The sequence below is a fragment of the Carassius gibelio genome, chromosome B4 (assembly GCF_023724105.1).
Source record: "Carassius gibelio isolate Cgi1373 ecotype wild population from Czech Republic chromosome B4, carGib1.2-hapl.c, whole genome shotgun sequence".
NCBI classification, from domain to species: Eukaryota; Metazoa; Chordata; class Actinopteri; order Cypriniformes; family Cyprinidae; genus Carassius; species Carassius gibelio.
The window spans coordinates 13,817,400-13,961,578 of record NC_068399.1 but is presented as its reverse complement, the minus strand read 5'-3'; the positions used below and the strand labels follow the sequence as shown (position 1 = coordinate 13,961,578).

General features: G+C 37.9%; 5 protein-coding genes across 6 annotated transcripts in view; 2 read left to right on the top strand and 3 right to left on the bottom strand.

Annotated features, from left to right (window-relative positions):
- LOC127956623 (inactive histone-lysine N-methyltransferase 2E-like) overlaps nt 1–25,859 on the bottom strand; it is a 33,033-nt gene extending 7,174 nt beyond the window's left edge. Inside the window, 12 exon segments of the mRNA XM_052554697.1 lie at nt 2,484–2,582; nt 3,346–3,598; nt 4,500–4,727; nt 4,806–4,936; nt 5,043–5,243; nt 5,342–5,380; nt 5,683–5,861; nt 6,305–6,444; nt 8,540–8,799; nt 8,928–9,039; nt 13,560–13,744; nt 25,524–25,859. Coding sequence (XP_052410657.1) covers nt 2,484–2,582; nt 3,346–3,598; nt 4,500–4,727; nt 4,806–4,936; nt 5,043–5,243; nt 5,342–5,380; nt 5,683–5,861; nt 6,305–6,444; nt 8,540–8,799; nt 8,928–9,039; nt 13,560–13,630 — 1,713 coding nt within the window. The 5' untranslated portion in view covers nt 13,631–13,744; nt 25,524–25,859.
- A 3,667-nt stretch (nt 25,860–29,526) lies between these two features.
- On the top strand, nt 29,527–31,714 carry LOC127956347 (NADH dehydrogenase [ubiquinone] 1 beta subcomplex subunit 2, mitochondrial). Its single transcript, XM_052554188.1, has 4 exons — nt 29,527–29,729; nt 30,815–30,959; nt 31,044–31,143; nt 31,580–31,714. Exons 1-3 carry the CDS (start codon nt 29,644–29,646, stop codon nt 31,116–31,118), a joined length of 306 nt encoding a protein of 101 aa, XP_052410148.1. The 5' UTR covers nt 29,527–29,643; the 3' UTR covers nt 31,119–31,143; nt 31,580–31,714.
- Nucleotide 31,715: 1 nt separating this feature from the next.
- LOC127956345 (lysine-specific demethylase 7A) lies at nt 31,716–54,544 on the bottom strand. 2 transcript variants are annotated; one of them, XM_052554186.1, is made up of 18 exons: nt 54,400–54,544; nt 45,907–45,992; nt 45,703–45,820; nt 45,362–45,522; nt 43,001–43,142; nt 42,725–42,911; nt 42,415–42,577; nt 39,822–39,909; nt 39,579–39,685; nt 39,331–39,422; nt 39,150–39,236; nt 37,917–38,153; nt 37,596–37,711; nt 36,795–36,973; nt 36,605–36,696; nt 36,405–36,523; nt 35,986–36,320; nt 31,716–35,622 (listed from the first exon to the last, which is right to left on the bottom strand). In XM_052554186.1, exons 1-18 carry the CDS (start codon nt 54,495–54,497, stop codon nt 35,534–35,536), a joined length of 2,496 nt encoding a protein of 831 aa, XP_052410146.1. In that variant the 5' UTR covers nt 54,498–54,544; the 3' UTR covers nt 31,716–35,533. The 2 variants fall into 2 exon arrangements, with proteins under 2 accessions (XP_052410146.1, XP_052410147.1); XM_052554187.1 differs by lacking the exon at nt 54,400–54,544 and adding an exon at nt 49,939–50,141.
- A 23,729-nt stretch (nt 54,545–78,273) lies between these two features.
- LOC127956794 (semaphorin-3C-like) lies at nt 78,274–132,100 on the top strand. Its single transcript, XM_052554993.1, has 18 exons — nt 78,274–78,464; nt 84,801–84,964; nt 105,876–106,036; nt 106,669–106,731; nt 108,579–108,698; nt 111,715–111,805; nt 113,877–113,996; nt 114,533–114,675; nt 114,839–114,953; nt 116,156–116,225; nt 117,490–117,634; nt 118,671–118,893; nt 121,363–121,451; nt 122,909–122,950; nt 123,128–123,285; nt 124,106–124,173; nt 125,776–125,906; nt 129,077–132,100. Exons 2-18 carry the CDS (start codon nt 84,832–84,834, stop codon nt 129,473–129,475), a joined length of 2,271 nt encoding a protein of 756 aa, XP_052410953.1. The 5' UTR covers nt 78,274–78,464; nt 84,801–84,831; the 3' UTR covers nt 129,476–132,100.
- A 1,891-nt stretch (nt 132,101–133,991) lies between these two features.
- LOC127956719 (platelet glycoprotein 4-like) lies at nt 133,992–142,919 on the bottom strand. The gene is made up of 12 exons (XM_052554887.1): nt 142,544–142,919; nt 141,737–141,897; nt 141,244–141,388; nt 140,832–140,978; nt 139,642–139,733; nt 139,367–139,416; nt 137,662–137,731; nt 135,966–136,150; nt 135,737–135,855; nt 135,583–135,656; nt 135,432–135,486; nt 133,992–134,468 (listed from the first exon to the last, which is right to left on the bottom strand). Exons 1-12 carry the CDS (start codon nt 142,664–142,666, stop codon nt 134,280–134,282), a joined length of 1,410 nt encoding a protein of 469 aa, XP_052410847.1. The 5' UTR covers nt 142,667–142,919; the 3' UTR covers nt 133,992–134,279.
- Nucleotides 142,920–144,179: the final 1,260 nt, after the last annotated feature.

Genomic DNA, 144,179 nt, shown 5'->3' with positions numbered 1-144,179 from the left:
CTACTGAAACTGTCCCCATCCATCTGAAATAAAATGCATTTATTTACAGACATATCCAACAAACGCATTTTCATGATTATTTCAGGATATTTCTAGTTGTTTCGTGACAACTGCAAGATTTTTCATTTAAACTACTATATCTCACTGTCAGACAGTATAAAGTACACAATATTACACATAAACTGGTAAATAAAGAAACCTGCAAAAAAAGCTTGTTTTAAGGTGCAGTGTGTACATTTGAGCGACATCTAGTGGTGAGGTAGAGAAGATGGAGAAGCTACGGTGGCCGACACAATATGTTGTCTGAGACAGCAGAAAGTAGACAGTCAAGAAATTAGGTAAATTAAGCAATTATATTTTCCAGTGTTTTATTAGCAAGAAGAACAAATTGACGAAATGCTCTGTACAGCTGTTTTTTCTATTTAGGGCTTCAGTTTGAAACACGGTGGCACAAAATAGTGACTTTCATGCAAGGTGTCTGTAGATAAAAAATTGCTCATTCTAAGGTAATAAAAACAAAATGGCTCATTAAGTTGGGTCTTTATACACTTCTGAAAACATAATTGTGTATATTATATTGCATTTCTGTCAACAGATCCTCCTAAATATTACACACTGCACTTTTAAGGGCCGTTTCATAGTCAACGCTTCTACGTCCCTGAGGCTAGGCATCGTTACGCTTCGGCCGCCATTATGCGTCGGTGCGTAGCCAAATGTGTCGTCCAAGTTTTTGATACGCGACGCGCCGATGCACGCAATACTATGCGTTGTCGGTGGGGGCGACATTGCAAGTATTGTACATTAATTCAAGTATATTGTGTTTACAGAAGAAGAAGGTTTGAATACAATGGCGGGCGAAGAGGAAAAATTATCCGAACTTCCCACAGTCTATCTCTGCGTTGCCTTTGTTGCCGCCGATGTAAAATCAGCAACGGAATACACTCCTCTTCAGTTGCCATTGTGATCTGAATATCACGCGACCCGACTCTACTAATATCACCCGACTCTACTACCCCTTGTTGCGTGAGCGGTGTATTGCATACACGCATCGCCCGTGACACTTGCGTCCACTGTTTAGACTATGAAAGGGAGCGCATCGCTCGCGTTGCTTGCTCGCGTTGCTTGCTTGCGTTTCTCGCGTTGACTATGTAACGGACCTAAGAGCATGTAGTAAGCATCGATGTCATTTACTAAATAGATCAGCTTCAGTCAGTGAAACGGGGACCAGTTCCAGGAGATGTTCTCAAATCCTCAGATAAAGCACCAGTACCAATATGGTGGAAAAGGGGTGTTCGAGAATTAAGATTGATAGGGAATCACAACTGTTTCTAAATTGCCTGTTTGTCTTGTTGCAGCAGAGAAAATGAGGAGAAGGCATGGGGAATTTCCACTAATAATGCACCAGAGTCTGACATCTCACTTTTAATTTATCCAGATAAAACCACATTGTTAACAGCTGCTAAGTCATTTCAGGGTTGTTTGTGAGTTCTATTTTCCTGAACATTCCAGCAGTCACCGCCAACCTCATGATGTTTGTTGAGGAAAGCTTTGGAAGTGGAAGTGGGTTCAGAGCCTGTTTTTTTTTTTACACATTTTTTCCATCTGCCTTTCATGGCAAGCAAACAAAAATACACCACACACAGTAACGGTCACACCAAAACATTCACATAAATTATGTACATGTTAAGTGAGAGAGTTACTGCACTCTCTAATGTTGATCTTTATTTACTAAGTAACCAACAGCCAAAGCCATTACTAGGGTTAAAATCATAAAAGTTAAATTTTTCAAAACAATTCTGTTCGAGGATCACTGCAACTTTTACATGATCTTTTTTAATTAATCAAGCGTTTGACTCTGTTATTTAAACCCTAACATATTTTGAATATAAAAAGTAGCTCAGTTTTTGTTCAGGATTGTTGAGTTTTGGTAGGAAGCGGTGTTGAATAGATGCCTGATTGGATGTGAATGGTCGTAAATGTGCTTTAGAATGGCAATAGACAACTGTATGGTGCTATAGTAAGGTTCTTTCACGTAAGCATGATCTCTCACTACTAACATGGTCTAGACATTTAGTCATGACAGAGGAGAGAAACGACTGCAGATGAAACACAGTCCAAGCTCTTAACATTCCCTCAAGGAGAACCAAAGAGGCTCCATCAAATATGAAGTATGAAAAAGCAAAAGAAAGCAACAAGGACGAGTGCCCTCGCGCTACCCTTCAGGAGGTTAAACGACACAGCGACAGGAACAGAGAAGCGGTGGCGGCAGCAGCGAAATTAGCGGGAGGTTTAGAGAAGGTGGAGCGGGGAGAAAGGAATGGTGGAGCATTCTGGGAGCTGCCCAAATCACCACACACACCGGGAGGCAGAACGAGGAGGGGGAAAGACAGGGGGTTTGGGGGGGGGGGGGGGGGGGGGGCAGTAGCATTTCCATGGCGACCGTGATTGCCAAAGTGGTAGTTTTTTCCCCTGGACGCACTTACCATCTTCTTCCTCCTTTCTGCAATCTGCTCCTCTGACTCCATCTCTACTTCATTGCTAACGGAGGTTTTCTCTTCTAGATCCTCTATTAACTCAGGATCCTGCAAGAGGGGGAGAGGGCCTTTATCATCGCCCGGCTACAGACCAGGAGAGGAGCATTAGAGAGGGAGAGACAGTTCGGGAAGTGTCGAATCGGGCCGAGATCTTGGGTCAGACAAGACCAGATTGTACTTGTGAGAATCTGTGCATCAGTGCAACTACTAAAAAAATTAGAGCGGATTTCCTCTGTTCTAGCTGTGCCAGAATTGCTGATAACTCTTCCTGGGATGTCCCGAGATATATATATATGGCACCAGGATGGCAGGGACTTACGATGGTGGATTCTCGCACACTTTCAAAGCGTGCCAAACAAGCAAGATTTAATATTCTGCCACCGGCCACCAATGAAATACAGCAACATATGAGCAAAATAATGCGGAAATATATTTTCTGGTTATCAGGCGCTGTAATTAGGGCCAGGAAGGAAATGTGGATGAGTAAACAGATCATTAGAATGATTGAAAATATCCAATGAAGATAGAATCATGCACAGATTAAAACAAATGGATAATATTTACATGCAAACTAAGGGTTTTTCGACCTTTATAGATTAAGGCACCGCCTTTCCCAGACTCTCAGCCAACCCCGAGTATTATGCTAGATTTTCGCTGTTAGTGATTGCAAACCTTTCGTCAAACAATTACTTAAGTTATTTATCAGCATTAAACTACCTTTCATGGATGAAGACAGGTGTTTTCATTTTGTGAGATGAGTGGGCAAGTATGACACTGATTTCACTAACAGCACTGTGTGTGTCTATTATACCTGATTGTTAGATATGGAGAGCCGGAGAGGAGAGAGTTTTCTCTGTTTGCCGTCATTGAGCGGTTTGCTCTTGGGCCCGTCACAGTCCATGGTGAGGTTCTGGTTCTGTCCACTCTCGTCCCGCGACGGTTCTTTGTCCTTGCGACCACGCCGTCGTGTGCTAGAGCCCAGATTCTCAGTGGGTTCTAAGTTATGCTTAAGCACAGGGCAATCCTGATTGCCTTTGACACACGCACAGTCCACCTTATATTTACTATTAAACAAAACAAGAAACATGAAAGTAGTGAGAAAAGTGTGAACAGTCAAGCTGACCAGTAAGAATAAGCTAGTACTTTCAAACGATTAATCGCGACTAATCGTTTCCAAAATAATAATCGTTTTTGTTTACATAATGTGTGTATTGTGTATATTTATTATGCATGTATAAATACACATGTATATATTAAAGAAATTAATGTTATGTTTATATATTAAATATATTTATAAATGCTGTCAAACGATTAAAAGCAACCAAAATAAACTTTTATTTTTAGATAATAAATACATGCGTATATATTTATAAATACACACACATACAGAATATATTTTGAAAATACTTACATGTACATTTGTGTATTTATATGATTATATCATATATAAATATATTTTTAATATATAAACACAATATTTTTCTTAAATATATACATTCATGTGTTTGTATTTATATATACATAATAAACAGACAGTACACACTTATATATGTAAAGAAAAAGTTGTATCTTGGATGTGAATAATTGCGATTAATTGTTTGGCAGCACTAATATATATATATATATATATATATATATATATATATATATATATATATATATATATATATATATATAAATATATATCTATATATATCTATATATATCTATATATATATATATATATATATATTATAGGGATATAAATATATACATGTAAACATGTAAATGTTTTTTAAAATATATAGCTGCATGTGTGTTTGTATTTATATATACATAATAAACAGACAGTACACACTTATATATTTGTAAAGAAAAAGTTTTATCTTGGATGTGATTAATCGCGATTAATCGTTTGACAGCACTAGAATAAACATTTGAGATGTCGTTACATCAGTGACACTCAGCACTAGTGCGTGTTCTTACCAGCTGCCGTAGTCATAATCAAAGCCAATGGTGATTTCACTCCCCTTGGAGATGGACCTCAGAGAGTAAATGTATAAATGCAGCATGCCGTCCTCGATTACGTGCCGCACCTCAGCGTTGGGAGTGCAGGAGCGACGAATGAATCGGGCCTCATTTCCGAAGCTCCGCGCATCCACACACATTTCCAAACCGTCAAACTTAGAGTAGAACAATACAAAAGGGTACGGCCTGCGAATAAAAAACATTATAAACAAAAACGCGGAACCAAAATCAATGCTAAAAAGCACAAAGTGTCTTTTAAAGTACCTCTTAAAGAAGTAACCATTGGCTTCAAATTGCTGTCGTAGCATGACCTTCCCCCTGTACTCGATTATGAGCGAATCGGCAGCCAAGTCCCGAACAGCCTTAAGAATGCGCTTGTTCTTCTGTATGTGACTCTGAGAGGGAAAAGTCACAATGAGCATGTCGTACAAAGCCACAAACGGCGTACCAGAAACGCACACCAATATCCTGGTGGAATTTGAATATGTGAGTATTTAATACCTCTACGGGGGGTTTGAAGGCTGCGGTGTGTGTATTGTAGGCTAGCGTTTTGCCATCTCTGGCTTCTTTTACTCTCAGCAGTATCCGCACTTCTTCACTGTACTGATTACTGCTGGCTTCCTCATAGCGCTCCATCCACGACTTCATCTTATTCTCCCAGAGAGAGGGAGGATCTGTCGGCTCACACTCGGGAGCTGAGCCCTGAGGACACGAGATGGAAAACAAGCAGCGTAAGCATGCGTAACACACGAACTAATAGTTATTTGGAGGGTAAATTTGGATAGCTCCAGAGTACACACCTTTACTCTAGATGACTTTCTAGAGCCTTCACGGAATGACTGAACGACAAAAACAAGCAGAAATCAGCCAGGTATCTCTCAAAACAGGTAAAATAACTGATTTTGGTTGCATAAAATGACATTTCTAAACAATATTCGAACAGACGACAAAAAAGCAAAACAAAACACGACTGCATTAAAGTGATCAAAAGTGACAGTAAAGACATTTCGAACGCAACAAAAGATTTCAGATTCAAATAAATACTGTCGAAACAAAATCTTCTGAAAGATTTTATTCTTTTTAATTATGTTTTCATTTTTGAAGCCAGGTTTACTAGAAGTGTTTGTTGTGTGATTCAGACCTTCTTTGCCCTGGCTGTAGCCGGGGGCTCCTTTTCTCCGCTCTTCTTTCGTTTCTTATCAGTCTGTTTGTTCCCGAGACGTGCTGTTGTGAGTGTGATGCTGGTGGGGGTGTGTTGAAACGCTGTGTACAACTCTAGTGGAACCTCATCCCCACTTTCTGTAGCACTGGTGTCCCCGTCTGCAACAATACACAAATTGCATGAGCTTTTACATTGAATTTACCACCTCAACCATCACGATTACAATTGATATTTACCCCTTAATCATAAACAAAGTAACTGTAGTTTGAACAGACACTATTGTCCTCGAGCTGCAGATGTAATGCCCAAGCATCTAAGATGCACCAAGAGGCAGAGACAAAGCAATTATTAACATCACTATAAGAAGAGTTTCTTATAGAATTGCCAGCATAGATTACAGGAAGGTCAGGTATTCATTTCACATTATACAAAAGCTCATATGATCCCGTCTAGTGTAAAGTCTCTAAAAGATGTTTATCTGCAGCTGAACTGTGAGAAAAAGTGACAAAGTGGCAATGCTTCTTTGGGAGAGGTTGAACATGTCTATAGGTGTGTTTTTTTGGTGTGCATGCATGAAAAAGACAGAAAGAAAGAAACTCACCAGACATGTTCTCTCTCTTCCTGGTTTGCAGCAGGATGGCGTGCTCTCGGTCCAGGGTGCGTGGTTGACAGCGTTCACACAGGTAGGTCTCGGGAATGTGCTGCCGGTCGATCCCCATGCAGTCTATGTGCTGCCACACACTAATGCACACAGAGAGTGATCAATGAGGAGAAATGACTTCAGTTATTTTGCTTCCTCTGTATTATCTGACTGAGAACAAAGCCATTGACAGATCCTGCTATTCAAACATTCAACTGACTGTAAGTTTTCATCTACACTCTGAATTCCCAGCACTGTTACATGTTTTGTCTGCATTGCTAATCTCATAAACAAAGAATGGGATCATATCCCAGCAAACATTAATGCCACTGTTCAGACAACAACAGAAAACAGGTAATGCTGGAAAAAACTAACTGTAGTAATTTAACAGGTAAATCTACAACCAAAATAAACTTCTTAAAAAACACTTCAGTCTGAATTGTTTTTCTTTGTAAAAATACATTGTTACATTGAAAACTTGACTTAATTGACATGACATTTCTCGTAATGTATAAAATAAAATCAACATTGATATACAAAGTAGCTTGAAATAAGGAACAAAATGTAAACCCTTTTTTTAAATGCATTTAAAAAAAAGGGCTGGTTACAAAACCTGAAACATGTTAGATTACAAAGCTCTGAATAATTAAGAAAAGATATGTACAAAATATATTTTATTACTACATACACTACTATTGTTCAAAAGTTTGGGACTGATAAGATTTTAATTCATTTTTGTAAGGTTTCTGAAAATTTAAACCAAGAATACAGTAAAAAAAATATATAGATATTTTTCATAGATAGTTTTCTTATCTCAATACATTTTAAAATGTAATTTCTTCCTGTAATCCAAAACTAAGTTTTCAGCATCGTTATTACTCATTACTACTCCGCAGAAATCTTTCTAATGCTAATTTGTTGCTTAAGAAATATTTCTTAATATTTTGGTCAAAACAGTGATATTTTTTTTTTTTCAAAGACTGTTAGATAAATAGAAAGAATAGCATTTACATGATATTAGATTTAGTGTGTAGCATTATAAAAATCTGTATTATAAGTATAACATGGACATTTTTACCTTAAAACTAAGAGCATATCTGGGGCATATATGACCTTTAAGAGAATTTTTGACAAATACAGGTCTCTAATACCTGGAATATATATATTATTTTAGTTTGACGCATATAACAGAGACTTGCTTGACGTTAATAAGAGATAAGTGCAATAAGTTGCTGAAAACCGCTCTTTAGCGTCTCGTCTCGCTGTCTGACTCACATCTGAAGCACATGTGCGTCTCAGACGAGTTGATTTGTCTTTTTGCATTTCCTCATGTTCGAACCGACACATACACACAGAATTATGTCAATAATACCGGTCTCGATGATCATTCTCGTAAACACAGTTGGTTATGTTTTAAATGAATGTAAACAGCTGAGATAAGAAATCGGATGTGTATCATTATACTGGATCCGTGCGGTCAGATTTAAAGGGACAGCAGCCTAAAAAGAGTTCACTAATGTTAATCAAACAACAAAATAGCTATAACAAAGATTAATATAAATTTAATTCATAGTGAACAGTTATTTTACACTTAATCATTACATGTCTGTACCTGAATACTACTGTTTATTTTATCTATGCTTGTAAAATATGCATTTCTTTCTTTCTTTTTATTTTTTTTACTGGCTGTTCACTTGCCTTTAATCATGTTTGAACTTTCTCAGACTATATTTTTGCCGTGCTATATGAAGAAGTACTTAAAGTGTATGGAAAGCAAAGTTACAATGATATAAAATTAGCATCATTCATTTTTTTGTTTGTATGTTCACCCTGATGTTAAAATGACATTTTCTGATTTGTGACATTACTTTTAATGTAATGCTAAAACACAGCTGGTCACTTTCAGAAGTTATAGAGATTCTTTCTTTTCCAAGAAAGAATGTGAAACAAATTGGTTATATAATTTTCACTTTTAAATATTGTAAAATATCATTGAGATAGATTTTACACACTTTACGCAATATCGTATCGCATATCGCTTATCGCATTTTTTTAAAAGGTATCGCATATCTCATCTTTCTTCAAAATCGCACAGCCTTACAGTTTATGAAACATAAGCAACCTTGGCAGGTTTTGAAGCGCAGCCATGAATGCGGTGATAACACCGTTTGAACATGTCGAAGTGTGTGGTCCCACCTGCACTTGTCGCAGCAGATCATGTAGCCATCGTCATGGGTGAAGCCGCAAATACAGCGTGTGATGTCAGCACCGTAGCTGCTGTCTTCTGAGGTGCTGAGCGTGGTGCCACGCGACGCCTCGTCCTGCCCACCCGGCACGAACAAGTTCTCGCCTGGCCGGCCCCCGGACACAAACAAACCCTCGCCCGGCCGGATCAGTACCGAGGGAGGCGGGGACGCCGGCGGGGTGGGTGGGGGTCGCGCCCCATAATTGTGGTCCTGGAGGAAGAACCATTAGAAAGTCGTGAAGCGGAAGCATGATCAGATAACACCCAACGCTGATAAGCAGGTCAACGCTGCAAATGCAGGAAGGAGTGTGGCGTGTTTTGCCAGAGGACGATACTCACGGCGTAAGGCAGACCGATGTAGCCGTGGGAGTGGTGGGAGCTGCTGCTGTAAATCTGGTGAGGGTAGCTGGACTTCTCAACTACCACAGAGCTCGCCTCCACAGATTCTGGTCTACTCCATACACACAAACACACAGGGAAAAACAGAGAGAGAGAGGCCAGAATGAGGAACATGTCTGACAGGGCGTGTTTTTAAGCATACAAAAAGAAAAGAAAAAAAAGAAACAGGTTTGACAGCAGTGACACAAAAGGGAAAGGAAGATCAAAGATTAACAAAGCTTGCTGGGTTGCAAGGAGACGTTTATTCACCAACGAATCAACGGTTGTTTTTGCACCAGTCATTCCATATTTTAGCATGACACAGAACACAACAGACCTCACTAGTGACCTGCTATCTGTACACACTTGTGTGTGTGTCCCGTCATGCCCTCAGCTGGCAGGACGCAGCTTGTAGAAAGTGAAATAACAGGATCACACTTCTCTGTAATCTCAAAATGAAGTCTGTCACAAACCCCAAACCCTATCTGGACCACACAAACATGACCAACGAAAGAGCGCTCGCTTCCACGTGTTATAAGAAGCGAATGAAATGAATGGAAGAAGATTTCGAGTAAAACCAGACATGGCAGGAGGTTTTTGCATATGAAAGAACACTTAATGCCAGAAAGGACAGAGTAAGATGGACTTTTCCAGGCAGATTTATACATAAACAGTATTTTTATTGTACAAAAAAAGTGTCACAGTCATTCTGATGCTAGCATAGAAACAGATTACACGCTTCACCTAACACCAGTGCACTCACATAAACAACCATTACAGGGTAATTTGCATATTACTACTACATTTGTGCACATGAAGCATGTGCTGTTTTCAACACGCGAGTTGATTAAAAACAACCACAAATATATACACTTCAAAATATACCGCAGTCCTTAAAAGAACAGTATTATGTACATAAATGGTTCTAAACCTACCATTAAATCAAGGTGTCTGCAGTGTAAACAACACAAGCAGCGCGACAGCACACAGAAACCGCTCCGGATTTGTTTTTGCTATATTCCCACTTTCCTCTTGATCATGACTTGCTGGAAGCGAAGAGAAAAACTGTACCTGCTGGCCTTCTCGTCACATTCACCTCGTGCTGTCCGTCCCTACCTCACGTTCACACTTCCTGATTCAGTTGGCGCTTCGCAGCCCAACTGTCAAAGTGAAAGTGTGTGAACTTCAGAGGGGCGGACCCTTGAGAGAAAGAGAGTGTGTGTGTGTGAGTCAACTGAGAACAAGAGCTCTTAAGAAGAAATGGCCCTTCCAGGCAGGCGATAAATGATTAGCAGGTTTTATTGATGCTTTTACGTTGCGGTGTGGTTTTAGAGATAAGATTATCAACGCGGTGACAAGACAGGGTATTTCCTGAGCATCAGTGACAATAAACTACAGTGTCTTTACCAAAAAACAATTGCCTCTCTCAGCAAGGTTAGGAGGAGGACTTTAAATAGGCAGCGAGTCCAAAGGAGACAGAGAGAAGTCTGGTTAGGTGCAAATGTAAAGAGGTGTTTGGCAGTTAGACATTTATGACATTTGTTTTTTTTGCAAACATTTACATTGTGCATAACTTGAAATGAACCACGAACTGTCGCTGTCCTGCCCGGTGTAATTACTTTCTCATCTCAAATTTAAAAAAAAAACACTGACAGCTAAAAGTCAGTCCTCTCAAAATAATGTTTGGTGACGAATCAGTGCACAAATGACACACTTCACCGTTAACAACCGGGTCCCGTTTCGAATAAGGAGGTTCAACCAACTCGGAGTTAAAACTTGAACTCTGAGTTGACTTACTCTGAGATGGGAAGCTCTGGGTTTTCGGGTTCAGAACTGTTTAATTTGATAAGAATTGTCTAAGTTCAGTCAACTCTGAGTAGGTTGACTCAGAGTTTAGTGTGTGCACCACTTCTATGAAAAACCATTATTAATGGAGCTCCAATAAAACAGGTCCCACCAAAAATGTGTCTACATACTTCATACTCAATACAAGTTCAATTCTTATCACTCTTATAATATTACAGGTGAAAACTGGCAGAATGGTAGGTTATTGAACTAAGAGGCTATTCATTTTCATGGTATCTCATGTGTAAATATATATGCGTGACCCTGGACCACAAAACCAGTCTTCGGGGGTATTTCTTTAGCAATAGCCAAATATACCTTGTATGGGTCAAAATTATAGATTTTTCTTTTATGCCAAAAATCATTAGGATATCAAGTAAAGATCATTTTCCATTCAGACATTTTGTAAATTTCCTACCATAAATATATAAAAACTTAATTTGGACAACAAATTCATTTGGACATATTTAAAATGATGATTTTCTCTGTATTTAGATTTTATGGCACCCTCAGATTCCAGATTTTTATTATTATTAATATTATTCATAATTATTAATCATGTATTTCATACATTTATTATTTTTATATACAAATATTGTCCAATCCTAATAATCCACACATCAACGGAAAGCTTATTTATTCAGCTTTCATATGATGTATAAATCTCAACTTCAAAAAAATGACACTTAAGACTGGTTTTGTGGTCACACATACATATATACACATACACGCATATACATATATAAATAAAATAATTGAAGTAAATTTTTCTTATTTTACAAATGATCTGCCAATAGGGTAAGAAAAATATGGCAGACTGTTGACACTGTGTAGGCAAAAAAAAAATAAAAATAAATAAATAAATAAATAAATATTATATATATAATATATTAACCATATATTATGTATTATTTATATAATTCATAAATTTTTACACAGAATATAAAATGTTTAATTTCAATGTATGCTTTTGTTCATATACACAAAATTAAAAGATATAAACAGGACCAACGACTGGGTGATCAGGAGCTGAGGAGTGTGGTGCGTCAGAATTGTGAAAATACTGGAATTGTGGAATTGGAATTATTAATCCAAATTAAGGGTTTGCAGTTAAACAGCACAGGGTTTTAATGACATAATTAAATAACAGCCTTAATATGGAAATAACATCGCAGCACACCAAAAAATAAAAATAAAAACCTGATCACAGAGAGAAAACACATGAGAGATGGAAAAGACCGAGGACAGCGTGTGTGGTGGTGTAATTGAAGCTCCAATTAAATGTAATGGTATGCATGTGCTAATCATAGCACACCACTCCAGAGACACACACACACACACACCTGTTGAGAGAGAGAGAGGGGCGTTACATGTATAGACATGAAATCACTCAAAGCACAAAGCAGTGTCCATCTAGGGCCAGATGAGGTTTAGAGGGATTACAGCAGCCGTTTCGGGTCCAGTGGCATTTTAACCGACCGTCTGTTGACATCACGGTGATGCACAATGCCTGGTAACCATGCCAACCTCTGCCGCAGGCCCGGGATGGGCCGACCCTGGCTGAGGAGTAATGTCAGGAACAAGATGCTCGGATGAGATCTGGCGATGCGGAGACCACCCAGAGATAAACAACGCAGCGTTCATTTTCTGTATGTAGCGTTTCTCATTTAGCAGCGGGTGGAGATCTTTCCTAAAGCTTGTGGAATAAATCAGGCAGCGTAAGGACGCCCGAAAGACACTAACACCCAGACGAATGTAAAGCTGCATGGCAGCACGGCCTCTTAAGCAGGCTAAAGCTCCAGGACCCAGCTGTCACTCCTGCGCAGTGCAGGGCAGAGCACCATGGCAACACAAAGTGACGAGGCAACGGGACAGAGCTCCGCATTTAAAGAGAAACACACTGCTTTCATTCAGCCGCATGCTGCAGAGGGGAGGGGTCTGCTGCGCGCCACCTGATCTCACAGCTATCAGACGTTTAACAGCTGAGCTTCCTGCGCTCAAACTAATAAGATGTAGGAGAAATTGTATGAATAGGACTGTGCAAGACGTGCTTTGGTGATGCTACAAATACAGAACTGTAAAGAAAAAGATTTATTCGCAATGCAATTCAGCATTTTCTAATGGGGACAGAAAAAAAGAGCCTCTCACATTAGCAGACTCTATTCTTTTTCTTTTCTTTTGAATGGTTTTATATGGAAAATGCTGCTATGTGTACTGCTTTAGGCTAACTGAGACTTACATTATTGCTTTTGCTTGTTTCTATTGTCCTCTTTTGCAAGTCGCTTTGGATAAAAGCATACGCTAAATGATTAAATGTAAAAATGAATCTCTCTCTCTCTATAAACACGTGTAATTTTTCCCCCTTATAAAATGCATTCAAAGCGTATAAATCTTTACATTTTCAATTCCTCACACAAAGCAATAAATGCTTCCAGAAGTCATACAGATCCCATTTATGGTGTTTTATAGTACATTTTTGAGCTTGAAAGCTCCAGTCCTCATCCACTTCTACTGTTCAGAAAAGCTACACAACTTATTTTCTATTGAAAATCACTTTTTCTGTGGATGCAACAGCAGCAGAGCGTGTTTCTGATGAGAAAGAAGCAGAAAGCGGAAGCGGTTGGCGGAAAAATCTACTGACTACAGATGCGTTTCTCTCTGCTGATGCAACCAGAAAACGAACAGAATCAAACCAAAGGTAGTGATGAGTCAATATGAAAGGCCAATGACAGAAACAGAGAAACTCACTCTGAGCCTGCAGCCATGTCCAGGTACGAGGTGTTGGCCGTGTCCACCCCTACTGGGATGACTACGCTCATGACGTTCTGTGCTGGGAGTCTCTTGTCCTACTGAGTCCAGAGCACAGCAATCCAAAACACTGAGGCATGTCAGCCACAGCACTCATTGCACACATCTAAGTGCATCCACAAGGCCTGCAAAAAGACAAAGAAAGAAAGAGAGAGATATCACTGTTAGTGTTTGACAATCAACTTTACACCAGACACAAGACAGAACACAAACAGAGCTATAAAAACGTGACGGGACACACACAGACAGGGCACATATTACGAAACCTGGGTCATTAAAGCTAGTATTGTAAACAGGATATGACTCCTTTCAAAGAGTAACTATGATTCATAAAACAAATATGAGGCCGTGGTTGGCCCTGAAGGCAAATATAATTTGTGCAGACATCAACAGAAATACTATATACACTATAAAATAAATTGTTAATGAACATTTTTTATAGATGAACTAATAAAGATCGGTTTGTGCTTCAACGCGTTGGTTTGGGTAAAGTTTCCCTAACCCTAAAAGATAAAGAAAAAACATCAGTGTTTGAACATGTCCTTTGTAAGATATGGGAGGGGAAGTGAAGATTGTGTGGTAAAACTGCGTCCAATAACAGCGCTCGACCTTTTCAGGAACAACAAACAGGGTGAAGTGACTCCGCATTGACTCAAGGGGGCGCAGCTACATGCTTGGAATTGAAGAAGGGAGAGAGAGAGAGAGAGAGAGAGAGAGAGAGAGAGAGAGAGAGAGAGAGAGAGAGAGAGAGAGAGAGAGAGAGAGAGAGAGAGAGAATACAACATGGAGGCGGCCTTTTATATTTTCTGCTCTCATCAATAAATGTGCACTCATCTTGAGCGTGCACAGAGACGCGTGGTTGCTGCATTGATGCGAGAGGATTTAATATGTGTGTGAATGGAGGAGGCAAAATCAAAAATGACGGATGGAAAGATTAATGAATAAGCTTTGTATGTGTCGGGTAAATGGAGACGAAGAGAAGCAGCTCTGTGGATAGAGGAGGGAACTGGCATTGACTGACAGCTAAAGACAGCCACGATAGCCAATCGGGGGCTTCCCTTGCAAGTAACGTTTTAATCCTGGTCATAGGGGCTAAATATGTCACACTGACATACTTCCCCTGGAACAACAAACAGTGTGGCGACAAAGGAATTAAAGTGTGTGTGTGTTGTGGTGATAAGTGGGATTAGAGGAGGGGCCAGATGCTGGGACATACAGTCTACAGATGAATCCTGGATTTTGGCAAGGCTGTTCAGCTACAAAACAGAAAACAGGATGGAAGAATACCAGCATTGTGCTAGCGACTTTGCCTTCAATAAAAACAAAACAAAACAAAAAAAAAACAACAAAACAGCCCATCAATTATATTTATTAATATACAATATATATATACACATATCTACATTAGTGGTGTGATGGGTGTCTTATACACCTAACGAGCTGACATTAAGCTTAACTTCTTAAAGTGGTAGGACTAATCGGTGTTCCACAGGGGCACATAATCAATCTGTCGGTGCCAGAATACTTGCTGGTTGGTAGGGAATCAAATACTTATTTCACTCACTGAAAAGCAAATTGATTTCCAACCTTTATATAATAAGTATAATCTCTATCCGTTAAAATTAACCTTTTTGTGACATGCTTATGTTCACAGAAAGGAAATTCAAAAGACAGAAAGCGACATCCTATTCGTTTTCTTTATTTTACAAAAGCACAATGTTTTGTTTTCATTTTAATTGTTCACAAATAAAAGAAGGCCTTTAACAGTGATGCATTATTAATAAGGCAATAAGTGTTATAAAAGATTGAATATAAAAAAATGAGAACGTGCGCATTGAGTTCTGGGAAACTGGTTTGTTTATCCACCATACTTGCAGGATAGCACTGCCTTTCCCTCATTGAGTTTAGGGCAGTATTTGATTATTTGTTGTGTTTGTGAAAAAATGATAGAAATAGAAAGTCAGATCATCGTTCTGAGAGAAAACTGGACAATGCAATTATAACAATTGCAAATTGTTAATGCAAAAACAATTGCAATGTGGAAAAACACCAAGGGAAGGAGTAATAAATCTGTTAATGTCACGGATTAAACCCACTGACACTAAATCAAAATAATCACATTGCTGCATGTTTTTGAAAGGTTTTTGGTTTAATAGTTAATTGTAAAGCAAATACTATGTGCACATATGCATTTAAGCTCAAAAAGTAAATGAAACGTGTTTATTTACACATTATTACAGCATTTTCCTCCCATATAAAGAACACGCTTAATGCACAGAGACAATACACACATCTTACTAATTAAGCAAAATATGTTGCAGAAAAACAGATCAGCCCAAAATATTAACTTCATCCATAAGCGCTTTCTGAATTACAGTTTTCTAAAGAGAGGAAAACGCTTTAGATTTAGACATGTCGCGTTAATATTCTGGCTCATCTGCATCACTGTCTTAGTACATTAAACCAGAATTTTTATATTTTTTTGCACTCCAGACTGCGGTTTGTATGTGTATTTCATGTCGACGCGGACGAAGTCGCAAAAGTAAAAATGTACAATTACAAATAGTCTATGGCGTAAAGGCTACGCAGAAGGTCCGATGCAGAAGTATAAATCAACCTTAAGGCCTCATGCATGTATGCGCACGAGAGAGAGAGAGAGAGAGAGAGAGAGAGAGAGAGAGAGAGAGAGAGAGAGCACGTAAGAGAAAATAGAGAGAGAGAGTGAGCGAGCCCCGGCCGCACGCTCACCATCTTTAAACAACACCAGCGTTGTCTTGCTCTCTCTCCCTCTCGCATATTAATCAATTGACACGATGTGTCGATGTTTAAATCATTTAAAATGAGAATGTAAGTGTGCTCACCCCATTTTTGTAAGAAAAAATTTGATTCGATTTCATATCGCAATATCTATCGCAAAAAAAAATATCGCAATGTCATTTTTTTCCCCAATATCGTGCAGCCCTAATGTGTATGTATGCATGTTTATTTTTAGATTTTTCATATTTATATTCAGTGCACTATTTATAGAGACACTGTATGATTTAATTATATATTTGATATATTATATTTGATATTTAACCATTTCTTATTTAACATCTTTCAAAACTTAATCACTGAATTGTATCTTTTTTACTAAATTATTTATGTCTACATAATTTGTTAAATTGCATTGTATTAAAAATGAAAAAAAAAATTGTATTAAGAATTTTTATAATTTAAATTAAAATAATCTAAAATGACTTAACCATTTACCCGCAAAAGCCAATTTTAACCAACATTTGGTTCATTTTGGACTTTGCATACCAGGAATTATGATGCACATCACTGCAAATAAACAAAACATGAACTTACATGCCTGCACACAACACACACCTTCACCAGCCTTAACATGCCCCTTTAAACACACACATTTACACTTTCCTATGAGGGTGGCACGTCTTCTGCTCACTATATATAAATAAGTTACTATGAAACTGTAATCTGCACATGCGGCATGATGAAGAACAGACTTGCAAACTGTGTGATGTGTGCGAGATATGCTTGTGCCCTATCTATAAAGGCTATAAAGCAGTCCAAAGACTTGCAGAGATGACAGCTGTCAGCTTGGGGGCTAATTAATAGGAATCTGACGACATGCGATTTACTCTGTAGCCGTAGGCTACTACGATTCTCCCATTTTTGGCCACGTCAGGTTGCTTTCACAAGCGCAGTGGGTCTGATATATTGGGGATGTTTCGACTGCTGTGAAAAATGAATGGAGTTTCACAGCTCCTGAAAAAGCACAGGAAATAATAGCTCCGTTCCAAATCTAATGAAACGCCTTGCTGTCGTTTGTTTACATGGACGGCTGTCCTCGGAGGCAGTATCCTGACTGAACTGCAACCTAAAAAGTGACTCATTTGGAATAATTTTTGGTAGCACCTTGAGAGTTTTTCCTAAACAAACTCCTAATTTTAATAGTTGGTAAGGTAATAGTTAAGTTAAGGTATGGGGTATGATTAAGGGATCTAACTTTACTGCAAATGTCAAAAAAGAAGAATTATTATTACTACTACTATGATTATAAATTTTTCTTACAGAAGAAAAGTAAGATTACAAGGCCAGTATTTATGGCTGTAATGTTAGCGAAACAAAACAAATCTGTGTTAATTAAGCTTTAATATAAAGCTTAAGTGACCGTGCCCTCTTCATGAAGGCATAACAACATTGTGTTGTGTAATAAACCCATTTCCCTTAGAAAGCATACAGTGGTCTCTTTCCGGCTTTCACACAACAATTCTGTTCTTCTTGGCCTCAGCAGGACAATCCTGCCGTCACTGCTCAGGAATGCACGCATGCGCACTGCCTCTCCGTGTACACACACACACAGCAAAAATCCCCCTCCTCAAATATAAAGGGAGGTTGTGGAAAAATCCAGTACAGTAGAGCATTCCTGGCTAAATCCGAGCATTCAGGCTCCCTCCGACACGCCCATTTCCTTTAGTAGAACCGTCTGAGGAACACAGCCAGAGAGAGAGGGAGAAGAAAGAAAGAAAAGCGCTTCCCTGCCCTACCCGGATTTCTTTCCCTCCCCTCTGCACTTCCTAAATAAACCCCTGACACTCGGAGGGGTGGACGGGGAGTTGGCTGCTGAATACGAGCCCAATTAAATGGTCATGAGGAGAGAGAAGCCATTTAAAGAGCCTATGAAAAGATAAGCAGCCTTCGAAACTAAAATATATAAAACACTCGTAATGTTATGCAACACATCGTGTAATATTTCTTTTCTCTGTCCTGTCTTTCCAGTGGAACGATCCATCTAAGGCTGGGAATTCTGGCGCAGAAGCCACCAGCTGAATCCGACTGTTTTTCCTCCTCTCTGTACGGACACAATGTGGTACGGGAAGCTCCTCCCTCGCTACATCGGGGAGGGAAACCCACAGCCTCCCGTAGGAGTGTCAACACATGTTTCTCCCCGCTTCTCCCTCGCTCTCTCCCACAGTCGTTTTTTCCTGGTTCGCGTGGTCTGGTTTCCAGCGGGGAGAGATGGAAATCGAGGAGGCTTCCAAACGCCATCCCCGGCGATGTGACTTCACACACCGTTCTCGCAGACTGAGTCATCACAGCCTACGCTACATAGAGGCTTCACACAACCACGTGCCTCAAAAACACACGCCGACAGCTTTTCCTGACTGTCATTGATAAAGATGCATGAGGTACGAGGTCGTGTCACCTCGTTAGACAAATCCGCCACAATCGGGGCACAATCACGGCCAGCTCTAGCCGCTGAATAGAATAGAGAGATGCCTACATGAATACAAGATTTTATTAGCGATTTTTACTACATCAAACTAACCATGCTAAATATCATTACTACAGATAATTGGATGATTTTAAAACAGGTGAAAATTTCACAGACGTCCCACGTCCAGAGGACATAATTTCATAGAGACCTCAAGGTGGGCACTTTAGACTTTGGCCAGTAAGCAAGAACACTTCTTGTGCATGTATATGAACATACGTTAATGAGGTTAATGGCTCCTGCGCTAGACTGCCAAGTGACTGACCACAGTGCACCTCCACCACGGTCAGAAAGGAGGCACTTGACATTCTTAAATTAGATAAGGATGACTGTTGACAAACAAAATCAACGATGCATATCCCCCATCTAGAAAAGTGTGTTTTATTTAGAGTTAAAGAAAAACAGGATTTTATATTTTCTGAAGAAAAAACGAAATATTATTGCTAAGGCTGGGCGATATGGCCCAAAACCTTTCACAATTTATCTCATATCAGCGGAAATCGATTAATTATCATGATAACTGTCAAATCTTTATTTATTTCAAGTTTAAAGCCGGATGTTTGCTCTATATAGAAAGCTGTAGAAACCAGACCAGTTAATTTTCCTCGACATAAATCTTAATAAAAAAAATGTAGTCTATCTTATTATGATCTTGTTTTCAAATCAGAAAATTAAAAAAAAAAATAGTATCACTTTTCAATTTTTGATTTTTACTCTCTCTTAGAAATGCACATTTGATAGTAGTTGTAGCTTGAGTTAAGGATGCAGATGCAAATTTTGGTTCATTATCAAAACCAATAATATCGTTTTTATATGGTAAGGTTTTTTTTCTGTCTTCCATAGTAGCATACATCAGTTACACACTAATAATCAGTTAAAATACTAAAACCATAAGGCAAACAAAGACAAATTTCCTTCCTTATATTGGAAGCAGTTTTGGAGTATCATAGTGTAACGTATACGTATGGACGTGCAGGGGTCAAATCAGTCCATAATGCCATGGGCGAGAAGGACAGTCGGGACCACTCAGACTTCACGATGGCACAGCTGCATGATCGATTTCACGCCTGGCTCACACCATTACATCACAAACACCCCACGATAACATTCACACATTTAGATGTGTAGGATGAGGGGATGTCTGCTCTATGGGACACCTGTCATGTAGGCAGGGCCCGCTGAGAGAGCTCGGTTACAGCCAGCAAACAAAAACAGGTTACCTGAGCCCATAGCTCCTCCCTTCACATCTCTCACGTGACCTCACGGCACCAACAGGCCTCCCGGTGGAACCAGCTACCTGCATATGTGCCAAACCACACCTCAGCTCCACAAATATCAAAACATCTTTTACGTTTAGGAGTCGAGCAAACAGGCTTTTTAGAGTGTGTTTTGTCAGGTTTTTATCAAGTGTGTGTGTGTGTGTGCCCCGGTGTGCGCAATGCGAGGATAAGATGCGTCACCTGAGACTGCGATTGTGAGCCTCCTGACTTTCTCTCTCTCTTTAAAACCTCCATCTCTCCTGAGGGGGGGTACTTTACTTCTCCAACAAAGACAACAAACAGACACTGCCCCTGGGCTCACACACACAGCGTCAAATCACCTTTGCGCAGGGAGGCTAGAATGCAAGTGTGACATGTCAACCTGACAAAGAAGAATACAGGACAGTGAATGCAGCTGCTGGAGAGCGGTTTATGCTGATCGGAATTGCACGTTTTAATCTTGCAGATCAACATTATTTACTAAAGTAATAGCTTTATTACGCCCTAGTACAATAAAAATCTTCACTTCTTATATCAGTTGTCACACACAACCTTGTCACAACACCTTTCCATGCATCCCAGTCTTAAAAAAAGACAGGCTATGCAAAACAAGACACCGGGGAGTGCTCATTCTGAACTCTTCAAGTTCATCCACCATGTTTCCATCAGATGAGACGACAGTGTAGTTCAAATGTGCTAGGTTTATTATTTAAAAACAAACCAGGTTTGCTTCATTCTCCGCGTGGATCACTTCCCTCGAGTGTCGCTGTCGGAGATGTGAGCTGTGTGTTGATGTGCGTAGGCTGATGTTGCATCCTCTTTGCATGGCTTCTTTGTGATGTCACACCACTACATGCCAACGATTGGACCTCCATCTACAGGAAACGCCTGTCAGAAAGCCACAGCCTGCACTGTACACGGTCTGCTCCTCTCGTTATCTGCAGGCAAGCACAGGCGCCAGCTTTTCCATGCAGACAAAAAAAAAATACTGTATTTGTGGAGCAAATCAGCATTTAAACAATAGATGGCAAATCCGTTCTTAATGGGCATCTTGAATGTCAGCCATGGTGCTGTCCTGAAGAAGAAGAAAAAAAGGTCCAAAGCATGTGTTTGGCAAGTCTCTCGGACCATCATCTCACCAGTGGCTGCCAAAGTTTGCACCACAGAGGCCGGTCTCACAGTTTGGCTAAGGGAAAAAAAATGTAGCACATACTGGCTTCAACAAGAAATATGCAGAAATTGGCATTTCCAGAAAGCTGTCGGAGCAACACCTTGGTTTAGATTACGGAAAGCCTTTCTAAACACAATCAAATTCCTATTAATGAAAACACAAACTTTCCACAGTCATGCATCTGCTTTGGCCAGTGGATGAGAGGTAAAAGGAGAGCTTGGGGTTTGGGGAGGGGGTCTTTGTCAATGTCAAAGGAGAAACAATCGAGTCACAGCTGTTATCTCACAGCTTGTCCCTATAAAGCCCCTTTCACACTGCCATTCCGGCAAATACAGGGGTAAAGTGTTCCTGTAATTGTTCCCTGGTCGCTAGATTTGGCACTTTCACACTGCCAGTGATGACCCGGTATATGTGCGTGCTTTCACACACAACCCTTGAAGATCCCGTAATGACACGTGACAAGCAAACGATCTCCGCGTCAGCGCGGAAAGTGAGGAACTAACTGATATCTGCTTCATTACAGTTTGCACATATGTTTTCGTCGCGAATGTTGATCTTCCTTCAAAACAGCCGGTAAAAGAGTCGCGCGATAACGCGCGTCATCACTTCGATACGGAATTAGATCTGGCTTTTGTTCACACAGCGCTCGTTCCGGATCGATTACCGCAATGTTACTAGGTCCCTGACCCGGGTTCAATTCGGTAATCAATCCCGGGACGTGGTTGCTTTCACACAGAAGGCAACCAGGCAATGTTACGGGAATATTGCGGGTCCGACGTGCAGTGTGAAAGGGGCTTAAGCCATTTCACCTGCCCCCAAAAGCTACAACAACATTTGCATCAGGCTGAGGGATAGAAAGCGGACCCATTAAGAGTGATAAAACTCAAACATCAGCATTCATATGCCGCGTGATGGCTTGACCCGCTGGATAACCGAAGCCCCCGATGATGTGCCATCAGTTCACGCATGAGCAGTCACTCGCCTGCTTCCCATGCAAGATCAAGATTACATTTTTGCAGCATCATTGTCTATTCATTAGGCATTAGGGCCCATGTTTACCCCATCAAACTGCTCTGATGAATAACCACATTCTTCTGGACCTGTAAGCTCCCTGCTGACCAGAGGGAGGGAGCAGTAATCATGAGAGAAATATGACACAGCCGTGTGGGTTTCGCTCTTTTCTATACTGCAGTAAACTCTATGGCATCCTCAAATAAAGTTGTACTGCTCAGAGTGGCTGTTAAACCAAAACTCTTTTTTTCCAGAGTAGTTTTAAGAAGTAGATGGTTGTGCATGAGCTCGAGAAACAACTAATTTCCTGTTAAATCGTTAGGTGAGGCAAGGCACAAATCTAGGTTTCTGGTACAACACAAACCTCCCTTTCATAGTCACAAATTTCCAGTAAGGTAAACTAAGTCACAAAAGAATTTCCTAAGGGTGGGTGGTTTGACGAAATGCATATTTCGCAACACGAGTTATTTTACTTCATAGTGAAGTTAATTTTGTTATTTTTATTTCATCTTTATTACATACTAGAACAAAGACGCAAATAACAATAGGAGGAACAATATAAGAAAGAAAACTGAAAGAAAAAAAAAACAGTACAGGTAAAGTAGATCTATTTAACAGCCTCCTGTAAGAAAAACTACAGAAGTCAAATCAAACATAAAAATAATTTTAAAAAAATCACTGCAGTCTTCACTCGGTTTTTTTTTTTTTTTTTTTGTTAAATGAAGACATTGGAATAATGGTCTCAGTTTATTTGAATGTTTGTCTGAGTTTGTTCCGTTTGTGGTTCGATTTCCTCGTGATTTGTGAAAGCAATGAGGTCCTGGTATGCTTTGTATGGACCAGCATAACAGTAATGATTGAGGTTGAACTAAGTGGTTTAGTACTAGAATATCTTTTATAATTATTAATTATTATTATCATCCACTTCATCTTCAAACATTTCCATTTCACTGCTGCACAGAAAGCCACAGTCTGTGTTCTTATGAAGTCGTGGTGTGAACAAGAAAGGGTCTGAGATCACTTGAGTGCTGAAGAGGACCAAGAAAAGGTTCGCTTTTGAGTCCACTATATAGTGAACACCAAAAGGACCGAGGTCACTTTTGGATGGTTCCCCTTAAGTGATCTGGGTTTGGTTCCTTTAAAATGAACTAAGGTAATATGTGAAAACACCCTAAATACACTTTACCTGGCAAAGACAACAACTACCTTCTAATACAATATGAATACTACTTCTACTATATTGTTGAACGCTGTAAAGACAGCAACAACAGAACGTTACTGGTGGTTGCTTCACGAATGAGATGAGATTTGAGTTGTGGTGTATACGTTTATCAGTAACACACTCATATGGTTGGGTTTATGTGCTAAAGCGTTCAATGGACGCAGGTTATACTCATATTTGGTGAAACACAGCCCTGTGCTGTCCTGGTGTGTGTGTTGGCGCTGCAGTGTGTGAGAGCTGATCGAGGGGTGTGGAGGCTTTCATTACCACAACATCAACTCATCCGCCATTTTCACTAAGTCCCTGAGAGGAAATACTGCGCTCGAAGACTCGCTGACATTTGCCAGAAAGCGGCCAAGATAACAAGAAACCCGCCTTTTCACATAAGCTTAAGTATCTATTTGTCAAATGCGCTGTTTTTGTGCTGGAACAAAGTGTTTGCGTCGTTTCTGCGTAGCTGGCGATTGAGACTGACGACGACTAGCCAAATCTCAGCTCAGCTCACCTCACGATGCACACGATCATTTGAGGGGGAAAGTGCGATTTAACGTCGACTTCTTGGGGTTTAAAATCACTGAATGATCTGTTAAGATAAACTAACAGCGCCGGGTCGACTAAACGTTGAGTTAATTCAACAACATCCTCACAAACAGCTAGTCGGTGAAGCTAACTTGCTTAGCTTGCTATGCTAATGCGCATCGACATGACACGCTGGGTCGTTTAAATACCTTACACGGAGGCATATATTAAATTTCCAGTAATTAATATCGAACATAAATCGTTCAAAGCCTACAAACGCGTCGAAAGACGGTTTATTGACTATAAACTGCGTAACTGCGCAGCTCGAGGGTAAAGCAGCGCGGTTCTGGTCCACTTTGAGGAGAAGCTGAAGCAGATCTGACATGAACCCCGAACCCCTCCTCCCCCCACGCCTGCAGCACTCATTATCAACACACAAAACACACTAAACAAGCGCTCGTTTTCGGTCCTCTACGCTAAATCTACACAATATCATGCGAAGCCGTGTTAAATCAGTCCTATTCTCTGCAGCGATTAGAGCAAGTTCAAAAACACAAGACTAAAATCAGCTCGTATGTATAGAGGCTCTTCCTCCTCTGAATCAATGTCAGTCGATAGACTTTAACGTGTGTTTGTGGGCTAGGCATGGATGGGCTAAGAGTGGACCTAGTTAGCCGGAGTTGAGAAGTGTAAACAAAAGCCCTGTTGTTGCAGGCTCTGTCAGAGCACAACGTGCCATTTTAAACATCTCACACCTCTCGTTGTCTAAAAATGCACACCAAAACACGTGTAAATAGATGTAAACATGTGCATATCTCCATCAAGCTTGTGTAGATGAGTGGCGGAAGCAGCGTATCGCTGGACGTGACCACAACCCACAGCCAAAATGGAAACACACTCTTGAGCAGTTTTTGTTGCACATCCCAGCCTGTGAAGAGATTACTGAAGTCTCGAGCGGTTTCTTTCTCGCTCGGTTGGCTAACCTGCTAGCATTTCTCCAGTGACTGCTGGTGTAACGTTAGCTAGCAGCTTTCCAACAACGACGACGGGTTTCTTCCGCCGCTCTCGTCTCGTGTGCAGCTTATTTGGTCGCTCCCACAATAAAACAGCGTTACAATTTGAGATCTCTCCTTTTGTGAGGCATTTAAGGTGGGTGTGATCTAGCTAGCCACTTTAGCTGCTAAATTAAGTCATAACACACACTGCTCGGACTGTCCTCTTTACATCAAGCCAGTGGGATTTATACCTCAAAAGAAGGGGGTGACAAATGCACAGCAGCGTTGTAATTACATCTGATTGTTAACAAACTAATGACCCAAGCTCACAGTTTCAGCATCTACACAAGGATGGGACCCTCTTCAGCAAGTCACTTAGCCACTAGCATCAAACACTCGTCTCTAATAAACAAACAGATAGCTGTGAGATCACGCCAGGTACTTACCGTTGATGTCCACGGTGATAACTGTGGATAGAGACACTGGGGACTCGGTTGAGACCCCGCCGCCTGATCTAACAGTTACCACACAACCAAAACAATACTTCGCTCTCCACTGCGGATGTGTAACAGAGCTTTACAAATCGCGCTGTTTCGCACTTGTATTTCGCTTCGTGGTGCTCTAATCCAAACGCACTGTTGGAGACTGTTAAACCCCGACAATTTTGTCCATATCTATGCCGACAGTTAGAAACTAGATCCCTTCAATCCTGTCTCTTTTCCCTGTGCAAAAATGGCGGCCCTGGCAGAAGTGCCGTGGCTCCGCCTCCCTCCGCTCGCCCCCGACTCTCTGTCAGTGCGCGCTCCGCCTCTGATGCGAGGGGTTTCCCGTGCACGAGCTCAGGGGCAGAGGAGGGAGAGTTCATCCGCGGCGAGCGTCATAATATTACAGTCCAAACACAGGAGTCTGAATGCAGCTCGCTGTGGAGAAATGGGACCTGGCTGTCCAGTTCTTAAAATTTAGATGAATAACGCATCTGAAAACTAAATAAATAAGCTTTCCATTGATGGGAAAGCTTCCTTCGTTGGGACATGACTTGTGGGGACACGGCGTTGTTTATTACAGGATTTTTAACCGTAGTGTCTTTAATGTAACGTCACATATTGTAATGAAATAGTTTGTTGCAATCATTATCATTGTAAAAAATAGTATTTAAGTCAACATGTGTGTAAATAAAAAGATCGTTATATCGTTCATTTGACTCATTGAAAGTATGTGACCCGGGACCATAAAACCCGACCAAAAATAAATAAATAAAATAAAAATCATCTGAAAGCTGAATAAAAAACAAACCTTTCTATAGATGTAGGGTTTGTATATAATATATCAGTCTGTGTGTAATGAATGAATATAATATACAAATTTCTCTTTTTGAATGGAATTAGTGAAATAAATAAACTTTTTGATGATATTCTAATTCTATGACCAGCACCTGTACATTATTATCAAATGATCCCAAAGTTGGTCTGAATTCCTAAACCTAAGAGCAAGGAATAATAAAAGTGTTACAATATAGTTTGTGTCTACCATTACGAATAAAAGTTTGGTAAAAATAATAATAATTATGCCAAGACCTTGTGTTTTGCTTCAATATCTGGGTGTTTTGGAATGATTAAGGAAATCTTGTTTTTTTTTGTATCTGCATGTGTACTTGGTAAAACATTTTTTTTAAAGGTTGATGTCTTATTTTTAGCCTGTGAATGTTTCCTTTTTTTATCCCTTACCCCATTATAAGTATCCAAATGTATGTCAAAACATGAAATAATAAGAAACGATAACTGAGTGAAAACAAAGCAGAAGGCAGCCAACACAAGTCTTTGTGAGGCCCAAAACTGTAAATGATAGCAAATCTGTTATGTAACCCTTTATACAAGTGCAGATTTATATATATTTGATAACTGGAGTTGCATGACCATAAGTATAAACAAAAACATCTGCAGAGTGTAATAAAAAGATAATATTAACGTAGAAATCTACTCTTTTTCTTGGCTATTTTTGTTGTAATTTCCTTTTTTCACCATTTTGTGAGATCTTTTGAAAGCCAGTCTCTCAAGTTCATGGTGATACAATGCATATATACACACTTTATATGTGTATATACAAATCATATACATTGCTATTATATTGTTGCATGGTCTCCAAATGTTGCTCTTCAGCAGACGTGTTCATACAACACCCGCCCCCTCCCCCCACTGAACTTGAGCGAAACCGCATCCTCCTGCGCATGCGCAGTCTGTGCTATAAAACCCACCACTAGCAGTTGAAGAGCTATGCAGCGCAGAGTGGAGATTAAACACAGCAAGATAAAACAGAAAACTGCGATGTGACGCGCCGATCGTCGAATTTGTACAATTGAAAGGAAAACGAAATCAAAGAGATAATTAAATCGAGCTGTTGTATCGCACAGGATTGCTTACTACGCCAGTCAAATCATCTTCAGGTTTTAACTCAAGGAACGTTTGAGATTATAGATGGACATAAAGACGGGCAACATTTCAACCAGTTCTGGAGCTAGGGTATTATTTCAGTGTCAATAGAGTTCATTTTGTTACGCTTTCAAAATGGCGATTTTCTCCGTTCGCCCCCTCCCTGAATAGAATGAGCGACATTGCCCATGACCAATAAAACCCATATTGTCCTGTTTCCTCGGCGCTGATTGGCTACAGATGACATCATCTGAATTCCACTTCTGGGCGGGCTCTGAGCTGCGAGGGGAGAGCGGCGCAACCGGAGAGCCGAGAGTACACGAGAGTATTTTTTTGTGTTTGTGGAAGACAGTAGGGCGTCATTAACGCACTCTCATTAACCTTTTCATTTACTTGAATCTCAACGGATCTCTGAAACACGACGTTTTAGAAGAGCCCTTTGATGGAGTTGCTTTACATATAAAAGTAGCTCGTGTCGCGTCACAAATATCGCAAGAAGATGGCGTCAGTGCTCCGCGCGGCACAAAGCGCACGCAGGGCGGGGTCACGGGCTTTCCAGAAAATACCATCGCCGGAAACCGGATTAAGCTCCGTAAGAGGAGTAACGTTGCATCACCAGCCGTGTGTTTTAAAATGCACGCCGGCGACTAAAAATCTCAATGAGCTTTTGTAGCCTCAAACATGGGAATACGAAAGCAGTGTTTTGGACGTTCGCTCAGAAGGACCGATTATATACGATTCAGTTGTTATTTTTCTTCTGCGTCATGACGTATTTACGCGTGCCATAACAGCATGATGTGACAAAATACGAGTTTAATCCATAGACTGTATAAAAACAGATTTAATCTAAATCAAGACACCACAAAGGCATATGTGGCACATATATACAAAAGCATATTACAGGATTATCTTATGAAGAGTAATGTTTTAAACTTTCGTGTGATTTGTAATGTCAAATAATGTGATACAATCATTATCAGTTACATATGCGTATTAATAAACCTGTTATGCAATAAAGTATTTTGAAACAATTTCATTTATATATTTCCATGTGTGTTTTGGTATTTTTTTTAATGGTCAAGTTTCTGTTATGAGAGCTGTTCTGAAGAAGTCGTGTATGACGTCACAGTAACCGCCGCATCCGAGCGGAAACAGAAGAAGCACATTTCCTGTTTCGGCGGCGATCAGAAATCACCTTCGTTGCGCGAGGCCATAATGCCTGAAGTGGTCAGTTAGTTGCACTCGTTAAAACGGACGTTAGGTGCCGTGGTGGCTTTAAGCGGCACTATCTGTTCGTGTTCGTGATTGATGTATTTCAGAGCCGCCATGTTGTCACTCCACGAGCTGCTCTGAGAGGAGGAGGAGGATGAAGATGGTGATGATTAATGGCGAGCTATAGGTGTTTTGAACTATTCCTTTAAGATCGAAATGTCGGTTTTTAAAATTTAATTCCCAAGCAATTTCGCTACTAACATTGTATGTTAGTGTAACAGTATGAGCACCACACTCACTAGTATATTCATACTCGATACCTCGATTTTCTTGCATGATAATTCTTGGAGTCATAAAGACTGAGTAATCGAGATAACATGAAGAAAATTTTGACATTTATTGCTCTTTGAGCAAATAAAATACTGTTTCTCATATAATGATCACTGGTCTCCTGTATCCTGTCTTCATAGCCTACATTAGTACATTTTTCTAATCGTTTCTTCGTGTAATGCATAAGCACAGTAAGTCACAAGCAGAATCTCGTTTCTTGACTAACTTGCCCCACAGTGGATTTTAACAAAGGGAAAGAAACAATAACTATAATTAAAATACATTTTTACACATTTATAAACTCAATAAAGACATAAATGACCAAATTAAGCGCGTAATTTACATTAAATTGATTCGGTATTATTAACAATCCCTAACTGATGTTGTTGCAGTATTTACTCGGCGGGTATTTGGCGCCCTCTGTCGAACAGACAGCGAATAGCAGTCACTCATCTTATTCTAAGCGACCAATCAAATCGCTCGTTATTAGCAGGCCAGAGAGACGGCCGCTGTAAAGGTGACATTTAGCTTTGTGTTCACCGCGGCTCCTCCGATCAAAAACTAATTGTGAAAACAGAATAGTGGCACAAATATAAGCATGTCTTCTCTCAGGAGGACAGCGGGTGTCCTGCGAACAGGCCTGCAACTTTTCAGACGCGGACCTCAGCAGATGACCGTCAGAAAGTGAGTGTTTATCAGCAGGAAGCTAACAGGCTAACGTTAAGTAGTTTTGTTCTTAGAGTATATCGAATAAATATTATGTAGAGTACATGGAGGTTAGATTTAAATAGAAGTTGGTACCCTGGTCTTATTAGGTACAGTGATGCATCAAACTGAAATACCTTGACACTGAATTTTCGCATTTATACATACAATGTTGTTTGCATGGGACTCCAAAATACAAGGTCCAAAAATATGGTTGGCAACCTTATTGATCAAAACACATGGTCGTACCAAGAGGAAAACGCACGGTAATTGGTAAACTATTTAATTGCTTGGTCTAATAATAAAACACAACATATATCCTGCATGTTATGTTATAAAAGAATGCATTTACTTGCGTGTTTATTTTTTTACTTGTTTGTTCAATGCAGATAAATGTTTGAGCTTTGCAAGACCAAGACATGCACAAATATTTTATGTACACGTTAAACAAATGTAATAATTTGTGACCGATGTACGCATTAACATATGTTCTGTTTATGCCAGAGTTTCTATAACTTCTGGAAATTGGGGTTGCCCATAGTCCCTTCTACTTTTATTGCTATGTTTAGTGTTAAAGTACAACACTTAAGTCGCTTTAACTGTAAAAAGTTAGCCTTCTGTACACTACTTGCCAGAAGGTTAATATTGTATTACTTAAATTGAAAGACTCCTTTCCCTCTTATTTCCTCCATTGAATTAAAGTGATCAGTGTCTTAAACTGGGGGAAAAAGGTAAGAAACTGTCTTCAAGGGTCTTCCCAGAAAGTCTATGCAATCTGGCAACCTTTCTGAAAAATACAAGTATGGAATACAATCTTTTCTTTGTAGAATGTAAATTATACTTTATGTCTAATGGGTAAAGGGTGCAATATGTTGGTGTAGTTTAGTTGTTTCTTGCATATACAATCTTAAACAGACCTTGTTCCAAAAAAAAAAAGGTTTTCATATATTTACAAATGTCCATATATATTTGCTCAGCATGTAACACTATTGGGTTTTCATTAGCACTGCTAGACATTAACTTTCACGTACTTACTGGTAATCTTCCTGACTGTCATGTTTTAGGGCAGGAGGAGGCCCTCATATTGAGCCCCAATACAGACAGCCTCCTCAGCTCACCAAGAACCAGAAGTTTCAGGCAGAGCTGCTCAGCGGTGCCATGTGGTTCTGGATCCTGTGGCACATCTGGCACGACCCAGACGCCGTACTGGTGAGGGGAAACCACATCATAACAGATGTTTTTAAACATTTATAATAAACAGACCACCAGACACTTAGTTAAATGTCTCTTTAGGGTCATTTTCCATGGCCGGACACTTCAGCTTGGACCGATGAGGAGCTGGGAATCCCACCTGATGATGAAGAGTAGAGTCGCCCTCAACGACCCAATCTGCGTACGCATTTAAAGGGATAGTTCACCCAAAAAATGAATAGTCTGCCATTAATTACTCACCCTTATGTTGTTCCAAACCTGTAAGACCACGGTTCATCTTCAGAACACAAATTAAGATATTTTTGATGAAGTCCCAGATCCTTCACATCACATGGACTATTTTAATGATGTCCTTCAGTTCCCTTGATGTCTATGGAGGGTCAGAGAGCTCTTGGATTTCATCAAAAATATCTTCGTGTTCTGAAGATGAACGAAGGTCTTACAGGTTTGAAACGACATGAGGGTGAGTAATTAATGATAGAATATACATTTTTTTTGCAAACTAACCCACTAACTCATATAGATACAGGAGAAATCACTTATTTCACCAGTGCAGTTACCTGGTGTTGCCGCAGCATGCATGACTGATATTTCTCTTCTCTGCTTTGCATTTGCAGATGTGCACCAGATCGCAAAACCTGCACATTTTCTGTGGAGGAAACTGAAAGTTCCTGTTATGTATATGGACTTATTATCAAGTCTAATTGTAAAAGTTGCATTACAAAGTATAAATAAAAGCCACACACGCTTCAGTTTGTCAGAACAGTGTTTTATCACTTAACATTTGGTAAAGGGGGGAGTCGAGGGGACAGTGTGATCTACAAAATTAAATAAATTGCATTGGAGAAATTCCATCACATCCAAAACTTTCATCGAGAACTCTGGGAAACAGAACACAGCATCTTAAAACACAGCGACATTGAGTCTATACCACAGATGAAAAGGGAAATGAATGCTAGAGATTAATAAATACTGTACAATGAATGCGTCAGAGCAAAGGAAACCTGTCTGAAAACCAGCTCCACTGATCAAATATGAAGGAGAAAGATGTAAGGGTGCTTGTCTATATCAAAGGTTAGTGAACAAAAACAGAGAAACTTTTTTTTTTTTTCATAAAACACATGCGCAAGACCAAAACTCAAAACGGTAACAAAGCCTGAGCCTATTTATCCAAAATAGTGCATTTGCTTTTTAAACCAACAGACCTCTTCCACAACAGTCGAGGATAGCTGATCATAATCTGTTGGTGCCGCTCCATGCACAAAGTCCAACAAACTCAAGAATATTTCTGTAATATAATGTGACGAGTCAGCTGCCTCCTCCCTGATTGTCACCGGCACCCCGTCCTAAATCGCCGCCCTTCACCAGGCTCCCGACTGGAGTGGGTGTGTGAGAGGAGGGGCGCTGGACGAGTCAGGGCTGGCGGCGTGTGATGGGGCACACCTGATGTGAATGGAGCCTCATCCCCGCCGCTGTTTAAAAGCCCAACGCGCCTCTCCTCGGGAGACCGGTCTCTTCCCCGTGCATGCACACTGGTGTCCTCGTGGGTCCAGGAAGGGTGCGTTGAGGGACTCCCGCGCCACAAGAGACGTGAGCAGCCGGACCCGCGATCCGGAGGAGAACCGCACCCGTTTACACGGCCGACGGGCCAGGATGCCGGGCCGTCCATCCCCTACCAGCGCCGCGGCCGACGAGAGAGATGCGGCCGCTAGAGGAAGCCGCCGCCCCTCGCGCCCCGGACCAAGGAGGGGAGCGCGTGCGGCCGCCGGACTCCGCCCCTTACCTGGACCCTTCCTCCATGAACACTGCCCGACCCACACGAACCCCGCAGCACAACGAGGACACCAGATTCCCTGTTATTTTGGACACTTTCCCCCTTTGGCCACTTTTATTCCCTTTGTTTTATGATTTCTGTTAATAAAAGCCTCTCCGAGGCCTGACGCCACGCCCACTGTGTCTGTCTTGTGCTCCTCCCGTGACACTGGTGGAGAATGCGGGCAGGCGGAGCCTAGACAGCGCAGTTGGGAAACGTCTGGTGACGTCACTCCCTCTCGCTTGCAAACGTTCGTGAGAACCCAGACTGGGACGGAGGAAAACTGGGGACAGCCTCCCAGCCACACAAGGGGTAAGTGACTTTTCCATTGTCATTTTACCCTTTGGTTGGTTGAGGCTGTCACTAAAACCCGGTTTCTCTGTCCCTGTTCTGGTGCGCTGCGAGAGGGAGGACCGCCCGGAGAGGAATCCCCGCCCACTCCGACCGTTTGGAGTCTGGTTGAGGATGGTAGCACTCCCGTGTGGGTGGCGCTCTGGGGACGGGGATGTCGCTTGGGAGGGGGAATGTGACGAGTCAGCTGCCTCCTCCCTGATTGTCACCGGCACCCCGTCCTAAATCGCCGCCCTTCACCAGGCTCCCGACTGGAGTGGGTGTGTGAGAGGAGGGGCGCTGGACGAGTCAGGGCTGGCGGCGTGTGATGGGGCACACCTGATGTGAATGGAGCCTCATCCCCGCCGCTGTTTAAAAGCCCAACGCGCCTCTCCTCGGGAGACCGGTCTCTTCCCCGTGCATGCACACTGGTGTCCTCGTGGGTCCAGGAAGGGTGCGTTGAGGGACTCCCGCGCCACAAGAGACGTGAGCAGCCGGACCCGCGATCCGGAGGAGAACCGCACCCGTTTACACGGCCGACGGGCCAGGATGCCGGGCCGTCCATCCCCTACCAGCGCCGCGGCCGACGAGAGAGATGCGGCCGCTAGAGGAAGCCGCCGCCCCTCGCGCCCCGGACCAAGGAGGGGAGCGCGTGCGGCCGCCGGACTCCGCCCCTTACCTGGACCCTTCCTCCATGAACACTGCCCGACCCACACGAACCCCGCAGCACAACGAGGACACCAGATTCCCTGTTATTTTGGACACTTTCCCCCTTTGGCCACTTTTATTCCCTTTGTTTTATGATTTCTGTTAATAAAAGCCTCTCCGAGGCCTGACGCCACGCCCACTGTGTCTGTCTTGTGCTCCTCCCGTGACAATATACACTTCACAGCGGGACACAATTTTGTTCTGAATCTGGGATTTACATCCACCAGACAAAATAAAACAAAAACAAGAATAAAGTAAAAGTATTGGGAATATATATACATTTGTTGGCAAACTTGTGGAAATGAGTATAAAACGAGACTGTATGCCAGTGCTGGTGATGAATTCAAAGATGTCACCTGTACGATGTTCCCTGAGAAAACGTTTCATAGCCTCTCTAAGAAATTCACACGCGAGCACCACTTTGTTGTTCCCGATGAAATTCTTTTGTCCCGCTTCAACAGGTCAGAAAGTCAACATAAAGCGACATGATTCAAACAAACTAAAACGTTTCAGAGGTAAACTGAACAGGAAAAGTCATTCAGATTTCTTTTAAGTAGCATTAAATGTGTTAACGACAAAATCCATGAAGCTAAACAAAAGCTCATTCCTCCGGAATCGGCAACATTCAAAATTAGACTCCTATTTACAAAACTATTCAATGCAAAAGGAAAAAAAAAAAAACAGGAAACTCAATGCAATATAAATCCTTATATCTTTGAAATTAATAAATAAGTTACCCAGTCAACCAAAAAAGTCAAAGCTAACAAAATAGAACATAAATTATGCAGAATGAGCGAAAGATCATGAGCATATTTTGTCCTCGCAAACTACATCACAAACAGTATTTCAGACGCGGCGCTTCAGGATGCAGTACCTCTCTGTGGCCACTAGACAAAGGCAAAGTAACGTGTGGCAACGCATTTTCATCCATTTCTTTTCCAGTGTAAACGCAACATTTCACTAGCTTTCGGAAGATAAGTAAAAAATGCTTTCTAAATTAAACGTTTTGTTTTTACAAAACAAGGTACAACTCCAATGTATTTTCCTCAGCAGAACTTGAACAGTATACAAAAAGAACCTCAGAATATTCCTTTAAATCGCCTATTTAAGTCCACCGGAGAATTAATGTAGTATAAACAGTCGAATCATGTTATATCTTTGCCACTTTTTTGGATTTCTTTTGATGGTTGTACAATACTTTCCACTTTGAGAGGACTTCCTGCGCATCCTAAAAGTGCGGCCCACTAAATCGTCAATTCAACACTCAATGCTGTACAATTATTGCTTAAAGGGGCAGAGGGGAACTGGAGAAGGACTTCTAAACGTCCAGCACCATTTCAAAAGCTCATACATCAGCCTGAGACGATCAAAGGAGAGAGAAATAGGCAGATTGAGAATGACTTGAGGGGAATCCGAAGACCAGTGTCAGGGCTGTAGAGGGCCTGGACACTCATGCTACAGATGTGATAAGAGGTAGGGTGGGGGAGAGGACCTCCGACTATCCGTTTCTGTGCTTCCTCTTGAAACTGTTAATGTTGAAGTAAAGCGGTTTCCCTGTGCTGATGGATAATGTGTCGTATTATGTGTGATTGGTGAAATAAAAGTGAGCTGTTAAACATACCCTGTCACCTAAACGTGCACAGTGAGTAAGAGAACTGTGTGTGATAATAATCCCAGCGTATAAAGAAAAGCAGCGGTGTTGATTCTCTCCTCCGTCATGCTACAGGAATAAGCCTTTATGGTGGTTCATTTTTAACATCTTCCCAAACCTCTGTTTAGCCGTCGCCTGTCCTTTCTTAGGACGCTTTCCTGCAATAAAACCACAAAAACAGAGTCAATACAAGCGTGTTGCAAACAATACTGATAAAGCCATTGTTTCTCAGAGTCAGAAATTTGCATATGTTGAGAATATATATTGCTAGCAAAGCATCAAATTGACGTAAACTTTGAATCGCCCGTGAAAATCCCCCAAATCCACATTTTTGGAATGATTGTGTGAACTCCCAAAACTGTTTTATTGGTAAATGTCACATAAATAATATTAAAAATCCTTTAAAAATGAAGTTTGGCAAATAAAAGGTTTGTAAGAAACAACAACACAAATACTATTATTGTTTCTATGATTGACTGTTTTTCTTTCTAAGAAATGGTAATGAGGGTTGTTCTGCTCACCTTTAGTGGCCTGGTTGCTGATGGGTGTGGGGTTGGGGGCGTGTCTTTTGGAGGGGTGGAGGGGAGGAGAAAGTGAGCTCTCTCTATATGAATCCTCTTCTCCGAGACTCCCGTCCTCTCCCTCGGGGCTGCGGGCTGCGGAGCAGGGTTCACTGCTGTCCCAGGCGTCACTGCTGCTGCTGCTGCTGCTGCTGTTACTGTTCCCCTGACTGGACCACCAGTGCTGCTGCTGCTGTAACATATCGCCCCCTGCTGACGCCCGCTGACACAGCAGCCCCGCCATCGACAGCATGCCCTGAATGGCATCATCCGTGCTCGGTGAGGTAGGACGTTCTCTGTGGGAAACAAGTTTTCAATTTTAGCCCAAACAAAAAGAGAAGAAGGACGTAACTGTGCTAAGTTTCTCAGGACGGCCGTACCGTTTAAGCGCTTGATTATGGTGGCCGCGCTGCAGGCCGCTCAGATGCTCCACAAAACTCCCTGAGTCTCTCGTGCTTCCTCCATCCTCTTCCTCAGAGCTCTCCGACTCGGAGCGTTTCTGTTTCAAGAAAGTGGGATAGAGAGCATTAAGATCAAGTGAAAGGAGGTGGTTCGCTCCTGGGAAGGACATCATCAGTACCTCAGCCGAATCTTCAGCTTCGGACTCCGAATCACTGTCTGAAGACGTGATATGTGGCGACTCTGTCCTGAGCTCTGTCTGCACAGCTAGGCCTGAGAAATGAGAGTCAAACACATTTCCTGTTACATTATAATCAATCACTGGTAATATGATGCTTGTGTCTGGCTTCAGTATTCTGTTAGCTGCTCACTGTGATTGACTGGTTTCTTGATAGTGCAGTGTAGTCTTAATTCATCCTCTCGCTTTTCTTTTGTCCCTTTTTCTTGTTGGCACGTCGACATCCTTTCCAGTTTGATCCCGTGTTGATGGTACTGCAACATTTCCACTGCAGTGACTTTGGCTGCCACATTACTGACAGGAAACCTCTCCCTGTGAGGAAGAACAACTGATGTTCAGAAGAGAAAAAGCCTTCAAAATATAACATTCATTTATTCATTTCATTACTATATTACAATAAACAAATGTTTGGGGTTGGTAAGATTATGACGATGATGATTATTATTTCCATCATCATTACTATTATTAACTTTTTAAAAGAAGTCTATTATGCTCACCAAGAATCAAAGTATATAAAAACTGTAATGTTGTAATACAACTTAAAATAATTTTTCTAATTTAATGTGCATTTAAAAATGTAGTTTATTTAGTTTCTGCATCATGCCTTCAGTGTCACATGATCCTTTAAAAATCCTTCTAATATTCTGATTTATTGCTCAAGAATCATTATTTATAAATAATATAATAGACAGACAGATAGATCTAGTCTATAGAAAGTAGTATTAATCAAACTATATCACATCGAGAATTATGAGGTACCAAAGTTTTAGTAGTCAATATACCAATACCAGTGAAATTATACTATTAATACTACTGAATTCCACACTGTATATAAAAAGTTCCATAATATAGATGTCTACACGTTAAACATTTACATGTACAAGAAAACAATGACATGCAACAATTCAATGATTTCTCAATTAAGGACCCTCACCGCATAATTTTGCCATTACACAGCACCAGGCGCAGGGCGTTGTCATGAGCGCCCTCAACAGCTACTGCAGACACTTTCTTGAACTTGCCGTTCACTTTGGAGCTGAAGGCTGGGTCCTGTTACAAGAGAAGAGAGGTGTTTTTACTGGAAACGAGTAATAATTGCATGCAGCTAAAGCGGTGAACATATCCTATACCAAGGTGAAAATGTCCTCTGCAACTGGTTGATAGCATTGCATTACAGTCATATGATAAGGAATGATAAAGGCTAATGACATTTGAGCTTAATGCTACAGTGCATTAAAAAAATAAAACCACTCACCACCTCAGGAGGCCCGACCTCCAGTCTCTTTAAAACCTCCAGCGTGTGAAGCTCCAGGACATCCAAGTTAGAGGGCAGCTTGCGGCTGTGATGATGATGATGATGAAGGTGGTGTCGATGACGGTGGTCTCGTATCCACCGAGCGGCCCGATGTGCCTGATATCCCTTCTCCAGTGATGAGCGTGATGAAGAGCACTCAGCACTTCCCTGAGATTTTCCAGCTTTATTTGATTCACCCTGTTGAAGAAAACACAGCAAATCAATGTAACTTGATCAGCCATGAAATTAATGGGCAAACAAAGTAAGGAAAAAAAAGAGTTTTTTAAGGATTAAGATTAAATATATTTGACGTTTTATTTAAAATAAATTAATTCTAATATAATTTGCCAACTAAAGAAAAAACATTTCAAATAACTTATTTAATAATTATATAATACATTTACTTTATACTAAAATAACATTTGCATACAATTTTATAAAAACATTAAAGGGATAGTTCACCCCAAAATTTAAATTCTGTCATTAATTATTCACCCTCATTACAAAACCCTTAAGACCTTCGTTCATCTTCGAAACACAAATTAAGATATTTTTGATGAAATCTGAGAGTTTTCTGACCCTCCCATAGACAGCAACACAACAGACAAGTTCATGGCCCAGAAAGGTAGTAAAGACATCATTAAAATAGTCCATGTGACATCAGTGGCTCAACTGTAATTTTATAAAGCCACAAGAAATATTTTTTGTGCATACAGATAACAACAATACCGGCTTTATTTAACAACTTCTTTTCTTCTGTCAGTCTTATCCACGATGTCACATGGATTATTTTAATGATGTCTTTATTACATGTCTGGTCCTTGAATGTGTCAGGTGCATTGCGGTCGATGGGTCAGAAAGCTCTCGGATTTCCTCAAAATTATCTTAATATAAGATCCGAATATATAAACGAATATCTTATGAGTGTGAAACGACATGAGGGTGAGTAATTAATGACAGAATTTTCAATTTTGGGTGAACTGTCCCTTTAAGAATGACCAATCTAATCTATGTAAAATGTAATATAATTCTAATAAAATTAAATAATTTTTTTTAAGCATGGACAATAGTGGCATATGAACTGTTCCTATGAAATTGCAAAGTCAATATAGAAATAAAAAGCAACATATGCCTTAAAACCTGAGCGTTACTCAGTCTCTTCAAAACTGCTCCACTTTTTCCGGCTGGTCTTACCTCCAGGAAGCGGATCTCCTGGGTCAGAGCTTTAATGAGCCGGCTTGGCCTGATATGGTCTGGAACCTCACTGTTGGGTTGAGTCAACTGCAGAGGAAACACCATGAAAATGAGCATGTACAACAGCCACAGGAGTCTTCCCATAAACACAATGTAATGGTAAAAGCGGATATCCTCTCACCTCCCGCCTCAGCCATGTCTTCAGTGATGAGATTAAAGCTTTCACTCCGTCCACTAGATAACCCTGAGGTTGACATTTATCCTCCCGCAGCTCTGAAACACAAACATGTTTCACTCGGAATCTTCCTTTGATCACGATGCTTTATCTACAACTACATGTATGCAAGGAATAATTTACAACGGACCACTGAATTACTGAAAATCCTGCCCTGGACTAAAGAACTGCATGAGTAGTCCCATCTCACTCACCTTTAAGGGTCTCCAGAAGGTTTTTGGCCACATACCAGCAGATGGCCTCAAAGTACGGGAACTTAAAGAGATCTGGAGTCTTCAGTCTGCGTTCCATCTCATAACACCTGAAATGTGGATGGGGAGGTAGTTCAATTACAGCAGGAATACGTTTAGAAATCTGAATTTAACTATAGTGACAGCAACAATCTAGAGAAGATCAAGCAAAAGGATATATATTGAAAAATTAATTCGGGGTTTTACCTGAGCTGCATGCCTATGTTTAAGTTATGCAAGAAGTTCCCACCAAAGGCCATGGAGTCCTGAGAAGTGAGCACCGCATGGATCCAACCTGTAGAGGGCAACAGAGATCAACATCCAGGCCTTTGTTGAGCAGACCTAGTTCATTTTCACATTTTCACTTAAATATAGAAGTAAAAAAATATACAACTAAAATATTAAAAGATTTAATACAAACCTTTCAAATCTTATTTAATAAAAATCTAAATAAAACTTTTTGAAATATATATATATATATATATATATATATATATATATATATATATATATATAAAATATACATACACACACGCATATATTTAAGAAAAACACGTTTGTTTATATACTAACTATATGTATATGATATAATTTGTGAATGTACACAAGTAAATATTTTCAAAATATATGCTGTATGTGTGTTTTATATGTATGTATACATATATATATATAAAACACACATATTCTGTAAACATATATTCTGTAAACAAAAACGTTTATTTTGGATGCGATTAATTGCAATTAATCGTTTGAAAGCACTATTTTAAATGTAATATTTTTATTTAAAATTGTAATTAATTTGTTTTATTTTATCCAGAATGGGTTAAATATATAAAAAAAAAAAAATCAAATAATAAAAAACACAACATTACTTACAATACAATACAAATATCACTCATAGGGAACAAATAACTGATGCTTCAGAGACTAATCATAAGTTAATCACAAATTTAAATCCTAAATAAACATAACTGTATTCCGTTGTGTAATTAAATTAGTTATGAAAACACTAATGATTTCAAAGGGGGTTGCATCTTAATATTTTCTGTAAAAAGTTAGAATTTGTTGAATAATATTCATTTGTGGCTTTGCCTGTTTTTAATGAGCACTTTGCCACCTGCTATTTTAAGGCCGTTTAGTAAAGCGCTGCTACTCTGATGCTTTTGACTGGTTCTCTTGTATGAAGTTGCACAACACCATGTCTATCAATTACATCAATCCACACTGCGGCTGAAAGCTTTAGACTACAACCTGTGTACAAGTTGATTAATTAGGAATTTAGAAAAGTGATCAAAAATGTAAGTTTAATAATAGTTACACTACACTTACACTATAATTTAAATAAGTTAACTTGTAATCTGTAACATTTCCAAAGTAACCTTTCCAACACTGTTCAGCCTTGACATTCACAGACATCAGCAAAACACAGTGTACACACACACACACACACACACTTCACAGCAGAAACCAGAGTGTATACAAAGACATACAAATACACATCAGCGAAAAGCCAAACACAGAGTCACCGCACACCCACACTGACTGAAACATCAGCGTTATCTCTCCGTCTGACTGCATGTGTATTGGCCACCGCGTGCAGACATGATGCTACACAACAGGGGGATTTCTGCTTCGTCATGTGTGACGTTCTGCTCGAGGGGGGAACCCAGACGCTCACTTTCACACACCACAAACACACACGCTGTGATAATGAATCCCTGCGTCTACTACCTCTGCAGCGCTAAAAAGACCATTTACAGCACTTTAAATGCATGCCGCTTCTGACGGGTGATTAAAATAACACCCGTATACTTTTCCTTCTACATTCCTTCCATTCGGTGAGACGCATGATAACTGCATCACAGCCCCTTCTGAGTGTTTTTATTATGTTTTCCACGTTGCTCCGTGAGGAACGTTGCCCAACACTATAACAAGGGTCAACGGTGTTGGACACCGATCCACATTTTCCTGGCAGGAGCTCTAGGAAACGGCCTGAGATTATGTTCACCTTGCCGTACAGTGTACGTGTGTTTCCACGAAAGCACACTTCCTATTTTGTGTCGTGGGATCAATCACGGACACACAAGGTGGGCTGTTATTGAGGTCAATGACAAATAAGAGAAACAAAACAAAAAAAACTACTTCTCGAGGCAATGTACTCCTTGTATTCCTGTTGATTTCAAATGGTCTTGAGATATATTTACAGAATTTATTGACACTAAAAATGTCATGTGGCGTAACCATCAAATAAAAAGTAATACCATTTTTTCCCCTTACGCCTCGAGCATGCGAGTAACCAAATCTTAATAATCCATTTCAAAAAAGGTTTATAAATGTATGTTTTAATGTTTAATGACATAACAAATATCATGAATTATTATAAATATCATTGCTTTTTGGGAAGTCACACCACATGACATTTTACAACCTGAACTCTGCTTTTCTTGACAAAAATGTTTAGATATTTTAAGAGACTTACTGACCTTGACACACAGTCATGAGAGACTTTATGATATAATCTTGTTTCTAGATGTTGGTTGCACCACATGATTTATGATAATATTATAAGATAATGGCAACCAGCTGAGGTTTTCTTTAAGACCTTCATTATTTTAAAGATGGTTGTTTCTTTGATAAAGACAGCTGTAGAACCCTGGCCTTTTTGACATGACACATTTTTTTATGAATATTTATTTTATATTTTAATTCGAACCTTTCAGAAATAATTAAAAAACTGGGGATGATCTTTAAAATGGACTCTAAAGACGATAAAGAAGTTCGGCCGATTCGGTGTCCTCACCAGGGGGGAGGAAGATGGTAGTGCCCTGCTTCACCACACATTTGTAACACTTGTCGACTTTATCCCCGAAGAATACTTCGCTCTGATTGGGTGATGAGCTCCAGGACTCATATAGTGCAAGGTTAGCCTTAGTCGGCTTGATCAAGTAGAAAATCTTTTCTCCCTGCAAAAAAAAAAAAAAACACGAACAAAAGCAGCCTTATCAGCGCTTATCACTGACATAACAGTAACACCACATGACTGGATGGCGATATACAAAAGTACACTTCATAAAACAGATTCACGTCATCAAACAGGCCTCGGATCTTACCCAGAGAACGTGATACCACACTGAAGTTCCTCCAAAATCGATGTGGAAGTCCGTGTAACTGTTTTTCATCCCTATGAGGCAATACTTCTGCACAAATGGTTTGGGGAAGAACGAGTCCTCGGGCCAGTAGTTCTCCACCCAGGACATCTTCTGCACAATTTCAGGAACCTCCACCAAATCGCCCATCCTAAAACGGATCAGAAACACACAAATCAAATTAAGTCCGATCACTCTGCAGTATTAACCAGTAATAAAAGGTTTCCCACACAGACAAACCTTGTATCGGAGAACTCCAGGCTGATGAGATTCAACACTTTTGGTCGTTCTGGCTGGTAGTAATATTTCACAAACTCTCCCAGCTTGAGCTTGCTGTCTGCCTGCCTTGCCACATCAATCACGTCAATGACTTTATTTGCACCTGGAAAAAGAAAGTGGGATATTTTTAAATTGGGTGTGTGTTTACAGGACGGATCTTCTCATCTATAATTCTCTGTTATGTCGGTTTCATAAACACAAGGTCTGTAACGAGGCTTTGGAGAGACACAGCTGCAGGGCCGCAAATCATGAATGACAGCTGAGGACCGGAAACAGCGCTGGACAGCTGCCGGTGAAGTGACTGCAATCCCTCAACACACACACACACACACACAGCTGGCCAGAGTCTGATGACAGGGAACAGCTGGACGAACAGTCCCACAAACACAAATGAGAAAGACTCAAGGCCAAATTTGGGAACCGGACATAACTGCAAAACTCTGCACTGTTTTTGAATCTAATCTAAAAATGTTATTGTCATCATTTATTTCCAGTGATATTAAATTAAAATTCTGTAGACAACATTTTAAAAGGCAAGGCATTTAAAGTCCACCTCAAAAAGAGTCATCATTTATTTATCTAACATTATTTTATTATTATAAGTGAACGGATCAGTGTTTTTAGTATTTTATAATACTATTTTATAATATTAAATACTATTAAACTATATAAATACTATTATTATACTATTAAAGTATATTTTATATATATATATATATATATATATATATATATATATATATATATATATATATAAATAATTTGAAGTGGCTTAGATTTTAATATTTCAAATTCAGTATGTTTTAGTAATTTTATGTGCTTTTGTCATTTTAATTAGTTTATAATTTCTATTAGCTTTAACTTTTTATTTAAAGTTTTAGTATTTCAAATTTAATTCCAAGGCAGCATTTCTAATTTTCACTGAAGTTCAGTTTTTCATCCAATATTTTAGTTTATTTTAGCTTTATTATTACATTTCAATTACAGAAAATGAGCTTTAAAAAAAATGACAAAAAAAAGTCAAATCTAACAACAGTCAACAGACTGAAATTTAAGACAGTTCCAGTCCCCATTAACTTTCGTTCAATATAAAAGAGCAGCTTCCTAAAACACTCCCCAAAACCTTCTTTTATGCTCCACAGAATATTCCAGATTTGGAACGACATGATAGTGACAGAAATTTAAGGTAAACATACCTTTGACTTCTGTTTAAAATTGTTCTGATAAGTAATGTGGCACACAACTGGTTAAAGTCTGAAAGTCTGACCACACACACACACACACACATAAATATGCTTCTCTAAATTTGGCCATATATGGAAGGATGAGTGTTACTTATAGTGTTTTTATCTTTTCTAAGAAAAGAAAAGCAGGTGTAGGGGGAAAATAAATGGAGGAAACGACAGACAGAAAAGGTTAGGGGTCTTTTGTCTGTGCCCAACTGGCTGGGTAACATGATCTGATGAGTGGCCCGCTCCCCCCTCGCTTTCAGTCTCTCTCTTTCTTTCTCTCTCTCTCACACACACACACACCCACCCCTCTTTCCCTCAACACCTGTTACTATTAAAACACTTCCATCTTAAAGATCAGCGGTGTGTGAAAGAGGGAGCCATGTAACATAAGCGTTGAGATGAAACAGCTCTGTTGGGAATCTGAGCTCAGACTGACTGTGCTGTACAACACCGTTGTAACTGGAGATGAAATGTTTAAGACCTAATGTAGAGGAGAGAGAAGATAACCTCCACAGCTGTACAGTCAGGAGTTGGGTCTAAACCAATTCACTACCAGCACGGACGGATAAACACAATCACAATGCCACTCGGTAATCTAATGCTTTCCAGTCCAATGTGTTTGAGTAAAAGGGTGTATCTTCATCTACACCTCAGAAACTTTACCATGCCTTAAATTTATTTTCCTTTATACGGATGGATTTTATTTTAAGCTTCACTCAGGCTATGAAAATCACAGATTTAAATCATGATGGAAAAAACTAAGTAGTCAATATAATATAATAAGCATTTTATTATGTGCAAATGCATAGATTTACTTATTAAATTAACATCTTTGACAAATAGAAAGCTCAATAGAACAGTAAAAGAACAGCATTTATTTGAAATATATACTTGCGCATATAATACCAGGTGTGTATACGTGTGTGTGTGCATGCATGCATATATAAGTAATACACATAAACACACATGGGGTAGGAGTCCAAATGTGTTATTGATCTAATTGTCTCTCTTTTGCTCTAGTGCTCCACTTGTCAGACACTCTCTCAATCTGTTATCTGACAGACAGTAAAAGCAGTGTGCACACTCTTACCCACGTAATGCTCCACATCGCTGGCAGAGAACGAGGGAGGGGGCAGTTTAAGCCCCAGTCCATCCAGGTCATGGACCACTATGGGGTAATGGAAGCCCTCCCTCTCCAGGTAGCGCTGGGTCACCTGGCTCCCCTGCATTGGCACCAGAATCTCATGGCCACTTTGAAACCGCCAAGACGCACAGAAATCATTGTAAGTTTAAGTCTTATCAGGTAGGTGCAAATTCCAAAGCCATAACTAGATGTAACTAAGGGACTGTGATTATATCCTAAAAACACATTAGAAGTCAAAGTAGGAAAGTTCAAGGTCTAATCAGGTGTTTATCCAGAGGTGCATGTACCTGGCAAAGCTCCTGGCCTGGAGTTGCTGTACAAACACAGCAGTTCCTGCCTGAACGGGACGTGTGCCATCATTTGGCTCAGTGTAGTCATGCCTGTGCCAGTTGTTGCGCTTTTTCACTGCGGAAGAGAAGGAAACATTCAAATGACTGATCCTGGAACACAACAAAAGCTATTTAGAAACGCTTGTAGATGCACACACTTACTCATGTAGGGTCCATGGATGGGCTCACAGTTGGGACAGTGATAAACATCGATATCAGCAGCATGGTGCTCCACTACCTGAACACAACTAAAACACACACACACAAAAACAGAGAATAAGTACCCTAATACAATTCTGCAGTACCTACTAGCAAAGAACACAGACTAATCTAATTCTTAAAAATGTCAATTTGAGGTTAGCCAACATCCTTTTAGCCACATAATTTACTTTTCTTTGGATCAGAACATATCACTAAACATCAATTCATACACTAATACAACAATAAAACAAAAATATATATAGTGTCAAGTTAGGGTTGGGTGATATGACCAAATTCTGAGATCACAATATCAGTATTTCACTATATATATATATATATATATATATATATATATATATATATATATATATATATATATATATATATATATAGATTTTTCGGACTATAAGTCGCACCTGAGTATAAGTCGCATCAGTCCAAAAATACATCATGATGAGGAAAAAACATAAGTCGCACTGGACTATAAGTCGCATTTATTTAGACCCAAGAACCAAGAGAAAACATTACTGTCTCCAGCCGCGAGAGGGCGCTCTATGCTGCTCAGTGTAGAATACAGGAGCACTGTGCAGTATAGAGCGCCCTCTGGCGACTGGAGACGGTAATGTTTTCTCTTGGTTCATTTCTTTTAGTTCATTTCTCTCGGTTAATGTCAAATTAATTTTGATAAATAAGTCGCACCTTACTATTAGTCGCAGGACCAGCCAAACTATGAAAAAAAGTGTGAAAATACGGTATATATGTGTGTGTGTATATATATATATATGTGTGTGTGTGTGTGTGTGTGTGTGTTTTGAAACATTTTAATTCATATAAACCATGGAAACATAAACTAGATGACGTCATGCGCTAATTAGCATATTTATGACGCAAGTTCGTCGTATTGTATTGCCTCCCTATGCTCACATACTGCAATTTAATTTAGAAATTTCATTAAATTCTCAATAAAACTGTTTTTATTACTATATTTTAATGTTTCTGTTGTCAGACAACGGAATGAATATTATAAAAAATGAAACGCGGTCCACGACATAACCAGCTCTCAAACATTAATCTGCACTAATGAAATTAAATACACATACGATAAAGTCAGTGGTTGTGCTGTGACTGATGTCGGTTATACTTGCTTGTAAAATAGAGTTAGAAGCAACAGAATATCGTTTTTTTTTTTTTTTACTGAAAGTGCGGCTCCTCTCTGCGCTCGCTAAACACCGCAGAAGCAGAGAGAGAGGCTCGCGTTGGGAAAGAGAGACCTCACACTCGTGCGGCAGCACCAGAGAGTCTCAGAGACTAAATAATGATTGCCCAAAAAAAAAAAAACCAAACAAAAAAAAACCACTAGATTTGTCGCTTTTTTTGTAAAAAAAATAAAATAAATAAAGCATCCACCCCGGCAAATCGTACCCTGTGTGTGTGTGTATATATATATATATATATATATATATATATATATAAAATGATCACAATAGTTATTGCTTTAGATATGGTCTAAGAGAGATACTGTTCTCTCTTGCCTGACCTCCGTTGAATGAGAAACGAACCAGAGAGAAGAGAAAAAAAAAAAAAATGAATGTTTGCTTTGATCAGCTGTTTTGAATTTCCAAAACAAACTCAAAACTAACATTGTTTAGGCTTGAATTTGTTCGAAATGACGTCATATCAGTTCATTCTTCGATTTAGTTTGAAGTATATCGGAGCCTTTATACTCACTTCTGTAGATGTGGCTGATCACGAATGATTCGCATGAACATGAAACACATTTAAGTAGATCGGAGGATGCATTGTAGGGCTGCACGATTAATCGAACGCAATTAATTGCAATCGCCATGCACATTTTGACAGCAGAGCCGGTTCTGTGATTAGCAGTAAATCTCCATCACCTCTTTTCAGGTGAAGCAGCATTTACTACACAGAGCCGTAGTTCTTTGACAATCTATGTTAAATTGTTTGTGATAATGACAGCTGTTTGCGTATCTTTATCTGTATAGTAAATGCTGCTCCATTTGACAGCACATTAAAATACCACATTTAAAAACATAAAAAAAAATTTTTTTTTAAATCACATAATGTCAGTCGAGAGTTTAAAATAAATACTTATGTGAGATGATGTGGCTTCTTAAACAGACTAATTAAGGCACACAATATTCCTTTGTGTTCTCAGCAGTGATAAAGGCTATTTCGATTAGATTGTGTACATCAACTCCAGAGTCAAAACAATGGAGGACTGATGACAGCTCACTCAGGGCGGGTCTAAGGTAAACGCTACTGTCAATCATCAATCGTGGGAGGGCCTGGACTGTGTGACGTCTCAAAGACAAGAATCATTCATATATATATATATATATATATATATATATATATATATATATATATATATATATATATAAACACTAGGTGGATCTTTATCCTTATAGGGTGGTTGTGTACACACACTGCCAACACGCATTTAAGTTCAAACACCTTGTAAAAGTGCATGTCGCATTCAATGACCCCTTTAAATGGCCTGTATATTTTTTCCTATTACAGTTACAAAAGTGATTTAGTCAAGAGCTTTTGTTGTTTGCTTAAACATGAATGACAGACAGCAGAAATATTATACTGCCAGATCCAATAAATTATTATACATGTTTTCTTTCTCAGCTGTTTGCTTTCACTTAAGACCTACACACTTTGTTTACAAAGATACATGCAAAGACAGGCATTTAACCACTCGAGGTCTATAAAGTGGCAAAATACCTGATACATACTTTGTACTAATGCTCTGTGAGCACCGTCTTGACATGCATGCGCATGTAGCGAAATAAGTTCCCTTTTGCTGCCGTGCATTTAAACAGCTTAGAATCATTTTTTTTTAAATGCAATGCATAAAAACATGCAAATTATATGTTTCCACTGGTTAATCATGTCTGTATATCGCACACCCCAAGGGTAAACAAACATAAAATTCACAATAGTACAATCCAAAAGTTGAATGAAGTAGATGTGAAGAAAGAACCACACATATCATCATATGAACATAGTATAAACAAAATCAATGCATGACCAGATACCACCACATTACTCTATTATATACTAAAGTGGGTCACCCCGATGAATGGTCTAGTGAGGTTTTATTCTGAGTAAATGTCAATGATGTAGAGACAGCTGAATGTTGCATGGGACAATGGTGTTACTATCTGATCGTTTTAGAAAACACTACAGAATTGTACATCGTTTACAACTGTGTACGTCAAACATTGTGTGGGTGGGTGATGATACAATCAACAGGGCGTTGCATCACAATTGTGGGATTTCCACCATCATCCATGTCACTCAAACCGCAGGCCAAAGCACCTCGCCAAACAAGCCAAACTGCAACCACAAACATAACGCTCAGCCACCCACACAAACACACATTCCAGAGTCACGCTGCCAACCATGTGACATCAGCTAGCGGAGTTTTGACAGTCCAGCGACAAGAGATTTACTCAAACAACTGGGGCCACACAGGAAAACACAGAAAAGTGCTGACACTCACACAGACACGTTTACTGACGCTTACTGTGATATTTGCTCTACTTAACAGATGAATAAATAACAGATGAACTACTGAGGTAACAAAAGAGCACCTATTATGCCCCTTTTTACATTAAATATTGCTTTTGGGTGTCCACAGAATGTATTTTTGAAGTTTCAGCCCAAAATATCCAACAGATAATTTATTATAACAGCTGGAAAATGTTATTTTTGGGGTGTGTCTAAAAAAAAGAGAGAGAGATTTTGGAGTGTATCGCTTTAAATGCAAATGAGCTGCATATTCCTACCATGTTTCCAGAAGAGGGCATCGCGTATACGTCTCTGCGAATAAACAGCCGGCAGAAGCAACATAACAGAGCGAGAGAACCGGTGTTTAGCCGTATATATGGGAAGCGAAACCGCGTAGTGTTACAGAGCTCACACCGTACTAACAAATAGGTCGATTTTGAGGTGCATTACCTTGCAAAATGTAAGTTATCCACAGCTTCTTAAGCAGCTCAGATGTCGGGAGAACATGAAGACTCTTATTTTCAGTCTTATATCAAACACAGAGCATTGGGATTGCTTGCGAGACATTGTTGACGTTACAGCTGCTCCAACGCGGAGATAATGGAGGATCACGTACAACCGCTGAGGGTGGAAACTATACCAATGCAGGGCTGTCAATCAACCCCGTGGTAGTTCCTATGGAAGGTCAAAAAGCTCTTGGATTTTATATATATATATATATATATATATATATATATATATATATATATATATATATATATATATATATATATATATATAAAAAATGTGTTTTCTAAAGATGTACGAAGGTCTTTGCTGGTAATGAAGAAGCCGGACATAGACGCATGTTCTGTAGATTGCAGGATATTGCCGCAACCATGTATCACAAGAGCAGTTTAACTCTTCCAGTTCCCCAAATGGAGTCTTCCTTGATTTCTAATATTGCTGCAGTAAACGCTTTGGCTCTCTCTTCCTTTCTCGCCATTACAATAGAATTTACATCAAGAGTGGATACTGTGCTATATGGGGCTGTTAAAATCAGCAGGGGACTTGAGCAGAAAGGTGATTCTCCTCAAAGAGACAGCCTTTGAACACAGGCAGAGAACTGAATGTGCTGCTGTCTCAGCTTTGATCTCCTCATTATTGCAGGAAACAGCCAGAAAAACCAGTAAAACCAGGAAGCAGAAAGCTGCTGTCATACCAGACGAGGTCTAGCTGGTGCTAACTGTTACTTGGCTTAATCTTCTTTATATTTAGGCCAATACCATCAACACTATTCAGTTGGCAACAGTCCTCCCAATGAATGTTTTTACCATATTGTTTGATACTCGCAGGTGTGTATAGACCGTCATTAGAAAAGACCATCTGTCAGACATTATGACAGATGGCGACATTTACCAAGGTTGATATTGTCAGTAAAGTTCGAGAGAGATTACAGTGTGGAATCGTACAACTGTGGTCTAAAACCATTAGATTAACAATTCAAAGCCTGAAGAATTCATCGGATGTTTGTCTATTATCCCTATGATTCACTTGGAATAAAATCCAAGTCTCCAAATGAGATGGCTTGAACCAGTGCCACGACTCCAGCTCATGCTGCGATAAAGTCACCTGGGTATCACAGCCAGACAAGCGATGACACACGAGCAGATGGGGGAGGAAAGGTTTAGGGATGAATGACTCTACACCCACTCTTCTCCTCCGCTTCTCTCCTTCGTGAACCAGACAATGAGAGAGACAACAGGGCGCTCGGATCCTGTCACTCAGTTGATGAATGGACTGAAGTTCTCAGCAGTTTGGACAACATAAAAACCAACACAATTCAATCAGCTTAAGGGAAATATAAAAGCTGTACTTGTTCCATACAGCCAAAAAGGCTCCTACTATGCGCTACTGAACACACAATCCCATAATGCTTCAAAGTCATGTTAGAATAATAGCATTTATGAGAATGGTCCATGTGAACGGCGCAACAATGTCATAATAAAAGCCATCGAAAAGCCCTTTGAACTTTGCACAAGAACAAAATGTTTTTGGTATAAGCCCAAAATCCCTCATTGAAAAGTATTTTTGTGTGTTTTGCCTAGTTGTGGTGAAGAACAGCTACACCTAGATCTTTACTTCTCCACTTTTCCATTCACCCAGCTTCACTCACATTATATGCCTGGCTCATTAAACAATCTTCATCTGATTGCATTCTCCCCATAATGCTTTTATTATATACCAAGTGCTCCATTTATCTCCCTGCCTTAGTTTCATAACAGCATGTGAAGCAGGTCAGTGTGCCACATGCCTGGAGTTTAGTCAGCCTTTCTGTCACCTGAGTAACTGATTAACTACCAACCAGAGAGCAAAAGCACAGAGAAAGTGTTAGTCAGGAACCCTCGGATTCATTTTCTCTAGTGGCCAAAATAAACAAAGTTGTAACCGTGGTTTAAAGCCCAAAATACAGTGTGTACTCATAAAAACTGGAGTACGATTCGGACTTGAGTAGAACAACAGAGTTCTTACTCACATTACTACCTTGGACAGTGGCAATAGTGGAAAATCAAATACAAAATAAAAAAACAATTCTAACTTATTGTCTGTATAATTCCTTAACAAATAAACCTGACAGTTTTATTGGATTAACCCACAACAGAGCAGGCAGGGGTCAACAAACCAGGCCCTGGTAAGTCAACACTAATCTTCAGGGCGTCTCCGGTCTGGAAGCGACTCACACTAGGCTTTTGTGGAGACTCAGAAGCACATTTAGGATTTAATGAGACATAATGAGTGGAACACCGAAACATCCTCGCAGACCCAGGGACCAGAGGAGGGAAAGAATTTTAACATTGCCTTTACTTGCCCTCTTTCTCTCCACAGCTCAGGCTTGTCAAGAGTGCACACTTTCAAGTTAGGCATATTGTTGTGGCAGATACATTTTTAAGAATGATCCGCAAACAGCAAGAAAGAGTCAAGTTTAGGCCAGTGTCAAGCCATTCTTTGTGTAATGCAGAAGGATTCCCAACTATGAGCAATTCGGAGCCAAACAAGTCTGTATTTGGGAAAGTAAAGACTTAGATGGGGTATACACGCACGCATCTGCTGACCCCGTGTGACCCCTAAGCCTTTCTTACTTGGGAATCCACCCACTAGTATGCATCCAATACTCTTACTAGAAGTGTTTGTAAGTTGATTGTAAGAAAGGGGAAGAGTGTAAATCAGGCTAAATGACTGGAGAAGTCCGGCAGACGTCACTAAAATCTGTTATTTCACCAGAAGTTCCAAGTTATGTTGGTTCATAATAGTTCGTAGGTTCGGGAGAATTTTCATTTTAACTTCAAGGCGAGTTTAATTTTAAGACAAAGCTCAGGTGGACCATTGGTGAAACGCCAAGCCTATAAATAAACCAATGCATTCTTGAAGTTTCCAATTGAAACTTTGATGACACTCGGATCCCCAGAATTGGTTTTCTTTCAGTCTGAAAAAGGACAAAAGATGGTCTCAACCTGAGCTCTTTCCAGATTGTGTATTGACCTTGCAGCTCCATCAATCAGCAGATCTATGGCCACCTAAACTCACCTGTAACCCTCAAAGAGCTATGGTCTCGTTAAAAAAAAAATCTCTCCAGATGACACGTCTTCTAAAGAGAACGAAGCGTAGAATCTCATGATGCCCTCAGGGTTAGATTCACAGTCTCTTTTAAAGTAATTGATTCACAGGTTCAGACATTCACCTCACGTGCGTTCAGACAGACATCCTCATTCTGCCACACTTGCCGGTGTCCGAACTCTACCCGAGAAGTTTCACATCTCTGATTTGGGGAAGATTGTGTCTTTTCGATCCGGAGAGAAGTGACACACAGAGCATGTGGTAACAGTTTTGTGCGTCACTGACGCTGCGGAATCACACTCGTTCCCTTCACTTCTTCTTCTGGCCTGCAAAGGCGCCAGTCTTCGTCTCGTACTCTCACAGGGTTTGGGGAATCTGGCAGCTCCGCAAAGTTATGCAAGACTTAATTCTCAACACCCGCAGAACCGCTCATTGTTGTACTGCCGGCAACTTCGCAAGACAGGAAGGGAAGCTCAGCCTTGGCTCATTTACAGAGAAGATTCGGTCTTGAAGCTTAAAGGCACCTACCTTTGGCAATATGTCAAAAATGTTCGCATGTCGAGGTGGATATGGTTTTGTTTGTGTATCTGCTTATCAGAAAAATACTTGTTCTGCCAAGGACTAAAAATGCTCATATTGCATAACTTGTCTTGACACACACACACTGTATAATTTGTTTTGGCACAATCAGACATGATTATCATAAATACATACACAGCATATGCATACCTGTCAAAAAACAACTTTTTTTTTTTTTTACATATGAACCTATATACATGTAAAATTGTAGTTCAATAAACTATACTACCTTGATCAATATTTGTAAAGAAACTCACTCAGTTGAGGCAAGTCTCAAAACAAAGATTAAAACTTTGGACTAATGACCATATAAATCATAAAACTCATAATTTAAATTAGAAACATCATTTTTCTCTAAGTTCAGCACGTCAAGCTCAAGCAGACAGATGATTTAAACGTCTAACGTCAGTTTCATAACACACATACAGATGAGCCATGTGGATTTTGGCAGCTCACTTCTAAAGGAAAGCAGAAAAACCCAATGGACTGTGAGAGACAGGTTGTCTTAAAAGTTCCCTGTACACAGTTATCACAGAAACATTTGGCAGAAATCGATCAATAACGCTTAAATCATATTCAAGTCGAGCGTGATCTCGTACCGTCATATTTAAATACCCCCATCGAGCGTCACCAGCACTTTCACGACAGCCTTGATTTAGAGCCAAAATACCCCCGTGGCAAGGTGGCCTGTACATATCAACCGATCCACATCTGTTAAGGAGGCCATAATTTACTTACCTGCCGTGGAACCAGTCTTTACAAATGTCACATTCGATCATAAACAGGTTAAAATCATAGGGCTGCCGGCAGACACAGTAGAGCGGGGCAGCCGCCATCTTCCTAATGTCCCTAAACAACGCTGAGCACTGTTAGGGGCGGGATTAAGGTCAGCGGAATCTCCCGAAGGGAAATAGGGGCGTGGTTAACACGAACGGAAATTGCCGAAGGAAAATCCGACACCACAGCGCCTGCTGCCACTGCAGACATGCGCTCAATCACGAACACTTGGAGGTTTCAATGAATGAAGATTGTAGGCGTACTACTTTTCACAAAAAAATCAATTCATAAATTGAAATGCTGTTAAAACATTAATAGGGTCCAAAAAACACCAGGTCATTGACCTACAGATCCCAAGGCGAGACAATAAAAGTAAAGCAGGTGTATATTATATTTGCATTGCATTTACATTTAGTCATTTAGCAGACGCTTTTATCCAAAGCGACTTTCATAAATACATACTACACGCTTTATTCATAAATAAATTGTCAGAAGAGTGAACAGAGGATATCTACGACAATCCTCTCTATTTGAATTCATAATCAGCGTGCTGCACGTGTACTACGTGATCAGGACCGTTCTGTGACGTGCGCAGTGGCCTGAGGGCGGGGCTACGCCAAATCACACACAAACAGGCTGATATCACTGGGCAAATATTCCTTTCTTTTCTTTCTTTTCTTTTTTTTTTTTTTTGCCCTAAATTGTTTCAGGAAAATATTACATATAAATGTTAACACTTTTCATTTAATAAAATGTAATCAATAAATAAATACTTAAAAAAGAACATTATTGTATAATAAAATAAATATTAAACGGCTATATTAAACAGAAATAATTAAAAATATTTTATGAAAACACACATACATATACATTTTTGAATGTAATACAATAACACTGTTTCCATAACACTGACAAAATACAAATAAACAACATAAAAAGCATTGCTTTATGTACAATACGATATCAAATGACAAAATGAACACAAATATGCAGTCATATTAGAAGATCTAAATGAAGAGGGTGGAATAATGAGATATGTCCCGTCTTCATGAAGTAGCTGAACAGTTTTAATGGTTTCGAGAATAATTCACCGCGGAGGGATCCATATTAACTTCACGATGTGACATTTACAGCAATTGATGAGAGCGAAAGATTGGTGGACACGTGCGCCATCTAGCGTTGGATGGATGCATGTGACGATGTTATTTACTTATAATGAAAAGCTTGCACCGATTGACTTAATATGCCACACCAGAAGTAATATAACAAAACAAATAATATAATATTTTAATATACAACATATCCAGAGGATGAGGAGCGCTGAGATGACACAGAGACACCTGGGACATGTGCGAATACCTTCATACAGTCTATACTGCAGTAGTTATGGTCCTAGAACTGTGGATGTGCTCACTTAGGTCACCACTGTCAGTAAATATCTTCATTTACTCAGCATTGAAATGAATTAGGAACGTACCGCTTTTTTATGGCGTTCTAAACGCACGCTGTTCTCTCAGTGACCACTAGATGTCGCTGAGAGCGTGTTCTGAATGTGATTCGTGTGTATTTTCATTGGGAAGGATTTTTCGTTGGTTTCTTGACAAAATTGTCTACACTGTTCCTTCCGTGTCTCGTCGTCGATTTAGTTAGTGGATATGTTATTTATTATTTTATCAGGTTTTAAAAGTAAACTGGTGGATTTCTATATTCAAACCAAACACATTCTTTTTCCCACAGATGATTCCCATTCTTCAAACTAAGGTTGAAAACACATAAAACACTGGATTGATTAACGACATACACTTGACACTTTCACACGCTTGATACTGACTTGAAAGTTTACAGAGAAAAAAAAGAACTAAAATGATGCAAGTAAGAACATTACATGACATTTTTTTTAATTATATTTAATGTTTATGTGCAGAAGGTGTAATATTTCTCTAAATTACATTAAGATTAGGATCTCAATACCCATCTAGTGGCCTCTTTAATATTACAACCAGCAATGAAACAAATGCTTCACGCCTCTCTTGAAATTGCAATACAATGGTATTTATAAAGTGTGCATTTAATCTTGCAGTGCAGAAACCGTATATTGGCATGAATTTACTGTACTTAATTTTACCATTAATAACTCAAGAATAGCTTAAACACTATATTAGTGGACATTTAGTTTCCCCCAGACAGAAGTAGTAGCAATGTGTGAGTGGATTTGCACATGCTGGTTCAAGAAAAGTGAAAGTCTTGTGTGGTGATTTGTCCAAATGTGTGTTGAGAATGAGAGGGTTATGAAAAATGGACAGTTGAAAAAGCTTGTTTACACACAGAAAGGTCAAAGTCTCCCTGTAGCAACACATTAAACAAGCCAAGATTGAAATCCACCCAACTTGCCAAGTTTTAGGCCAGAACGTCTAACACAATCTCTTAAAAACGTTTATGCAATTAGATATTCTGTGTACCTCACGCTTCTCGCAATGCTCATATCTTTTCATGTGAATGTTTTCCACACAATTGCTAGATTTTCTGAAGTAGGAAAACATGCCGATAATACGTTAGGGTGTTTGCAATGATAAATGTTCTTGCTTGTGTTGCTTTGGGCTTGCTAAGTGCCCCAAGAACAAATATCGCACCACCTGCAAGATTAATGATAATGTTAAATAATGTTAAATACACCCAACACTTCGAAGGCAAGTTAAACAATCTTCCACAACCTCGCAGGAACGGTCGATCTATAGATGTGCTGACAAACCGTATCCCATGGCTCCACCCTGAAGTGGTTTTGTTGACTGGATACAATCCGTTTAACACTCATTGAAGACTCACATATCCATAATTATATAGCTTCTTATATAGCCTATATAAAAAAGACACATAGGATTGTGATCATTTTAACACTTAACAAAACATATTTGACCTAATTTCCTCTTCTGATGCATCTAAACAGCTGGAAAAACTCATCTGAGCCCTATATTCCTGCAGGTAAGTGGTGTGTATCAACACATTACTCGTAGATAAGTGGTGTATTTCTCCCGTCTAATGGCTCTAAATCCGTCTTATGGGTCTCTGTGGACAAGTGCACATATTTATCTCTTCAGAAGTGTTTGGCGTCTTCCTGTGAGAGTTTCCCTGACCTCGATATTACAATCTTCACTGATTATATTTTTAGGTATGATGTTTTCTCGTAGGCCACATTTGCACAGATGTGATTATAACGATTTAAATAACTTATACGCATATTGTAACACAGAAGAGCTTTTGTCCTGCCCTAAAAGAAGCATAATGGCATACAATTATTAATTGTAGTAGTTCTAATGTAGCTATATTTTCCATTAGCTATTACATTAGCCAGTAGCCATTTTCAATAGCTATGTATTTTTTGTATTAGCCAATAAACTAAAATACAAGAAATTAAATCTTTCTGGGGGCATAACATCAACAGTTTTCAGGTTGCTACTACTCTCCTGATATCTTAATTAAGAAAAATAATAATGAAGAAAAATGTAGTTTGAGCAGTTTTGCACGTTTTATCATCACTTTTATAAAAAAACAACAATAAAGCAAACAGTCATGTGGTACAACCAACAAAGTCATGTGATTCAATCTATATGCAGAAACAAACAGGAAAAAGAATGACTATGTGTCAAGGTAAATAAATATCTTCAGAAATTTCAAGGGGAGCAACTAACCAAAATGTTAATATTACTGAATGAATAATTCATGATATTTGTAATAAATAAATAAACAAAAGATAAATAAAAAATACCATGAAAAAAATATCACAAACCTTTTTTTGTTGTTGTTGTTGAAAAAAATTAAGGTATGTACTCACTTGTATTCATGTGTAAAGAAAATGCATTCTTTTTTATTTCACGGTTACACCACATGACATCTACCTAGTAAAAAACTTTGGTAACACTTTAGTATAGAGTCCAATTCACACTTATAGCTAGTTGCTTATTAGCATGTCTATTATTAACATTGGCTGTTTATTAGTGTTTATAAAGTACATATAATGCATGACATCCATAATCCTAAACTTAACAACTACCTTATAAACTATTAATAAGCAGCAAATAAGGAGTTAATTGAGGCAAAAGTCATAGTTAATGGTTAGTTAATGGTGAGAATTGGACCCTAAAATAAAGAGTGACCAAAACTTTCAACTTTTCTTGAAAATGGCAACAACAAAAAAATCCCTCAAAACCATATGACACTAACACAAATGCAAAGTGTGCATTTCTAAGAAAAAAGCGTTTTACTATAGCTTTTGAAAGATTTTCACTTATCTTCATTGGAGACAACTCTTATTTGTCATTGACCATCTAAAAAGGCAGGTTAAGGCCAGACGAAGCTGCAAAGTGAGACATACTTTGCCGACAGTCAAACGTCTGGTTCTGGAACTTTAAAGTTCATAGTAAATGGTTTACAGACCGGAGCGTTAAGTTTTCTGACAGATAGGGGGAGTGTGTGGATATGGCAGAGGTCCAGACGTGCAGCGATGCAGCATGCTGCTCTCTCAGTAATAACTCCTCCGCTCACACTACACTGTTATCAGTGCTAATGTTGCAGCGTGATAGTTTTTTTCCATCTTGAGCTCAGTGAGTGGTGTATCACTTATACAATGACAACAGGAGCATGGGGCCGGGAAGCACATGAAATAATATGTCAAGAATGAAGTAACTGCAATGCCTTCCAGATGACTACTAAGTACCACGTGTGTGTGTGTGTGCGTCTGTGAGGGTGCCGTGCCTGAGGCCTGTAAAGTGAGGTCTTGGGTGAGTCTTGGTTGACTCAGTGAAATAGTTGTTGTTGTAAACCCTTGGCCGGTTGATTAAATAAGTTAAGCAGCAGATGAAAGGTCCTCAGACCCACAATCACTAAGGTCTAGGGTTGAACAGATGTCACAAACAATTAACAGAGCGGCAAAGATGACCATCCTTGCCTGCAACACAGCTTCAGAATACAGTGTGTTGCATAGTAGTGTTAGATAATTGTACATGTTAGATCAAAACAACCAAGAATCTGCAGATTTATAAAAAACTGAATCTGAAAAAGCAAGAATCTGCAGATATTTTGACTAAATGCGAAAAAGAAGAAAAAAAAATAGCTTCTGTATTACCTATTTGTGCCATTTGGTCAAAAATCGGCGTAGGATTGTTAAAGCTAACATATGGCGTCATAAGACTTTGTGTGCATAAAGTTGTGTGGACTAGTTTTACCACGTTTTTATGGAGCTTGGCAATCCCTTGTTGAGGATTTAGCTAAATATACCTAGTTTTCCACAGAAGGAAGCAAATAATACGTTTTGGAACAAGGGTGAGTAAATTGTGATTTTTTAGGGGGTGAACTACTCTTCAAGGCTGTAAAGAGGGAAACGCACTTTGTGAATCCACATTGGAAATGGTATGACTTTCCTTTAAAATGTGAGTATGAATGAATGCCCTCTGTGATGAAAGGTAAGCTGATTTCCACTGTAATCTTAGCTTTGTTTCCATTATAATTAATCACTGAATTACTCACCAGCCAATAGTCAATAGGCTCTATTTCTTTTCTTTTATGTCTGGCCACCTCGTCTAAATGTGCCCATATAAACACACAGAGTGGAACGAGAACATAATCGAGGAAGTCTCAGGAGAAGAGAGTTTAGAAAGTGTTAGAAATAGTGTCCAAGGATGTGTGTATGCAGAGTGAAGATAAAGGAAAAAGAACAAGGAAGTATCTTCAAAGGTGTGAAAAACAGATCGAGAGAGGCTAGCATCTTAACGACATCCATCCAAGTGTATAAAAATAAGGGACTAATTTTGGACCACTCTACACAAACAGCAGCTGTGAGTGAATGGAAGTAATGAACATAGCAACAGTAATGAAGGGACAACTGTGTGAAATAAAGCCACGACTGTCAGATTGAGAATCACATTGTGAGTTATAAAAGCAAAACACAACTGCAAAATATAGCCACACAGCAATATATAAAATCAAATTTGCTCTTTAACTGATAATGACATGTCTGTATATACATATATTTATGTTTATGAATATACATGTTTCCTTATTTTTGTTAAATTGTCTCCATGTTACACCAATTAGTGTATTTAGTTAAATAATTTAGCTTATTCCTTCAAACCCAAACATGCCACACAAACGGCCTAAGAGTGGCAGGTCAAAACAGACTGTGCCATTATGTATTTAGTGCTAAACTGGCTGTGAAATGTTGGATTGGGCCCCAGGGAGCCCTGCTGGCTCTATAGGCTGAAGTGCTCAACCGTGCTTACCCAGCATGCCACTGAACACCCATGTCAAGTGATTTACAATATAATCAATGGATCCGCATACAATGATCTCATCACAGCCAGTCATCTCTCTACCACTGTGATGCTGACATCAAAAGGAATCCAAACGATGTGAAAAAGTTTCAAATCTGCAGTTTGAAATCTTGTGGATTCAAAGGACGTTCCCAAACGTCTAAAAACAGACCATAATGTGTCGTATGTCTCAAATGTGCAGCCAGAATTACATACAAACATGTTTTTCTACTGATAGCTGTATAAATCATATGAAAGTGCATCTGTAGAGTCAGTATCCATTAACATGCTGCCATGTACATTAAGGGTCATAAGTCAGCAAGATGCTGAGGCTGTAAAAGACGAATTATATGATCTGCTGTGCATGTGTTGATGGGTCAATCTGTAAAATGGAAAACACAAGCTGATGCAGTTTTATATGATATATGCATGGTAACCTAAGTGTGTGTGTGTGTGTGGTTCAGTCAAGCAGAGCAGCAGATCACAGTCTTAATGAATTCAGTCATGGTTAGATGCTAGAGATCATACTGTAGACAACAGCTGACAAATGCATCAGATGCTAAAACAGCATTATGTTAGCATGGTCTGTTGGTTAATGAGCCATTCAGTGGTGATCCTGTCAAGAAAATGAACGATGAAAATGTTTGCTGATGAGGGATTTTGTGATTTCATCGACGATAATGAAGACAAAATGTATGCATTATGATGATAATTCAATTATTTTGATTAAATACATACAGCAGGTTTAATAATGCATTAACAAGAAGAAAACTACAGGGGGAAGAGCTGAAATAATCCAAGTAAAAATGGCTGAAGACTGATTTGCTCGAGTTGTTAGTAAACTGATAACTTTTATAGTTAATTAGCTGACTAAAAATGTTTTCTAGATGACATTAGTAAACTATATTCAGAAAATAAAAAACATAATATTACAACCTACATTTGCACAGACAATACAGTGAATGCACAGGTGAACTTTAATTTACATAGTAATGAAAATAGTGCAGATATTACTAGTTTTAGAATATTACCAACTGATGTTCACTCAAGAAAAAGTTTGAATGCATGCTAATGGCAATCATCAATTCATCATTTGATTTCAAGAAAAAAAAAAAATATTGTGTTAAACAGAAATTGAGTAACTAACCAAAGCTAACGCTAAGAAGCTAAATGTCAACTTAATATTTCATTGCCCTTCTCACATTAAACTTTTTAAATATAATGTACAAGTATGTCAACTCTGTACATTGATGATTTTAATCTGAACAATGTTTTAAACATCAAGTGTGTAAACAAATTAATATTATATATTCATGTCAGTTTCATGAACAATACACAATGATTTGCAACGTCTTTTGTCCCGATGAATGATGTCATTTCCTCTTTTCATGAGCAACTCAATAGCAGTGACAGTTTTATAGCTCAGAACCTTTTAAGTAATTAAAAATGTCTTGGAGACGTAATTATGTGCCTTTAACTAATTAGCTTGAAATTATCTTAGAGATTGAACACATCTGAAGTGGGACAGCTGACCGAAACTTAATATTTCTTCCCGGTTTTATTTATATAAGCATTCAAATGTTGTGTATTAAGACATGCACACCATAACAATAATGGGAAGCCTCATTGGTTCTCCTGTATCATAATCAATTGCAGCAGTGTACATCTGAATATGCAAAAAGTCACGGTTGTGAGTTTTGCTTTATATTTGAAATAAAGATTAAACGTGGACCGAGTGTGGGATTATGTCCATAGATAATAGCACTTTTTTTCAGCACAGGTTTAGACTGGTCACATATGTTTGTAATCGTGTGTGGCTGATTGGCCAGCCCTTTTTTTGCCGTAATGAACCAATTTCCCAGGATTCTCAAAGTGGCCTCGAACACTGTTTGAACCTTTCATCAGCAAATGAGGTAATGGCACAATGAGGTTTTCCAGTAAAGAAATAAAAGCCTGATGTAAATGAATACATGATCCAGTCCATCTGCTGGCTGCAGTCTTATCTTACCAGGTCCAACCTGGAACTCTTAAAAGGTGGTACTCAAGTGAATATCTGGAATTATAAAAAGTTATTTACTTGGATTCAAAGTACAAAATGTTCAAAATGCAATCAGTGTTTATTAGCCAGATTCTGAACATTCAAATCAACAGTTTCCAGCTTGAAAACTGATTGAAGGGGTTCTTTATGAGTGTGGATATTTAGTTTAATAGCACTGTTTGTTTCAGTTCACTTATCAGTGTGCACAGTGTTCCAGAGTATGTGATTACAGAACAATATCAGCAGGAATGGGAAATTGCTACTACTTGTATCTATACGTGTACATCATTTTGGATGCATAAAAAAATTCAATAATAAATGTCCTTTCCTGTTGTAATTGTTTTTGAATCGTCCTGAGCTCTGATGCATAGTGGAATGGTTCATGTTAGGCATCTTGTGCATTAAATAAAATACAAGCTGTAAAATGTTTCTCCGCCCATGTATTTCATAAATATGAACACACTCTTGGCATGCATTAAATATGGAAAGTGTGCAGACATATTAAGTTCTCTAAATTATCAACATCAAAATGTATGCCTTCTGTCTACTAACATGCCTTCTGTCATCTGATTTAAATATAATCTTAAAACATTAATTTAAGATAGAGTGAGAACTGATATTTTCACACATTTATGTAGTCTGCTATATATATCAGAATTTCATCTTATGTTTTGGCGATATAAATATCAGCAAATTAATTTTTTTTGTTTGGGTTAGTACTCAATAAAATTGTAGTATTTTTTATTTGTAGAGTATGAAATTCATATTCAAGTCTGATTGTTTAGAAATGTTACAGCATGAATCTCTCTCTCTCTCTCTATATATATATTGAGGTATCATCATTCATGTCTATATCACAAACTTTACAGAATGAATAATGTGCGAGCTATTCTCCAGTGTTTAACATTTAGGGTCAGGGATTTGTTAAAATTACTAATTGTACTCCTAATAATGCATATTTATCTTTGACTGTTTTGCAATTGTGTACATATTCAATCAAGACTCATTTATAATATATACTTATTTATTTAAACAAAGACAAACTTGCACTGGTGCTGGAATGTAGCTGCTTATTTAATTTAAACACACATTTTGCTGTTTTTTGTTTTGTTTTTTTTCAAATCCGGAAAGTGTGTTGTTAATCTTGTCCATAAAAAATTCAATTCATCAACTGAAGTCAACATGCATCCTTCTTCAGTAAATGAAATGTAATTGAATTGCACTGTGTGGATGACAGGCCCCGCTCAGATCCAGATTTACATGATGATTGGTCATGCCTGTCTGCAATGACCTCTGACCCCAGGAAGCATATAAAACACCAGGATGTTTGGACAGGGCGGATTCATAACAGCTCGCCGAATGTTTAGCCAATACGCTTTCATTCCAGCCAACCAGACTAATCAGAGAAATGTAGCGTTGTCCCACATTAATTTACCCAGTATGCAAAGGAATAATGCATGCCGCCTTATTCTTACTTATAAAAACATAGTACAATTTGAGTGCATTGTTATTGATTGTGCAATCTTAGCGGCTCTAGAGTGGAGAAAATTTATAGCTGTAATTACAATTCAATTTTCAGACGAGGTTATCATATGATTAGTTCAACGTTCGAGCACTTTCAGTGGGAGTCACTTCCTGAAGCGCTGACTTCTTACAGTCACATCTTCTTCAGGGAGTGTTTATTGAATAATGATAGAGGAAACTGAAACCATAATGACTCAGAGAGTGGAAAATAAATCTAAAATATTTGTAAGCAGACTGGGAACATTGTCCAGAGGCAAAATTTGCTCTGCTCAGCAGCTACTTGTAAAATTAGCATCATAGAGCCCTGCGTGGCAATCTGAAATAAAATGTTACGCTCTCCACAAAAAGCATAATAAGATGAAATAACATGCTACTGATTATACAGTACAGTAGAAAACGGGTTTGCCAGGTCTGAGAATACTTGTATGCATTCTGTTACTTTGCACTAAAGGAATAGTTCATGAACATGCGGAGCACAAAAAAAGATATTCTGAAGAATTTTGAAGAACCAAACAGTTGTTGGTCCCCATCCAAAAAAAAAGAAATATTTAGTCAGTGAGGACCATCAACTGTCTGATTACCAGCATTCTTCCAAATATATTATGTCCAACATAAGAAAGAAACTCAAAAAGGTCTGGAAAGACATGAGGGCGAGGAAATTGTGAAAAAATTTTTGTTTTTGGATGAACTTTCCCTTTAAAGGATATATGTTTTTAACACAGTATTACATGTACAACTCAATAGTATTAATATAAAAGCATTTTTAGCAAAAGAGCTGAAGGAAGAAACATTTCATAAATGAAAAAAAAAACAAAGTGACGCATTTTAGGTCACATTCAAATATATCACTGAAACTGGTCATTAATTGCTACTTGATCACAGTTTAGTTTCATCATTCCAAAACATTTGCCCACAGAATGTCACAATTCACATTGAACTGGATCACAATGATCACATTGCTTGATCAGAATCACGCATTCCATATGATATCTAACAATATCTGCGTTTCATCTGTACGTCTGTCTGTGCATTTCCCAGTGAAATGAATACACAGCTGGACTAGGTGAACTTCAGGTCAGAGTACAATGCCGTCTTGACCTGATCGTCCCTCAGGAGAACCAGAAGCAGCCGACATCCTGCACTGGATTCTTAACCACAGGTGAGTGAGCTTGGTAGGTGTCAAGGGGACGCCGGGACAGGTTTTAGTAGCTATCTAGGGGATAGTTTGGGTGTAGGAAGTTTCATTAAGGTCAAAAAGGGTGGCTGCATGAATACAGAATGTGGTTCTGAGATATATCAATTATTCCACACGGGATGGTTCTCCCTCCCTCGGAGTCACAAAAGGTCCCAAGGATTGAATAATGTCACATCATGCATCTCCATTCAATGGCTGGAGAGGTAACTGATATGCTTTGTCCTTTGACCTCAACAGAAAGGCCAACATTCGTCATGCAGAAATAGGCTTCTGGAACATCTGTCAGAAGGCAGGTAGTCACGGGGGCAGACTGGGTCGGCGTTCCCGCCCATGATGAATGGATGCTAATGGAAACTGACTCAAAGAGCCATGAGACGGCTTGACCCTTAGTTAGCCTACATCTCTGAATTTACTATGAATGTCAAAAGCCTTTCACGTTTCATGTTCTGAATTATTGGTTAAATAGAATCTCAACTGTGTTTTACCATTCACTTTGGAATGGTAGGCACGTGAGTAAATAAAAGCGAACTATTAATTCAACACAAGCAGGTTGGCGTTTTTGGGGAAGGGGCACAATTGGTTGCATTTCAAATTTCGGTTGATTAGTTTCATTCCATGTCGGTTCTGACATCACCAATTTAAATCTATTGGTTACTGTCAACAAGAGTTGGCTACTCAACTGACCAGAAGAGTATTCTTCATTACCTTATTTCCCTTGAGGTCGAGGAGGTCACCCTTGAGACTGCCACTCCAGTTGAGATGGACAGCTGACCTATGACCTTTCCACAGGCTCAATAGAAGAACCATAAGCATTCAGAGCAGTCAACTCTGATGTGATTTTCTTAAAGAGAAAGACTACAAGATCTATTGACACCAGCTGCATAGATGGACGAACTGAGTATTGAGCCACTCTCGTTTAAAACGGTGGCCACAATTGCATTCAATAGATCTTTGCATTAACACGAGCAAATTAAAATACCTCTGGTGTGTCCTTTTGAGCTTTTCAAGACACATAATCCTGCATTGGCAATTAAATTCAAACACTGTACTTGAATTGAACTAAAGTGAAGCCACCACAGTGTCCTAAAGAGATTACATTACATTTTCCTTGTAATTTGTAGTGGATGGTATTATATGTAATTGACCCAAGAATGTAGCTGAAGCCTCAACATTCAGATCTGACTATGACAGGAATGTTGTTTCAGGACCAAAAACAATATGAATCCAAGAACATGTCCTGCTTGGCAAAACCACAGTAGACCTGTCCGACTGAATGGAATAAAGGGAGTAATTCTGATGGATGAATCGTTGAAGGGAACGTTGAACCTGGTGCACAATGTTCCTAACAGGTCTACTTTACCACATTTGTTTCAGAGGTGTCTACACTGAAGGATGTCTGTGACAGTCGTTAAAATGTATAGAGACTAAACCGTGACCCCTTCAAGAAATGTCAAGCAAGTTGGTAAAAACCTGAGCTTGAGGGTATCCCTCAACAGTGTACTCTTTTGTTTTCACTGTCTAAAAATGTTCACTTTCTTTGTCTCCAGCTTGTGTGTCCACATACACACATTCTTTCTGAGGTGTCTGCATGGTATGTTCATCTGTTTTAACTTGCTGTAGGTTCCACCTGTCTACCAGCGAGTCAAACAATACCGTGCCGATGGACCGACCCCTCTTCTTTCTGTCCAGTCTAATTTCCTTTCAGGTGAGGTTGTTGGATCTGGTCCAAGAGATACTCAGAGAGCAGACAGACCATGAAGAAGGTGATTGTTTACAGGCGTTCTGGAGGCAAAAGGGCAAAGAGCATGTTCTGCAGAATTTCACATTGATTAAGACAAGGTGCTGTTCTTCGTAAAGTTATATACCACCAAATCATCCTTGTCCTCGAGTGTTAGCTAGGGACAAATGAAAATTGGTAATTGGTCAAGTTCACCATTCTCTGTATAATCCTTTGCTCACCCTCATGTTGTTGTAAATCTGAGTTTTTTATTTTATTTTGAGGGACATAAAGGAAGATATTACGGTGAATGCGCATGCAGCTCTTTTCTATATAATGCAAATGGCCAAATAGTGACTACGGGCTTTCAATTTTTTTTTTTTTAAATGAACATATGAATGTACAGTTTTGTTCAAAATAATAGCAGTACAATGTGACTAACCAGAATAATCAAGGTTTTTAGTATATTTTTTATTGCTAAGTGGCAAACAAGTTACCAGTAGGTTCAGTAGATTGTCAGAAAACAAATGAGACCCAGCATTCATGATATGCACGCTCTTAAGGCTGTGCAATTGGGCAATTAGTTGAAAGGGGTGTGTTCAAAAAAATAGCAGTGTCTACCTTTGACTGTACAAACTCAAAACTATTTTGTACAAACATTTTTTTTTTCTGGGATTTAGCAATCCTGTGAATCACTAAACTAATATTTAGTTGTACGACCACAGTTTTTTAAAACTGCTTGACATCTGTGTGGCATGGAGTCAACCAACTTGTGGCACCTCTCAGCTGTTATTCCACTCCATGATTCTTTAACAACATTCCACAATTAATTCACATTTCTTGGTTTTGCTTCAGAAACAGCATTTTTGATATCACCCCACAAGTTCTCAATTGGATTAAGGTCTGGAGATTGGGCTGGCCACTCCATAACATTAATTTTGTTGGTTTGGAACCAAGACTTTGCCCGTTTACTAGTGTGTTTTGGGTCATTGTCTTGTTGAAACAACCATTTCAAGGGCATGTCCTCTTCAGCATAGGGCAACATGACCTCTTCAAGTATTTTAACATATGCAAACTGATCCATGATACCTGGTATGCGATAAATAGGCCCAACACCATAGTAGGAGAAACATGCCCATATCATGATGCTTGCACCTCCATGCTTCACTGTCTTCACTGTGTACTGTGGCTTGAATTCAGAGTTTGGGGGTCGTCTCACAAACTGCCTGTGGCCCTTGGACCCAAAAAGAACAATTTTACTCTCATCAGTCCACAAAATGTTCCTCCATTTCTCTTTAGGCCAGTTGATGTGTTCTTTGGCAAATTGTAACCTCTTCTGCACATGCCTTTTTTTTAACAGAGGGACTTTGCGGGGGATTCTTGAAAATAGATTAGCTTCACACAGACGTCTTCTAACTGTCACAGTACTTACAGGTAACTCCAGACTGTCTTTGATCATCCTGGAGGTGATCATTGGCTGAGCCTTTGCCATTCTGGTTATTCTTCTATCCATTTTGATGGTTGTCTTCCGTTTTCTTCCACGTCTCTCTGGTTTTGCTCTCCATTTTAAGGCATTGGAGATCATTTTAGCAGAACAGCCTATCATTTTTTGCACCTCTTTATAGGTTTTCCCCTCTCTAATCAAAGTACGCTGTTCTTCTGAACAATGTCTTGAACGACCCATTTCCTCAGCTTTCAAATGCATGTTCAACAAGTGTTGGCTTCATCCTTAAATAGGGGCCACCTGATTCACACCTGTTTCTTCACAAAATTGATGACCTCAGTGATTGAATGCCACACTGCTATTTTTTTGAACACACCCCTTTCAACTAATTCAACTAATTGCCCAATTGCACAGCCTTAAGAGCGTGCATATCATGAATGCTGGGTCTCGTTTGTTTTCTGAGAATCTACTGAACCTACTGGTAACTTGTTTGCCACGTAGCAATAAAAAAATATACGAAAAACCTTGATTATTCTGGTTAGTCACATTGTACTGCTATTATTTTGAACAATACTGTATGAATTCAGTAGACTTGGAATGTAGTGCAATTGTTTGTACAACTTGTATGATGTTTTTAATTCAATTAAAAAAAGAGAATATTTTGGATTTCATTGAAGAAAAGAAATCATGTTTGGAGTGATATGGCTGAGGTTGAGTAAGTGACGAAAAGAAATTGACAGAATGCAAATGTGAATCTGTATACATGAAATATCTATTTTTATATGAACTGCATAATGATCCAAGTCCAATAAAGATTTAAAACTTGTTAATTTGTTGACAGGAAGAGAGAGACACTCTGTCTTCTCTGTCACCCACTCCAGTGGATCTTCGTGTTCCTAATTTGCATAACTCTTTTAGTAGATAATTATATCTTGTGATGTCCCACAGATGTGTCTGCTGTGAATGGGGCTTCTTTACAGCTGGTGAGCGAGAGGAAGAGGAAAAGTGCCAATGACTGTAAAAAAAAAAAAAAAAAAAATGAAGGAAGACTATTGTCCGCTACATGTTCACATGTTGTCAAGTATCCTGCGTTGTGCTATGTAGGTCGGAATCTGTCTAGATTTTGTCTCTCTTGCTCATTGGCAATGAGCAGTTCTATCAAATGCTAAACATTTCACTTTGCATTTTTGTTTGCTGTTCATAGAGCTTACGGGATCGTAACAGATTCAAGTGTGATATACTTCTGGGCAAACAAAACAAAACAGCAAAAAACTAAAATTAAAAGTAGAAAACGAGACACCTTTGAGAGCAGTAAATTAACACATTAATGTGACAGCCCTAGAAAAACTAACTAAAACATTTAGATGTTTATATAAATTGAGTTCATGCCAAAGAACAAAATGCATTCAGAAAACTTCTCGGAGACTTACAACCACGCTGTCTTGCAGGCCAAATCAAGCCATGAATCAAAATAGCGGCGCTCTTTAAAGTGCAGGAAATGTGATCTGTCCAGGGGATCTTTCCATGAGCGTATTCTTTATTAGGGTAAAGTACCAAAATTCAAGGGATATTAACTTTAATGCAAGTCTGAATTGATTTAAAATCCAGTGATTATTCAATCATGAGAGCAAGTCTTTGGCTGTCAGCTTTATGAAATATGTCAACATTAAAATCAGCTGTATGGGCCAAAATTAATTTATCTATATATTCTGCTGAAATAAACGCTCCCACTGTGCACTAGGAGAATGAAGTTATTAAATATAGTGTGTTACTATCATACATATATTTTATGGAAATACATGGGTTTTGTTTTCTACTGGTAAAACAATAAAAGATGGATTCACAACGCTTCAGTTTGGCTACGAACAGATTGGATTACTGCGTACAGAGAAAATAAAATTTAATGGGTCAGAAAATTAACATATTTGACAGATTTGGTCAATTTTATATGTGCTCTGCTGTCGAAACCTCACAACAAGCTGCCTTAAGACATAACAAAGGTTCTTTCAGTCGTAAAACTCCTGTATCAGTAAAACATTTATATGGTTTTGTGCTTCAGAAGACTCAGAAGTGCCATTTTTTACATCATCACATTCTAATCTTGTGAAAAATGACTTTGCTTGCGCACTTGTAATCTAAATCTAAACTGTATATGCTAATATACACCGCGGTGTAAAGTACCGGGAAGATTAGGCAAATAGACCGGTGATGTAGGTCAGAGAGCGTTTCTCAATACATAGTATGCTGATTTTGGACGTACATCCTCGGTAGTTCAGACTTTGTGCATTCAACTCTGGAGTGTGATGTCTGCGACGACACAAGTCCGGTAATTCTGCAAACAGCAGCGTACTCGATAACTTCAGTCAGCTCACCTTGACTAATGCAATTTTCCTCTCTGTATTTACATTAAAACGAAATAGGATATCAAATACCACTGCCTCCTTTCGTTTTCATTTAAACATAATAACAGCTGCAGCAATGTACTTAGTTCAGGGAAATGTGTAACGTTATATAAACAGCCATTACAATGAAACAAAATATTATATAAATTTGCCTGTTTTATTTTCATTTTAACATATAAATTGAATACAGACCAAAGATAACCTGTTAGATTTACCCAAAACGAATTATATTTTATGTTTAACCACTAAAGAGACGTCAGAGCCAGGGGCACATCTCAGAAGGTCTAGCCGAGGTGAGGCTGCTCTCTGTGGATTCATGAGGACTGAGCTCCCTCTGATCGAGTGGAGCTCACAGTCTCCAAGATCGACGAAACACATTTTTAAATAGGCGCTGTCTTTATAAATAAACCACAGATTTGAGTTTAAACAACTACATTCTCACCTGAAATACTCTAAAAATTACATTTCATGACACAATAACAGTAATATTTTGAAAATGATCCGAATAAATTGTGGTTGAACCCAACCAATGCTGCGTGAACTCAACCAATCAGGATGTTTAGTGCCCAAGTCCCGCCTCCGAAATTTACGGAACTTTGAAAAAGTATCACCTCGCCAGCAGGGACTTTCTGAGGGGCATTTTTTTACCCGGAACTTTATTTAGTTCCTGGTTCCTGCAGTGGAAACACACCGAGTACCAGGCCAAAGTCCCTAGTTCCTGGGTAAAGTTCCTGCGGTGGAAACGCGGCATAAGTCAAGCATGAACACTTACTGTACTTTAAGTGAAATAACACATTACTAATTTTAAGAATGTTGACATTTCTCAGAGTGTAATAATTAATAAAACACCAAATAAGAGTAGAGTACACTTTCATGACATTAGAGATAAGTGTATTTTTAAAATGTGCATTTTGTCAAATTAAAAGCTTTTAAACCATTGTTTTAATCTTTTGTCATGCTTTAAAGCAAACTTGTTTTAATGTGTTGATTGGCATACTAAAGCACATGTAAAGTACTCATTGTAATTTGAAGCACAGTGTCTTTTAATAGTACATTTAGATTTGCAAAGATACTATATTTTATTAGTGCATTTTATATGCACTGTTCCAGTTCCTTTTGATAACCCAGCCACAGGAAACTAAATTTGAAATCTATATTAAATATACAATAGTAACAAATAGGTTTTGAAAAAAATTTCATTTCTCATTTGCATAGAGTTTAGGATTTCTCCACGTTCTGATGCTCTCACCACTTGCGCCACTTGTCTATTTTGAGGAACCGTATGCAAAGAAACAGACACCATGACACGCACTCAGAGAGAAATGGCTGCTGAGTGAGTCAGGATGAGCTAATCTTGTTAGATCAAGATCACGCAGCTCTGGTATAAAGCTGACTTTGTCTGTTTTCTTCCTCATCGCTCACTTACAAACTTGCCCCGGCCCTTTGGTTCAATGCCAAAATCATGTGCTGTTGATATCACAGAGTAATTTTCCATCAAATGACACACAAGCCTGAACATCTAGTTTCATTCTTCAAGAATCCGATGTCAGTGGAAATCTCACTCAAGCTCTTTGCAGCTAAACCTACAGGTCTGTGTGTTCTCCAGGGTATTAGCAACTTGATTTAGCATGAATTCCAGAGAACAGGAACTCTCAGTGCTTGAAGCATGTCTACCATCCCTCACACCAGTGTTGCTTTCATCAACGAAAATTATGACTAATTATCGGCATCAACGAACTTTTATTACGTGACGAAAACAAGACAAGACGCATCGTATATGCTGGTCATGTGACGATGATTTTAATTCAATATATAATGTAATACTGTTGACGAATAAAAACGAGACTAAATGTGTCTACACTGCGAAGACGCAGTCGACAACAAACAAAGTTAAGTCTGACACAGAGAAAGGGACCGATGTGTGTACTTCTAACATGTTTGGTTGGTATAATAAATGTAGTAAATTCATATTAGAGCATCTTCTGTGTCTGGAATGGATGTATTCTTGAGTCTATGAGGTAATGATAATATAATAAGATAACCTTGTTTAAAATAAGTTTGGCTAAAAGAAAATTTTGGTTTCGTCTATTCTACTAGTTACTTATACTATATTGACTGGGTTAAATGAAATTACATTACTTAAAAGAGACTAAAATACAATTTTCATTGACTAAAACTAGACTAAATGTCATCAGTTTTCGTTGACTAAAACTAGACAAAAATAGTCATGGATAATTCTGACTAAAATAAGACTAAAATGCTCAGACTTTTAGTCAACTGTAACTTGACTAGACTAAAAAGAGTATGAACATGACTAAAACTAATAAAAACTAAAATGACATCTTCACACAAAGACTAGACTAAAATTCAAATTAAAACACGCCGCCAAAAACAACAATGCCTCACATCTGTGAATAACACCGTTGTCTATGTAGTTGTTGGCCAAACAAAGTCCAGTTCTGTCATTTCTTTGACAGAGATCCAAATTTTAAGCCCATTGACAAAATCTTTCAGTATAGCTTAACACTTTATACTCTTGTCCTGCTACTTATTAGCGCTCTCATTATTCACCTTTTCTTCTTTGTTTATCCAAGCTTTGCTTCCCAGGTTCCAGACCTGGCCGCAGCTACGCTAGATATGCTAAAGCTAGGTCCCCTGGCCTTTCAGGGAACAATGTGTTTCTATTCAGAGTCACCGGCTAACATGCAAGGCTATCAATCAGCGGATCTGGCGCTTAGAAGTGACTTGCTCATCAAAGAACCTCATTAGAACTGAAGAACGTGCAGCGAGGAGCGCTACAGAGGGCCGTGCTGGGTGACTGGAGCCCAAGCTGGTGAGTTTCCCTGGAGCAAAAAGGCCATATTTGATACGTTTCAGCTATAATATAAAGTGTAGTATAGTAAGTGTATAGTATAAAGTGCAGATTAACCTGAATTGTGATGTATTTAAGGGCTATTCAATGCTGGATTATCATTATATAATAAAAAGTAATTTTGACTTGGCAATGAAGGCAGAAAAATAAACCACTAAATGTTTTATTTGAGCACTAAAGTTGTTTAAATCATCTATTTAGTCTATTATTTAATCAAAATAATCTGCCAAAAAGAAAAATCCGATTTCAAACAGAGGTTGCACTTTATTTTAAGGTGTCCTTATTACAGTGTAATTATACATTTATGTACTGAGTAATATTAATTAACTACATGTACTTACTATATGATTAGGGTTAGGGTTTAGTTTAGGGTTACTCGCATGTAATAATGCATAATTAATTGTTATAATAATATTAAGTACATTTACCATGTTTAACAAGGACACCTTAAAATAAAGTGTTACCCAAACAGAAAACAAGATTATTCTTCATACCCCATTGGCAGATTATTTAAATTAAATTAAAATTAAAATAAATGTATGCATTTAGCAGATGCTTTTATACAAAGCGACTAACAGTACATTCAGGCTATCAATTTTTACTTATCATGTGTTCCTGGGGAATCGAACCCCCAACCTTGCGCTTGATAACGTAATGCTCTACCAATTGAGCTACAGGCACACTTATTGACTTCATCACTTTATTTAGCTTGTTTTTTCTGAAAACGCCAGTTTTTGCTTGTCTAGAAAATCTTTCTTGATTTAAGAATTTTTGATATTTTGGCAGGAAACAAGACACACACACACAAAAAAATCTTTTTTGCAGTGCATAAGTATGTGTGTCTGTTTGTGATGACCATTACTAATGCAGAGTTTAAGCCACCTCTGACCCCAGATTATGTATGAGCCACTTAACATCAGTGTGACAAATGCTAAACATCTGTGATGACCTAAAGAAGCACACACACACATTAGTACAAGTGAACCAACGCAAACCCACCACTTCTCTGCTGTGTGACTCAGATTTGATCTCCATTTACTCTCTATTATTTTCCTTTCATTAAAATAATCACCTTAATATTCCAGAAATGTTTCCTTCAGGCGAAGTGGTGTTTTGGCAGCCAACCCAACCATTTTAAGGAAAAGTTTCTAACATCAGATATCTGTAATTCATTCTTCCCAAAGCAGATTGAGTTATCACACCAAAGTCTTTATAATTACAAGTCAAGTATTTAGCAAGTCACATGTTTTTGTTGATTTAGGCCTGAAGTTGTTGTGATTTACTGTTTCTGATTTGTGCTGTTGTTTCTTTACTCAAGTAAGTAATGCAGCGTGGTGTGTGTGTGGTTTTACAGGCCACCGAACAACCCTCCATTCTGACCATTTCACTGGAAAGCTGTAAATCACTTCAAGAGTCAAAGAAGAGCTAATTATTTCCCGCTGTCCCAACACACACACACACACACACTAATGCACACCCATACACTTACACACAGACGGTTTCGGCTAGTCTTATTGCCAGGCAGACTGCTTACGTATTAAAACTGAAGCTATAAAGTTGCGGCAACCTGAGATCCATTGAGAGTATTTAACTTGAGACTGTAATTACAAGACAGGAATACAGTAACCTCTAATTACAACTTACAACCACAGGAAACCCTTTCACACATCAGTGACCTCATAACAGCTGAACAATGTAGATATTTTACAATAGCGGTCTGCTTACTTCAATTTATCCTCTTCCCGAAGAAAATAAATTAATTATGCTATTAGATATGTGAAATATGGAACAAAAAAAGGAAGAAAAATATATTTTGACAGAAAATATATTAAAATAATAAATACGATATGAACTGCTTAAAATATGAATAGTTAATATATTTACTTTCAGATGTATTTTTTCATTGTTTCGTTGCATATTATATCTGTTCAATAGCCTTATTAATTTATGTATTTATCTTATTTTATTTTAATTTCTAGGAGGAAGATTATAAAACCCAACTGGTTTTATAACTGATTAGTATTATTATTATTTTAATTTTTACAAAAAAATAAAATAAATAAAAATAATTTAATTTTTAAGTTGAACTAAAGATTTTTTTCTTTAAAAAAGGGCATTTATGGTCAAAGGAATATAAGATATCTTTATAAGTCATGTCACAACATTGGTGAACAAAATGTCTTCTCTAATCAATTGGCCATCCTTTGATTGTTTTGACTGGTACATGCACCATATTTGCTTTTATGTCTGCTGAAGTTTGATTGAAATACCCTAAAACTTAAGTCATCCAAAAATGCATGAAGGTCACTGCATTAGACACACAGTCTGAAACCAAGTGGCATTTGGAAGCAAAACAAGGCACAATTTTAAGAGACTTAAGTGTCCAAGTTCTTTTTGGTGCCACTGTATCTGTAATGCATTTAATTTAGAGTGCTCTATATGGGCTTTTTGTAATTGCATTGAATATTTGGCTATTATTCACATGATACAGATCCAGCTTTCACCATCTGTAATTAATAAATTGGTAGTGGAATTGCGGTAGCGAGGGCAGTTCCGACTTTCCTTGCTGAAGTCTGCACAATGTGGTTTGCAACGCTGGCTCCAGTGTGTCCAGCTCCCTGCACTCCCTTTGCAACTGGAATCTTGGACAGTTAATCTGGGACATGGATGCGTGTATGGAGACATTTTACTGTTGATTAATGGTGCTTTATATTAATGGCAGGATGATAGGTTAATCCGGTGGTTCTGAACAAGGGGGCTGTGCCTCAAATTGTTAAATCGCAAAAGGGTTGTTTTCTGAGAGCTGCACATAGCAGGGGTATTAAATGCAAATAATAAAAAGCTACTAACCATATAATATGCAAAATAATAGGCTTCCTGATCCTGATCACCCTGTTGGTATTCTTACTATCATTGCTTTTAAATGGTTTTGAAACTTATAATTTTTAAACAGGAGAAAAAGCTTTTTTGTGCCATTTTATCTATATATTTGTCAGTCAACAGGTAACAGAAATGAACTGGTACTTTTAGTTAAATGGTCTTAATTTTTAAATACTTATTTTATTTTCTATATTCTTAAAGATATTATGAGAAAAATAATTTTATTACACGATAATGTGACAATTTTTTTTAACTCAAGTTAAAATGGCTTAAATTTCTGTCTTAAACGTAGATGGTAAATGTTTTTTGCCCATTGGGAGTTTATATTTATTTGTAATTTATATTGACTAAGTTAATTTACTTATAGTGTTAGTTCACCCAAATATTAAAATTAAGTCATTAATGACTCGTTCCAAACCAGTAAGACCTCCGTTTATCTTCGGGACACAGTTTAAGATATTTAAGATTTAGTCCCAGAGCTCTCAGTCCCTTTATTGAAGCTGTGTGTACGGTATACTGTCCATGTCCAGAAAGGTAACAAAAACATCTTCAAAGTAGTCCATGTGACATCAGAGGGTCAGTTAGAATTTGTTGAAGCATCGAAAATACATTTTGGTCCAAAAATAGCAAAAACTACGACTTTATTCAGCATTGTCTTCTCTTCCGTGTCTGTTGTGAGAGAGTTCAATACAAAGCAGTTTGTGATAACTGGTTCGCGAACTAATAATTCGATAACCGGATCTTTTTGAACCAGTTCACCAAATCGAACTGAATTGTTTGAAACGGTTCGTGTCTCCAATACGCATTAATCCACAAATGACTTAAGCTGTTAACTTTTTTAATGTGTCTGACACTCCCTCTGAGTTAAAACAAACCAAAATCCCGGAGTAATGCATTTACACAAACAGTACACTGACTGAACTGCTGTGAAGAGAGAACTGAAGATGAACACAGAGCCGAGCCAGATAACGAAAAAACGAACGATTGACGTTCTTGAGTCAAGAAGCGGTTCTGTCAGTTTTTCTTACCTTTCTGGACATGGACAGTATACCGTACACACAGCTTCAATAAAGGGACTGAGAGCTCTCGGACTAAATCTTAAATATCTTAAACTGTGTTTTGAAGATGAACGGAGGTCTTACTGGTTTGGAACGAGTCATTAATGACATAATTTTAATATTTTGGGTTTTAAATTTATTTTAAAAATATATAGTGATTGCACCAACTGAGTTGTGTTGTCATTCAATGTAAATGAAGTAAATCTGAAGGTAGATCTGAAGGGGCCTCAGTAAGCCGAATGTGACTCTGGAGCTCTGGCCCCGTCTCCCTGGACTGCTGCTGCTGCTCACTGTGCAGACAGAGTCAGACTCAGAGGTCTGGAATATCTGTTCTGTGACTTATAAAGAGAGAGAGAGAGAGAGAGAGAGAGAGGAGAGGAGGGGAAAGAAACGAGGAGGGGGGCTCAAGAGGAGAGGAGTGTAATAGGAAACCAGTCCACCCTTCTCTCTCTCAATCTTCTCAACCTCTCTCTCCCCTGTCCCGCAGTCAGCCGGTCGGACTAACACCTCTCTTCACTCTCGCTGGGGAAGTCCAAGCAACACTGTATTTCTACACTGCTCAGTGAGGACAGCACGGCTGGGAAGCCTCAGAAGGTGAGTCCCGTTAGAGGCAGATGGGCTCCTGTGTGGACCGAACGGGACAGATTTAGTGGAGGGGGGGGACTCCAGGCTCAGGCTAACAGGTGCAGACGCCCACCAGAGACAGGAAATCATAAGACCTCATGCTTCAGCCACTGAGAGAAGAGTCTATATTAAAAAAATATATTTATGTTAGAAATAGACAGTCTTAATATCAGTCATTTGTACATGTAAATTGACTTGTTAGTATGTTTTCTTACCCCATTAACATTTTTTATTAATTGCTTTTGCTTCATTTTACTGAATCGCTATATTGAAATGTGGATTGCTTGTTTAAAAAAAAAGAAAAAAAGTGATGTTTTGCTTTCAATCAAATTTCACGGATGTGATTTTGAACAAAATCTGATATTCTATTTATTAATGTATTAGTAAATGTCTTTATTATTAGATATTGTGCAAAAGAGCTATTGTCTAGTTGTCTCACTCTGATCGCTGGTATGTATTTTGTGCGTCCTGAGCATTTTTTATAGGTAGAGACATTGGGGAATGTGTGCTGTGTGTCTCACAGACAGGGCAGCAGTGAGTGTGAATGAGTCTAGGGAGTTTGAGACTTAAGACACTGATGTTATTATTTTATAAGTATGCCCTAAAGATAGTATCTGGGATTTGGTCCAACACAAAATGCAATATTGAATGGGGACTTTTATTGCTGTAACATTGTGGTAGTGAGTGCATTGGGTGTGAATGAGTTGGTGGATGACAGGGTGTGGATAGTGAAGGAAATCTCTCTTTAAAAAAGGGCAGCACTTATAAAATGTACTTAAAATATAAAATATATTTTTAAAAATTTGAATCTTTAACATTAAACTTTGCCACATTAATTTTCCAGTATTGCTCAGTTTGTGATACAGACATGATTTGGCAATTTGTTGTGAAAGTTTGCTTTTATTGCAAAAGGTAGTAAAAAAGGTCCATTGTCTATGGTCAATAGCGTAGTGATGTATGAAGCACAGCTAACACAGAAGTCACTTCCAAACCAAACAGCTTTCTGTTGGTCAACACAGTAATTCTGTGTGACCAACTTAACATGGATTCATATTGAAATTACTGGTTTGTGCACACAAAAATTCACTGAACAAACGTCAATCTGAGTTGCAATTAAGAGACAAATTTCACCTGATGGATGATGAAATTTAGGGCTGCAAAACATTTAGTCATGATTTATCGATTCAAAATAAAAGTTTGTTATAATACTATATATGTGTGCACTGTGTACATTTTATATATATATATATATATATATATATATATATATATATATATACATATATATACACACACACACATACATGTATATATTAAGAAAAAAATATGATAGATCGATATGTAAACTATTCATATTTACATATATATGAATTTACATACATCAGTTTTTTAATATATATACATAAGAGTGCGTATTTTAGTGCAGTCATGATTAATCGTGATTAATCGCATCCAACCAAAATAAATGTCAATTTTTAAAAAATATTTACTGTAAGTGTGTGTATTTGTATACACATCTAATAAATATAAACAGCACAGAAACATATTATGTAACCAAAAACTTTATTTTTGATGTGATTAATCGTGATTAATCATTTGACAGCACTAGTATATTTATATATAAATAATAAATATACACAGTAATTTCCATAGCATTGTTTTAGAACATCACAAAAGACACTTCATTTCCTTCCATCTGTTTAACTTATTTTAGATGAGCCAGTTCTTGGTTGAAGGTAGCTGTTATATTCCTAGTGAGCAAAAACTGGTTTTGACTGACACTCTCATAAGGAGATAGATGGAAAACTCATTACGCAGATAGCCATGACAAACACAAGACGATAAGCTTGAAGATAAACCGCTCGTAATACGTTTCCAGGCTGCTGTGCTCCGAGCTGAAGCGGTATGAACGCACATTATGACAGCTTTGATAGACGTTTGAGATTCTCAGATGACATTGTGATCTAGCTTGGCTTGTGGTTTACAGCCAGTCAGAAATCACCTCATGACAGAATTCATTAGGAATCGGGAAATGTCAGTGAAATAGTTTTAAACAATTCAGCCAGATGTCACAGACTTTACACTTCCTCCAGAAATGTGAGAGGTGCTAACAAAAAGTTTAATAATAGGACTACTTGTTCTAACCAGCCATGATGCAATAAAGCAAAAAAATTCTGTCATTCATTTATTTATATTCAATATAATTTGATTTTAGCTAGTTATTACTAACCAGCCGCAATGTAATAAGCAATGGCCGGGTCCAAAATCTTACCTATAACTGAAATGATTAACAACAAATAATACTAAATTGCAACATATTACAGTAGTTATGTTCTACATATTTTATTATTATTAATAATAATATTATATATCATTACACCTCATTAGTACATATATTATATTTTATATTATTATTATAACTGCGACTGACAAATCAGAATCAGAAGCATGGTCATTAGACACATAATTAGTGAGGGATTATGTCTTGTTTAAGCGTTGTGATCATAGAAGCTCGAGCATCAGCTCATGCTTAGTTTTGGCTCAGTGATAGATCTATGATGGCCCATGATGAATTCCACAGCTGTATATATGTCTGACAGGCCCTGACCAGCAGTAGAAAGCCATTACTGTCCAGAGAGCGATAGCCTCCACCCAGCTTAAGAGCTTCTCTCCAATACACGCTGCCAAAGACATTTCAGCTCGTTGCATTTTATCATATGCTCAAACGAACACACACGCACACATGTATACACACACGCGCACTTGTAAATATGCACTGACTCATACAAAACACCACTGAGACTTATTCATTCTCCTCATCACAAACACTCTCACTTATAAACATATTCTACACAGGCTTACAAACTCATGCGGTCCTGTTGACATTATATGTTCTTGCATTAGTGTGACGGTACGTCAGTACTAAGTGGGAGCGATAAAGTTACCATCAAATAACTAAAAATCACACAAATCACTAAAATGTATTCTGACGAGGGTGAGTACATGACAGAATTTTCATTTTTTTGGTGAACTTTCTCTTTAAATAAAAAGAAAAAAGACTTTTGATATGACACGGCTTCGTAAAAATGTGGTGCTCATGGCGTAAGGTGCTAAAAAAAAAAAAAATGAAACGTGTCAAAGATTTCATTCCAAAGATTCCGTTTAGCAGATGATTACATACAAAACGACTTAAAAAGTGCATTTGAACTGTGTTTTGGTGAACTTTCTCTTAAAATAAAAAGATAAAAGACTTGATATGACACCCTTCGTAGAAATGTGGTGCTCATGGCGTAAGGTGCTGAAAAAACAATGAAACGTGCCAAAGATTATCCATATAGCAGATGATTACATACAAAACGACATTTCGAGGGTTAAATGCTCCTTTTCACTCAATATCCTGTTAATCTTGAGTACCTATAGAGTAGTACTGCATCCTTCATAACTCCAAAAAGTCTTTATTTTTATTATATTTATAAGAGAAAGATAGTCTGTACCGATTTTTCCCGGAAAAACACGAGCGCCTAGAGGCGTGACGTGTGGCCGGAGCTAAAGAATCACGAGCCCCAGTAGGCTTTTGCGTTGAGAGCGTTTGGAAGCTGTGACACAGATCCAGAGGCTGAAATTTAACAAGAGCAGCATCAGCAAAGGCTTTTCTATGTGGTATGTACTAAAACTGTATATATTTGCTTAGCGGTTTTGGAAAATTACTAAGTTCCACTTTATGTCGTCTTTTTTTTTTTTTTTTAAGCTGTACATGTGGAAAGTGCAGTTTGATGACAACATCGCATGTTGTACTTGATGTGCTTACGTGCTGATAGCTAAGTTAACAACACAGAGATATTTGAAGCAGTTTTACTCACCGCATGTGGTTCCAACACACGATCGTGACCCTTTTTCGTTGGGACTGCATTATCCTTAAGAAATAAACGATAGCAAATCCGTCGTCAAACTGGGCCTTGTTTGTAAAACAAGCATCTTCGAAATGCAGGGAACAAACAAAAACACTTGCACAACTCCGTTGATGCTCTGTAAAAATAAACTCCATCCACTGGTCCCTTAATGCTGTTTCTCTTTTGGTAATCTGTGCAGGGTTCTCTTGCCCTGCCAACCAAAAACACACTTCTTTTGTGACTTTTCGCGACACTCTCGCTCTGATCACTGAATGCCTCTGCTCTCAGTGCTCTGCTATGCGGGAGCGCGCGCTCTTCCTGCAGAAGTGCCCTAGGACCCATATAAGGAAATTCTGCTCCATCTAACGTCACACAGAGCCATACTCGAAAAAACTTTCAGAAACTTGTGACAAACCGGTAGAGGTTATTTTGGGACAAAAATACTCCTTCAAACGTACAACTTAATTTTTAAAACTTTGTCCATACTTTGTCCATGTTTAGCATTGGAATCCAACTCTTTAACAGTGTAAAAAACTCAGTATGCATGAAATAGCATTTCACCCCCCCTTTAAAAAAGTGCATTTGAACTGTGTTTTGGTGAACTTTCTCTTTAAATAAAAAGATAAAAGACTTGATATGACACGGCTTCGTAAAAATGTGGTGCTCATGGCGTAAGGTGCTGAAAAAACAATGAAACGTGTCAAAGATCATCCATATAGCAGATGATTACATACAAAAGGACTTAAAAAGTGCATTTGAACTGTGTTTTGGTGAACTTTCTCTTTAAATAAAAAGATAAAAGACTTTTGATATGACACGGCTTCGTAAAAATGTGGTGCTCGTGGCGTAAGGAGCTGAAAAAACAATGAAATGTGTCAAAGATCATCCATATAGCAGATGATTACATACAAAACATATTCAAAAGTGCATTTGAACAGTGTAGACGTCACCTTAAGTGGTGTTTTCTTGCATTGCTGTTCACGGTGAACACAACGGTGAGTGTGCTCAAACCTCAGTAAGTCAGACATGCACTGTAGATGTCTTGTACAAAGTTCCTATCAATCTTTCACATGATCCATGTATAAGACATGAGCATTGAGACTGCGCTATTCTTACTCTGTTCTTTGTCCTTCTGCACTCTCTTTGCTACAAAACAAACATATCATTAATATATAATTATGAACAGCATGTATTCTTATTTTCCAAGAGTGTCCTGGTCAGAGAAGGCTGTCTGTTCTCCCTGGAGCACGAAGCAAGAGTTCTTCCACAGGAAATCAAACTTCTCCCCATGTATTATTGAACTTTTTTTCAGAAATAAAAGCATCCATTTCTTTGAGCTCCCCGTACACTGACATTTCTTTTACTCTGTACAAGTCTTCCTCGTGTAAAGGTAAAATATTGACTCTGGCTGGACAGGAACCATTGTTTATGCAGCACTGGCTGATATCATGACTGAATGCATCAACTACATGACACTTTCTCAGCACTAAGACCCACAGTAGGCCTTTAAGGAAAATGCTTTCATGGATAGCAAGGCATGGCTTTTATGATATAAGCGTTGAAATATGTAGTTTTAGATACACTGTTGATTAAGAACTATATCAATGCCATTTTTCATACAGAAAGTGGCTAATGTCTCAATCGCAAAACAATGTTGAACTTTTAAAGGAATGTCGTGGGTTTGATAAAGGTTGACCGTTATCCAAATCTGCAGTATGATGTCAATTACCACACTGTTTCTCAGTTTGTAAAAATGCATGTGCTGTAATGCATTTATAATGGAAGTCTAAGGGGCAAGAAATTGAAACTAAATGAACTAAATGAACTTTTTTACAGTGAAATGAGCTTGCATTACATCATGTCTCTTTACACGACCATGTCAGGAGATAGAAATGAGTAAAAAAAAAATAGTATAACTCTAAACATGTAGGCTTAATAGTCTTGTATTAAAGTCTGTTAACTTGCATGATTGTATATTTGAAACCGTGTGAATTTTAGTGTTTATCCAGGTATAATGCCCCATAGATGTACACTGTAAGATAATTATTTTAGATGTTATATATATATCCTCCAAGTAAAAACTGAGGGTTTAGGTTTGAGTCTGTGAAACTGGGGGAAAATCTTGTACTAAAATACATTCTTTAAAAAATATTCTTAACTATATTACATACCTTTGCTTCTCAAGAAAATGTACGGTCAAGATATTTTAGGTATCTAACATTAAAATATATTTACATTTAAATAATTTAACCGATAAATACTTGTTATTAATGGGATTTTTAAGTGTCTTATTCCTGTATGTAATCCACCTCTTCCCTCAAGGTGCATATATTATATGCTTTCCATGTACTTTAAAAGCTGAAGTCTTTGAAATGTATTTTCTCCTCAGTACAGTTCCTTCACCTTGTGTTTGCAGGTGCGCTGGTCTTGGTGTCTCCTCAGCCGTCATGGGGAGGTCAGGAGCGCTCTGGGTTTGGTTGCTTGGGACGAGCATGCGGTTGTTACTTCCCCTCGTCCTCTGTGTCACCTGCATCCATGGTCTTTTTCCGCCACAGCCACGGGTCTTCCTGTCATTTCAAGGTAAGAATGGTTAATGTCAGCTCCAGTCCTTTTAGATGGGGTCCTCTTCAAATGAATATGCAACTTTGGCTTTGAGCCATGTGTTCAAAATTGCTAAAATACTAAGGATTGGATGAAACATTTTCTAACATTTTCTAAAAGATTTATTGGTCTATTGTTCATTGATTAGCAAAGAAATAATCTCATTCATTAACATCATTTTAAAACTTTGTTGACCAATGTGGACGTTTTCTGAAAGATTTGTATTTTTGGATTAGTTCATAAATGGCAAAGTTACTTATAATTTGGGACACAGTCAAATCCTTTAGTCTGATTAAACTAAAGTCTGATCAAGGAAATTTTTAATATTTTTGGGTAAATATGGACTGTTATTAAAAATATGACAGACTAGTTGAATTACATTTTTCAGATAAATGGTTGAAATAATTTTTCCAGATCATTTGTGCCACACCAGACTTGCCCAATACTGATTTAGTATGTTTAATTGCAATTTAATTTCAATGTGTCACTATAGCAGACAGTTTAATGGTCTGCAGTAGTAAAGTTGCTTTAAACTGAAGTGCTAAATATCACAGTGACATCTAATACATCTATCTGTTGTTGTTGTTGATATATCCACAGTATGACATATAGCTTATATTATGAGCTTGAAACATTATCTCTGGGTGCTAACTCAAGAATAATGTTTCCATGACTTTGATCCTTCTACTGGAAATGGCTGAGCTGGTCTCATATCAGATGTCAGATCTTTCCTCTTATCTGCTGCAGCAAACACTTGACATAGTTGAGTAAGGGAATAGGTGGTGTGTCAGTGCATACGGCATCTTGATGGTCAGGTGTAGGATACCAGTTGCTCTGCTTTCTGGGAAAACATTTACTTTAATGACTTTCTGTCAGAAATTCTGTCATTGATTATTGTAGAAGATTATTTATAGATTTTTCACATGTAGTAATGATAATTATACAACCTGGGATTTTTTGACCAAACAACAATGTACCAAAAATACAAATTCACCATTCAAGTTGTTGGCATAAACTGCTTTTTTTTATTTTAAATTGTAAATTGTAAATTATTGTAAATTAATTTACTTATTTAAAAAACAATGTTTAGATCTGGACTAAATATCGAAAATCTTGTCAATGACTCAAATATAGGAGCCCAATTTATGCTGTGTTTCTCAGTGTTTGACATTGTCTGGATTCATCAGTGGTGGACATTTGTTTCTTGTTCTTACAATAACACTTTTTACATGCTTTCCAGCTTTCTGATTCCTTTCAATCCATGTTTTTGGCCTAATTTGTCATTCCATTCTTTCTCCTTGTCTTTCCAGCACATTCCCTAGTGTAGTCATCAGTCTATGTCTTATGCACTGAAAAGAAACAGCGGGAAGCTTTGGTAATAGTGTCAGAGCAGATCGTGCCATGGAAAAATTCCCCTCAGACTCAAGTATTCTGGAACGGTTTTGTATCTTTCTGAAGAACGCCACGTAACATGCTCTGTTTGACATTAATAAGAACATCCTAAACAGTTGGCTGTCACTATTCTGCAAACAAATTAAAGCCAGATTAGTTAGAACTAATCAAGCTAGCTTCATCTTACACTATGTGTCTTCACAGCAGGTGTGGATTTGAGTGATGTCTTTGTGAGGTTGAGATAGCCTCTGGAGAAGTCATTCAGACCTCAGACCTCTGCAAATGATTTTCATTTGAGAAAAGATTTCACTAGGTGATTTAGCGTAAATGCCAAAGACATCCTGACTATTGAAGAATCAGATGCGTTTGTATTTTGTAGAGTGTTTCACAGTAAATGAACAGTGTAATGTATAACCGGGGAATGTATCAACAGAAAAGATTTACGAGGTCCTGGTTTGTCATCTACATGATTTAGACATCCCTTTAGTCCCTTAGACCTACTGGATCATTTTCATCTTTCTGAGAGTTTTAGAAGAAGACAGATGTACAGGTTAAAAAACGTGAGTATTGCAGCGAGCAGGGTCTGAATAGGTCAACTGGATTGGACTGGGAATGCTCCAGATGTTCTGGGGTGTTTGAGGAGCTCCGGTAAAGTCACATCTGAAAGTATCTTTATGGAGAGAGCTGGGAGCTATGGGTGTCTCTCAGCAGGAAGAATGGAATGAAAAATAAGAAGAATGGAAAAAGAAAAAAAACTCAATATTCCAGTTGAAGTTATCCATTAAAGAATAGCAGGATGGAAGCTAATTGAGAAAAGCTAAAGATAAAACCTTTTTCTGATATCAATTCATAAGCACATTCTATTGAAAATTGTGTACAAATCTCCATTTCATTTGTATGGGATGTTCTGTAAAGTTTTTCTTTGCTAACAATATAAAGTCAGAATATTTTAACTTTGGTGGTCAGTCTGGCATGAGCTCTTTTGAAACTCGAGTCTGAGAGTGTCTTTGCATAAGGCAAGATGTACACTGTAAAAATAAACAGGTAAAAAACAGCAGCTTTGGTTACTAATTTTACTGTAAAAAAATTTGGTAGCAACATTTTCGGTTTCGGTGCTGCCAGGATTCTGACTAGAACCAGAAAATCTGAGCATATCACACCAGTCCTCAGGTCCTTACACTGGCTTCCAGTTACATTTAGGATTGATTTTAAAGTACTTTTACTCGTATATAAGTCACTAAATGACCTAGGACTGAAATATACTGCAGATATATTCACTGAATATAAACCTAACAGAGCACTCAGATCACTAGGATCAAGTAAGTTAGAAATACCAAGGGTTCACACAAAACAAGGGGAGTCCTCCTTTAGTTACTATGCTGCCTGCAGTTGGAATCAGCTTCCAGAAGAGATCAGATGTGCTAAAACACTAGTCACATTTAAATCTAGACTCAAAACGCATCTTTTTAGCTGTGCATTTATTAAATGAGCACTGTGCAATGTCCGAACTGATTGCACTATATTTTCACTGTTTTATGTTTTATTATTATTTTTATGTAAAATCATTTTCTAACTGTTTTTAAATGTTTTAATCATTTTTAAAGTTTTAAAATTACTTGTTTTATTTTTGTTATTATTTTTCTTCATGATTATTTTACTTTCTTTTATGTAAAGCACTTTGAATTACCATTGTGTACGAAATGTGCTATATAAATAAACTTGCCTTGCCTTGCCTTGCCTTTTACAGTTTTAACTTAAATTTACAGTTAAATACCGTAATTTCATTAACTAATATAATGTTAATATACTAAGCTATTGAAGTCTTGAAATGCAGGTGTTGATGAGAAAGTCACATGATGAACCAAAGCCTATCATAAGCAGCTTTTAAATACTAACATATATAGAAGGTGCACAGCGTCATTCACACAAACGTTAAACACCAACACGGTGAAAATGAAATAATGCAATAAACATAAATTTTACAGCATAAAGTGTAACGCACAACCCTAATATACAAAACTGATGAGAAAAAACTAAGAAGAAACATAGTTAACTCAACAAAACACAACAACAACAAATAAAAAACATCAATTTTAAATGTACCGCAGGGAATTCTGGGAATGTCAATTTATGGTTATTCACCATATATAGTAGAGGAATTTACCGTTAAACATTTACAGGTTTTTCTCATTATAACAGTCCCTCCCAAAAATCTTTTTTGACAACAGCTAATAAAAATCTTTAAAAAAAAAACAAGATTTATAAAATTTTACTTTAAAAAAATGATCAAAAACACAATTTAGTTAAGCAAAAATTTTTTTTTTTGCTTATTATTTTTCTTTTGATTTTGAGGTGAAATATGACGAGGACATGCTCCTCCTCCCAAACAGTAATGACAACCAGACATTTGGCAAATTCATGAAGTCACCCTGAATAATAATGCATTCACTTCAATAATGACACAATCGCAAACAATTGGGTGGTAACTTGGCGCACCCCTTTTATAATGTCTGTTTATCAGTTCTGACCAGAATCCACCTAATCCAAAATCTGGTTTAAACCACATGTGTGAACTAAAGCCAGGTAACACAAGGCAACACCCTTTGCAAATAAAGGAGATCATGCTTGCTTTAATTGATACCCATGTTTATCTGTCCATGGGTGGTTTGTTGTGGTTTTCAGTTAACTTTCAGAAAAGTAAGGCATTTTAGGAATCTATTATAGGGAATTAATTCCAATCATGAGAAAACGCAAATGTTTTCAGCATCAACATTTGCCCAGCTTTAGTCTGAACTTTATGTTGTTTTACTAGCTATGTCAAACTCTGTTTATATCAGCTGGCAGTTCTGTTCTTTTTTATTTATAAACTGATATCTAACAGCGTATCAGCTGAGGCAAATACTGTATTTCATAATATAATCCATGCTTTAAAAAAATAGAGGATGGAGAAGGCAGATGTTTTGCACGGCATAGTTTCCATGTCGGGACGGGAAGTCATCTTTGGAAAAAAAAGCCAGTTTGCATGGATTCACAAATGTACTCTTTCCACAAGAACACACACCACACATTTTAGTCCTCGGATTGTTTTGGTCATATGAAATTATGCAGTATTAAAACACTTTTATCCTCCAGCAGGCCACAACATAGCATTTATGAGTGCGTGTGTGAGCCATATACTAGCACTGATGCCATTATATGAGACCTTTAAGCATTCAAACTTTAAAAAAAGCTTCATTTATGAAAGTCTGATGTTTATCTTAATTACAGTCCGTTTACAGCAGAAAATCAAGAGTAACATTTGCTCAAACCCAGTCATGGTGAGGGTAAAACATTCTCAGAATTTTCTACCCCAGATATCACTTTGAGGATTAAACAATGTTGACCTCAGCCAACATCACATTCATCGGCTATAAGGTAATGTCTGTTGTTGTGGGTGAAGCCCAGAAGTGTGATGTTGAACAATCCATTCCAAAGACTAAAAACCTTTGGATTGACCATAATAATGATGTTCCTGCCATGATACATCTGATATCTTACACTAAGTGTACATTTACACAACACAACAGACCCTTCACAAAGTCCCACCCCTCTTGTTGTTGTGTCCAACAAGCCATGGTGCTCTTACGACACACACCATGTTCTCACGCAGTGAATAAAACATCGGGGAGCAAAGAGGACACTGACAACACACTGACAGACAAGACAGAGCAGATTACATTTGGTATGAAACAAAGCCTCTGCTTTTGTATTTGGTCATTTTATAAGAAATTCAAACCATCAATAGTGTTTTGTGGCTCTTAAATGTGACAGATCACTGTAGTGCAATAGTTCAAGTGGCATGAGAACCGATCATCTCTTCCACTTCGTTATAGCATGAAATAAACACTGAGTCAACATCAGAAAGTCTCTTGTTTTAAATGGTGGAAAGATGTCAATACACACCATTTATACACACCATTAATGCGGCTAAAACCGCTGTATTATGCATGCCAGGCCAGTAGTTGGTGATGTGACTTTGTGTTCACTTACACTAAACACGTTCACAAATCACATTTTTGTAGTTTACATAGAGACAATAACAATATTGATTTCAAAAACAACAAAAAAGTGTTTTTCAAAGTTTGCATTTTCAAACCCCCCAAATGATGTTGCTGTGTCAAACAGCCAAAACGCATCTGTTTTTAGTTGAACATTTTATATATATCTTGTTTTTTTTCGTTTCGCATTTTCAGTTTCACAATCACTTGGTGAGTTACACACAGAAGTCTAATACTGTACTAACAATCAACAATCACCTTCAACTTGGCTTTTTGGGTGTCTGAAGTTAAGAGGTCGTGGTTACTATAAGTCATTTTAGGGTTAGAATGAGGTCAGATAAATTATATATGGAGCATCAGCCTGTTTCAAGTTGAGATCTTCAGACCGAGTTCTTAGGAGTGGTAAAACGGAGTATTTTAGCTAAGGTTAATAGCTATGAACATTGAAAACATGTCAAATATTAAGCAATGAACACACGCAAACAGTGCAGAATGGTTGGGGAATGGCATTCTTTACAAAACATGTCTTGTCAAAGCTGTCAGCAGTGGCATACTAAGGCCAGTAGATGTGTTTATCTGCAGGCTATGTCTAGGTTAACTGTACTGATCGAGTTAGAGCTTAGACCGCAGTGCTCGAGGCAGGCAATATCTGTTCTCTTTCTTGCCCCCATTTAACCTCTGCCTCAAGGTCTCTCGTTCACCTTTTTAACCTGGGTAAATATCACTGTTTACTCTGTTTGCTTGCAGATACCATGATCAATCCATGTCTGTCAATACTGAAAACAACCGGTTATAACGGTGGAGTTAACGCTTGTTCAGCTCTAATGATTCATGCTAATGTATTCAAGAACTGTTCCATGTTTTCATCCTCCTAGACTTTCGAAGCCTTTCATGCTATCTGTTTGCTCAAACTGTGCAAGTCTACAGCTTTGAAAAGAATGTTTCAAGCCCAAATATGTTTTATGGTTTTAAAGGTTTTCCAGCTGAGTTGCCAAAACTCTAAATTGTAAAAGGAAAGAGGTTGGTTAAAGAGAAAAAGAAAGGAAACATTGGCGTAATGGAGTAGACGGGTCCTTCCTGTGTTCTTTTATATACACAAATGTGAATTTCATTTTCCAAATGAGACTCACTTTAGTCTACATGATTGTGTTCACTTGAATGCTTCCAAATTACTTTGGGCTTTGGCTTTTCTACATTCAGCCTGCATGGTTACAGAAGAAATGACCAAAATACAAATGATTTATAACTATATTGTAGCTGAGTTTAGTTTAGGGTACATAAATCATAACACCAAAATCAAAATTCAGAGATTAAAATACTATGTGTTCTGTAGAGAGCTGAAGAAGACTATAAAAGATCTTTGTGAGACCGCGATAAACTGAGATTGAAGGGAGCGCCCTTTGCTGGCATTCTGCCATGCCAAACCATGTACGCAACATCCTATTGCATTTAGTTAAAAATATAAGTGGTTTGTAAATGTGAAGGCTTTAATAACAAATATTTATCGGGAGTGTTTATGCTGGGATGTTGTGGCTAGGTGACACAAAACCTACTTTTTCATGTTACTAATTAATACTAACACAGAAGTAACTTGATTACTTTTAAAAGAAATAATCAGTAATTTAATTACATTTTGAGAGTAACTTGCCCAACACTGATAGACAGCAACGCAACTGAAACTTTCAAGGCACAGAAAGGTATTAAGGTCAACGTTAAAATAGTCCATGCGACATTACTGGTTCGACCATAATTTTATGAAGCTACGAGAATACTTTTTGTGCACAAAGAACAAGGGTGAGTAGGATTAATGACAGAATTTCCATCTCAGAATGTTTTTGGGGGAAATTTTGCATTAAAATGACAGTTTTTGTCAGATTCACCCCAGTCTTTTTATCGTCACTGTTTTAGGTAAATCAGCATGCAACATTCATGCATGTGCATGTTTATGTATAAGCGAGGTTTGCCTCGTATTAAGGTGAAAGGTCACAGGGGACCCAAGGGGATCAATGACAGGTGAAGATGTGGCCATGTGCTAATTGGGGCAAAGCAGCCATTAGCATGATGGGTAGTTTAACGTGTAAAGTTACAGCCCCTGTGCGGTGCCAGAGAAATACAGCACTGTAATCAAGCCCGACCTGACGTAGAGAGATACGGAGGATCTAAGATTGCTGATAAACTTCAATGCTGCCAAGAGAGCTACCCCATCTGAACTCTGTGCTAATGTTATGCTATCTGAAGCAGGAATCTGACAGAACTGTAAAATGTATTACCAATAAATGTGAATTAAAGCCCAATCATTTTGAATCGTATTTAAACAGGAAGCACTTATTTTCCTTTGCAGACTTTCTAAATGAGCTGCCTTGTCTTCTGTTGACTTCAACAATTTGATCTGTAAAGTTAAATTATTAATTTTCTTAGTAGGCTGAAAATAATAAGCCCTTTTTTTTTTTTTGCATTGCATGCTTTGTGGATGTTTGTGAAGGTTCATGAGACATACTCTGTTCAAAATCATTATTATTTATCATTAAACAATTAAAAATTATAATTCAATATTAAATAATAATTATTTTTTTCAAACTTTTTTAATTTTTAGAAATTTTATTTGTTAAACATATATTCATTTAAAGCTGTTTTTATATTCAGTTTTTGATAACCTTGGTTTAAAGGTACAAAATCATTTTTATTAAAGTTTAATATTACATTATATATTTTAAGGAAATTAATTTTGTTAGAGTATAACTCTCAAAATATGCCACAAACAAGGGCTGTATTATACATTTTATGACACTTATGTGCACTATGAATATGGCAAATTGGGACTCACACATGGAGTGCAATCAAGTTCTTCTTCCACCATGTACAAGAGAACCATTGTAACAGTTTTGACTGGCAACCCAGGAGGACAGATGTGTTGAACGATTTAAGAACAAAATGGCAGGGCAGCTAATACAAATTGACGCAGTCAGTTGCTAACAGGGCTGTCAGTGTGAAATGCAATGCATGCAGGTCTTCTTCCCCTCTGCCAGTATTTATAAAAGCTTATCGAATGAGAGTGCTAGTGTATTTGTGTATGTGTGAGTGTGTATGTGTGCATTCTAGAGGCCGGAGGAATGTGGCTAATGTCAAGAGGACAGACTGTCTGACGACTCTGTCGCATGTTACACTACAGTCTGGGAGGTCAAGGTTCATTGAGCACATCTCAACCTGCTTCCTGTGTTCATCCTAAATCAAAGTTTATCACAAAGTCTATAGAAAATATAAAAGAAAAATCAAAGCCTAATGATTGCTAGGGTGTTTTGGGTGATTTCAAGGCACTGTTATATAAGTATTATTTATGTTATTATAGTATTAAGATTTTATTTTTATATTTTCAGTTTTCATTTTAAATGAAAAAAAAATTATTGCGATTTTTGTCCTTTTTATTAGTTTTATTATCTTAGTTTAGTATTTAGATTCAATTTCAGATTTAGATTAAATAATTTTAGTACTTTAAGTTATTTTCATTTCCCCCCCAGTTTTATTTTAATTATAAAAAAAAAAAAAAAACGAAAAAAAAAAAAAAGTACTGGTCCAAGTGTCTATGAAATGATGTCTACAGGATTTTTCAATGTTTCAACCAGGCAATTATCGATAATACTTACTGATTATAAAACTATGATTTACATTTTATTTTAATATTCATTTCAAACTGTGCTTTTGTCATTGACTACGTTTACATGCTGTTAAAATTCGGGTTATGGTCGGGTTAAGGTCACTATTTGGGTTTCTGAAACATTCGGGATAACCCGTTTACATGCGTGAGCAGAGAGAGTTACTCCTGTATACATGGAATATGTAATCAGTCACCAATATCCCGATGTAAACAGCGACACACAGTTAGCGTCTGGACGTAATACGCAATATGCGTCATTTCCGATTCTTCTTCCTGTATCCAAAGACTCAAAAGACCAAGATTCCTTGCGAATAGAACATGCGCAGAACACACATTTTGATGGGGATATGCCGAAACGCGTTTACAAGACCAAATATTCGGGTTAGAAAAGGGGTACCCCAGGTATAATATCCCGGTTTTTAAAAACCGGGATATGAGCATATCCGGGTTTTTGCCGGTGTTTACATGGCCATGCGCGACCGGGTTATTGCTAATATCCCGGTTTTGAACGGGTTATTGGCTGCATGTAAACGTAGTCAGTGGTATTGTCCCCCCCCCCCCCCCAGTATTTAGATAGCATTTTTATTTCAGATTTAGATTAAGTAATCTTAGCTATTCTAATTATTTAAATTTTTTTCCAGTTTTATTTAATTTTAAAAAAATAACCTTTAAGTTTTTTCTTTCTTTTTCTCTTCAAAGTCTCTATAATATGATGTCTCCAGGAATTTGGCAATATATTAAAAAGGCAAAAATCCAAAATTTCTACTGGTTATAAAACTAATAAAAGAGCTTTTTCAATGTCAAAATACAGGTGCATCTCAAATAACAAAAAATTGTTCTGGAAAGTATGTTCATTTACTGTACATGTACTTTTTTGGTCTTTTGTTTCTCATTTTCCTCTTGACAATACTCCATAGATTCTCTGGGGTTCAGGTCTGGTGAGTTTGCTGGCCAGTCAAGCACACCAACACCATGGTCATTTAACCAACTTTTGGTGCTTTTGGCAGTGTGGCATTTGCCAGATCCTGCTGAAAAATGAAATAAGCATCTTCAAAAAGCTGGTCAGCAGAAGGAAGCATGAAGTGCTCCAAAATGTCTTGGTAAATGGGTGCAGTGACTTTGGTTTCCAAAAAAACATAATGGACCAACACCAGCAGATGACATTGCACCCCCAAATCATCACAGACTGCCCAAACTTAACACTGGACTTCAAGCAACTTATCCACCCTTCCTCCAGACTCTAGGACCTTGGTTTCTAAATGAAATGCTATTATCTTAAAAAAGGAACTTTTTAACCAATGGCAACAGTCAATTTCTTCTTCTCCTTAGCCCAGGTAAGACACCTCTGACTTTGTCTGTGGTTCAGGAGTGGCTTAACAAGAGGAATACAACAAATGTAACTAGTTGTGTGATGGCTCTTGATGCCTTGACCCCAGCCTCAGTCCATTCCTTGTAAAGTTCACTCAAATTCTTGAATCGATTTTGCTTGACAATCCTCATTAGGCTGCGGTTCTCTCGGTTGGTTGTGCATCATTTTCTTCTACACTTTTCCTTCCACTCAACTTTCTTTTAACATGCTTGGATACAGCACTTTGTGAACAGCCAGCTTCTTTGGCAATGAATGTCTGTGGCTCCTTGTTAAGGGTGTCAATGATTGTCTTCTGGACAACTATCAGATCAGCAGTCTTCCCCATGATTGTGTAGCCTAGTGAACCAAACTGTGAGACCATTTTGAAGGCTCAGGAAACCTTTGCAGGTGTTTTGAGTTGATTAGCTGATTGGCATGTCACCATATTCTAATTTGTTGAGATGAATTGAGTGAATTGGTGGGGTTCTGTTAAATGTGAGCCACAAATAATCACAATTAAAAGAACCAAAGATTTTAATTCAGTGCACACAGACTGAATTAGTTTATTTAATACATGAGTTTCACAATTGGAATTGAATTACTGAAATAAGTGAACTTTTTTATGACATTCTAATTTATTGAGATGCACCTATATAATACGTAAGCTTAAAAGATGCACCTATATAATACGTAAGCTTAAAAGTAAAAAAAAAAAAAAAAAAAACTGTAATCCTAATTATATGATTATAACCCTAATGGTACTTTAGCAAGTACCAATCATTTTACAACATTATAGATCATGCCACTGAACTAGGGCCAAAGATATTGTGAGCTTTAATGAGGATGACATATACGGTTGCCTAGACAGAGGCTAGGAGTCTACGAGTATGTGTGAAATCACTTACACATCACATTATGTGAGTTTAACCATGCAGAACCAAACCAAAGAACCATGTTATTGTCTACACAGCGGCAGCTTTTGAAAGGGGTTTAAAGTCATGTCTTGAAGGCCAGAGGCACTCCATCTTCATGAAGAACATGAGTTCTGGGTACTCCAGCAACACTGGCACCAGTAGCTTTCTGAATGAATGGGACATTGCCTTTATATTTGCATACAGTTAATTTATGCACACCAGCTTTTAGCTTTCAGGCGATGAGGGGGAAAAGTTAACAAAAGCTGAGGCTGTAATTGGAGCTTAAGCCTGTACAGAAAAGTTAATGGAGCCTGGAAAGCTTTGGCTTGAGTTTTGAACTACAATTAGTGTCTCTCAGCAGGTCCATGCAATCGTTTGTCCACATGGTGTTGGTTGTGTTAGAGACCTGATAATCCGTTGACATTCTGAGAGTGAGTTTGCTTACAAATGCAGATTTACATCAGAGTTGTCCTAAAATGTATATATATGCAAGTTTTTTTTTTTTATTGTTCGATTCAAAATGTTTGCATAACATTGTTGTAACGATACAACCTTTGTACTCATCGGGAAGAAGGAGGCGGGAACCGGCGGACAATCAAAACACTTTAATATTCAAAATAAACAAAACAGCGCGTCAGCCCCTCGCGGCGACTGACGCGCACAAATAAAAGCCAAAACATAAAATAATATCCCAGGCCTGGTCCTCTCTCGTCCTTCACTATAGTCGATCCAGTTTTATATCCTTCCATCTCCTACGTGGGACTCGATACTGGCGGTGGGGCGCAGGTGTAGCTCATCTCCAATCACTACACCTGGCCTCACTCCTCGTTCCCACGCCTCTCGGCCCCGCCCCACTCGCCACATACCCCCATCGCCCCTCGCAGGCCGGGGGGTACCCTCGAGACTGCGCTCTACTCCCAAGCCCCCCCCACCCTTCCCTCCGGGGGGGACCGCTCACGGGGACCTGCGGGAACCTGGGGGTAGGACAGACGAGGCGAGAGAAAAGGAGATGGAAGGAGGAGCGACAGGGACGAGAGAGGGGAGAGAGGAAAAAAAAAAAAAAATCCGGTTCCCAGACGCACTGCTGCTCGGCCCTCCACCGGCTGGGTGATCTCCTCCGCGGTGCCCGGCGGTGGCACTGGACGGCCCTCGGCGGACGGCACGACACTCCTCCGCCGCCCGGTGGACGGCGACGGCTCCTCCGATTTTGGGCAGCGGCAGGAGTCCCCCGTTCCCTGCCCCTCCGGATTCCGTCACGGAGGCGGCAGGCTCCGGCCCCCTGGCGAACGGCGGCGACTCCTCCGCTCCCTCACGGACGGCAGCCGCCCCTCCATATCGTGGGCGGTCGGCAGCGAGCTCGCCCGTCCCCGGCAACTCGCTCCAGCCCACCGCCTCGAGCGTCCCTGGCGGCACATACCTCGCCTGCTCGAGGGCTTCGCGGATTCACCACAGCGGCGAGGGATCTTCAGCAGCGCGTCCCTCCTTCTCCCGGGCTTTCGGCACCACTGTAACGATACAACCTTTGTACTCATCTCCAATCACTACACCTGGCCTCACTCCTCGTTCCCACGCCTCTCGGCCCCGCCCCACTCGCCACAATTGTATTCTTACAGACAATTTTTATATGTATGATTAATAAGATTATTTATTCATTAATTAAAAATATAAATTAGGGCTGTCAAGAAATTTTAATAAAGTCTAAATCTAAATATTTGCAACCAATATAAAAATGTTTCACAATATGTAACAAAATTATATTTTCATATTCAATCTCAATGCATCTTAAAGGGGTCAAGACATGAGAAATCTGCTTTCTTCATCTGGCATAAGAGTTTCATAATTTAAAATGTCCTCCTCATTATAAAGAAAGCAATTATTTAAATCTAGCTCCAAAAATTATTCGTTTTTGGATCCAGGGGTCAAGGTGACGTCACCTGGGCGCAGTCATTTGCATAAACACTATCACCAGAGCAAGATATTGATGAATAGTGAACTTCTCATCATAGACCCCGCCCACTTGCATTCACTCTCTTAACGGCTCTTGATCACGCTAAATGTGTCGCGTTGCGTCAAAAGCAAATAGAAATGACAATCACTGCCGCTCTCTTGTCTACACTGGATACAGTACACAGAAGATATCAGAATATTCCCATCTTAAGGAACAAGTGGATAGCTTATTTTTAATTAGGGTTGCACCGAATGTAGAAAAGCTATAAGTGAAAAGACTGAATAGTATGTACTGAACAATGAAGTGACGCGATTAAATAGAAGCGCGCACTAAAGCGGAGTTCACACTAGCAGCGACTTTGACTTTCGGGAGCGACAGCCAATAGGAAAGAAGACGGCAGAGCTCATGTGATTGCCTTGAGATTCTCCTCTCAGCCATAGATAAACATACGAAAATGAAAACAAATAATAATAACAAAAAAAGAGTAAGCTCTGTTTCTCATTCATTTTGTAAATTAGGCACAGTGTCATGGAGAGCTCACAAAAAATCATTTGTTGAAAGATGAAGCGTTACTAGATCAAAGTGCAGGTTTTTTTGTTTGTTTTTATTATGTTGTCAAAACACTCACATGCTATAGCGAGGGGCAATGACGTTAGCCAATCATAACAGTGGTGAATTCCTGACAAGCCTTGAAGGCCCCGCCCCTTAAAACAGGTCATTTTAGACAGAGGGTCAAAATGAGGGTTGAAAATAATAATTTTTCCACATATTTGTTTTTTGTATAAAAAGAAACAACAACCACACATTATTAACATTATAAGTATGCCTCAAGTATGTTTTAATGCAGAAACAAGGTTGTTCATACAGTCTGGTTAAATATGTTACGGCTGCCAGTTAGATTGATTTACTTTGTTGTACTTTCAAATTACATGGAAAATCTGAGCTCAGGTCTGAAATCAGTAGTAGTGATTATAATCTGAAGGCAGGCTGATTTTTGGTTAAAGCATTGGCAGTCAAGCGCATGCAGCGCTTCAGAGTGATATTAGTGGGCAACCTAAACCAGACATTTGGCACCATGACTTTAAAATCATTTCAGCTTCTCTTATAAAAGTGCTCAGCTGTTAGGAATCTGTTTTTATGATCTTTCCAAGAGCAAACGTGTTCCTTGTAAGGCTTACAGACTGATGCTATTCTGTTAACCAGCTCTAAGAAGCTGATCATATTCTCACCAGGCCAATTCACATTCCATTTAATGCATTAGATTGATTTACTCACATTTACGAGTTTGTTGTTGTTTTCAACTTCATTCCACGTGTAAAATAAAATCATATCCAGAATCATGCAACTTGACAAAAGATGTGCAACCACTTAAGAGTTCAGATTTTTTGATAAAACAGCTTAAAATTAACCAGATGTGCAGTCACATTTAACACTGAATTTTTCAAATGTTAGTGAAATACAGTCTACAGGAATTTTATGTCAAGGCGAAATATTTCCCCACACATATTCTGCACTAGGTTTGATTATCTGTATCTGTATTTTTATGCTCTACTGTTAGTGTTATCTGTATGCACCAAGGGTCTGAGAGTAACGCAATTTCAATTCTCTGTATGTATGTACTGTACATGTGGAAGAATTGAAAATAAAGCAGACTTGACTTAGTAATATAAATGGATGTATGGAATATTTCCATAAGCCACTGTATATCCCAGAACTAGCCATCAACATATTTATTTAAAAAAAAATTCTACAATTGTCTAATAAAGCTAAATTAATTGGAATGTGACAGCTGATATTTGTATTTGTTTATTTGACGGGACCAACTTATTTTTCTTAATTTTATCTAGGTTTAAGCATCCATCAATTTTTGTCATTGTAGTGGATTCATGAACAAAGCAAAGCCAGTATTGACAACAATGGGCTGGTAATGGGTTTAGCAAAAAATATGGATTATTTGATCCATGTCAAGGTGAATGTGTACTCATTAAACTCTTAAACCTACCAGCGTTTCTCTAATCTTGTAACCTTGTGCCCTGTACATCCAGTATGGATTTCTCTGGATGCTTCTTTTTTAGGATCAAACGTGGTCTTGCATGTCTTTATGGTCTCCTCTGAGCAGATCGAGACCCATAGCCCTCTCCTGCCATTTAATAATGGATGTTCAAGAAGTTTCTTAGCACAAAAAGGCTTTGTTCCAGTTCTGCTCCACTGCGCTGAATAAATGAAAACAAAAAGGTCGTGAGTGGAATGAGGAAGAGGATGCTCATCTATAACAAGATAGCATACTTGAGGTTCTGAGTTCATCTCTTGGTTGGCTGCTCAAAGCTTGCTCATATTAAAGGGCTGAAAAAGATCATCTTGTTCACATTGCTAATGGAGTCTACTAAGTCCATACGTGTGTTTCCTGCCTGTCTGTTTTGGAATTACCCATTGTGGCTTAATTACCAAACTGTTTGCATTGCTCATCATCATATTCCTTGTGCATTTCATTCCACTGTAGTTGAATGCTTTCAGCAATGGAAGAGCTCGGTTCCTTTCACAGCTGATTTAAAACGAGGCAAACTGTAGTAGTTTCCGGTTTTGACTACACAAGCTCATAAACGACTTATCCACATATCGAATATCAAACCACTTAAGGGCTCAGGAAAAGGCCTAGACATAACACTTCTACAAAAACGTTCCCAGCTCTTCTTCTCAAGACAACCCTTCCAGAACACCACACCATCGCCAGTTTAAAGAGCACCCTACTGGGCAAACAACACTAGCCATGTCATGGTCAACTGTAGCTACAAAGCAACACCCAGCATGTCTCCTCCAGGATTGATCCTACTAGAATGTGTGACGAACATCTTCGTCTTGATTTTCCTGATTCAACCATGCAGGAATGTGGTCAAGCCCATGACTAATACTATGTGGGGGAATATCACAAACAAAATGTATTCATTATCAAAAGCCCTATTGACGTGATTTAGCCTGGGGTTTAAAGTTACATATCAAACTTTAAAGTATGGAAAATGGTTTTGATTTGCTTGTAGTTTATTCATATTCATCATGTGCGCCGCTTTTGATATTTGACAGTGAGTTTGATTTCTGGAAGCAGTCGAACTCAAAGTTTTCGTCTGGGTTGATGTCTGCCAACTTTCAACGATGTAGCACAACTATGCATTCTTCATCTTTTATCCACACTGAGATCAGGACCCTCATTAATAGTCTCTTGACAGTAGTCATGATTGGACTAAACTATGTTTTTGAATTAATTATATGCTTTAAATTGTGGTTGACCTTTACAAAAATCCTTATGTGGTTTGTAATTCCCTTTCGCTGATGACTCGGTTCTCCAGGCATTTGCTTGAGCTGTGTGTAGATAGATCCCTGACGTGATTCCCATTTTTTTGACTGTTGAGTCTGGAGTCATTCATTTATTCACAAAACACAACAAATACTCAGTTTTTGGGTGTTGAAATCTTTTCGTCGACAGTGAAGCTTCTGAAAAAACGAATGGAAATGAACAGTAGCATTTAACTATACTTCCATAAAACATAAAATGCTGAAAAATATACAATGGAATTTTTATCCCATCATCGAAACAAACCACCTTCCAATGCTAAACACATGAGAGAAAGTACAGGATAGTGAGTTGATAACTTGCTCAGTTTTGCATTGTCGCTGAACACACTATTGCAATATACTGTATCGTTAGTAACGTCATGTTTAGTCACTGTATACAAAGCAAATATGATGTTTCTATGCAATAGTTCAATCAACAAGTAACTTACCTTTTGGAAACAATATTGCCAATTATTAGCCCAATTAACTTTTGTTGTTGTCACATTTCAGACGAATTTTCAAAAAAGGACTACTGCCCCACTGTCAATAGCACAGCAGTTTATGAATCACAGCGCACACAGAAGTCGATTTTAAATAAAAATCAGCAGCTTTATTTTTGGTCAGTGCGGCAAATTGATGTAACCAAATTATACGCGAGTGAAAACATTTTTGTCCTGATGCAAATCTCTCGATTGCTACAGTTCCTATTGAGATGACTGGATTTAACCAACTTAATTTTGCAGAGCAATGGCAAAAGTGACCACACCTTAACAATGAACTTTGGAAGAAATCCATGTTTTTGAACTAATCACTTGAGTTAATAACTCCATAAATAGCTCATATGTTTTTCCCCCTAATAAAATCATTTTGAACAGTATTGATGTAAACCTTCAGAAGAATTACTGGAAATCCCTACCACTAATGCTTTTTCACAAGAAAGCAACACTGGGACAAGAACGCTGGCCATCATGTTAAACTGAATTTTTCTTGTTTTATTATTATGCACGTTCTTATTAGTCATTGACCCATATATATTATGTAATCCTATTTGTCATACTGCAATATCACATGGCATATGAAAACACTTTTCAAAAGCATTCAGACCCTAATTAAGTCTCATTTTGATTAAGGCCGTCAAGCTTTCTTGCAGTGTGATACAATCAGTGTTGCTCTGTGAGGTGCACCCTTCAGCTTGAGAGAAAGTTCATGATTTCAAATACAGGGCCAAATTAACACTTCAGTGGCTCATCAACAAAAAGATTAATGTTCTCCATTAATGCAGTCAAAGCCTTGTTCCCAGTCCAACTGACTTGGCACAATTTGAAAACATGCATAAGCACGATCCAACTTAAGCTATCTAGAGTAAATCTGCCTAGAAAAATGCGTAATATGAAAATATACATTTTGGGTTTTGAATGCTTGTGCAATCTTTCAGTTTTATAGTAGTTAATTTCAGTGTAGGATTAGTAATACAGATAGTTGGTTATTTTAGCCAATGTCTTTTTTTTGTATTTATTTTTTTTTAAACGCACACCTTGTTGCTGTTATTTTTCAATTGACATTCTATATATATAATAAATAAATAAAAAAACTGGAATTACAGTCTTCCCTACAGTCACTCAAAAGTATAGGCCTTCACTTTCACATTTTTCACTGAAGTGTTAAGTTTTAGTGCACAGCATGTTGCCCCTTGTCTGCCCTCACTGAGAAATGCGCTAAGTGACCTTTGAACTTAAGTCAAATTTTATTTTACATTTAGCGTAAATTAGATAATCATTCTTTTGTATCCCGTCATGGAAACCCAAATATGATATAAACGACAAAATTTTCCCTAATCACGTTATTAGCAGGTGTGATAGCACCTGTCAGTTGGGAATCTTGACTTAGATGTGAGTCTAAGTAACTAAGTATGATTCATGTTTTCAGGGCTCAGGGGTCAGGACAGGCGGACACAAAACACCACAGAATCCTCCTGAGAGGCGGAACGCGTGTCCATTTATCTGTGGATGGGAAGATCTTGTGAACGTTTCCCACTGTGCTGTCTTTTACTTTCCCACATGTAGACTAACAAACACTGTCTCAAATACATATTAGGAATTATTATAGACAGAAAGAAAATATTAAAGTCATATTCTACACAATGGCACACAAATAAACAGTTCAGATGTCAGCCTAACACACTCAAACTAAATCTTTATTTACTCTACTGTTTAAATTTTGGCAAGTAAAAATTCTTTTTTTTAAATAAAAAATAAGAATTTGACTCCAGAAGGATGCATGAAATTGATCAAAAGTGAGAGTAAAGACTTTTATTACATTATAAAAGCTGCCATTAAGAAGAATTTAACATCTGGGAAATATTTTGTGCTGCACACACGTCAAGAAAGACACTTAACCTGAAGTTACTTTTGAACATTTGGGCAACACAGCATTTTTATATTGGACAGAACCTGAAACAGAAGCTGAAAAGTGCTGAAATGAAAGGCTCACCTAACTACACAATTATTCAAAAAAGAAAAGCTTTATGAAAGTCTTTAAATGGCATGAGTCAGCTGAATGGGGTGAAATGGGATTTTGTGATTTCTGTCTGAGGTTACAGAGGGATGCATGTTTCTAATTAGTCTGCTGAAACCTAACCAGAAGTGGGATTTCTTGCTTTTGCTCCCACTTTTGAGGTATTTTATTGAATACTTCTTTCCTCACATGCTTTCTCGACCATTTCTTCTACAACGTTATGTCTTCACTCCCCTCTGTCTAGTTCTCATGCACTCATTTCAATTTTGCCCTGATGAGTTCTTTGAGCAATAATAACGCCACTCTTATCTTACTGAGATGCTATCGGTGGCGCTTTGAAGCCTGGCTGATGTAATCTGTTGCCTTCTGCACATCTCTTTATTAAAGCTACATTAGAATGACAAGTTTGACAAGGCCCTCTCCACCAATATAATCCCATAATAGTCTGCTGAGACATGCTGTCTACTGTCAATGTTGTTCAGAGAACCTGGGGGATCTCCACCTAATCTTGTGAGCTAGTCCCTTTAAATCTAAGAATAATTAGAATGTCTTTTAAATTACGGAATTTTACATTTGTAAAAAAAAAATTACATTTTAATTCGAAGCTGTTAAACTGCCAACATGAGATTTGAAAGATTTGAATCCATGGTGGGAGAAGTTCTCCACAAAAGATGGTTTTTAAAGATGCTCTGTTGTGGTTTCTTATGCATTTACACACTTGTGCCATCAAAACTGTTGTGTAAACATAATATTACAGTGCGATATGGCTGTGTATCGCCAAATACACAATATACAGCCTGCAATGGTACTTGTGTGATACAGCGGGTAATATTTAAGAATTTATTAAATCATGTATTTAACATTATTTATAACTTTAAAATGCCACCAGCAGAAATTTGTGCTTTATTTAAATTTAAGACATTAATTTTCAGTCATTTTCATGGTGGTATTTCTAAGAATACCCTAATTAATCAATATATTATATTCAATATAGAGGCTAATTTTGATGTTAATATTTATGTATAACATTTTCTGAAAACAATTTGATGGAAAATGATTGTGCTGTATGGCAAAATGAATATAAATTGAATGGTTGACAGGACTAAAGTACGAAAAATCTCTAAAAATTAATGTATGTACTAATCTAGGTTAAACTATAATGTTTTAAATGTATCTTAGTTTTATTATTATACATTCTTGAATTCTTGCACAACGCTGCTTTGGACGTGCTGGTTTAAACGGGAAGCCATGGATGCAGTTATTTGTCTTTGGATCCATTAAGGAAGGTGGGAATTGAACAGGTTTTGTGTTTATAGGCAGCTTGGTGAATATACAAACCTATTTGGCAGGTACTTAATTCAGACGTCTCTTTATTTGAAGATGAAAAGCAGAAACGTTAAAAGAAAGTGGCTGTATATAAGAGAAATGTGACTTCAATTGGGAATAGAGGGAGTTGTCCGGTCATTGAAGAGAAAAATAAGAAGGGATGGTTTTAAAACGAGTGTTAAAATGGAAAAAAAAGAAGAGGAGGGTATCAATGTGGCCTCCACTTCTCTATACATTAGTGAATGACTAATGAGAAACAACAATGAATATTCATGAGTCTGGGCTTCATTAAAGAGACTTTGATGGTATGTTGAAGGGCCTAACACCTTTGTGAGAGCAAGTGTGTGTGTGTGTGTGTTTTGGAATAAGAATGGGGTTCAGCAAGTAAGCAAGTAAACAAATGCAAAGTACATGTTTGTGTCTGCATTACAGAATTACAGAAAACCCAGTCCTTTGAGCACTACACGTTGTCTGAGAAGGCCATGGACTATAGGATCCTCTTCATGGACGAAGATCAAGACCGTATGTACGTGGGCTGCAAAGACCATGTCCTCTCGATGGACATCAACAACATCAGCCAGACCCTGCTAAAGGTAAGAGAGCAGTCAAACCTCTCTACTGTATATCAATATGAAATGTAGCACAACAGTGGTAGAAACCAATGGTGACCACATTTCTTTCCTTCATGTTTGACTAATGGGAGACTTGCAGTTTGGTTAAACAGTGTTGGCTTTTGAGGAGACAGCTTGAACACAACTGGCAAAAATTATGGAAGTTTTTCTTTCCTCTTCTAGCTAAGGCTGGCAAAACTTCAGAGATTTGTTACATTCCAGTGCATTTTATGCTGCCCATCTATCCCGACGGGCTCAACCCCAATCACGAGTTCACCAGTAAAAAGCCCCACCTAAATCAGAGTACAAAACAACATGATTTGTGTCTATTTTAAGAGCTTAAGTTTGCTAAATAACTACTAGGCTTTAAAGTTGTTATTTATTGCAAAAAGAATAATTTTACAGAATGTCCAGGGTGTTCCTCCATGTGCTTATAATGAAAAGGTGACAGGGGCTGTTGATGACAGAAAAAAAAAATGATTTTGATCAATGTACTGCATTCTTGCTGAATAAAAGTATTTATCTGTCAGTCAAACAAATTAAAAACCTTATATCTAATGTTCATTTGTCCACATTTGCAACTTTCTCATCGCTGTCCTGTTATTTTTTCTCAGATATTCTGGCCGGCATCCACTAGTAAGATCGAGGAGTGTCAGATGGCTGGCAAAGACCCCACAGTAAGAACATTGACACTTTTAAACTCCTGGCATGTAATGGTTGGCCAGATCTTTTATGCCTCTGTTTCACGGTGAAAGCAGACGCATTCTTGATTCGACTTCTGTTTGTCTGTTGCTTGGTGAAGTGATCATCCAGTGAGCTGTTTTCACATGCATTATTCTCCCTACAATCACAGCAATTAATTAAACTTGGCCCAAATCAATCAAAAGAGTACCAAGCATGAGCTGATTTTAAATCAGTGTTTAGTCCCCAAATTTGAACCGTCATGGCTGGATCAGGAACAGATGCATGAGTTTATTCAAAAAATAATTGTATTATTCCAATTTCTCACAGTCATGGCTGGATCAGAAACAGATGGCTCTTGCCCCAGTGCCCATGAGCAAAAGATGTTGTCTGAAGCGCAGTGGGCGATCACACCTTCTCTTTGTCATCAACTACACGTTTAAACAAAATAAATGCAGGACGGAGCAAAGTTCTCAACTGACTAAAGATAAATATTGTACTTCACACCCCCCACACCATAAAGGATCATGTGCATATGAAAAAGGCACTCATTTACACGTGCACTGCCCTCAAATATGAAATTAGGTATTGTATATTTTAATTGCATGTAACTGGAAAATAGAGCAAATGTAGAATTTCGAAATCGTTGGATTTCTTAACATTGAGATTATTGAAAAAAAAAATTAACCATTTAATGTTCATTGCTCAGTTTAAATTTACTGCACACTATGGATGTGTATAGTATCAAGGTGAATCCTGCGAAAAATATCTGGGTAATATTTCACTAATAAAAAGAAGAAGAAAAAAGCGGGGGTACAGAGCACCGTGTCAAATGGTGATATATGCAGCTTCTGCAGAGTTGCTTCTGACAAATATTTGTGTTTGAGCCTTTCCTACAGTCTGTTTTCCTCTGTGTTTAAACTATAGGGTCTGTGCCACACATTTCCTTGGACGTTTTATTTGTATCTACGGATCTGCAGCACTGCCTCTTGTCAGGTTGTCAGGTTTTCACCCCTCACAGGGGTATACCCCATCCCTCTCCCCTGACAGGACCTGTAGCCACAGGAGCGGCAGCGCATGACCTCACATCATCCGAATCCATCTGCATCATTTGGGAAAGACTGAGGGGTTTATTTAAGAGAGCTGTAAATGATATTAAGACGTGTTTATGGAGCTCTTTCTTGTTCATTCTTCCTGATCTGTACGTGAACCGTAAGCTGTCAAGATGTCTTTTTGCCTTTGCGGAAGAAAAAGGTTACATACCATAAATCTAGTAGTGAATACAAGCCAGAAGAGGATAATGTTGATATGTGCCACAGAACTAGTAATGACAAACATGTGAAAGAGATCAAGGGGAGGAGTGGATGGTTGGGTGTGTGCTATTGGAATTGCTGTTATTTTTCTGGAGTTGCTCTTGAAGGACCTGCGTGCGCACATGCTAACCGAGAGCTCATGCAGCTGCTGTTTTGACACACTTTGCCAAGTTCCTAACTGCTCCCCTGGCGCTTCTTTTCTTTCTGTACTCATCCCTCTCTCACTCTTTCTTAGGACTGGATCATGTGCAGTCGGTTTGGCGTCCACTTTAGTTTGGGATTCCTGTATTCTAAGCTAGGCCTTAAATTCCTGACCTATATACACTTTTATTTCCTCAATTACAGGTCTGGAACAAAATAAATTGTCATAATTTTAATTGGCATTGTCTTTTTTCAAAATGAAAGAAGAGAGCGAATCAGCTTGCTAATAGAATTATGTAGCACCGAATGACTTTAAAATTACATTAAAATAGATTTTAGTATAACTTTTAGGAATGAAAACAATTATCTATCTCTTTTGTTCTCCTCAGCATGGATGTGGAAACTTCTTACGAGTGATTCAGCCTTATAACAGGACTCATCTGTTCATCTGCGGCAGTGGAGCCTACAGCCCAGTGTGTGCATATGTTAACCGTGGCAGGCGTCCTGAGGTCAGTTTACACTCACTAATGAAAAGCAGTCAGACTGAGGCTGATTTAGTCCAGTTTCACCTTCATTTTACTACATTTGTTTCAGAATTCTAAAATGCTGGACTAGGAAATGGACAGTAGGCCCATATTGCTCCCATTTCCATGGTAAAAAAAAAAGTGTTTAATCTACTGTTGAGTTGTAAAGTTCAACATACATCCTTTAAAAAGCTCATGACAATTTGCACCAGCATGGGAATAAGGTTAGATAGAGTTTAAAAGAGTGAGAAAAACAGTAAACTTTAATGTTAAACACAAGATAAGATTAAAATGATAATAGAAGAGAAAAATAAGTAGTAAAGGGAAGAGATATGTTGAGACAAAATGAGATAAGATGAAATAAAAGACAAGATAAGGACAGGTGGGATGAGATGAGACAAAAAATAAATGAGAACCAGATGAGATGACATGAGATGGGAATACATAATAAAAAGTTAAAGGAGAATTAGATTAGATGAGATAAAATGAGATGAGGGAATTTACAAAATGAGACGATTTCATGAAATGAGAAGACCTTAGAAAGCAAGAGAAGAAATAAAGTAAAGAGACACAGCAAGATGAAACAAAACAAGGCAAGACAAGAGACGAGATAAGGACAGGCAAGATGAGATGAGACGAGAAAAAATGAGGACCAGATGGGATAGGATGAGAGCTGACAAGCTGCTACACAAGATGGGAATACATAAAGTTTAAAAGAGAAGAAATTTAGATGAGATGAGTAAAGATTATCAAAACGAGAAGAGTTAGAAGAGAAAATGAGGCGATAGATGAGAACCGAGAGGAGATAAAGTGATATGAGACTAGACAAAATAAAACAGAACTAGGTGAGGTGAGATGAGATGAGATGAGACAAAAAGGCAAAACTAGATGAGATGAGAGCAGATGAGACGTGATGAGACAAAACAAAACTGGATGAGACAAAAAGACAAAACTAGATGAGATGAGAGCAGACGAGATGTGATGAGACAAAACAAAACTGGATGAGATGAGACAAAACAAGACAAAACTAGATGTGATGAGAAGACAAAACAAGACAAAACTAGATGAGATGAGAGCAGATGAGATGTGATGAGACAAAACAAAACTGGATGAGATGAGACAAAAAGACAAAACTAAATGAGATGAGAGCAGATGAGACGTGATGAGACCAAACAAAACTGGATGAGAGAGAGAAGACAAAACAAGATGAGATTAGAGCAGACGAGATGTGATGAGACAAAACAAAACTGGATGAGACAAAAAGACAAAACTAGATGAGATGAGAGCAGACGAGATGTGATGAGACAAAACAAAACTGGATGAGATGAGACAAAACAAGACAAAACTAGATGAGATGAGAGCAGATGAGACGTGATGAGACCAAACAAAACTGGATGAGATGAGACAAAAAGACTAGATGAGATGAGAGCAGACGAGATGTGATGAGACCAAACAAAACTGGATGAGTTGAGAAGACAAAACAAGACAAAACTAGATGAGATGAGAGCAGACAAGATGTGATGACAAAACAAAACTGGATGAGACAAAACAAGACAAAACTAGATGAGATGAGAGCAGATGAGACGTGATGAGACAAAACAAAACTGGATGAGATGAGACAAAAAGACAAAACTAAATGAGATGAGAGAAGATGAGACGTAATGAGACCAAACAAAACTGGATGAGATGAGACAAAAAGACAAAACTAGATGAGATGAGAGCAGACGAGATGTGATGAGACCAAACAAAACTGGATGAGATGAGAAGACAAAACAAGACAAAACTAGATGAGATGAGAGCAGACGAGATGTGATGACAAAACAAAACTGGATGAGACAAAACAAGACAAAACTAGATGAGATGAGAGCAGATGAGACGTGATGAGACAAAACAAAACTGGATGAGACAAAACAAGACAAAACTAGATGAGATGAGAGCAGATGAGACGTGATGAGACAAAACAAAACTGGATGAGACAAAACAAGACAAAACTAGATGAGATGAGAGCAGATGAGACGTGATGAGACAAAACAAAACTGGATGAGATGAGACAAAACAAGACAAAACTAAATGAGATGAGAGCAGATTATATGAAACAAAATAAAGGAAAAAAATACTACAGAAGAGACAGGGCGAGGCCAGATTAGACAAGAAGCAGCCCTACTAGTCATTCGGAGTCCAACAGCTTGTTTTCTATAATTCTTTTTTGTTTGAAAAGCATTTTCCTCTCTCAATCCTCTGTCTGTGTCCATCTCTCTTGGCTGCACACCAGCTGGACTATAACAGAAGAAGAAAACTGCAATAGGGTGACCTGTAACCTTTAAAAGTGTGCAGAGTAGTTTTGTGACAACAATGACTGGGCCACCCTGGAGTCACCATGTGATTCACATCTTTGCCTATAGTTGTGTGTGATGTAAAGGGCCAATATATTAGTTAATGAATACATGCTTCCCATGACAAATTAGAAGATCCCCCACCAGTGGCTGTATGTCCTGATGGAGGCTCTCTACGTCTCTGGTTTCTCTCACTTCATGTAACTGGCCAACATCATGAAACCAAAGGAGAGGATAGACTGGTCTGATAGTCGGAAACCTGGAAGCCTTCGAGCAAGTCTGTCCAACCAATCAGAAAAAAGCCAGAACCACTGCACTAATGAGTGCTAGGAAATTACTCAGAAATCTTTTTATATAGATTGGCTGCGAAACATTCCGGATCAAGCTGAAAGTTGAGAATAGATTTGATGATGGTAAATGGGATACAATGATAACAGCATATGTCAGTCATATATATTTATAAAGCATATGATTTGATTAGAAGAAGTCAACTTTGCAGCTTATTCTTGGCAAAAACAGCCCACTTAAACAGGGAAAGACCAACATATAGGGACTAAGTCCATTTTGGTTTTGTGTGCCATTTAGGGACAGGTTTATCTGAAATTGTTGATATCACAGTAATAGTTTGGGTGAAATGAGAGATTTTGTGTTTTTGGTGTCATTGGCAGGAGCAAGTCTTCCAAATCTCTTCCCGAGCAGAGTCAGGGAAAGGAAGATGCTCGTTTAACCCACAAGTCAACACCGTCTCAGTCATGCTCAGTAAGTGCTGCTGTCTTTTGTGTCTTTATCCACAGGTGCCATTTTGTCTCGGACACGTACTATAAGACTTTCTCTATGATCTCATTGTTCATGACCCCATAGTGTCATAAAAACACCCACATTTTGTGGCTGTCTGGCCCCTTCTGACGTGACAACTTTGGGTCACTCAGTGCCACCTCCATAATCCTTTGATCTGTAATTGGCTAGCTGGTGTTGGGTTGCTGTTGACACATCCAATGGGCTAAATTACACACACATTCATGCTTTCACACACCAGAGAGCCATTACAACTGCTACATTAACACAGCAATGTTATTTAAGTACCACTGAAACGCTATTATAGTTTGCAAATCGTTTTTTTGTCATTATTTTTCCTTAAATGTGTATTCATTTTTGTATTATTATTCAAATTATTATTTTATTTTTAGTTAAGGTCTTCTAGCGGAATGTTAAACTAAATGAAAACAAAAAATGTATCCTTGGCAACTATCATTTCATGTAAAATTTATGGTTTACTTCAATTTCCCTTTTTAACGCTTTAATTTGAATTAACTATAATTACCCAGAAACACACATGCCATCATCTCCCAGTTTTTCTTCATAAGAACTAATTGCATGTGTCACACAAACTCACCTACAAAAACAAAAACAAACGCACACACGTATACCTAAATATAAATTATAGGTCATTGTTGAGTCATCTGTATGTAAGAGAAAGTTTTAAGTGGTTATTCCATTAAGTAGAACAGTTCCTAACTGTCTAGACGCCATCAAAGACTGACGGTCCTTGACTTGATCGCCTACAGCTTTCTCAGTCTGATGTCCGTCTGACAATTTCCATCATACACTTGGCCCCCATCCACACGTCGACCCCAGGGCCCAGCAATATGGAGTGATGAAGTGATAGAGTAGTGCACTGATGAAAGGAAGGAGAGATTTGGGGAATGGAGACTTGAGCAGGTCATTAGTAAAGCGCACTGCAGAGAAATGTACAGCCACAATAAATCCGTAGATCTCGTATTTAACAGACAGATGTGTTTTAGCCATTTTTTTATACGTTATATGCAGTGTGCTTACAAAATGTATTTTAAACAGGGTTGTCAAAGTTTAAAGTGTTAACGCATATAAGTAAATGTTTAAAAACGTTTTAACTACAGTACATTAATGCATTTATTAAAGTTGACATCATAATAGTTTCGATCTGTTCAGTGAGATTAATAAAACACAACTGGAACAGATTGGTGAACACAGTGAAGCAATCATTGGAAAATAAGTTCTATTTTTTATGGGTAATTGATTCATAAATCAATAGCCAGAAAGGGACATTTAACACAAGCAAAATCATTTATACTTCCTCTTTTAGAGTGCAATTTTAATAACATTGAATTACAATATTATAGACGCTGCAAATTCATAGAAATGTTAAAGCAAAAACATTTTACACATGGAAAAGTTATATTATTTAATTATTTATTTAATTTCCATCCACATCAATAGATTTAAAATGAGGAACTGAATTTATTAAAACTTATTTCCAGAAATGTATTTGTATTTTTTGTTTGCATATATATTTATTATGTATATATAAATACACACCCATATTTTGAAAATATTTACATGTATTCACATCTATATTTATATTCATGTTCTTTATGTTATAAATACATATATTTAATATATAAACAATTTTTCTGAAATATATACGTGCATGTGTGTGTATTTATATATACACAGCACACATACATATATTATGCAAACTTATTTTGGATGCGATTAATCGCGATAAATCGTTTGGCAGCACTACTATTAATTAATAACTGAATATGAAACCACATTTCACAATTAAAAACCATTAACTACATAAAATTAATCCTGATAACTTTTCTAATCTATTGTCTTTCCTAGTTTAATTCCCCAACCTTACTATTCATCTGAGAAGATAAAATCCACATCTAGCACAATAAAAAGTGTCTGCTAAATGACAATCTAATGTAATGTAATGTCATATAATTGTGAAAAGATTTTCACTGAACATGCTAAATCTGTAGGACCCGTTTCTGTTTGTGGTTAGATCAGGAGCTGTTCTCTGGCATGTACATTGACTTCATGGGGACAGACGCGGCCATCTTCAGGAGCCTGACCACAAGGAACGCTGTGAGGACGGACCAACATAACTCCAAATGGCTGAGCGGTACAAACCCTACATTTTATTTGATCCATCTGCATTATTATGACGATTCTGTCAGAAAATTGTGCATGATGTTTTCTTGAAGCTACAAATAATTATTTATGTGGCGCATTAAATTACATGTTCATGTTCCATGCCATTTCAGTCTAATAATAAACAAACCACGAAGTAAAAACCATCTTTGCCCACGTCAAAGGAAATAGCTGAAGACAGGATAGACTCAGTATCGGTTTACGATGATTCCACCAGGAAAATGAAAACATATTGTACATGCATAACGGTTCTCTCAAGGTCACATTATGTTTTGTGTGATACAATCCAAATATACACAATGAAACGCATATTAGGCCTGGATCTGTGAGAGAGATTTTCTTCATTCAGTTTACCAGCAGCTGTATTGTGTTTCATATAAACTTAGGCATTAGCACCATGCAGAGATGTTTGATTCTTCAGGCATGAAATTATACTTATTTCTCTTTTGTGGTTGACGTAGAGCAAATTGAGTGTTTAAGCTGTAGTTGTTCTTCTATTTTGACTAGAGCCAGTGTTCATCGATGCACACTTGATTCCTGACGGCTCAGACCCAAACGACGCCAAGCTTTACTTCTTCCTGCGTGAGAGACTGACGGACAGTAGTGGAAACACTAAGAACATCCACGCTATGGTGGCTCGAGTCTGCCCTGTAAGTTTGTGTGTTTGAGTATCATGTCAATCGTGTTCAGGGGAGGTACTTTTTTTTTTTTAGGAATTTGATAAGTTTTTTAAACAATAACATCATTAATATGAACCATATAATATATAAATGTATTAATGATTTATTTTAAGTCGTTGTACATTCTATTTAGAATGACACTGGTGGTCAACGCAGTCTGGTGAACAAGTGGACCACATTTCTGAAGGCTCGTCTGGTTTGTTCGGTTCTAGAGGAGGACGGTACAGAGACCCACTTTGATGAGCTCGGTGAGACCACACACACACACACGTTTGTTTTTGTGAAAAGTGGGGACATCCCATAGGCGTAATGGTTTTTATACTGTACTAAACTGTATATTCTATCACCCTTCACCAACCCTTACCCTCACAGGAAACTTTGTGCATTTTTACTTTAAAAAAAAAAAAAAAAACTCATTCTGTGTGGTTTAGAAGCGTTTTGAATAGGTCATGTCCTCATAAGTCACCCTCTCCTTGTAAGACCTGTGTCATACCCATGTCATTATACAGAGTTATGTTCCGATATGTCACAAAAACAAGAGCGCACACACACACACACGCACACTCATTGAGTTTCCAAGTTTTATGGGGATATTGCCAAAATGCAATAGTTTTTATACCGTCTAAACTGTATTTAATATCCCCTAACCCTACACTTCACTCAAGAATTTCTGCTGTTTTCTAGATTTGAAAATATATATATATATATTTCCTCATCTCATCAAAATCTACAGTAAATGGGGTCATTGCATAGACTCCTATTGTTATATATTGTTATTAAAGTACATCTAGTTACAAATACTGTAATCTAATCCACACCGAATGTTACCGAAAATTAAAAAAAAAAAAAAATCTTAGACATCAAAAGACTTCAAATATTCTGATAATGTTTATCACTAAAATAAAGTACCCAAGCGGTACCAGTCGATATAAAGGCTGCCTTTATAATTAAAATTGTTAAAATAAAAACAAATTTATTTTTATACAATGCATATATTTTCTGTATTTGTATTCAGCAACAAGATATACATTTTATTTGACTGCCATATATATATATTAGGACTAGAAAAAAATCCCAAGGGGCATTTAACCCATTGTACCCTAATTAGATACGGTGTTGTTAGTTCTTAACCTGTATTTAACCCAAAGCACTCCATCAAAAGCCTTACAAATTTCACATTCTAGTTAAACAGCTTTCTATAATTACTGGTCATTAACCATGAACTGGTGTTTGTCAGTATCCAACAACGGGTCTAGCTTTTCACCTCATTAAAATCCTTTTACGATCATAAAACACTCAGCACAAACCGTTTACACTGGAGGGTTAAAGCTTGTGATGAATTTACACGCGTGCACCTGTTTTATTCTCGTTAGGTCAAGCTAGAACCGTGTAACAATGTTGTGGGACAGATGTTCAGCTATTGAGTGAGTGTTTGTCTCCTTCCTTCCAGAGAATGTGTTTTTATTGGAGACGGACCACCCAAAGGGCCTCCTCATCTTTGGAGTTTTCACCTCTACAAGGTAAAGCCAATAGCAATACCGAGCTTACTGTTAATGTGTGTGTATATGCGTGCGCATGTTTGTGTGTGTATTTCCCAAGTATAGGTCAGACAGGGTTGGAGCGGAGGGGATGACTGGGTTTCTGGGACAATGTGATCACACCTGAAGGCGGTAAAGGAAGGGAACGGTCACTCCTTTACAAACAAATATCTAATTTTAGTTCATCCGACAGCTTTTCACCGTGATGAAACGGACATCTGGGTGGTCTGAATCATTTAAATTGGCCAGTCACGCAGCAAGAAAGTGTGTAATATGCAGCGTGATTTTATTTATTTTTTAAGTGCCCCTATTATGGATAATGAAAAGTTCATATTTTGGTTTTGGGAGTCCCCAACAACAGGTTGACATGCAAGTAAAAATAAAAAAATAAAACGCTTTCATTGTCTTATATGCATTTTTTTTTTACTTGCTCAACGACTACCAAACTATTTGCTCAGCAATGAATTTTTCCAAACTCCTCCTTTGAAAACGCGAATCTACTAGAGAAAGGGAACTAGAGAAAGGTCCAAAGTGCCCCTAAAAATGTCCCTTTTAAAAATGATTATAAAGTAACGGCACATTTGGACACTACCAACAAGCGTAACTCCAATCATTTTACTTTTGAAGTACTGGATAAGAAATGTTCATTTGATTCTAGCAAAGTTTAAGAGGTTGAAATGTCTTTTTGAGTTGTTGTTTTTTTCTTCCTCAAGAGAAAGATGCTCTTCATTGATTATCTCATTGTTTAGGTGAAAGAGTTCAGATATGTTTGTTATGGTGGGTTTGAACGAGTGTATGTCGGGCGTGTGTGTACGTGAGTTGTGGTTAAATGAGGTGAGATTTCGGTCAAGGTTTCAGAGCCGTGGTTCATTCTCCATCCACGTTAAATCGGTGTGGTTTTCCTAATGAGGCCAATCCAAACAGCGACAGCTTCTTTGTCCGTGCCATGCTCTGTTATTAATCATCATATTTAGTCTCTTTCCCTTTGTTTTGTGACCAAACAAAGAAATTCTTTGTCTTGCTGTCTGATAAAAATCTAGGATGTCCAGCCAAACCACACTTCATCCCAGAGTGTAACCAAAGTGGTGTCCCCTTTCCTTTATGTGGCATTTTTCTCTCTGAGGATTGAGTCTCCAGTGTAACCATGTTACATCATCCCTTCCATCCAAATGCTTAGAAAGGAAGTGCACGACTGTCTTTTGCTTCATGTTAAATAGCTCTGTGTGTTTTGTTTTATTTCATCCAGTTCTGTGTTCAGAGGTTCTGCTGTCTGTGTGTACAACATGGCCGACATCCTGACGGTCTTTAACGGACCGTTCGCGCACAGGGAAGGACCCAGCTTCCAGTGGGTGGCTTTCCAGGGCCGGATCCCATACCCACGACCGGGAACTGTGAGTCACACACATTCATGTCCTGCCTTGGTACAGTCACTCTGTTTATAACACCATTAAACGAAGTAAATATTTGCAATTTACACAGTTTAGTTGAAAGACAAATAATTGTAGGTGAGAAATGTTTCCCGAAATAATCATTTTATTTCTGGTCTATCCTCTGTGAGGCTTATATTTCAAGTTCATTTTTGTGATGCCTTTTAATAATATTTTACCAAAATTATATAGAATAGTACTATTTGAATAATATAATCTAAAATATAGTTTTTCAAGTTGAGTTATCGATTAAGTATTTGCACTCATTATTTTCTGGTCAATCCGTGGTTACAAAAGCTTATAATTAAGGTAATTAAAAAAAATGTTTATGCATATGTGATCATTTTAAACAATATTTTACTATATAGAATATTACCATACTACTGTTTATAAATATGTATTTATTATTTTACAAATATTTCTTAAATATATCGTTTATTGCCATTTATTCATTTAATAAAAATTTTGTATTTATACGTTTTTTCAATGACATGAATTGGTAGATTTGGCTTCTGTTTTGGATTATCAGAATAACTTCTATCTTAGAAGAAGAGATATATTTTTAGATATGATAATTTTACCAAAACAATTTAATATAAAATAATATATAACAAAACTATTTAAATATAGCATTTTTTCCAGTTTAGTATTTACATGAAATTTGTAGTTTAAGGTCTATCCCCTGTTGGAAAGACTTTTTATGGTCACTTATTTGTCAAATAAATGATGAGATGAGAATCTTTAATAATATTTTCCATAAAAAAATATAGAATGGTGTAATTTTATTAATGCAACACTAAACTATTATTATTATTATTATTATTATTATTATTATTATTATTATTATTATTATGTGTCCACATTCGCTTGAGACAAAGACTCAGAAACTAATATTAGGTTTTAGTTTGAGTGACAAAAAGACCTAATTGATGTGATAAAGCTTTCATAATCTACAGCACGATTGTCTAAGCTTTAAACCGTTTTCTCCTCTTCCTGTCAGTGTCCTGGTGGCGCGTTCACCCCTCATACCCAGAGCACTAAAGAGTTTCCAGATGATGTGGTGACGTTCGTGAGGAATCACCCCGTCATGTTTAACCCCATCTACCCAGTCGGAAGGAAACCTCTGGTGGTGCGGACACATGCCGATTATAAATACACCTCTATAGCTGTGGACCAGGTCACTGCTGTGGACGGACACTACCAGGTTCTATTCCTGGGCACAGGTAAAACCCCGCATTATGACAAATCTTAAGAAAAATAAATGACCATTCTAAAAATGAAACCAGACCGAGTCACAACCGCCAGTTCAAATGTTCCACAATATATTTCAACAACCACCTCATGTAATCTGTTTATGGAAGGAGCTGGAACACTTAGCTTTGCTTGACTGCCTGTTGACCTCTTCAACAGACTAAACAGCTCTTTCCACTTAAAAATGAGAAAGGCAGAAAAGTTGGAATTTGTTTTCCTGACTGATAACATTTTACTGAAAGTGATTTGTCAGTTAAATTATATTTCACTTAAAATAATTTAAAATTATACTGCACTTTATTAAATTATGGCAGTAAGCACGCACTCGACTGTTATACCGCTTCATACCATAACATACAGTTCACATTATACAAAACATACCAGAGCCATGTTCCTTATGATCTTATATAAAATACCATATCAATATAATCTTATCTTCATCTGTTTTTCCAATTGCGTTTTAGGAGACACATTGCAGCAGTTAGCTTACATGCTAATCAACCATTGAGCTTTGGTGGGTGGTGCAGGCTTGAATCTGGCCTGCAACATGTCCCATTTCCCCCTATACTAACTATATTTTAAAGCAGTGATTCTCAGTAAGGGGGCCATGGTCCAACAAACTTCAAACTCCCAAGGGGGCCACAGGATGACTTAACAATATTTGAATTGTATTATATTTATATTTATTATTTTACTTTAAAAGTTTTGTATAATTCTAATGGAAGGCCGATTTCTGCCACTGAATAAAAATTAAAAAAGGTAATTGCTTTATAATAACTTCTCAAAATTCCCATCTTTTTTTCCGCTCACACTTGCATGATCGCAATCTTGATCAATTAAGAATTATGTGATATAAACTCACAATTGCAAGATATAAAAAGTCAAAATTTGCAGGATTTTGATATAAACTCGCAATCGCGAGAAATTAAGTCAGAATTGCGTTACACAAACTCGTGAATGTGAGAAATCAATTCAGAATTGCAAGATATAAACTCGCAATTCTAACTTTCTCCGAATAGTGAGTCTTAATCTTGCAGTTGTGACTTTTTTCCTCAGAATTGTGAAGAGGAAAAAGACTGACATAGCTTGTATCTCACAATTTGAACTTTATTTCTCAGAACGGTTTTTAAAAGTTCATATAACGCAGTTCTGACAGAAAAGGTTGGAATTTGTATCATAGAATTAAGAAAAGGTGTCAGAATTGCGAGACAAAAAGTCCATATACAATTCATATTCAAATTATTATTATTATTATGATTAAGTATTTAATAGTAATTTGATTATAATGCTTAAATAAATAATATTTCTTAAAAATGATCTTTAGCTGTCACAAGCAAAAATATTGTGGGAAATGTTTTCACTACTGTAAAGTATATACAATACAATAATATAAAATTTAATTTTAAAAATAGTTGTTCTATATAGTATATAGTATATACCATCATTCAGACATAAATCCGTCTGCCACTAGAGGGCAGAGAGTCTACACCAGCTGCACAAATATCATCATCTAATCATCTTTAACATACTGAAAACATCTCTCTCTCTTCTGTATCACTTAAATGGGAGATATTATGATTCCTGCTGTGTCGCAGCACAAGACACGGTATTAACTTCTGTGATGGCGATGGAAGAATGAAAGAAAGAAAGCGTGTGTGTGTGTGTGTGTTTCTCTGAGAACAGACTCAGAGACACGACAGCAGACAGGCTCAGCGGTTACTAGGGAACGGGGATAGGGACGTTTGGAGAGAAATCAAAATCACAGCTGTTTGTATTTGCCGATCAAAATTCCTGACGGAAAGCCAGGAGCATTGTGCGGAGTGGCCTGTCTGCTCCTTGGCAGGGTTTCGTCTAGAAATGTTGGCTATTTAAAATGGGAATTTCCAGAGATTGAGCTGAATTCTCCATCGTCCTTCTCTCTGAGGATCTGGAGCTAAATATACACACCTATCATGACCTCACAGAATGGATGAGCTTGACACTTAATGTTCATAAGCTGCTAATGCCATCAAACTCATCACTCAATGTTTCTACGGTTTAAGATATCCAATAAATTATTTCCACCAGGCAGATGGCAAAAAACCCTAAAAATGCTTAGACTTGTATTGAAGTAGGGCCACAGGCCATATCTAGGGACTAGATGGTGGGCTCTTTTGACGTAAATAAAAATCACCTAGCAACAACCCAGAACACCTTGGCAACAACACATTTTCCTCTGAAGTCTAGTTTGCAGAACTGTCTCTCAGAACAGATGCTCAACAACATCATAAACCAACCTAGACACACAAACACACACACACACAAGCTAAAAGATTTAAAAGAGAAAATCGAAGACTGATGGAAAGTTCATAAGCAGTTCAAAAGCCCACCACATTATCAAAGTTGTTTTTGCTTTCCAGACTGTCCAATGCTCTCCTGATGTTCTGATATTCTGCTCACAGATAAAGGCACGGTACAGAAGGTCGTGGTTCTGCCGTCAAACGGCTCTCTGGATGAGGATCTAATCCTGGAGGAGCTGGAAGTGTTTAAGGTCTGAGTTCTCGCCACACATCACACATCAAAGTATCTAGAGGAGCAGAGCTGGCAGTGCCACAAAGCGTTTATTAAAACTCTGTGTTGTTCTAAGGGAAGGCAGATTTTTAATGGGTACAAAGACTGGGCATGAGGTGAGGAAAAGGTTACTCTGTCAGCTTTCTTATGATCTGCTTTGAGTGGCTCGAAATTGTCAAAATAGGTTTAGGGCATATTGAATCAATTCATGGACCATGGAATGCCAAACACACACACAGCTCAGTGGGATGTTTAATTTGGCATCTGAACACACACACGCTCACAAATTTGCACATAGAAACTCAAAACCACCCTAAATAGGCGATTTAGCTTTAAAATTGTGGTTTCGTTTGATTGATTCAAATGGCAAATAGCCTAAGGATGTCCATTATAATGAAAAGCTCAATCTTTTTACAAATGTATTTTAGAACGTATGTCCAGCTTTCAGAAATGTTATATTTGTAAAATTGTCAAATGGTGTAACCATCAAGTGAAAAGTAAACACATTTTCCATCCAAAAGTTAACACTTTTGTTATTCCTTTTAAAAACATTATACATTTTTGAGTCATGAATACCATGAAATTTCCTTGGGGTTATACCATTTGACATTGCAATTTTTGCAGTTGCAATACAAACAAACATTATGGCATCTATAGATGTTCAACTAACATGATCATAATAAGGTGTTTAAAGCACAAATTATATTTACTTATTTTTCTCACACTTACGTGCAAATATGAGTACCACATATTTCACAATCTAGTTAACAAGCTTATGAATATATTGTGACTGAGAAGGGTCATGTGACAAGCTTGATGCACTGCCACAAAAAAAGGAATTATGAAATAGAATTGAGTATTTCAATAAAAATCATGAAAATGAAATGAAACCAGCTACCAACAGATATTCCATGATTGTACCACACTGACTCTAGATTGTTGAAAATATTTGTATAGAATTACATAAAATTCTTAGTTACACCACCTTGACTTTTTTCAACACAAAAAATTGAATTCAATATCCAACACATTACTTGTTCCACTTCGCGTCGTGCCTAACAACACCCCTTAGATGTTTTAAATCCATTATAGACCACAGCTTCTTGGGGCTTATTGCTTTATTGAACCAATGATCAAGGGGTATTGAAAGCGAGAGAATAAAGACGTCTTCAGAGCAGACTTAAAAAGCAGAAATAGAGGGGGCTGATCTAATATGAAGCGGTAACCTGTTCCAGAGTTTTAGACCTGCAGTTGTGAATGTGCGATCACCTTGTTTTTTTTTTTAAATCTAGATCTAGGCACAATGAGTGAACAAAGATCACTGGATCTCAAATGTTCTAGAAGGGGGTGTAAGGACTGACTTGAGGGCTTTATACACAAATAATAAAAAAAACACTAAAAATTAACCATTCACCCGATTTCGTTTTTGATTTTCAGAAGCAATCTCCTATCACCAACCTAAGAATCTCATCTAAAAAGGTAACTACATTTCGTAGCGCTTTCATCTATAGCTCCATTTGTGAGATTAAGTGCTACATATAGTAAGTGTGGGTGGTGGGGGAAATGTTGTTGCTTTAATTCTGGTTAATTATCTCGTCACCAGTCCTGTGGGTTAAAGGAACAGCTTTTAAGATATCGGGCTTGTATGTGTTACAGCAACAGCTGTATGTTAGCTCTGAACACGGAGTCTCCCAGGTGTCTTTGCACCGCTGCATGGCATACGGCTCTGCTTGTGCAGACTGCTGTTTAGCGCGGGACCCTTACTGTGCCTGGGATGGGCTCAGCTGTTCTCGATTCTACCCTACTGGCAAGAGGTACACACACACACACATACACACACACACACAGGGTGGCATAAACTGCAGCAGCAGTGGGACAGAAATAAATTATGAAACGCAGCTTTGGTTTCATTTAGTCATAAAGCAGAGAGACACAGTCTGGGTTGAAAGATTATTTGTGGAATTTGTGCAAACCCCTAAACCTACATATTAAAATTCATTTTGTCACAATTACATTTTAAAGAGTTCTGGCCTAAGATTTTCCTGGCAGACGATGAAACAGATTTAAATATCGAGGGACTACAATAACAGAGACTTGAAGCGGGTGGGCATTTCTGACTTGGGCCAATAAGCAACTGTACATAGCAATGCAGTAAAAATCACTCCGAACACCTTGGCAACTGTGTGGCAACACTTCAGAAACCATCCAGTCTCTGGAACTCTGCACACATACGGCTTGTCTCTCTAACAGAACAGTCCACATATTCCATATTCAAAAGTATTTACACTGTGGCTTGTTTCAGAACGGGACATGTTAATCTGACACCTTAGCCAAACAGTTTTACTTGATGCCAGATGTATGGAGTACGGAAAATATTGATGGAAGGCACAGCCATCAAAGCATCCATTCCGGAGTATTGAAGTGGAAAAACAGACATTTCATTTCACTGCACTTGTAACAGCTGAATCGAGTTAATTATGGGAAAAAAGCTCAAATTTGAATTTCATGACAAGGAATGTGCATTATAAAAATAATATTGGGCAAACATTCAGGCAGTGAGAGAATGCAAAAGTGAAAGGAAAGAATGCATATATGAAAATCTGTTGGATTAATCCTATGTAAATGTTTTTCCAGGAGAAGCAGAAGGCAGGATATTATGCATGGGAATCCACTAACTCAGTGCAGAGGGTTCAATCTGAAAGGTAATGACTACCTGCATGTCAACTAGGCAAATAAAGTCCTAAAGTTATGTGCAGAGACAAGGATTTAAGTTTTCAATAAGCAGTTTTGTTACTGGCATGCTGGAAAAACCATTTCCTTTTCTTTGATACAAAGTCATTGCGACTTTATATATCATAATGAGACGTTATATCTCACAATTGTACCTTTGTTTCTTGCAACATTTTCTCATAAACAACTATTAAACTGCATCTATTTCTGACAATTGCTGCTTTTTTTCTTATAACTGCAGCTTCATTTGGTTAATTGCATAATTGCAAGTTGAAATCTCGTGAAAATTTAAAGGGATTGTTCACCTAAAAATGAAAATTCTGTCATTTCCTCACTCGCATTTTGTTCCAAACCTGAAAGAGGAGAAATTAATTTAATAATGTTATTTTTGTTTTCACTGCACACAAAAATTATTCTTCATAAAATTAAGGTTGAACCACAGATGGACTATTTTAATGATGTCTTTATTAACTTTCTGGGGCTTGAATATTGTCAGTTGCGTTGCTGTTTGAAGGGTCAGAAAGCTGTCAGATTTCATCAAAGATATCTTAATTTCTGTTCAGAAGATAACGTGGAATTCCTGATCACATGGGTTTCTAATGAAATGACTGGCTTTGCCACATTGTACTGCATTTTTGCTTTCTAATTGTAAGGACGAATTGTGTGTTGCTAGGAACTAAGTCACTTCTGGTTGGGACACGAATAATCATTTGCAAGACCATCTAGAGCTGAATCAGTCTAGTGACTAAGTATTTTACTCATCAACAACACAGCCCCAAATGTACCATTTTGGCGTTATGGACGTTGTCATAGAAACGAATCATTTTGAACTGCTCAGAGCAGAATCATAAAGTTGTCATCTTGTAATTATGCTAATTCGAACGTGAACGCAGCCAATGCTACTGCTAAAAAGCTTATTCATCAACCTCATTTTATGATATATTGACAGTTATTCAACACTTGCATTCTATTTTCATGCACATACAATTTTCCATATGAATTCATACTTGTGATGCTTAACTTTAATGCTAATTGACATGAAGATTCACACATTTCTCTTTCTAACTTTAATGCTAATTGACATGCAGCCTCACACCTTTCTTTCTCCTCTTCCACCACTTGTTTCCTTCCTTCTCTCATGTTTGTCTGATTCTCTCTCCTCGTGAAAGAATCTGTCATGGGACCAGAACACCTGTTAATTTGAATACAATTGGCACAGATACTGTCAGCGATCCAGATGACTCAGTTCAACACTTCAGATGCATCAGAATTATTAAATAGCAATCTTAACGATGAGAGGAAGCGTTATCCCAGCTGGATGCACTAAACAATAGTAGCAATGTCAAAACAGATGTTGAATGCATGTCATCATTGGCCAGTGTACAAGGTCACTTATCAAATTACATACTAATGTGGCCCACTACTCAGAGTATATTTGACTGCAGTGAACTGGAACCCCATCGTGACCCTCATCCGCAGATGTTAGCGTGTCAGATGAATTATGGCAGTACAATTACAATTAGCATGCGGTAAGTGTTCGAGAGCTGTGGCTAACGCTTCAAGTCTTGTTTCAGCCTACAGGAATGCAGTGGAGATGACGCAGTATGGAGTCAAAAACAACACCACCTTCCTGGAGTGTCAGCCCAAATCTCCACAGGCCTCAGTTAAATGGCTCATTCAGAGAGACAACGATCGCAGGAAAGAGGTCTGACAACCCTGTCCAAAATGAGATAACATTAAACCCTCATCCTCAACAGCCAATGCACAGTACATTGCTCAAGGCTATTGATTGTTTCATTTCAATGAAATATCATGTTTGTAATCATCAAACAGACCGACTCCTCTTAAACTGCCAATGGTGAAAAATAAGGATAAAATAGATGCACAGGGATGCTCAAAACTTCTTTTAAGGTCTGGCTAACAATAATAAAAAAATTAAATACAACAGAAGACAATATGCAATCGATAACAGAAGAGCTAATATTACATAAACATGATCTCCCAGTCTTAGATGTTATAAACGTTTATGCAAATATAATTACTACATTTATAAACAATTATAAAATAATAAATTCATTGGTCTAAATTATTTAAAAATATATAATAGTAGTATTAGAGGTGAGCGATATGACTAAAATAGTTTTACACACGGGTAAAAGAAATGTATAGCCTGAATGCACTGTAAGTTGATTTGGATAAAAGCATCTGCTAATTTCATAAATGTAAATTTAAATCATAAAATCTAAATCATAAAAATTTCACAGTAATGATATATCACAATACAGTTATCTCAGCTTTAAGTCTTAATGATATCAAAATGTTTGATACTTAGAAATTTCATAATTTTTGTCATCAAGTGTCAACATCACAAAAAAATTAACTAACCTATATTAAAAAAAAAACACAAGCTCGCCAAAGACAAATCAACAGTCAGCGATTAAATTAAAATAAGAAAAAAATTGAAAGCAATAGGACAAAAAAATTATTACTACAGTAGAACAAATAAATAAGGAATGCTACATGTACATTGTATAATCAAATTTTGAAAACAATGCATATTCTTCACTGTGTAAATGAAATATACATTTCTTCTGATTACATTTACAAATGTGATCAAGTCAAGATCAGTGAGAGATTATATCTATTTAGAGAATTATTGTTGTTTAATTAACTATTGTTAATTAACATGAATGCCAGCCAGCAGGAATATAAGACTGCTGTCACTTTAAGAGCTGCCCAGATCCAATATACTGTTAAATGTGTTTTGTTCATGGATTTTTTTTTTTTCACTTAAGAGCTAAATTACTGTATTTACGAGGATACTTGCAAAGAAAGGCATTTTGATAGATACTGTACAAGTGTGTGTATAAAGCAGCAAAAATATTTCTCAGGGTATATGCAGAAATCTTGAAGTTAATTTTAATACCTTTTCAAGACTTTTTCCAAGACCTTCTCAATATTTTTAATACCTCACCGCCACTTCAAGCTGTAACCATTTATATTAGTGATACTTTTAACTTAACAGTTTTAGTTTGTGATAAAGACTATAGACCACTCTGATACAAAAAAATCAAATAGGCTGGGATAGTAAATCAAAGCAAAGTTTATATATAAAAAAAAAAAAAAAAACTTTTCTCCACCCTCAACAACAATCATGCTGACATGTGCCTCAGTTCTTCTGATTTTGTTCCCATCAGCTCGGTGCGTTGTAATACGCACTGGGAACGCCAGAGCGTACTTTGTGGTTTTGAACTTCCGCCCGCCTGCCTGCTCTGGTGATCTCAGAGGCAATTTACAAACACACCCACAATAGCCTAGTTTATTTACCTGTTAGGGCTGGGATAAACGATAATTTTTTTAAACGATTAATCTAGCGATTATTTTTTCGATGCATCGATTAATCTAACGATTAATTTTTCAGACCGATTCGATTTCGATTATCTCCCCATTAATTGACTACTAACAATTTATACATGTTGATTTACATATCTGAATGAAAAAACATGAATTCCTTAACATTGCAATATATGTTTATTGCTCTTAAAATTACAAAATAAAAGACTGACTAAGAATGCATTACTTTGCAATTGTTTAGAGATAGCATTCAATAAAACCTTGAAGCCTTGAAAACACATAGCTTACTGAAACAAGCTTACTGAACACATAGGGCCTAGCTTACTGAAAAAAAAGTTCTTCTTTCAGATGAAAGTAACAACAACTTGATGTCTAGCATTCATAAAAAAGGTCACCCAAAATACTTGTTTAGAGCAATTTAAAGAATACAGTAACCAATGTAAACTTGAGGGCTTTAAGCTAATCCAGAGAGTGCTTTTCCAAAAAAAAAAAAAAAAAATTAACACTGGGAGCAGGCAGCCTGTCATGGAGAGAAAAAAAATCTCAGAATGCTCCACGTGAAACGTTGGTGTTCATCCGCCCTTTTTCTATCGTTTCTAATGATTTTGGAGGGAGAGAGAGAGAGAGAGAGAGAGAGAGAGAGAGAGAGCAAGACAGCGCTCGTGTAGTTTGAAGACTGTGAGTGCGCGAGCGCGCGTGAAACGTTGGTGTTTCGCCCTTTTTCTATCGTGTTTAATGATTTTGATTAATATGCACAAAGGAGAGAGAGATCAAGAAGCGCTCGTGTTGTTTGAAGACTGTGAGTGCACGCACACAGCCGGGGCTCTCTCGTACGTGCCCTGTCAGGCGCAAATAAGGTTTTGACAGCCGCCAGAAAAAAAGATCAATGCAGAAAAACCCCTGGATTGGTTATATAACGTTGGACAGAATGTTGATCCAGCCATCGCGTATATTCAGCGCACATAAGGTAAACGTAAACGTTTTTTAGAGAAATAAAAACAGGTTGCTTAATCGATGCGAATATTTTGCGTCGACCTCATCGATGACCTCGACGCATTGTCCCAGCCCTAGTACCTGTTCGTTTTTTTTATAAAAATGACTAAATTCACACACTTTTACGATGTTTTTGGGACTCAAATTTTGAAAGTATTTTTTCTTAATTAGCGGTCCAACAGTTTAAGACTTTATAAAGCCGTGATAAGACTTTTTAATAATTTTTAAGGGTCTTAATTTTCCCAAAATTGATTTATCACCTTTTAATACTTTTCAAGACCCCGCGGATACCCCGTCTCTATGAGCACTGTCTTCACATGCCTGTGCATCTCTGGCGGTGATCAGAAACAATCTCTCAGACAGTGGGAGAATATTGAAAAATTTGTTCTAAAATAGTATTTTGATCACCAAAACAAACATATTTTATATAAACCCTATTTTGAAAGCTTTTTTTTTAATATATTTTTATATTCAATAATCTTTTATAAGTTCCACATATTGACAGGTCATTCTTTTCTCTGCATGCAGGTGAAGCTGAGCGATCGTGTGTTGTCCACCAATCACGGCTTGCTCATCCGTGCAGTGCATTCCTCGGATCAGGGTGTGTATTACTGCCTGGCCACAGAGAATGGCTTCAAGCGCACACTTGCTAAAATCCGTCTCCAGATTCTGAGCGAAGCTCTGGTCAGCGCTCTGAGCAATAAACACTCTCCCTGGGGCTGGGCGGCCTCACTGCACCCTAAAGCCCTGGTGTCAGCCTTCAGCCCTGCTGAGACGCTGGCCATGCACCAATACTGCAAGGAACGCAAACAGATGCAGAGTCTGCAGAACATACAGAGCCCCATGAGAGGTGATCTGGGCAAACTCAAGCCCTTGCTGGACCACAGGAAGAGCAGGAACCGCCGAAACCACTTACAAGAGGAATAGAGTCGAAACATGAACAAAGGAAATGGGTGGAGAGAAGACGAAAAGAAAAAAAAAGACATGCACAAGGAGAAAACTCGAGTGTAAAATAAAGGAGGAGAATGCTGGAGAAGATTCCTCTGTTATGAACCTCAATTGTGGTTCTTCAAGATCAAAGCATCTCAGGTGCTTCCTGTACAGCAGTCTTATATACACGAACACCCAGAGCAGAGGACTCGGAGACATCCGCATCCTCACACACAGCCATCCTGTTTCAAGCAGCAGAATACAAAATGCTATATATCATATCCGGTAGTATTGTTAGCAATTTATGTGAATGTGGCAATTCAGAACAAACCATAAAGTAATACCACTTCCTTCAAGACCCAATGAAATAGCTTGATAAACAGGTTTTTTTTTTCCTGTGTTGATGCATTTCTTATCGAAACAGGCATATGGGACGGGACATATGGAGGGACTCGTCCCTTTTAAACAGCCTTTAGTTTACATTACAGCCATGAACATTTATTTCTGCTTGCTAATGCTAGTGAAGTATTACCAAAAGGGACAGTATCATTATAGAGCGCATTTCAACAGACAAAAAAACAACAAAAAAAAAACCCAAAACAAGTCTACTCATCAATATTTTGGGTTGTTTACTGAAAGAGAAAGACTGTAAATTGCAAATCTACATATCTGCTAAAGGTTTGTCGAATTTTAGGACTACATTTGCATTAGCCTTAGCCTCAACCCACAGAAAAGGTTTTGTTTTCTAGTTCATATCGGATTCAATCTTATTATGTATGGATCTTGAGAGTATTCTGTTAATTTATAGATGTAAAGTTGAATCATCTTCTAAACTATTGATTTCTTCTACATTTCCTTTAATATCCCTGCAGAACACTGTGATTAGAAGTATATTCTAGCAATCCAAGATTAAAATTCAGTACATGCCATTTTTAGGGCACTACATTTTGGAAAATTTCCATAAAATGGAACAAATTTGTCTATTCTACTACCTACAACTCTCAAATACCCATAATTAAACTACAAGGCTACATTAAATATTAATAGTGGTCTTGTAAAGTCACTCAATGGCCTTCCTACACTGAGATGATCATTTGTGGTTAAGAGCTCATCTCAAGCTTGCAAAAGCTTGTTTTCTAGCAAATGAATTGTTTATGGTCACTGAACAGGTCATGAGAATATTTCTTGGGAGATAAAAACATAACACATCCACCAAAGTATATCATCCCAGCTGCAGCACAGATGTTCATACGGGAAGTGAGAGGGTTTGGAGACGTTTCAAACTGTACCAGACAGGTGGCTCTCTCAGCCCATAATACTGTAAAGAGAGTTGTGTTTGTGCCATGTGTTGTGCTTTGGGAAACACCATAAATCCAAAACACATGTTTTTCCTAAGAAATATTACTTGTTGGTCATCATTTACTCACCCTCATGGCCTTCCAAAAACGTTTGCCCTTGAATATAATGCATATGTCGTATGGACCACTTTTATGAAACATTTTTGTCCTTTAAGAAGTTTGACAGGCAGTAGTCATGTTTTCAGTATATGGAAAAGAGCAGCATGATAATTCTGCAAAATATCTCCTTTTGTATTCCTGAAAGAAAGAATGACATGAGGGTAAATTTTCACAGGCGAATTATTGGATAAAAATGTTGATTGTATGTGCACGTTTTCATCTTTTACAAAGATTTTTCAACACAGAAGTTAACTGTTTTCTGTGAATGTTTGGAGCTTCTGATTCAGAAGCCTTATTGGAAAATGACAACAAAAATGCAGTAAACAGTCAAATCTGTGCTGCAAACTAGTGTGTTACATTATTACAACAATACATTCAAATATTGGGATAAGAAAATGACATTGTTTTTAATATCAAGCCGCAAAATGGACAGCTGAAAGCATATAACAATGGAAGCCATGCACATTCATGTTTCAAATAGCTGCATCCGATCTTACATTATGAAATCATTTTAAAGTAGATATTTTGTAAAGTAGACTTACACCAGCCTCAGAAATACCGCAGTGTTTAAATCACATAAGGATAGGCCCAAAAAGGCATGTGATCATGTATATTGTGAATGTCATGTTAATGTTTTGTGGTTTGCTCAGTGTGCACAGCTGTAATGTGATTGTCACTCATTTTAGATGATGTATAGCATTGTACAGCCTCCAATTTTGGATTCTTCGATGTCTGTGTAACTTATCTCTTTTTGTATTTTGAGTATCTGTAAATAGTGAAACATGCAGCTCTAAAAACAAATGAGAAATTCAGTCACACTTCAGATTTCTCTATGCCTATTAGAATAATTTAAATTCACATTTGTAGTTTTCTCTCTCTCTCTGAAATGCCGAACTTAATTTAGTTTAATTTAGTTAAATTTCAGATGTTTTTGACTGAATCTGCATTTTGCAGATGTTTCATGTTCACTTTTTTTTTCTGTGACATTTTTGCCCTCTCCAAAAGGGCATTTGGAGTAACATGTTTTAATATAATAGGCTACTATAGCAAATATGTATTCCCTGTGAATGTTAATGATAATTTTATTTTATTATGTCTTGATTTGTGTATTCCTATTTATTAATTATATAAGCCTGAACAACTGCATTAAACAACTTTAATCCATCCCATGTGTTACAGACTCTTTACAAAGGAAGCCAATCTGAGAATTGATTAATACCTGTAGTACTTAAATTATATTAATCCGATTAAACTCAAAGAGTCAAATATGAAGATAGCAACATTACATGATACATAACTGAAGCATAATTCACAACGCAGCAGAATAAGTTATGGTTATGTTCACAGTTCAGTTATTTACGACAGTGACAGTTTTACTCAATTTTCAGTTAATATGTGCTGTATTAACGGAACCGTACTCGGTGGTTGTCTATCACGTTAACACGACGCAAACTCGCTCGTCTTCTGTTTTATATGTATTTTCATGTGCGGTTTGGATAACTTACTGAGAAGTAGAAACGGTTTGTGTCGTCTGAAGCTTTTTACTGTAGATCCAGTCTTCAAAACGAGCTTGTGTCAGTTTTACGGTCAGCTTCAAACTGTTATAAAAGCTGCTCTCTGTTAATTAATTGACTGATGAATTCGCGCATACATGCTCCATGTGATTTCACAGTTATCGCGAGAATAGAAAGTTGTATAAAAAAACGTGGGTTGCCAATCCCAAAACAAACAAAAAAACATTACATTAATTTTCTTCTTTTTTTTGCCTTTAATTTTTGATGCTAAAAGTAAATTTAGGCACTGTACAGCATGAGATTTGCCAAAGGTTACATTTGAAGGATAGTTCACCCAAAAATGTAAATGATTTGCTAATCACCGTCATGTTCTGTCGTAGCCCTCCATAGAGAGTAGTAGCCTAACTGAAATGAAATAAGGTTGGTCAAATCTAATTTCATGAAGTTGCAAGAATACTTTTGTGTGCAAATAAAACAAAAAAATATGACTTTATTTAACATTTTTTTTTCTTTAAAAAATCACATCTTCTGCCATTATTGAGAGCACGTAAACAATGCATGCGCGTGATGCTGCTGACATAGAACACGCATGCACTAAGCCTTGATTATGTGCAAAGGAAAGCAATGCGCATGTGTCTTGGTACTCTCCATAATGACGGAATACGTGACTTGGAGGAGAAGAGCTGTTGATTTAATCGTTACTTTTTTTGTTTTCTTTGGACAGAAAAACTATTCTTGTAGCTTCATAAAATTATAGTTGAACCACTGATGTCTCATGGACTATTTTATCGATGTCCTTACTGTGTTTCTGGGCCTGGGCACATTTCAGTTGCATTGCTGTCTATTAAAGGTTCAGAAAGCTCTTGGATTTCATCAAAAATATCCAAATTTGTGTTCTGAAAATTAGGAAAGGTCTCACAGGTTTGGAACAACATGAGGTTGAGTAATTAATGACAGAATTAAAATTTTGGGGTGAACTATCCCTTTAAGGTTAGCGTTAAATTGTTTGTAAAGATTATTTTTATTATGATGGTGGCAAAGGTAAATGTAAAAACGAGCATGCAAAATTAATTAATAAACACACACATACAGTACGACTTAGTAGGGCATTTGTCAAACCTTTATTCCAAAGTAGAGTAAAAACCTGCTGTTTGCTCTGGCCTTTAGCAGTTTAAAACCCATGGGTCAAACCACAGCAGAAAAGCAGCAGTCGGAGGTGACCAGTTGTGCTTTATAATTCATAAAGCAGGAAGAAGGGAGGTAGCTCCCAGGCCTACTTTCATATTAAACAAACCCCTGCTCAACCCCAAGACTCTCGTTCTACAAAACCTCCCATTCTGATTCAGCAGCCATTTGGAGAATGGAAAGTGAATCATAAGGATTTACAGGATTTCTTCTGTTTCTGTTTATCAGTCTGGTTATTGTTCTTACACATGAGAAGGCAAAACTAGATTTGTGATTTGAGATGTGTAGACGACAAGAACTACGCAAAGAGTACAGAAAAAAACAATTCCAGAAACCACAAATCACAATGAGGCCAAGTTTCACAGTTCTTTGTTTTACTGAAATTGTGCTGACATACAAAACTATTTCATATTTAAATTAACCACAGTACGACCACAAAATGGCAGAATTTTTGTCTTAATAACTATTTAAAGTATGACTTGATACAATATCAAGCGAAATACAGAAAGAAATCATTTTGCTCCACAAAAATGCAGAGTTTATAGAATTGCGGTACTCTGAGCGCAAATGACAATTACAATATACAATTCCCACAAAGTGCGCTATCAAAAAATCAAACACAAAAAGCACCAAGCATCCCTCTTTTTATTTAACAATCAAAGAAAGTTTGTTATTGCTCGGTTTCGTGCACACCGCAATCAATCCGATCAAACAGCTGGCGAATAAGACTAAGCCGAACACAATGAGTCCGATCTGAAACCCTTCCAACAGGTCGATCCGAGCAGTCAGCTCTTTCTTGAACATGTCGGCCGTCTCATCATCCAGAACTGCCGTCTAACACAAATAAAAGACAAAATCTTACAGTCAGGTGGCACCTAATCCTGCTCTGATGAAACAATCAGATGGTCCAGGGGTCAGACATGTATATAGGGATGCGCGATAAATATCGTCCAATATTTAAAGCGCATCTGGTCAGTAATGTCGGTTCTGTAATCAGCGGTAAATCTCTACACATGCGTGATTTCATGTATGACAGCATTTATTACTTAGAGCCATTATTCACTGACAAGCTGCGCGAAAAATGCGCAAAATATGATCGTGGTTTTGCGCAGCTTGTGAGTGAAAAACTCCATGCTCCATGTAAAATCACGCACATGTAGATAATTACTGCTAATTACAGAACCGGCATTACTGACCAAATGTGCATTAAATATTGGCGATATTTGTCATGCATCCCTACATGTGTAAGATTAGCTGTTTATGGAATGTAATAATTCTTCTGATATATCAGACGTAAGATTTCAGAAATGACTTGTTGGTCCCAATGAGCTAATGGATCTAGAGTGTACTTATTTTATCTAAATGCTTTAGCTGAATCACAATCAAAACCCACAGCATATAATCATATAATCATAAACACATATCAAATTTGTATGTACTATTTAATATATGCTGTATAAAAATAAAATAAATAAGATTTTACTGACTTAATTAACTAGTTGGACCCTAATGCTTTATTTTGACCAATTTTCTTTAATTGGACATTAATAAATACTTTATTTGGACCAGAATGCTGTATTTGACCCTAAATGTTTTAGATGTACATAAATGCTTTAGTTTGATCTAAATGGTTTAAAAATAGTTTATTTTTTATTTTTTTATCTATATCCTTTAATTCAACCCAAATGCTTTCTTTGGACCTGCATGCTTTAAGTGGACTTACACATTTTAGTAGGACCCTTTAGCTGGACCTAACTGCTTTAATGAAATACTGTAGATGCCTCATTAAATGCTTACCTCATTTACCCATAAAATAGGGAAAACTGTGTAATCCTTGATTTTGTTCAAAATTCTATGTGGAAGAAAGACACAGGATATTATGTTGTGCATGTATGAACTTAGCAAAGTGCAGTGCATCAGTGACGATGTGTGATGCCTGTTTACATACACAATACTATCCGACGGGCCGTACAGCATGTTGACCTGAAGTCTTTTTGCAAATCTCAGAGTGAAACCTGTAATCTACAAATGACACAAGATGCATTGTTTTATCTTTAAGCTTCTTCCTTTTAAGAAAAGCAAACTTGAAATGGGTTCCTCACCGGTTCTACATCCAGAAATATTGAGTGCTCATCAAAGTTTGGGTTCAGTCCGATCACACCTTGATGGAGATTATTGCTGCCATAGAGGAAGTGGGGTAGAGAGAGGAACACTGGGGTTCCTGTTGAAAAATATTGAATATAAAAACTCAAAGAAAGCATTCAGTAAATTAAACTAGTTTCTACAGTACGTCAGTCTCAGTTGACTTCATACGAGGCCCAAAGCACTGACCTCTACAGGCGGTGAGGTCAAGAAGTCCTGCTGTTGTGCAGTTTCTGGTGATTACAGAGTCTGTACAGTAACACTGGTTATCTGGGTTATCCACCGGAGAGGCCAGAGCTTCAGGAGGCAACATGTACCGATACACATCGATTCCCTTCAGGTCAACAGTTCCCTCATACTCAGCAGATACTGACCTAGAGGACAAGTATGATATCTATCACAAATGTATGCGTTTCAAAGGGGGAAGGAGTGTATTAAACAGTATATCAATTATTTTATAATTGATATAATACACTATATATATATATATATATATATATATATATATATATATATAGTTATTTATATATATATATTTTTTATATAAGGAATTTCTTATTCTCACCAAAGCTGCCTGTATTTAATCAAAAAGACAGCAAAAACAGGAATCTTGTGAAATATTATTACAATTCAACCTTACTTTTTTTCTATTTTAATATAGTTGAAATCTCATTTGATTCCTGTGATGGCAAAAAATGAATTTTTCAGCTTCCATTACTCCAGTCTTCACTGTCACATGATCCATTTTTAAAACAGGGCTTATATTTTTTGTGGAACTTTTGATATAATATATATTTTAGGGTTCTTTGATGAATTAAAAAACAAAAATAGAGGAGCATAATAGCACCAATTTGAAACAGGTTTTTTTATGTAACATTCTAAAAAGTCTTTACTGTCACTTTTGATCAGTTTAATTTGTCCTTGCTCAACAAAAGAATAATTTCTTAAAATGATTATAGGCAATGTATATTAATAGTACTAAACTGATAGAATAAAATTGTGTTTGTGTGTGTGTGTGTATATATATATATATATATATATTTTTTTGTGTGTGTGTGTGTGAAATATTTTCTGTTTAAAAAGTATCCTTTAAAATTTTAAATGCTACATTTCATTTGATATTTTGCATATAATGCAATAACATTCATACATTTTTAAGCATGTTTTCAGTGTCTGAATACTTTTTTAGCCATTGTATATGCATGAGTGAAAACATTAGGAAAAACTATTTCAAAAGCCTCAAGACATGGTCTCAGTAATAAATTTTTAACACTTATCATGTGACTATATATATAAAAAAGACTAGTCTAGCTTTGATCTTCTGCAGCTATGCCTTTACAGTCACACATGATGTATTGTGATAAAAGTAAGGAACTGCTGGAACTAAAGTTTATTCTGACATCTGTGACCCTTCAGAAAGAGTGGCCTGACCTCTGGTGGTAATGTCAAACCAAAACTGGATGTATAAAACCTCCACTTAGATGTGCTAGATCTGTATAACAGCAGGATTCCAAATCTAATCAGATGCGGAGAGATAAAAGTCCATGAACACTCATGGAGAAAATGAGACTTTAATCAATAGATAATGAGAACATTGCTGATGAGTGGCATTTCAACATGTACAGTGTCCTCAGAAAATATCTGGAAATGTATATCTCAAATAAAATGGATGAAAGCCATAACAAATGGCATTTAATGAAAAGAAAGATAAGCATAAGCAATTAAGACTCATAATCACCTTGAGACCACCTGGTTAAAAGTTAGTTCTGAGAGAGAAGTGAAGTTAGTTTTGAGAAAGATGTTTGCAGATGTTTTGGGTTATATTATGACGTAAGTGTATATGATTGACTTTTCTACTGATAATCAGGGAACAATCTCGAAATACCTGCAGATATCGGAAGAAAAGAAGAACAGGGGTTCTTTCTTGTTCAGGAAAGGGTGGAAGGAGGAACCATCTGTTGACATATGAATACAAAATTAAACGTGATTAATGTGTGAAATATTACATTTGTTGAACTTCATTTCGTATATCTAAGGTTGCTTTGACACTAGTGCTTTTGGTGCGCACCCAGGTTCGATTGACGTCAGAGTTCAGTTCGCTTGGATGATGTGAACGCCGTTTTCCGAACTCGGTACGCACCCACGAACTGTACCCGAGTCCTCTTAAAAAGGGTGGTCTGGGGTAGGGTTCAAGAGAACTCTGGGACGGTTCGCTGCTGATGTGAATATTTCTCTCAAATATTGTTCACAAATCTGTCTAAATCTGTGTTCTTGAGCACTTCTCCTTTGCCGAGAAAATCCATCCACCTCACAGGTATGGCATATCAAGATGCTGATTAGACAGCACGATTATTGCACAGGGGTGCATTAGGCTGGCCACAATAAAAGGCTCTAAAATGTGCAGTTCTAAAAGTTGATCAGGTTGTTGATTGTGGCCTGCTGAATGTTGGTCCACTCCTCTTTAATGGATGTGTGAAGTTGCCAGTTATTGGCAGGAACTGGAACATGCTGTCGTATACGCCGATCCAGAGCATCCCAAACATGCTCAATGGGTGACATATCCAGTGATGCTGGCCATGCAAGACCTTGGATGTTTTCAGCTACCAGAAATTGTGTACAGATCCTTGCAACATGGGGCCGTGCATTATCATGCTGCAACATGAGGTGATGGTCGTAGATGAATAGCACAACAATGTGCTTCAGGATCTCATCACGGTATCTCTGTGCATTCAAAATGCCATTAATAAAATACACCTGTGTTCGTTGTCCATAACATATGCCTACCCATACCATAACCCCACCGCCACCATGGGCCACTCAATCCACAACACTGACATCAGCAAACTGCTCACCCACACGAAGCCATACACGCTGTCTATCATCTGCCATGTACAGTGAAAACCGGGATTCATCCGTGAAAAGAACACCTCTCCAATGTGCCAGACGGCCTCGAATGTGAGCATTTGCCCACTCAACTGCAGTCAGGTCGAGACCCCGATGAGGATGACGAGCATGCAGATGACTTTCCCTGAGACCGTTTCTGACAGTTTGTGCAGAAATTATTTTGTGAGGCCGGATAGATGAACTGCCAAATTCTCTGAAACGCCTTTGGAGATGGCTTATGGTAGAGAAATAAACATTCAATTCATATGCAACAGCTCTGGTGGACTTTCCTGCTGTCAGCATGCCAATTGCACACTCTCTCAAAACTTGCGACATCTGTGGCATTGTGCTGTGTGATAAAACTGCACATTGTAGAGTGGCCTTTTATTGTGGCCAGCCTAAGGCACACCTGTGCAATAATCGTGCTGTCTAATCAGCATCTTGATATGCCACACCTGTGAGGTGGATGGATTATCTCGGCAAAGAAGAATTGCTCACTAACACAGATTTAGACAGATTTGTGAACAATATTTGAGAGGAAAAGGCCTTTTGTGTACATAGGAAAAGTCTTAGATCTTTGTTCAGCTCATGAAAAATGGGGCAAAAACAAGTGTTGCATTTATAATTTTGTTCAGTATATGTCAACAACAATGTAATTACTTCACAATGAGTTCCATATCAATGTAATATGTAAGAGGTAAACTTGCCTGTCCCGTTTATCTTGTTGCAATAAGGGTCATTCCAGTAACTCAGCGATCTGTACAACATGAAGATTGTTAGTCTGAGTTTTACTAAAATTGTGTTAAAGCATGTGATTGATTCATTGCTCACTTAAATCACAAACAAAATGACTGACGGTTGGATCTGTATATACAGTATTTACATTTAAGGTCTGGGTCATTTTAGAGACCTATTTACCAAACCTATTTACAACCCAAAGGACCATGTAAATATTCTCTGTTACATGAATTCATATACTTACGTTTCACCTGCCCAGCGTTCAATCGTGGCTACATTATTGATGTCATCTTTGCCTGTGAATACAGTGTATGGTCCATCGATGGTGTCATTGTACTAAAAGAAGAAAAAAAAAGATTTTCTCTGAATGTTAAGAGCATAAATAACAACAAATGGCAGTAAAAGCTGGAAACATAAGCGTTTTTTAAATTCTGATTTACAGACAGAAGAGAAGAGAAATTGTGTGGATTAACTTCAAGGCTTATCTATAACAAGCTTTTCTTAAAACATTGATGGTGTCTTTAAAGGAATGCACTCAGAACAAAAACGTTGCTGTAAATATACTCACCCTCGGGCCATCCAAGATGTAGATGAGTTTGTTTCTTCATCACAACAGATTTGGAGAAATTTAGCATTACATTTCTTTCTCAACAATGGAAGGGGTGCCATTGAAGTAAGAGACTGAACAGCTGATAAAAACATCCCAATAATCCACACATTTCCATTCCATTATTTATTGTTGTGTGATTAAAGAAATACACGTAAAATATAATAAATTCATCAAGATGTTTCAAACTTCTGTCCATAAAAATGCTTCTTCCAGTAAAAAAAGCCATTCTGTCTGAATCAGGAGAGAAATATGTTCAGATGAAGTGAAGTGAAAACAGTCCAAAAGAGTTTTAAACATGGATTTCACTTTGAGAGGACAACAGGGGATGAGTCTCTTCCCTGAAGGAAGCGTTATTATGGATAATGAACTCATTTTTTGGCCAGAAGCGACAGTTTAAAGTCAAAACCCCTAAAAGATTAATTTTAGTAGACATTAATTAATGGACTTAATTGATGTTTTTATCAGCTGTTTGGACGCGTATCCTGACGGTACCCATTCACTGGAGAGGATCCACTGGTGAGCAAGTGATGCTACATTTCTCCAAATCTTTTCAGATGAAGATACAAACTCCGCTACATATCCGGAAGGCCTGAGGGGGAATAAATATTCAGCAAATTTCATTCTTGGGTGAATTATCCCCTTAAGTACTCTTACTTTCTCAGTTATTTTTTATTCTTACATAAATCTTAAGTAATATATTCGCATATGTTACAAATTATTTTGATCATTGACAATACAAATAGTCTAATTGCATTAGAATATATGATACAGTTTATTAATCATGAAGCTTTAAATGTTTAGAAGTGATTGCCACGAAGCCTTACTGGATAAAAAACTCCAAGCCTGCTGCCCAGCATTGGGTCTTTGTAGCCCCACAACAATTCCTTAACAGTCCTGCTCTGGAAGAGTGTGGAACTGGAGCGTTGGATGAGCAAGTTTGCAAGTCTATGATCTAGTAAACTGTAAACACCCTGAAAAAGAAAGAAACGAAGTTCACACTGATCAAAGCAAAACCATAGACCCCAAAAATTCATCTGCCTAAAAAAATGTATTTGCATTTATTACTTCAAAAGCACTTTTGTCCGACTGCACATCACCTGTAATTATAAATATAATCTATGAAAATGGATATGAGGCTGATGACTTTGCTGCATTGTTGGTTACATTTTAACACAGGTGCTGTGCTGACTGTTAATAACAGATAATAACATATATCAACATTTTATCAATACATACTGCTACAGCTAGATTGAGCGATGTGAATACATCCTCCTCTGTGCCTACTGACATGCTAGGCTCAAAGATGGCTCCCGCTGGCCGCACAAAGGTCACAGTGTAGTTATCATTGAAGGTGACATTTGTTTTGGGGGTAAAATGCGTCCTAGAGGACAACAGAGAGCATGAGAGCGTATTAGACCACAATCCATTATGAGCATTTACTGCCTTCAAATTGTAAGAAAAATGAAAGCGCTTACATTGATATTGTCTATTTCTAAGCACAAGTCTCAGAAATAGGTAAAAATGGCCTATACTTTATCAAAGAACTGATGCTTTGGGATTCTTTCTGCTTTATTGCAGGTAGTTTAAGAGGATAGGGAATTTGTGAGTGCATTTTTAAAGCTCAAAGAGTCAATTTGCTCGATTTGCTTCGACTTTCTCTACCTTTAAAAGAACAATGATTGGTTTAAATGAGTGTCGATTGAAAATCTATTTATACAGCAAGTCTTACCTGTACGTGTACGGTCCTTTCTGCACCAGCACGGGTTTGGCCCCTTGACTTAAAACGTCATCCGGGTTCTGCACGTCAAAAAGCCAAAACTGCCTGTACATCGGCGTGTCTACAGACATCCAGGTGTCAAATGCTAAAGTCCCGTTTTCCAACACCGTTTCCTATAGAGACACAAACATACTTGGTGTTAGATACTCTTTGCACTTTCATATTACATTGTGTTCAATTCAAAATGGGGTAGGCTGGGGCAAGTTGACACAAACCACTAAATGTTTCTCAATATGGTGTTATTTTCAGTCATTTTCTGTATAGGCAAACACCTCTAAGTCTACAATAATGCTACTGTAATTATTATTTTTTTTTTTTTTGCATAAATACAGAAATAGAGCTAATTTAACAAGCTGTCATTGACCTTGACACCATGAGGTAATTCGAGAAGCTGCTGTTTAAATACATCAGATATAAAATACTATCTAAAATACTCAATGTATGTTGATGTCAAATGTATTAAATGCTCTTTAATAGCCCTTCAGCGAAATATATACAGGTAATTAAAGAGCAAATTCTAATCAATACATTGCATATTAAATACATGTGAAAATACATTTATTAAGAAATGCCCTTGACCCATAAACCCCATTTTATTTACTCTCATACATCATTGATAGTACGTTGTACCCTACACTGACTGTTCCTAAATTATTCAGAATATTTCTCCACAGCAACTTCATCATGTACTGTATGCCTTTCTGGGAGATCTGCAAATGCATGTGCGACGAATATTGATATAAAAAGACGACGGCTTACCGTGAGCACGGTGTTTTTAATGAACATGTTGCCCACAGGGATGAGGATCCCGCCCAGCAAGGCGATCAGGGCGCCCAGCAAGGTCCCTGTGATGAGCCCGCATTTCAGACCACAGCAGGTCATGATGGCGAGCAGCAGCCTGGACCAACACTGACCTGCGGCGCGTCAGGTGCGAGCATGAGGTCGTCCTACGAATTATGTAAGTTCCAGGGATAGAAGGTTGCAGAGGATGAGATTTAGGACTGGGCTCCTGCGCATCACACCCGGAGATACGGTTAAGACGGAGTTATCTGAGCGCGATAACGCACTGCTGGGCGGGGAGCGGGCGCGTTACGCGCGGCATTCAGAAGCCAAGACCAATGTCACTATCAGACGAGAGCTGAGCTTTCACACAGGTTAAGACTCAGAAGTCACTTTGAAATGTATAATCGACTTCAATAAGACTTTAGAGCCTCGAAAAGAACATAGAAAAGAAATCAGAAAAGGGGGAATAAGTGTCATTTCTTGATTAAAAATAACGCATTCTAACATTATCTAATATGTTTTATTAAATGTTGATTTTAAATTTACTTTTGAGCATTCTATAATAGCTAACAGGATAATTTCTCACAAAATGGGAAAGAAATATTCTATTTTCTAAATTCTATTTACCAATTAAGCAATCAGAATCAAGCATTGCAGTACACTTATTATGAATAGCCTATATATTTCTTTATGTATATAACTAATACCAATCCGAAGCGAGCAATCCAAGCAATCCAGACAACAATTTAAGGGATACACATAAAATTTAAAATAGAAAATAGAATATCAGACCACTGAATTCCCCAAAGACCAATCACAATGAAGCACTTCATATTGTGCAATAAATACGTTCCCTGACATTTAAAATGCTCTTATATTTATAAGCAGCAGTGGAAGTATAGCTTAGATGATGGACATACACAAAATAGTAAGCCAATACAAAGTTCAAGGGTTGTTTTTATTACTAGTTATTGTTGTTATGCATTAGTGGACTACATTTTTTATCTCGTATTGTAGCTACTTTCCCTCTCACATGTGTGCTCTCTCTCTCTCTCTCTCTCTCTCTCTGTGTGTGTGTGTTATAAAGAGAGAGTTGTTTTTCAGTGTCTTCTCTAAGTAGTATTATCAGAGTGGATTTTTAGCTTGTACTGTCCTCTAGTGTTCATGGGTTTCAGTTTGTCTGTAAGACTGCAGTGTGTTGATGTTTCTTGTTGATGTTTTTTGGCTGTCAATGTAACGGTAGTTACTGTACATGTGGGCTTCTTGGGGTCCTTTCAGGAATACACATAAAAACGGGCAAAATAAAACACATACATCTAAATGTAAACATAAACAAATATAAATCTCTTCTTTATTTTGAAATCGTGCAAAAGAAATTAGGATGAACTTTTACCGTGCAACCATTTTATTTGAGCTTCATGCAACTGCATCTGCGAAGGAATCAGGACAGTCAACGCAAGTTTATATTGACAGGGCACTAGAGGTCAGTCTTCAACTACTGGAGGTTGCTGGCAGGTTGTACAAAATTGCCATAAAACAGTAGGTCTGCAGCGTGACGTCACAGTAAACAGGTGCAGGAATTATTGCAGTTTTCAGAATCACAGTGTAAAAC

What these genes read in the sequence shown, in the direction of transcription:
- LOC127956347 (XM_052554188.1), top strand. Translation starts at nt 29,644, where the DNA reads ATGTCTTCTCTCAGGAGGACAGCGGGTGTCCTGCGAACAGGCCTGCAA. An exon ending in CAGCAGATGACCGTCAGAAA is followed by an intron (nt 29,730 to 30,814) that starts GTGAGTGTTTAT and finishes GTCATGTTTTAG; the next exon opens with GGCAGGAGGAGGCCCTCATA. An exon ending in ACGACCCAGACGCCGTACTG is followed by an intron (nt 30,960 to 31,043) that starts GTGAGGGGAAAC and finishes ATGTCTCTTTAG; the next exon opens with GGTCATTTTCCATGGCCGGA.
- LOC127956345 (XM_052554186.1), bottom strand. Translation starts at nt 54,497, where the DNA reads ATGGCGGCTGCCCCGCTCTACTGTGTCTGCCGGCAGCCCTATGATTTT. An exon ending in CCTTCTGGAGACCCTTAAAG is followed by an intron (nt 39,423 to 39,578) that starts GTGAGTGAGATG and finishes TTTGTGTTTCAG; the next exon opens with AGCTGCGGGAGGATAAATGT. An exon ending in AAGCTGAAGATTCGGCTGAG is followed by an intron (nt 36,524 to 36,604) that starts GTACTGATGATG and finishes TTCTTGAAACAG; the next exon opens with AAACGCTCCGAGTCGGAGAG.
- LOC127956794 (XM_052554993.1), top strand. Translation starts at nt 84,832, where the DNA reads ATGGGGAGGTCAGGAGCGCTCTGGGTTTGGTTGCTTGGGACGAGCATG. An exon ending in GGTTCTATTCCTGGGCACAG is followed by an intron (nt 118,894 to 121,362) that starts GTAAAACCCCGC and finishes TTCTGCTCACAG; the next exon opens with ATAAAGGCACGGTACAGAAG. An exon ending in TTCTACCCTACTGGCAAGAG is followed by an intron (nt 123,286 to 124,105) that starts GTACACACACAC and finishes ATGTTTTTCCAG; the next exon opens with GAGAAGCAGAAGGCAGGATA.
- LOC127956719 (XM_052554887.1), bottom strand. Translation starts at nt 142,666, where the DNA reads ATGACCTGCTGTGGTCTGAAATGCGGGCTCATCACAGGGACCTTGCTG. An exon ending in GAACGCTGGGCAGGTGAAAC is followed by an intron (nt 139,417 to 139,641) that starts GTAAGTATATGA and finishes CATGTTGTACAG; the next exon opens with ATCGCTGAGTTACTGGAATG. An exon ending in TTTTCTTCCGATATCTGCAG is followed by an intron (nt 136,151 to 137,661) that starts GTATTTCGAGAT and finishes CTTGTCCTCTAG; the next exon opens with GTCAGTATCTGCTGAGTATG.